Below are 144,179 nucleotides of genomic sequence, written 5' to 3' on the forward strand. Positions count from 1 at the left end.
TTTTTTTTTTTTTTTTTTTGAGATAGTCTTGCTACATCCAGAAAAATGGTAAACACACAGAAGTAAGTTTTTGGATCCTTCTTCAGTGAAATCTCATCAAAAATCTTCCCTCATCTGTGTGTACCATCTTCCCTACCTCCACCCAACCTGTGTGACCCCCTCCAAACTGTGCTGGCAAAGTGTCCTGAATATGCCTGAACACGTACTTGCCAGACCTCGTACTGGCCACGCTGCAGCTCATACTTCTGTGGTTCTGTCACTCTCTGATGGACTTGGGGCCTAAGGACTAGGGACTGAATCTTGTTGGCTCAGCCTGCTGTGTGGCTCAGACAAATAGGAGAACTTAGCGTTCACACTGAACTTAACCGCATGGAGGAATCCATTAATCACCTGGGTGGTATCTCCTCAGCCAACATAAAACCCTGTGCCCGCTAGTGAGGGCCGTCCCCCTGTTGTGTCACACAACAAAGCAGCAGGAAGATGGAACAGACAGTGCCAATCGTTCATGGCTCTGGTAGCTTTTAACCATGAGTGGACTAGGCTTGCGTAGTGTGAACTCCCCTTCAAATGACAATCCAGACTTAAACCTTGAAGCATCTCTCATTTAGGAGCTGACGGCCAGCTGAGTCATCAGCATTTGTGAATGTCAGGAATGACCCACAGATGCCCGTGTCCAGGCTCTGAAATCCTATCTTCCTATGAGGTGAAACCCAGCCCGAGATAAAATTCCTCCGTGACTTTGGTGAAGTGTCTTTCCTCAGGTACCGCTGAAACTCGCGCACTCATCTTTTAGAGTAGTTCTCTGAATAATAACCATATAAAATATATTTTTGTTTGTTTTATACAATTTTAATGACAGTCACTTCTATTGCAATCTAGTTAGGCAGTCACGGGTCATTACAGAAGTTTTTATATACACAACAATCAATAAATGTAAAATCTCTGTGGATGGAAACAAATGAAACCCTCTCAGCAACACGGATAAGGTGTGGACTGTGTTTCTAGGAAGCAAAATTATGGACCGTAACACAAGCTGTCTCAAAACTTTCGTAGTGACCTTGTATAACATGATGATTAGAGACAATGGGTGTGGGCCATGGAAACACCTCAGGGTACAAGTTGACTAGCTGTGTGTGAATGTGTGACAAGGCTCTGAGCCTCTCTTTGCCTTCTTTGTAAGGAGATGATAATGAGAATTACATGTTTTGTGAAAACTGAGAAAAATAATGTATAAAATACTATCTATGGTCAGAATACAATGAAAAGTAACTTTTCATAATGCTTTTATTCAGTGTTGATGTACGTTATCTTTTTAGTCAATATTTAGTGGCAGTGAATAAAGTGAGATGAGAAATGTCATTTTTTCCTGTGGCTCCTGTGAAGCTCAGAGCAAATGTTTAATCCTCAGTCACAGTACTTATGTGAATATGAATGTTTATTACATAGATTTTGTCTTGCTGTCATGCTATTTTTGTTTTTATTCAACATGTAAATTTTTGAAGTTCTTATTTTTATCCAAACAACAGATTTTGGGGGTAGGTGAGGCATAGTCTATAAATAAGTATATACATACATTTTTTTTTTTTACAAGCATAAAATATAAGCTCGCCTTCCTTTAGGACTTGCAATATTGCGTGCGAAGGGAAATACAGGGAAGGTAAAAGTGAAATTACAGGTGTCTGTGTGCACACACGCCAGTAAATTTTACAGCTGGCTCTCCAACAAGGGCAACAGCAACAACCAAGGCCTCCTGTGCAGGGTCTGCCAATTTCCATGGTGTAAATACTCCTACCATGGCTAATTTTAAGAAATCATTAGTTCAAGAACCAGCTTACGTGATTACTGTTGGATGGATTGGCTTTGAAGATGGATGTGGGGTGACCCAAACTCAACGTGGGAACTAAATTCAGAAAAGGAAAGGCTGCAAGTGTGGATGGGGTAGTCTGAGAAGGTCTCAGGGAGCACAGACTACCTGCTGTGCACTGTAACAGGGTCATCACAATCGGGAAGACATGGAAGCCGGCTCGCTCATATCTATCATACTCATTCATTTGTATGTTCAACACACTGTTTTCTTTGATTGTAACTGAATACCAGGTACTTGCTACAGTATTTAAACACAGGAATTGTAATCTCTGCCCTCTAAGGGTAGAGAGTCAGAGAAATGTAAAATATAAAATATAAAATGTGGGTATGAGGTTAGAGCTACACATGTTAAATCAAAGCAAACAGTGATCCCTGCCTGGTGGGGAAGGTCAGGGAGTGTCCTGAGGGTTGCAAGGAAAGGATCAGAGGACCTCAGAAGCAAAGGCAGGCTGCAGAAGGACATTCCAGTAAATATTCCTCAAATGACATGAAAAATAAAGGGAACATGAGCCACAAGCAGATCCTGCTGGGCACAGCACGCACGTGAAGTGGCAGGTGCAAGGAAAAATGGGGCAGGGTCTGGAGAGACCTGGGCTCTGAACACCCTGGCCCTGGTAAGGAGCACAGCATTTCAGCCCAGAGTCTTGCCTCACTGCGGCTGTGACTGGAGCAGATGACCAGAATTCTGCCTTAGATGAGGCGTCTGAATGGATTCCCTGTATGTGTTGGGTTTAAATGGCTAAGACCAGAGGAAATGAGAGCCCTTTCAAAGCCTTTGCCATTGTCCTGGCAACAGTTGATGAGAGCATGAACCCGGGCAATAGAATTAGGGACAGAGGAGATTCTATCACAGCCTGGGGGCAGTTCATAACTTTCAAACTTCTCCGTTTGACGTTTGTACTTAGCTCTGATGGTAAGCCAAGCAATAGCATTATTGGTACATTTGGGTTTAGATATTAAAGGAAATAACATGAATTTTTAATCAGTTATTTAGTTTGGATTGTCCTATTTCTCTCTCTCTCTCTCTCTATATATATATATATATAATTTTTTTTTTTTATTAAATCATAGCTGTGTACATTAATGTGATCATGGGGCACCATACACTGGTTTCATAGACCATTTGACATATTTTCATCACACTGGTTAACATAGCCTTCCTGGCATTTTCTTAGTTATTGTGTTAAAACATTTATATTCTGGGCAGCGCCTGTGGCTCAGTCCGTAAGGTGCCAGCGCCATATACCGAGGGTGGTGGGTTCAAACCCAGCCCTGGCTGAACTGCCATCAAAAAATAGCTGGGCGTTGTTGCGGGTGCCTGTAGTCCCAGCTACTCGGGAGGCTGAGGCAAGAGAATCGCTTAAGCCCAGGAGTTGGTGGTTGCTGTGAGCTGTGTGATGCCATGGCACTCTACTGAGGGCCATAAAGTGAGACTCTGTCTCTACAAAAAAAAAAAAAAAAATTTATATTCTACATTTACTAAGTTTCACATATACCCTTGTAAGATGCACCGCAGGTGTAATCCCACCAATCCCCCTCCCTCTGCCACCTCCCCCCTCCCTCCCCTCCCTTTCCCTCTTCCCTGTATTCTTAAGTTGTAACTGGGTTATAGCTTTCATGTGAAAACCGTAAATTAGTTTCATAGTATTTAATTTCTGTTTCTTCATGCAACAGATTTTTATAGACCTATTAATCTAGAAGAGAATTTATATGTAACATATTCTTGTTTTGTTAGAACATGTGATATTTATTTTTAAATTTTCTTTTACATTTAAAAAACTCATTTGTTACTAGGTCAGTTTTTGTGTCAATGGATAAAAGAATAAGTAAATTTTTTCCCAAGTGCTTATTAATCTTAATTGTGGAATGTCTGCTAGAGCATGGTCAAGGAGAATGAAAGCAAAGTTAATTACAAAATTACTACAGCTCTAGAAAACTTAAAATGTCTGGGACTCACAAGATTGGCCCCTTTGATCGCCAATGATTAGATGCATCTTTCTGTCTTTGCAAATATAAGAGAATAACTGAGATTCAAAATGACAAACAAACAAAAATCACCATTGCTAGAATCTAAAAAGGGAAAATAATAAAAGTGGTATTTAAAAAATGTCTTGATAAAGCTGTATCATTAGGTTAATTTTACTACTAGAAGTTCCTACAAATAATGTACTGTCTTTGTGAAAAAGTCTTTAAAATTTAAATTATAAAATATTTAAAGAATAGTGAAAACACTTGAGAGTTTTTTGAGTTCATATTTAATATACAATAATTAGAAGTTTTAGTCTAAAGTACATTTTCCTTCTTATGTTTGGAATACATGATTGATTTCCTTTTTGTTAACATATTCAAATAATTTTGATTTGATTCAAATGAGTTTTTCATTATAAAATCAATATAACCACATCCCAGAACATTTGTGGACTACAAAAGGAAATGGCCTCCTTGATGTTTATTACAGAAATTTGTAATAGTACAACAACAACAAAAAAAAGTCTATATAAAAAAATAGTTAAATAATTTAGCATGGGATACAATCTGAGAATTAAAATAATGAGGTAGATCTTGATATCAGGAGATATGTTAACATAGCACAATCTCAAGGTCATAGTGTTGAATGCAAACATTAAGTAACAAAACAATCCATGTAACACAATGATATTATGTAAATACACATCTAAAAAATAGGTATTACATCGAGTAAATCCATAGAAAAGGGACTTCACAAATAAACATACCAAATGAATGAGTTCAGTTACCTCTATGATGTTTGTGTGTGTTTATACATTTAATGAGAGGTAGACTTAGGTTTAGGGGTAGCAACAAAAGGGGATTTAACTTTATTTGTTAGGTTTAATTTTGGTTTGGCAATAGTGCATACATTTAGTAGCATATTAATTGCAAACTTAATAAATAATAACACAGAAAAGTGAGATGTTAGAAGGCTCATGTTTCTAACAGTATAATACAAATCTGGTTAAGATTTAGTTGATATAGTCCTTCCATTCTTTTTCATATTTAAAAATATATACATTTTAATATACTTAGAGTGGATGTAAAAATTTCCCTTTTTTCATATTTTAGTATTGTTACATAGTCTGCACAATTGTACTATCATTTGTGAAACAAATCTCTTTGGAGGTTTTTTGTTTGTATCATCTATTTTAATACAAATAATGAATATTTTGCGTATAGATTGCTCTCAAATTTTGAAGTATTTCCTAGTATAAAATTTATAAATAATTATTAGGTCAAAAGACACATACATTTTTGTGGTTTTATTTTATCTTTCGTAGGTAATGTTACCTGTGCTCAAGAGCCTACACAAGCATGTTCTGAATTTGGCTTATTTCAGAGCCTTAAGCAGATATAGTTAATTCACCTGTTTTTTTTTTTTTTGGTTTATTTGTTTTGTTGTTTTGTTTAAGGAGGCATAGGTACCTGGCCAAATTCCAGTAAGACAGAAAAGCATTAAACTTGAGACAGGAAGGAGACAGAATCAATATCCCGCATTAATCTGTGCATTACTTCTACAAGTGGCCACAGAGCACCTTACACTGTGGTTGGCCCACAGTTGCTGGTGTTCAGTGATTATGTATTAAACTACGTTGAAGATAAACAGGAGCAATCTGAGTTAAACCAGGTAACACAGGAAGGTGACGGATGCCACAGCAGCCCTGGTGGCTGCAGATCAGGAAGTCTAGAGGTAACTGTGGACAGTGATTCTGCTCCCACACTTGCCTTTTGGGTAGACAGCAAGGCTGGGCATGCTGAGCTATGCACCTGGCCGTGGTTCTGATGCACCTGAATGTGAAGTTCCAAGCCCATTCAGGTCAAGTGGCGATGAGTCTGCAGATCTAAGCATGCATGAGAAACTTTGTGTAGAGAGGAAATCTAGAACACATCCATGTATCCATCCATTATAAGCCAATCGCACTCCCCCTACATTTCAAAAAATGTTTCTTTATTTTAAAATAATTAAAAATATACAGGAAGTTATAAACTTAGTAAAGAGTGATCTTATGTACACTTCACCCAATTATTTGTCCCAATGGTTACACCTTCCATAATTATGGTACAATGTCAAACACAGGGTTTAATATGTCTACAGTGTGTTATATCACCACATTTCAGATTTGTACAACCACCACTACAAATGGCATTGTCTTTGCAAATACAGTGTCCTTAAAATTGCCCTTTTTTTTTTTTTTTGTAGATACAGAGTCTCACTTTATTGCCTTCAGTAGAGTGTCATGATGTCACAGGACTCACAGCAACCTCTAGCTCTTGGGCTTCAGCGATTCTCCTGCCTCAGCCTCCCAAGCAGCTGGGACTACAGGCGCCCGCCACAACGCCTGGCTATTTTTTGGTTGCAGTTTGGCGGGGGCTGGGTTTGAACCCGCCACCCTCGGTATATGGGGTCGGTGCCCTACTCACTGAGCCACAGGCGCCATCCAAAATTGCCCTTTTTAGAATGTTATATAAATGGTATTACTGAGATTCACTTGTTTCACTCCCCTGATACCCTTGAGACCCATCCAAATTGATGCCTCATTACACAGTTACTTCTTTTTTTATTGCTAAGTAATATTCCACGGTATACAGAGGTAAACAAAACACCACACATTCACCCAGTGAAGGACATTTGGGTTGTTTCCTAGCTTGATATTTTATAGACAAAGCTCTTATGCATAATCTTGCACAGATTTTTACACTAACAAAAGATGCATGCAATTGCTGAGTCCAGTAATTACATGTTTGGCTTTATTTTAAAATATTACTCTTTTTTGTAGAATTACTGCATCATTTACCATTCTTACTAGACATGTATGAGAAATTCCGTTTCTCTGAACTCCTGGCAGTGTATGACTTTATCACCATTGTTGGCGTGTGCTCACAGGTGCCTCGTGATACCTAATTGTGGTCTTAGTTTGAATTTCCATAATGGCTATTGTTCAAAAGATGTTCCAAAGATCTTAACCATCTTTCCAGATGCTTATTTGTCATTTCTAGATTCTCCCCAATTTGAAATATTTTTGTATCTCTTGCCCATTTTTAAAAAATTGCATTTCTTAGGTTTTCTGACATTGTGTTTTGAGAGTTTGTGACATAGTCCAGATGTAAGACCTCTTTCAAATATGTGGTTTCCAAGTATTTTCTCCCGGTTCGTAGCTTGAATTTTCATTTTCTTTACAGGGTCTTTCATGAAACAGATATTTTAATTTTGATAAGGTCAAACGATCTATTTTCTCTTTTATGGATTTTTCTTTTGGTGGCATGTCTCAGAATCCTTCACTAGGCACTAGATCTTATAGACATTTTCCTGTGTTGTCTTCTAAGAGACTGTAAAATCTACACTTAACCTTTAAATCTATGATACATTTTAAGTTAATTATTGTGTGTTATAAAGTTTCAATCAAGCTTCAGTGTTCTTACCTATAGATGTTCAACTGCTCTAGCACATTTATTAATAAGACTACTTTTCCTGTATTAAATTTTTTTAGACTTTCTTCAACAATTACTTGTTTGTACAGGCAGTCCTCAGGTTATACACGTCCGAACTTATAGCAACTGCTCTTATGAATGGACTTAGAAATCTCCCCATAAGGATAATTTATAACTAAATTAACAATATAGGAAGTAGTTTCTTCCACACATACAAATAAATCCCCAGGGCGTGTGTCGTTCCTTGGTGTGGCCTCTGTACACTAGAGACTCGTCTCCAGTCAGGAGTCTCTCTGGGCTATCAAGGGACTGTGTGGTCTCCCACGCTGATTTTGTGAGGACTTTTTATGCTCATCTGTGATGCTGAACATCATGAAAAGTATGCACAGACCTTTTTATTTGCTAATCAGCTTTCATTAGGGTGTGTCTATTAAATGCGTTGCCCCAAACAGCTCTTATTCTTCTGATGTGTGGTAGAGGGGGCAAAAAAGGTCGAGCACCCTGCACAGGGTCACTCCTGCGTACCAACACTTTCATCTTAACTTTCTTGACCCATTTTGTGAGTCTGTGTTTACCCTGACGACCACGCCTCCAAAGCAAAAGTCCACTGCCAGTCCAGGTGAGCCTGCAATGCACGGTAAGGTGGTTGCAATGGAACAAGATTAGAAATAATGAAGCCTTCAAGAAAACACATCATTCAATGGGAAAACAGAGGCTTTAGCTGCTCAACTACTGGAAAAATTATAAAGGATGAAGTGACAGTAAATGGCACATGGGAAAGGCAGTGCTGCCATGGAAGCATCAGTTATTACTGATGGGCATAGTGGATTAAGTGCTGAAATGGAAAGGTTATGATTAATTTGATAAGAAGGTCAAAATGAGCACAACCTTCCTTTCAGCTAGAGTTGATGCAACATGAGGTGAGTGTTAACCTTTAATATGCTTTTTTGAAATTAATCTTTTCTACTCTCTAAACTGTATGTATGAGTTTATTTTTATGTCCTGTGAGTTTAAAGCAAAGAGCACAATAATTTCTGTGAATTATTATTACAGTCAGAGGTATTCCTATTATTACAGTAGTACACTGTATCATTATTAGCACATATGAGCCATTATACCATTGTTATTGTTGTTATTATTACTGTATATGCATTGTTCATTTTAGAATAATCATTGCTATATCCACCCAAAAAAAAAAGTCTGGAATTACGATAGGAATAGCATTAAACTGGAGTGTTCATTTGAGAAGATTTGAAAACTTCACTGTGCTAAGTCTTCTAATCCATGAACATAGTATACCTCTTCATTTGCTTAGATTTATTTAAATTTTTAAAAACATTTTTCCATTAGAATTATGTAGTTTTTACATGAAATTTTTATGCATATTTTGTTAGATTGACAACACTGGGGTATTTAGTAATCTTTGAGTCATTATAAATAGCATTGTCATTTTTTTTAATTGCTGAATATTAACAAGGTGTCCATAAAGTTCAGTATTTTAAATTGCATACAAACTTTATGGACACCCTGTATTATATTACAGCAGCACAATTCACAATTGCAAAGATGTGGAAATAACCCAAGTGCCCACTAATACATGAATGAATTAATAAAATGTGGTACATGCACACTACACACTACTACTCAGCCATAGAGAAAAATGCCTACCTCGTATCTTTTGTGAGAATGTGGAGGGAACTGGAGACCACTTTGCTACATGAAACATCACAGGAATGTAGAAATAAACACATGTCATCAATACCCATTTGGAAATGATCAATCAACATTTAAGCACACATATGGAAGTGAATCTCAATGTAATTTTATTTTCACAACCTCATTGCTGGTATATAGAAATATAATTAGGGTGGTGCCTGTGGCTCAAAGGAGTACAACGCTGGCCCCATATGCCGGAGGTGGCGGATTCAAACCCAGCCCCAGCCAAAAACTGCAAGAAAAAAAAAAAAGAAATATAATTAATTTTTGTATGTTGATCTTATATCAAGTGCAATGTTGAAATCACTTATGAGTTCTAATAGTCTTTGCAGATAATCTAAAATTTTCTTTGTAGATCATAATGTCATCTGCAAATAAAATTAGTTTTATTTCATTGTCTGGGATGTATATGCTTTATTTCTCTTTTTCTTTCTTTATTTCACTTGCTAAAGTTTCCTGTAATATGTTGAATAGTTATAATGAGGGTGGACCTCCTTTTCTGGTTCTTCCTCAGAGGGGCAAAGTGTGCAATCTTCCATCATTTAAGAATGATGTTTAGCATTGTTTTTGGGTGTTCTTTAGTGAATAAACAAGTTCACTATTCCTAGTTTTCTGGAATGTTTTTCTAAGGTTTATGAGTTTGTTTTATTTTTTTCAAATGCTTTTCATATAACACTTGATATAATCATATGATTTTTCTTCTATCCTCATTTACATTAATTACATTGACTAGTTTAAATGTTGAATGAATCTTCCATCTTTGAAATGAGAGTCACTTTGTAATGGTGTTTAGTTCTTTTAATAGGTTGTAAAATTCTATTTGCTAATATTTTGTTAAGAATTTTTTTCATCTATATTTATGAGGGATATTGGTTTGCGGGTTTCCTTTTAGAATTGTCTTTGTCTCATTTTTGGTATCAAGATAATCTTGATGACTAGGAACTCCTGCCTCTTCTTCTATTTTGTGCAAAATTTGTGTTCATTGTTTCTGCTTTCTGTGGAATTCCCCAGTGATGCCATTTGAGCTTTAAAATTTCTTTTTTGGAAGGTTCTAAATTACTGATTCAATTTTCTTAAAAGTTATTGGGCTATTAAAAAAATTATATTCATATTGGAAGAGTTGGAATAGTTTTATTTTTTAAGAATTACATTTTATCTGCTTTATTATATTTATATGTTCAGAATTTTCTATATTTTCACCCACTATACCATTGCTGTCTTCAGAATCTGTGGTGATAAGCCTTCTTTTATTACTGAGAGTAGTTATTTTTATCTTCTCTTGTTTTCTTTGTCAGCTGTGGTCATGGTATATCAATCTTATTATTTTAAAGAATTAACTTTTTACTACATAAATTTCTCTTCATGTCTGCTGTAATGTGCTTTCTGTGTTGTTTTTCTGATTTTAATTGCATTAATTTTTAATCTTTTCTTTATTACTTTCTTCCTTCTGCTTGCTTTAGGCTTATTGTACTCTTTCTTTCTCAGTTTCTTGACCCGGACCTTAGCTTATTGATTTCAGATTTTCTCTTCTGTAATATAATCCTCAGGGTTACAAATTTTCCACTTACTACCACTTGAATTGCATGCAAAAATTCTTTTTTTTTTTTTTTTATTGTTGGGGATTCATTGAGGGTACAATAAGCCAGTTACACTGATTACAATTGTTAGGTAAAGTCCCTCTTGCAATCATGTCTTGCCCCCATAAAGTGTGACACACACTAAGGCCCCACCCCCCTCCCTCCATCCCTCTTTCTGCTTCCCCCGCATGACCTTAATTGTCATTAATTGTCCTCATATCAAGATTGAGTACATAGGATTCATGCTTCTCCATTCTTGTGATGCTTTACTAAGAATAATGTCTTCCACTTCCATCCAGGTTAATACGAAGGATGTAAAGTCTCCATTTTTTTTTAATGGCTGAATAGTATTCCATGGTATACATATACCACAGCTTGTTAATCCATTCCTGGGTTGGAATTGGAAAAAATGATTCTGCGTTTTGTATGGAACCGGAAAAAACCCCGGATAGCTAAGGCAGTTCTTAGTAACAAAAATAAAGCTGGGGGCATCAGCATACCAGATTTTAGTCTGTACTACAAAGCCATAGTGCTCAAGACAGCATGGTACTGGCACAAAAACAGAGACATAGACACTTGGAATAGAATTGAACACCAAGGAATGAAACTAACATCTTACAACCACCTAATCTTCGATAAACCAAACAAGAACTTACCTTGGGGGAAAGACTCCCTATTCAATAAATGGTGCTGGGAGAACTGGATGTCTACATGTAAAAGACTGAAACTGGACCCACACCTTTCCCCACTCACAAAAATTGACTCAAGATGGATAAAGGACTTAAATTTAAGGCATGAAACAATAAAAATCCTCAAAGAAAGCATAGGAAAAACACTGGAAGATATTGGCCTGGGGGAAGACTTCATGAAGAAGACTGCCATGGCAATTGCAACAACAACAAAAATAAACAAATGGGACTTCATTAAACTGAAAAGCTTCTGTACAGCTAAGGAGACAATAACCAAAAATTCTTAATGTGCTATATTTTCATTTTCATTCAGCACATCGTATTATTTAATTTTCTTTGAGGCTTATCTTTGGCGTGTAAGGATTATCTAATAGTGTATCGTTTCATTTCTGAGTGGTTTTGCATTCTCCTGCTTGATTATACTTGAAGAATTCAATACTACTCACTCATTAATTGACAAAACAAGTAGTTAGAAAATCAACAAGGAAATATAATTCAACTAATCTAAATGATTATACTGTACTGATTTCCTTGAAGAAATTATATAGGAATTCGTCAAGTATAATTGATGAGTGAGCAGTGTTGAATTCTTCAAGTATAATTGTGGATTTATCTACTTCTCTTTTCAGTTATATTGCTGTATGCTTCACATTATTTTATAGTTCTTTTGTTTGATGCATACACATTTATGTGCTTTGTCTTCTTGGTGAATTGACATTTTTAATGATTATTGAATGTCCTTTTCTGTATCTGGTAATCTGGCAATATTTTTGATATCTATTTATCTTCTATTAGTATATCTTCTCTTGCAATCTTTAGATGCATGTTTTCTTGATAATTTTTTCAACCTTTTATGATTCAACTAATCTAAATGATTATACTGTACTGATTTCCTTGGAGAAATTATATAGTTGGGTCATGCTTATTGTTTGTTTTTTAAACCTATTTTGTAGTTCTCTTTGAATTGTTTTCAGATAATTTATATTTAATTGAATGATGAATTTGTTTTGTTTTCTGTTTGTTCTCTCTGTTTTTTAAATTTAAGTTTCACTGCCTTCATATGGGTTTCTTTATTATATATAGATTTTAATTTTAATGTATCTGTGGTGTTTGCATGTGTAGCCCTTTGAAAGAGCTGTCAATGGTCACTCTAAACATAACTCTCTTTCTCTCTTACCCATATATATAGAATTTTATCACAGTCCACTAGCATCAGCATTTTACCATTCTGTGTGAAGAGTAACCTCCATTTACTTAATTATTTTAAATATTTTCTGTATATTTACTTCAATTGTCATATGTAATTTAGAAAATTCAGAGGAGAGGGTAAGTCTATTTACCAATGTTTTAGTTTTTCTGCATATATATTATATACTATATATAGTAATATGTATATTAGAAATAATAGTAATAATATATAGTAATATATTTCTAACTAGAAGCTTTACAAATTTATTTATTTGTCTATTTATTTATTTTAGCTTTCAGAGTTTAACTATGATATGATTTGGTATAGATTTCTTTGTGTTTATCCTGTTTATTATTTGCTGAACTTCTTGAATCTATAGATTTATGTTTATTTGTAAATTTGGAAAATTTTCAGCCATTTTTCCTTCCAGTTCCATGCAATTTTGATCTTCTATTATAATTACCTAAGGTGTTCTTTCTCTCTCTCTAAGACTATATTATTTTCTGATGTTGGATTAAATAATTTGTGTTGTCCTACACCTGAATTAATTCCTTTGTTCTTCTGTCCTTCCTAGTGTGCTGTTGAGCTCATTCATTGTTTTTTTTCTTACTTTAGCTAATGCCATTTTTTAAGTCCTGTAATTTCCACATAGTTCATAGCTTTCATTTTCTTGATAACATTCTATATTTTATTTATGTTTATTACTTGCTCATTAAAATATTTTTTTAGTAGCTGCTCTAAAATCCTTGTCAGATAGCTCTAATATCAATATCTGTGTTATCTTGGTTTTGTTGTCTTACAATTGCCTTTTCTCATTAATTGGAGATTTTCCTGGGACTTGGTACGATGAATGATTTTGTGTTGTAGTATGGGGGTTCTCCCTCATCATCATATGGGAGTTGAAGCCAGTGGGGAGGGACTCCTTGTAGCTGCTATCTGAGGAAACATGTTCCTTTTTTTCACTTGGCCCCTGTGGACACCACCCTGGTGGAAGGAGGAGTAGCATACTGTGGTCCCTCCTCAACAGCCTTTCCCAGCACTGAGGGTAGGGAGTGGTTAGGTTAATTCTGGGTAGTGGTGCAAGTCCTGAGTCTCCACTGGGTATCAATGGTTCTACTTCAAGGAGAGGGAAAGATGCCTCGTTACTGGTGGAGGTGGAACTCTGAACACCCAGGTGTCTTTAATATAGTGATCTTGTTAACACTTTAGGTAATTTATTTTAGGTAAAATAGGATGAAAAATAAGTGTTAAAAGGAAGCAAAGGATGGCTAGTCTTCTCTATATTCACAGGACAGTCAAAACATTCAAAGTCTATTCTCCTAAATTTCCCACCCATGGTCCATCATAATCTGTCTCCAACACAGCTCCCCAGCTCCTCTGTACCTTTCCCTGTCTCTTACCCTGCAGTCCCACCAAATCAGTGGTTTATGAGAATTCAGCCACACTCAACTATCACCCCTACAAGCCTTGTTGAAACACACCTTTACCAAAGACTCCTGCTCAACTTTCACTCCTCCAAAACTGATGTCATCATTAACAAACTGTCAGCCAAGCCTATGGTTCATTACTAGTCTTTTTTTCATGTGTATGTTTCCTAGTACCCAGTTTATCTTAGAAAGGATCTAGGAAAAGTTTGAAAGAGTATGTTGCACAGAAAAGGCATTTTTGTGTTTGTTTAGGCCAGTCATTTGAAAAATTGAATGAGGAGAAATTGAAAAAATTAATAGGCAATGATTAGGGACACAATAAAATGAGATGATCAGAACATTACTGGAAAATGACTTTTAAAATTGAAGACATCAATGAAAAAATGCAAAAGGAAAATTGTAAAGTGTTTAGAAAATTTAAAAAAACCCTCAAGTTTCATTTTCCCAGGTAACTGCAAGAAAGTATTCATTGCAGAATGGAGTTTAAATTTATTTTGTTATTTTCACAATTATTTATCAATCAGCAATGTCTGGTCAAAATCTAAGTTATCAACAATTAAAAAGCACAATGTTCCTTTATAATCATATTTTAGGGACTCATTTATATCTCTTATCAAAAGTGATTCCTAGCACAAAGACAGATTGAGCCATTTGGGTGGGGTTTGTTGTGCTTTATTTTTAGTTTGCTCATTCTATAATTTATTATTTATAATTACTTACATCATGTGCAAAAAATGTCCCACAAGAGTTGCATATTCCAGAATTCTTAAGAAGACTTTTTTTTTTTTTTTTGACACAGAGTCTCACTATGTCTCACAGCTGGTAGAGAGCTGTGGCATCACAGCTCACAGCAACCTCAAACTCTTGGGCTTAAGTGATTGTCTTGCCTCAGCCTCCCAAGTAGCTGGGACAGCAGGTGCCCACCACAATGCTTAGTTATTTGTTGTTGTTGTTGTCATTGTTGCTTAGTAGGCCCCAGCTGGGTTCGAACCTGCCAGCCCTGGTGCATGTGGCTGGCACCCTAACCATTGAGCTACAGGTGCTGAGCCAAGAAAACTTTCTTAAGACAGTTGGGTGAAACCTAACTCAAGCTCTAGGAGGCAAAACTTGTCTCATTGGCTTTGAAATTTTCTTTATCCTACAAAGCCTCTATTGTCATTAATGACCTAGGCTTTTTCTAGTTGTCTCTTTTACCTTCAAAAGCACGGGGCTTTTTCTTCCCTGCTGGTTCCTTGATCTCAAAACCAATGCTCTGTCTCTAACCTCAGCCCAGCCCTTGTTCCAGGAAGGAAGAAGGTAAAAGTGACCAGAAAAAAAAGAGGTGGCAACTATTCCAGAAAAGCAACCTTTCCTGGAAATTCCCAGCTGACTTACATGTCCATCTCCTTGGCCATAACTGTGCTGCCCAAGCTGCAAACAGAGGGTGATTTATGCTGTAAAGCTGTACTACCCCCTGAAGAAAAACAGGGCCGGATCTGTGAGGAAGGGGAGTTTTCCACATGGATCAGCATTCTCTTGGTATTGGCAGATGGGAATGCACTTGGTCCCTTTGAGTGTCACATAAAAGTGTTTTCCTGAGGAGGAGCGCCTCTGAAAATACTGAGACTCAGCAGGGCGGCACCAGGGCTCAGGAAGCCTCCTTGCCTTGTCACATCCTGATGTCTGGATCACATTTTTCCATTAGCCACCAGAATAAATGTCACAATTCCTATCTGTGTTTTTATGCCACATTTATTTTTTATTTATTTATTTATTTATTTTATTAAATCATAGCTGTGTACATTAGTATGATCATGGGGCATCATACATTTGGTTCATAGACCATTTGACACATTTTCATAACACTAGTTAACATAGCTTTCGTGGCATTTTCTTAGTTATTTTGAGTTCAGAAATCTTCCTTTTTATTTCAGGAGTATGTAATATGCCCATTATTGATAACACATCTAAGGGTTTACTTACAGATTACTAGCCTCAAAGGGCTTCTCTGTAAGGAATTCCATTGACGCCACCCATTCAGCACACAACAGTCTCCCTTTGCACTCGCCATGACATGCAAACACATTTTCTCTACAGAGTATGCATTTTGAGACAACCACAGATCAGACAGAAAGACAAGCACAGAAAACACAAGCAACCTTTGCTCTGTTTGAACCGTCTCAAGTTTTGTGGTGGCAGCTGATAACCTATCTGCATTAGAAATGTTTCCTTTTGTCAGCACTGTAGGTTGTTAATTTTTTTTTTTTTTTTTTAAGGAGGAAAAAAGTTTCTTGACTTAGCCTAGCAAAGCCCTTTTCTAAAGGGCCTATAAATAATTTTGAATTCCTGGTGCTGCCTCGAAATGTAGCTCTTCTGAGCTGCAGTGTAGGCTGTTTCTCTGAAACTGGAGTAGTCATTCAAAAATAGTTTCACTCAATTTAACTGCCTATTGAACCCTCTAAATTACAGATATTAAGCCTTTGGTTTCACAACAAACTTAATGAACAGTTCTGACAATCTATAAGCAAGGCCACTGGAAATTCATGGGCCAGATGGAATCACAGATTACACCATTTTCCTACTGGCCTGCAATTTTCTGGCACCTGGATCCACATTCCAGGGATACATATTATGTCTGGTGCGATAGTCCCTGCCCCTAATAACCGAATTTGTGTTCTAGAAAGCTTGATGTAAGCAGAGAAATGGCTTCCTTCACTCACGATTCTTTGCATTATCAAGCTGGAGCTCACCCTATTGATAATTAGAATGCAAGGGGCTCTAAGGAGACCCTGTGGGAGGAAACTGCTCTAAAGCACAAGCGGTAGTGTGGAAATAGGCAGGGTAGGGCAAGAGTCCTGAAAAGGAGAGAGAGAAATCTACAATTAGATGGTGTGAGATAGGAAAGAAAAAGACATCGGTTGCAAAGGAAGAAAAGAAGGCAGTCTGAGTGTCAGAATACTGCCCCAAGAATCTCTCAATTATTTATAGCAAAATTAGAGTCAGGGACATGTATTTTGCCCAAAATATCCTTTATAGTGATTTTTAAGGGAACTGTGGCTAATTACTGGGAAAACCCTTTCCCCACCATGTGGCATGGCCAATCATCCATGGCCCGATTACATACGGGGACAGGATGATGTGAATCAATTTCCCCATTCAGGATGCTCAGAATGGCAGTCCCTGGGCTGTAGGGTGTTAGAAATTTCCTCTTTTCAAAGAACACATGTTACTCTTTCCCCCCATCTTTATATTTCGCATGCTGAAGTCCAATTATTTATATATTCATTTACTGTTTACCACCCTGTCTCTCCCCGAGAAGGCACAAAGCTCCTGAGGAAGAGGCTCCCCGGCTCATCTCCAGTGGGAGCCCCCCGCCCAAAATAGTGATACTTTGGGAATGCCTGTTTGGGTGCATCTTCCCGTGTCCTTGGGCATAGTAAATGATTTCCTCTTATGATAATAAGGAAACATTTAAAGCCTCGATTTTCCTTTAAAAAGAGAAGAGCATTCTAAAGAGACACCAAAACAAAAGTTCAAATATTCAAACATGCTAAAGGCAGAGAACAGCTCTGCGTGCTGTCAGCAGTACCAGCGCCGTGTCTGAAGCGTCTGCGGACGTGATTTCCCCTCAGTGCTGCTTGCTGGGCCCGTCCGAGAGCTCAGGGAGGCTGTTCATCTGGCAGGAAACAGGGAGTCTGTCCCCTTGGTACCCTGTATAGGCCGCCTTTGGCAGAAACAGGAAATGCCCTGGGCATTTAACTAACACACAAAGCCTGTTATTTAAAAACAGCTATAGAACAGAACAGTGTAGTGGGGGAGGTGAAGGACCTCTGGACAAGGGGCAGCATGACCGCCTCACTTTACAGACGGAGGTGAGCCCCATGGGGTCGCTGGAGCCATGCTGCCCACCAGGGGTCCCTGCACCCCTCGCAATACAAGGATCTGGCAAATGACGCATGAGGCCCATCTTCATAGTTTAAAAAATAGAATGAGAATCAGATTTTCATTGTCCATGAAGTTATCAAAATAACTAAAAATGAAGTGTTTGGTCAGGGAGAGGGAGTTGATGCTTTTTGCTTCTGACTGAAGTGATGGCCCTTCAACTGGGTCACATTCATTATCTGACAATGTGCTGGTAGGCGGAGATGGGACAGTGATACCTAAATTACGGTAAGTGTTATGCACTATGTATTCAACACACTTTGTTTCGGTTTTTAGGTAATCTTTAATGTTTTGTTGAGGAGTATGAAGAAGAGGTCGTGCTGGGAGAAATGGGACTCTGTCTCAGACAGGGTGCTCACCAAATATTCCATCTCCTTCCTTATCATGTCCCAAGCCCTGGCTGGTAGGCAGGGCCAAACACCTTACCCGTAAAATATAGGCAAGAGTGATGTGCTTCATTCCCAGCCCCAGAGGGTGTAAAGCTCTTATTTATGAAATTTACTTACTTTTCTGCTCTCCCCTGTGTAAGGGACTAACGAGTGTCCCAAATGGCTTCAAACGAAGGACGTTCATCTTCTTCCCCACCCCACCCGGCTGCCAGCCCTTTTAGCACACAGGGCACCAGCAGGAGTTAACTCCTGTGTGGCAAACCATGGAGAGTTCTGCCCTTTGGAACTTTAGTACACACTAAATTAGCCCGACTAGATGAAGATTTAATTTTTCTGACACATAACTATCCCGTCAGCTGCTTTTGAATCACAAATTCATTGACCCCTTACAAAAGCCGGTGGCGGAGCTGTGAAATCTCCATGTTTTGGATTTTGTAGTTGAGGGAAGACCTGAGACTCTGTGAACTCTACTCATCCCCCACATTTAGGAAAGAGCCACCCAACTGTTCTAGAATCCCATTCTTCCAGATCTCCTGCCCACTGACTCCACTTACCACGTCACCAGAATGAGCACTTATTATACACTAAGATAGCGGCAGAGGCCTTCTGCGTTCAAATCCAGCGCTCCATGATTTTCCCTTCCTGAGCCAACTATTACTTTGTTTCAAGTGATCACCGCCACACTGTCATCAGAGTGTAGGCACTACCTTTCCTTTCCAAAAAAATAACATATAGCAGAGGATCAATTTTCTTAACCTCCACCTTACATTTCTCGTCAACAGTATCAATCCCTGGGCTCACTTTGACAAAGGAAGTCCATAGTTTACAATGGCATTTCCGACGATAGGCCTCCCATCCGATGCGAGGAGTCAGATTTGCACATATTTCAAATTATCTAAGGAGATTTTTCTTCTCCTTTCCCATTCTCCTGCTCAGTTATGTATCTATTTCCTTTTCCTGCAAGTAGGTCGTGTCTTGCCAGAAAGGTTAACCATGAAAGTCAGCGGTATCTGGCCGGGAGGCACGTGGCTACGAGGCTGCCCGCACTGCTCTCAGACTGATTGAATCCAGCGTGGCAGGGGAGTGTGGAAGGAGCCTGAGCGCACACTTTATGAAATGAAAATCATGCATTAGAATGCAGCTTTAGGGTCTAATTTAAAAATATAATTCAGCCACCAGCAGAAGCTCTTAAAATATCGGCAGATGTCTTTATGCCACATTTCCTACAGAGGACAAGTAGGTTCAGAGGCAAGGGTGATCTACGGAACCACATGACCTCCTTCATATTCCCTAGCACCCCTGTATCTTTAAATATGTTTTATTTAAATAAACTTTTTACATCTGTTTTTTTTTCATATGCTATTACAAAATTACTCGAAATCAACCTCAGAGATAGCTTCCAACTGTTAAATCCCCTATCCATTTTTCATTCACACATCTCAGCATCCAGCATTTATTTAGAACCTACTATTTGCCGACTGCAAAATGAAGACTATTACCTTCAGGGAGAAAAAAATGAAAATATTGCAGGGATTCTGGATGGAACTTACTGTCCTTTCTGAATGTCGCAGCTTTGTCTGTAGCTCCGGGGGATCATTTCTCGGATAAACACTTCCTTTCCTCGTGAGGCTGTGAGGAGGCGATGAAGGACATTGGAGCAATTGTTCTCTTTCGTCCAGCCTTAATTCCCCCCAGTGGTGTTTTATCAGGTTCTGCATTTCTGAGTCTGTTTCTCCTTTTCCTGATCCTCCTATTTTTAAATCAGTGACAAGGAGGAGTTCAAATGCCAAGCAAAGTGCTGACACAAGCATCCTGCTATCTGTTCGGAGATGAACTGGGAAGATTTATCAATTAGGGAAGATTTTGTGATGCTTGAGTGAGGAAAGTGTTTTGGAAGCTGCCGATTTTGTAACACTGAGATAAAAGAATTGCAGCTTCTTTACCGTGGAGTGCAATTCCCGCTGACCAAAGGGGAAAACTCAGAGAGGCAAATGCTGCTGACCTGAGGATTTAGGGGAATCACTGCACCCCTCAGACTCATTACTTTCAACTTGTGATGAGATTTTCTTTCCGAGAGCTTTACAGCAAGAGGCATCTTAAAGGATTTTGCCCCTAGACAAACCCAACTGGGTGTGATGTTCATTAGAAATCTAAAACTGCCATTCACGTATTTTGGAGGCAGCTGAAACTGAAAATTCATTTTGAAAACTCAAGCGTCTTAAGTATAAGGCACATCCTTAAAATGAATTAGCAAGCTAACAAGAAAAACCCAGAATCTAATTCTTAACAAAATTTTGGTTCAGTATATGAAAAGTTTAAGAAAATAATATGCTGTTACAGAAAAAAAGTAAAAATACACTGAAAATTTGAGCCAGCCTTATTCTGCGACTGGCTGTGAGACTGGCCTCATCTTAAGTATGACCGACTCTGAGTTCTCTCATTTTGAAGAGGAGGCTGAGAGCAGAGAAGCCATAGGACTGGATGCTCAGAGCTGGAAGCACAAAGGTAGGACCAGATGTTTCATCTCCCTGATCCCCAGTTCCTTTTCTGGACTATGTTGAGACCTAATCATTGCTGGAGTTCTGTTTTCAGTTTTGTTTTTAGGGCAAAGTATTTCTTGACGCTTGCTTTAGCCTGAAGAAGAGTGATTCTTTCAGTCTATCAAGTCCATCCAGATCTTTCGCCCTTGGCTTGCTTGGAGGTCAAATATCACACCTGGAAAACACGTAACATGCACACGTCTACATAGCAAGAGATATCTACTTATTTTGTACAGGTTTTTGCATCTGCAGAGGAGCAAGTAACAAATGTCCGAGCTTCCTCAAATGGTCACATAATAAATGCTTTGATAATATATTGAACTTGGCTTGTCCGATTTGTTTAAAAACACAAATCGGAGAATATAGTTACTCTGGAAGTGAACAGACTTGTCATAGCTCTTCAGAAAGCCCTTATTTGGAGACCTCAACATTTTGTACAGATCCTAAATGTTCAGCAGCTGGTACTTCTGTGTTTTCTGATGTGTTGAATCTGTCCATAAAGCTACCCGTCTCTCAAAATGCTTCTTATTAATTTTTATGTAAACTAGGGCCCCACCATTTTCTTTATTGGATCTTACCACAGAAAGAGAAAACATGCCTCTATTTTTTTAAAGACGTATTCCAATAGATCCGTCTGTCAAAGATGCAAAATAAATCTCCTTTTTCAAACTTCTGCTGCTAAGAGGGAGAAAATACCTTTTCTTCTTATTTGCATGGGGAAAAAGACGCTCCAGGAATAAAGGCAAGAAAAATAAGTATATAAAATGTGGAAGGCTTTTAGGAGGAATATACCAAGTCTGTTCACTCCCATAGTAGCTATGCAATGACCTTTAACTGGAACACATTCAAGTGACAGAGTGCACAGGACTGAGCAGGGGTCTGCTTGTAGATCACTAAGTCAGCCTGACTTTGATGAGCCGCAGAATCAGGAAAAAGGTAAACTGATCTTCTTGTCCTTATACACAGGCTACAGCCAAACAGATTTCCTAAATCATGTAGACCTCCCAACGTCTTTTTAAGATCAAGACAAAAAAATATTTGCTTTTATTCCAATTTCCTCCTAATCTTTAACATTCAAGTTGAAGATAGATCAACTTGAACATTCAAGTTGAAGATAGCTGCAATGTTGAATTGCATCCCTTCCAAATTCCTACCCTGAAGTACTAACCCCTGCAGCCTCTGATTGAGACCGTATTGGGAGGTGGGGTCATTGCTTATGTAACGAATTAAGATGAGATCACCCTGGGGTTGGCTGTCCCCCTATTCCAATGTGACTGGTAGATAAAGAAAAATTCTGAGCAAGACACACACAGCAGGGGCCGCTTCTGAAGAGGGGGCTGACATTCGAGTAGTGTTTCTATAAGGGAAGGGACATGGAAGACTATCAGGAAACCCCCAGGGGCCAGGAAAGGGGCGTGGCACAGGCCCTCCCCCCAGCAGCTCTCAGAAGACACCAGTCCTGCTGACAGCCTGATTTTGGACTCCCAGTTCCCAGAACTGCTTTGTTTTGCTTTAAGCCACCCAGTTTGAAGTACTTTGTTTCACCAGCTCTAGCAAACTAATACAACTCCTAAAATATCTCACTATTTTGGATTTTTGTATTCAATGGCATAATTAAAACAAACCAAAAAAAAAATAATAATAACAGAAACAAGACTGAAGACAGTCCTGGGAAGCCAGGATCACTGAAGCATCCCAGTTAGCGGCATCTCAGGGCAGGCGTGAGGGTCTCTGCATTTCAGAGACTTGAAGTGAGATCAGTCCCACGCAGCTTCAGCTGGGCACCCCCGCTCCAGCTTCAGGGCAAGGCAGACGAAAAGCCCAAAAGCAAAATGGCTCCCAACATGAGGGAGAAACTCGTGGGCAGGATGAAAACACATTTCAGTTTTCTCTGTAATGTTTCCAGTTTTTCTTCCTCCTTTTGTGCCTGGAGGATCCAGGGTTCCTTCCCCCACAAAACGACTTTGCATCTAGTGTTGGGAACATTTCAGCCTGAAACCAACGCAGTGTTACATCGCAACCCTCCTTCCTGCAGGAGGGGAGTCGTCCCCAATGCTACTGAGTCTTTCCTTCCATATATCTCACCATTTCTTTTCCTTTAGAGGAGAAGACTTTTCTCGGCTCATACTTCATAGTACTACAATTGACATGTCAAAAAAGGTTTTTTTTCTTTCTTTTTTTAGACAGAGTCTCACCACATCACCCTCGGTAGAGTGCTCTGGCATCACAACTCACAGCAATCTCAACCTGCTGGGCCTAAGCAATTCTCTTGCCTCAGCCTCCAAAGTAGCTGGGACTACAGGCGCCTGCCACAACACCTGGCTATTTTTTTGTTGCAGTTGTCATTGTTTAGCAGGCCCAGGCTGGGTTCAAACCCGCCAGCCTCGGTGCGTGTGGCCGGCGCCCTACCCACTGAGCTACAGGTGTCACTTTTTTTTTTTTTTTTTATTTGGAATCACTCCCTTCCCCCCTTTTTGGAACAAAGCCTGTATTTCAGTGGAATTTTTGTTTTCAATGTTGTCCTTCACTCTTTTAAATTTATGAATGTCATTAATCCTATAAATTGTGAATCTCATAGCAAGAAAGATTCATATAAACAAAAAATTTGGAGTGGGTGTGGTGCCTCACACATATAATCCTAACACTCTGGAGGCTGAGGTGGGAGGATCCCTTGAGGTCAGGAGTTGGAGACCAGCCTGAGCAAGAGTGAGCCCCCGTCTCTACTAAAAATAGAAAAATTATCTGGGGTTTCTGTCAGACCCCTGCAGTCCCAGCTACTAAGAGGCAAGAGGATTGTTTGAACTTAGGAACTTGAGGTTGGTGTGAGCTAGGCTGATGTACTCTAGCCTGGGTAACAGAGTGAGACTCTGTCTTAAATAAATAAATACTAATTAACTAATTAATTTGCCAGAAAGCAAGTTTAAAAATGTTACCCCAGTGATATAGTGCTTAGTTTTTGCAGAGGAAAGGGGGTAGATACAACTTTCCCTACCAACCCCCAGCCCGAAGATGCTGCGAAGCTCAGAGCCATTTCGGGACACGTGATGAATAATTTCGGGGGTTATTACTGGAGTCAGGTGCTCTCCTTTAAAGTGCTGCACGTTGGCTCAGTGCACTTCCCCGCCTTGCCTGGGCCTCCCCAGCAAGGCACAGAGCTGTGGAGTGAGGGAGGGACCCTGTGGAGCAGTCTCAAGCTTTATCTGAGCTCCACAGGGCAGGATGACCTGTCTCCTGCCCCAGGGAGCCAAAGGCTGCCTCGCAATGGGATGGACACTGTGACCTGTCTCTGAAGCCCCACAGGCCACCTTCCCTCCTCCATCTTTTCTGAGGGAACCATGAAAGAAGAGAGCCCAGATGAGGAAACTCTCATCCCTGAACATGCACATGGGATTAGAGCTGTGTGCAGAGGGGACTCAAGTTCAAAGACTGTCTGAGAAAGGGCAACACAGCATCTCAGGGCTTGGCACCTGCACTCAGGAGAACCTAATGCCAGGAATTTGAAAGAAAATGTCATTTATTGTTTCTTTTTTATTAGAGTTAACTTTTAAAGGCATGTGTAGAAACCTGGAAGGTCATTAGACAAAGCTTATAATAAAATAATATTTAATTTTTGTCCTGAATCTTTCCACATCATAGTATGGAAGTAGATCTATGAATCGCTTCTGAAAACCTCCAGACCTTCTCGTGTATCATTCCTTTTCTCAATAATCGCTACCAACGTGTGACCCTCTCACAAACAGAAAGATGGACTGCAGTTTGAAAAAATGATGACCAGGAGGGCCTCGTATTATTTTTCAGATTTATGCCAAGCGTTGGGACCCCACAAAGTTACTGTTGGTAATAAGAAGCAAACACTGCAGGTCCCTTTCCTTTGCCTTATAAATATTGATGTTGCTTTTTCTTATTTTATTTTTATTTATACACGTGATAATTCCTCATTCTTGGCTTGTTTTCACAAGGGCAGCTTAGAATAGTTAAACGAATAGGATTAAAATCCACTGAAGTGACACAGGGAGGGAGAGAGAGACAGAGAGAGAGAAGGGGAGAGTAAGATGTGAGGAAAAGTCAACAGAGCATTGACCTTCCTACCAACCACAACACGTGAACATCTCATGAATGACATAACATTCATCACTTAATAAAGTGACCCATTCCCTTTCACTGGAGGGCAAAATCACTTCCAGCTTCAGAGTTCTAAGATACACATGTGCCTCCCTGCACGTGACATTTAGAATATGCCATGTGTCCTCACTAATCATTCTTTCCCAAGACCGAGGCATTCTATGGGTCGGAGTTTTTCCCGGGCTTCCAGGGAAGGCCAGCAGACAGGTTAGCCCACAGTCATTCTTTAAGAAAGTGCTGGCCTGGGGGCTGCTGGCTGAAGGTATTTGCCCCAGGTGTGTAGTTCTTTTCTAGTCTGATTTTAGTTTATATATATATACATATATAATCAATATATATAAATCAAGACGGGAGAATCTTCGAAATCAATAACAAACATCATTTTTAGCATATTCCCTTCATATATTAGTTGCCTCAGAGGAGGGTTTGTGATGAGAACAGCAGCCAGACTACTCCAATGTCTGTCCTCAGGGAGCCCCAGCAGGCGCTTGCTACTGAAGCAAGATCATTATACTCCACCAAGCTCAGAGGAAACCATTCGTTTTTTTCTGTGAAAAATGAACATGTCTGATACAGAGCCTTATTTGGTGGAAGAGTCCTGAGGATGGTGGAGAGAAGGAAGAGGGGCAGACCTTTTCTAGGAACGGACATCAGGATCCGCCAGCCCCCACCAAACACCTGCGTTAAAAGGGGTGTGCAGATGAATACACTGCCTTTTTAGGGAGGCAAAGAAGAAAAGAAAAATACACCGTAAGAAAGTATGTAAGAATTGATAAGAACAAAAACAGATTACTCAGCTAGAACACAAAGCAAACCAAAAAGCCAACACAACAATGAGTACAAATAGATAGTAGTTTTTGTAAGAACAACTTATAAAAGGAAAACATAAGCCCCTGGAACAGTGTTTATCAAAAACCAGGAGCAAATATGTAGTGTTATATTAAATGAAGAGTTGTTATGAAAATTCCCATTAAAAGCAAGAGAAAAGGCAAGGAAACCAATTATCCAAAAAGGTTTTATAGGGACTGTGCGATATAATTTAAAAAAATAGTAGTGCAACTATCTGAAATGAAGACAAATTATTCTTATCTACAGATATTGCTCTAGGTTTATAAAATAAAAGAGCATTGATTAAATATAGTTACAACTGATCTTTTTCATGTGTAACAGAATATGGGAGATCTGTAGTAACGATCTTTTAAACATCAGTTAGAGAATTAAATGGAGAACGTAACAACTGAAGTTCATTCCTGCAGTAAGAAACTACCAAATATAGAATATTAAACTCAACAAGGAATACGTGAGTCCCATATAAATAAACTATGTTTTAAAGAAAGATGAGAATGATAAGCCTTATTCCTCAATCTTCCAAAATAAATAATTAAATATGGTATTATTACTGTCAAAATGTTAACAAGAGGATGTTTGAGAACTGGACGCATTGAACATAAAATTTGTATGAGAGAATAAATGTGTGAGGATTCTCAAGAACTATGTGAAATATATGCCTAATATTTAGCCATGTTTGGATATGATAGCAAGTTTTCAGATACTAAAATATTCTAAGAAGTTACTATTATATCAAAACACACGGCTAGTCCAGAAGTGCAGAACGAAGGATTTTTGAGTATATCCAAGAATGCATGGAGCTTAATCTCTATTGTATGTGGTTAGAAATAGATAAGATAAAAAATGGTTTTTTGGGGCGGCGCCTGTGGCTCAAAGGAGTAGGGTGCCAGCCCCATATGCCGGAGGTGGCGGGTTCAAACCCAGCCCCAGCCAAAAACTGCAAAAAAAAAAAAAAAAAAAGGGGTGGGGAGGGTTTCTCTAAATGATGCTGAGAAATTAAACATTTGGAGAAAAACTAAGTTTGATTGCTGCTGTCCACTGTATGTAAATTCAAAAAAGTTCATAAAATGGAAGCTTATTAAAAATAATGTGAGATTATGTTAGAGCATTTGTGGGAGGAGTCTTCCTAAACATAACAGGAAAGCTTAAAGCTATCGAACAAATAATGACCTATCTAATATTTAAATGTTAAAACTCCTGTAAATGAAACACAACAGGAACATAGTCAAAGAATAATCTATAGAGAACAAATATAATTCTCCGTCACACATGTGACTAAGTTTTAATATTCCTAACATAGGTAAGTTCCTAAAATTTAAAGACACAGCCTGACTGGAAAAATGTGGAGAACATTTGAAAAGGCAATTGATAAGAAAAGAAACCAAAAGGTTGATAAGCAGGGAAATAAAAGTTATGGGATAGACTCCATGCCACTGTGTGCCCATAAATTAATAAATACTGAAATGATTGCCAGGATCTAATGAGTGAATGAAGAATCAACATTTTCATATGCGTGTGAGAGTGTAAACCCCCTCATATTCTCACTCCCTCCTCCTCGGCTCTGAGCAGAGGGTCATCTGTGACAGTCACTCCCCCGGTGGACCTTCAACCACCCCAAGCCTGCAGTACAAAGGAAGAGCAGAGTGAGGGAAGGAGGGAGAGGGTGGGGCCTTGGTGTGTGCCACACCTTTTGGGAGCAAGACAGGATCAATCGATTGATCGTAAGAGGGACTTTACCTAACAAATGCAATCAGTGTAACCTAGTTTCTTATACCCTCAATGAATCCCCAACAATAAACAAAACAAAAACAAACACACACAAAAAAATCTGAAAAAAAACCACGAATGCAAATGCTTATTGATTCCAAATCTCCGCCCTTGAGCAGCTGCACTTTGCTGGATGAAACACACATGCACACTCACACACTCATGCACCTGTGTGCAGCCAGACGCACACACGACCAATTCCAGCCTCCTGCTGTGCTCTCCTCCATCCTGTTGTTTGGGCACTCTGACTTCAGGGCCCTTCCCCAGTGACTGGCCTCCTCAACTTTTCACCATCCCTCCCAACCCTGGGATTCTGGCTATTGTGGCTTCTTTTCCTGGTCAATCATCTGTCATGGCCGTTACTCCTTCAAAGGTCTCAAAAGAGTCCTCCCATGCTGATGGTTGGGCAGATTACCTTTCCTAGGTTAATTTTCTTTACTCTTCTTCAAAAATAGCATTAATTTGCAACACTCGAGCTCCCTGAATGCGTGTGAGCGTGTGCTCACACATGCACACATACACTCGAGCTCCCTGAATGCGTGTGAGCGTGTGCTCACACATACACACATACTCGCACACCAGTTGCTGGTTCTGTGTAAAGAAAATAGAGGTAATTAAGCAGGAATCAACTTATTTCCCATGCCATGCCTAAAAATATCTGCACTTAAACACAAATATTCCTCCTGATTCAGGTTCCTGTGTTTATTTTTCTATTTAACTGAAGACTTGATGTTTCCATTGTCTCTCTGTGTCCGCCTCCTCCCATCCTGAAGGACACTCCTCCCTTGAGCACCTTTTTGTGGACTCCTAGTCTTGAAATATCCCCTCACTAATTCCTAAAGATTCTCTATGCTTCTCTTGATTAGATCCATTTTCTCCATTTCACATTTTCCTTCTCTTGGTTTACTCCCCTGTTAATTGTTTTCTGAAAAAGGGTTCAAGGTGAACAATTTTCAAAAACTTCTAAGGTTGACATCTAGTGTCATGTATCACTGGTACAAAAAGGGAATATGTGAATCCTAGTAAATGTGGAATGTAAAGGTCTTAGCAAAATAATTAAGAAAATGCCATGAAAGGTATGCTAACTAGTGTGATGAAAATGTGTCAAACGGTCTATGAACCAAGTGTATGGTGCCCCATGATCATACTAATATACACAGGTATGATTTAATAAAAAAAAAAAATTCTGTGGGGAGCATCACTGTTCTTCAGAATTGTGGAGACCTCAATGATTTGAGGCTTAAAGTATTCTATTTGGAAATCCATAGCCATTCTGCTTTGTGATCATTTTGGTGAAATCATTAATTTTTCCTCTTGGGGATCTTCCAGAGACCTCTTTCCCCTATTCTTTCCACAGAAAGCCTGTCTGTGGGCTGCCTCATGCACTGTGCTGAGACCTGGTAGCCCTTTCCATGTGGAAACTCTCTCTCCAGTCCTGGGAGATTACCGGGAACTATTCCACTGACTCCTTTTTCTCTTTCATGTCCTCTCTTTTCTCTTCCACACATTCTACTGTTAGGAATTTGGACTTCCTGTTATGATGTTAGAGCTGTATTTCATTTATCTGGTACATTCCACCTGTTGGTCTTTTGTTTTTCTGGAAAATTTTCTCAACTGAATCTTCTAACACTTCTATTGGCTTTGCCATTTCTGTTATTTTGTTTTTAAATTCTCAATAGCCCTTTTTAATTTTTTTTTTATTACAAAGTGTGTAGGGGCTGAAGTGTTTTTGTGTTGTGTGGATGAATTGTACCATGGTGCTGTTGGGCTCTCAGTCTTAGCCCTTGTTAATTTCTTAGAAGGACACCTGTCAGTGTCCCGTGGGTCTGTGATGGACACTGCGTTTTCTTGCCCTTCCAGTAAACCATGGTAGGGGTGAAGTTGTTTTCTCCCATGTGGTCTGTCCCCCCCCCTCGCACCCCTGTGTTCTTTCTGCCTGCTCTTTTGCTGTCTGTCTCTCAGATTGTATGTCTGATAATCCTCAGACACTGACATGTGTTTAAGAGTGGAGACTTGGTAACACACAGTTCTCAAGTTCAAGTCCTCATATGAGCTAAAAAGCACAGACTTTGAAGGGGCGACTATCTTTCCAACTCTCTTAAGAACACTGCATATCTAGTACCATTCTAGAGCTGTGGGAGAAGGTATTGATTGCCCCCAACTGATGCCCTAGGTCACTTCAGGGCTGCAGCCTCTCCCATCAAGATTAAGGGTAGAGTTTGCTGACTGAACCACCGCTGAGTGATGACCATGGGCCAGTTGGTGTCTTTAAGTCTCAGGTTAGTCAAATTCTGAAGAGTGGCCCCTACGTACTCCTGTTGGAGAAGGAGCTTATGAATAGCAGCTTCTAGGAGCTTCAGAAAACGTACTGAGGTTTTAATCCCTTTAAAGAATAAAATCCCCCTGAATTGGGGCAGCAGGTGGGTGAGTAGATGGAATATATTACAAAGTTGTCCACAATCTTTCTATATCATGCCCTTTCCAATGTGACTTTGCAGCCCCTGCTGGGCTTGTGGCTTGCCTTGGCTGGTGAATTGCAGAGGAGGTGATGACAGGGACCTCTGAGTTGGGCATCTAGAGGCCTTGCACGATTCTGTCTGCACATGGAAGGCTGCCCATCCACCAGGTGAGAAGCTTCACGGCCAGCTGGACTGTGCCAGACAGAGGAGTCAGCCATCACCCAGGCAGGGCTCTGGACCTGGCCGCCTCTGCAACACGGGCTCTCCACCCGTCATCTGTGATTACCGATGTCTGATGGATGTTTTTTCACCTTACTCTCTGTAGTTTGCCTTCAGTTTCCTTGCTATGCCAGCTTTCCCCTTTTTTCTACCTGTTTTTATTTTAGGCTCCCCAAATTTTGTCTTCTCCGCTGATCCCAATGTTTGTATAGATTTATACCTTTAAATATAAAATTTCTTTATTCAGTGAGATTTCTGAAGGAAGCAAGACTGTAAATCTGTCATCTCTGTCCAGAAGTTCCACAGCAGAGCTTTGTGTTTTTTCTTCTGGGCCTGAATGTCCTTCCTCACATGCTCCTGGGAGCTGTGCCTATTCTTAGCTGAAATGGCGTCTCTTCAGACCACCTTCCCTGACCACCCCACAGAAAATACCTCCCCTCTAGTATATGGTAGAGCCTTGGTGTTTTCTTTGATTATTTTCCTCATAGCCACTTAACACTACCTGATTTTACAGTACTTAATACCTGTTGTCTGCCCTGAAAGAGCAACTTTGAGTACAGGGATATTCTCTTCTTCACCACGTATCCCTGGAGCTCAGACGGTGCTCAGAGTGTTGTAGACCAGTGATTTCACCATCGGTACTGGTTATAGGAAAGAATTACTACAGTGAGGGTGGCACCTGTGGCTCAAAGGAGTAGGGCGCCAACCCCATATGCCAGAGGTGGTGGATTCAAACCCAGCCCTGGCCAACAACAACAACAACAACAAAAAAGAATTACTACAGTGATAGACTTTACTTTTACCTGTGAAAAACATAAATCTAGAAACTTATACGGACAATCAGGGAGAAATTTTACATCAGTATAAAAAAGCTTATCTGGGATATGTTTGTTCATACTGGGAATTACACAAAGGGAATTATACAATTCATTTACGTAGGGTGATTTACACCTGTGTCTATCCCACAATGATTATTATCAAAGAGCTCATACTTACATTAATGGAATAATTAGAAATACAATGTGCTTCACATTTTAGAAATGAATGAATTTTCTATAGATATTTTCAACTCTAAGCATTTTGTAAAAATATTTTGATTGTCAATCTAAGTTTTTCTCCTACTTATATATAATTTTAAATACTAATTTCAAAACTCTAACTTTATATTGTCAAATAAAAAATTTTCAGTCAAAAAGAAAAAAGCGAAAAAGAAGAAATATATTCTTATATAATTCAAATAAAGAAAATATAAAATATTAGTGTGTGAATTTTTTTATTTTTCACTTTGGATTATAAAATTTTGTCTATAAAATATAGACATATTTTAATGTCTTTATTAATTTAATATTACACTTTCCAGTGGCATTCAAACACTATATTTACCATTTGATTTCTTACAATATTATAAAGTTTGAATATTATATAATTTCTTATTCTCATGTTGCTGGAAGTCAGATTGGTTTTTCTAAAAAGTACTAATATATGTACTTAGGTAAACATTTATTTTCTTTAGGGCATACTTTTATATTTAGATTACTGGGTAAAGGGTAAGTATATTTTTCAAAAATGTGAAATTGTTCTTCTAAAAGCTTGTGTAACTTTTTATACCTACAAATATTGGGTTAACTAATGTGTTGTCTCAAGAAATAACTAGTGGTTGCTCAAAATCAGTGATGTTTTCACCTTCATGGGGTGACCGATGTCTTTGAGATTCTAATGAAAGTTTGAATTCTCTGCACAGAAAAACAAACTGAATATAATCACACCAGAGCTTTGTTAGGGTCAGAATTTGTAAAGCTTACTCACATTTTATCCCTCACATTTTTGTGAATATCTTCATTACTTAACTCACCATCATATTATATTATGTCCATTTATTTATATGCTATTTAGATGGGAGTACTTCAAGGCAAGGACCATTTTTTTCACTCATATGTCTTCTTAATGTCTAGCAGACTGCCAGCACCAAGGACGGACACCATAAATGTTGACAAAATTGAGTACAGCGATGGCGAGTACACCCAAAGACTCTCCCCCTGTCTCTCTCCACTCCTCCCCCACATGAATAGCGAGACATACAGCTTTGTGTATGTGTTTTAAAATGTGTCATTCAATTTTGTATTTCTGCCTATAATGGAAATATAGTAGATATTGGGGTGAATGTGTCATGCTTATGTCTCACTTAGCCAATTACTTCTGGACCATTCATTTTAAACACAATATTAAAGATTCCATGTAAAGATAATTTAGGAAGATCTAGAGAATATGCAGTTATTTTCATACTTAATGTCTCAAACAGCTCAGCTTTTCCTTCTTACCTTTACCAGGAAAAAAATAGAAGTGTGTTTACTCAAGACCACATTTAAAATAAGAAAGAGCTCTGGAAGTTGTAAAGAACTTCTAAGAATAAAAAGGAAAAGAGATATGTCAGCAACTAAGTTCTGTCAAACTGAAAACCAAAGCTACCATGGAAAATGGTGGTTTTCTATGTATATCAATGACCTAGATATTGTTTTATCATTTTAAAAAATAACTTCATTGATCTTTGATGATAAGCCTCGATTAACAACACAATAATAATACAGTGTTATATTCCCACTATATTAAGCAATGTAATACAAACAGGCATATTAATAGAATCTAGGTATAACATTTTTATGATAAAAATAACAGCTACCAACAATAATGACTAGATAAAATGAATACCATAGTAAATGACATTGAGTTGACCATGTACTAGGCCTTACAGCTGAATATGTTAACACTCTCTGTTTCCTAAGATGATATTAATAGTATTAACATTAATAACAATATAGCTCAGCACTTAATGTTTATTGATGACATACTTAATGCTTTGTGTGCATATTGCCTAATTTAACCCTGCCATATCTAAGAAATTGATATTATTTTTATTTCCACTTTACCGTGGACGAGACACAGAGGCCTTGAGATGTTAGGTAACTTTATCCAAGGTAAAACCATCTGTAAGTTTTAGAGCTCCAACTTCAACTCCTCTCCGATGCAATTATTATGCCCACTATGTTATTTTAATTATGTTCATTATAATTCTCAAATGTCACTGGAATTATAAAGGCTCAAACTATATTTCTTTCTAGAAGAAAAAGAGCATCCTTTCTGTAACCAAAAATTATTCTCCATGCATCCTGAGTATAATCTCTTTAAATGATGTAGAAGTTAATTTTTGTGTTTTGTGATACTTTCAATATTGGAATTGGTCTTCACAAATCAATATGTTGTGAACATTAACCTTCTAGCCAACAAGAGTATGGAATAGACATAGTTCCTGTTTTTGAAGTCTTAAAGTTTTTTTTTAAGTAGTTTTTTCATTGTAAGGGGAGAAAAATGTTGTGGAGTCTCTCCAGCATGTTTTCATAGCATCCTTACTTAATTCCCTGTAGTTTACTCTTTTTCTATCTAATTTAAAGTAAAGGCCTATGAAGTCCTACATGATCTCTGTTCCCTGTTGCCTGTTTTAACTTTTGCCTCCCTTTTTCTGGGCTCTTCTTCCAGATACCTATGTGGGCCTTCTTCTCTAACTTCTCCATATCTTTGCTCCAATGTCATCTTATCTGTGAGCTTCCTCTGATGGTATTAAAAATTGCAAACTCACATCCAAAATTACTTCTTTCTATTCCCTGTATTATCTACCTGCATAGCACATACCAGCATCTAGTATTTATTGTAGTTTTCTTGCAGGGGTGTCCAACCTTTTGGCTTCTGTGCACCACATTGGAAGAAGAGTTGTCTCGGGCCACACATGAAATACACAGATACTGATAAAAGCTGAGGGAGGGTGATTGGTGGGATTACACCTGCAGTGCATCTTACAAGGGTACATGTGAAACTTAGTAAACGTAGAATGTAAATGTCTTAACACAATAACTAAGAAAATGCCAGAAAGGCTATGTTAACCAGTGTGATGAAAATGTGTCAAATGGTCTATAAAACCAGTGTATGGTGCCCCATGATTGCATTAATGTATACAGCTATGATTTAAAAAAATAAAATAAAATAAAATAAAACAGCAATTCTGAAAAAAAAAAAAGCTGATGACCCCAAAAAAGGTCCATGAATAATTTTCATGATATCTGCCACTGCAGATAAGCAAAAAATTCCTTACACAACCCACACGTGAACAGCCCTGGATGGCATGACAGACCCCACTTACGACAGAATGTAAGGTCGCTGAGGTTAACAATTTCCATCTGTTTAGTGTACTAATATATTTCCATGACCTAGGAAAGGGGATCTGGGACTCTTGCACAAGGAGTGAGCTTAGTAAATATTTTTTGAGTGAATGTTGCATAGAAGAATTATTGAATAAAAATACTTATATCTGTAAGTTCAGAATTTCCCAGGGCTAACTATTATGTGGTTCAATGTAAGTGACTACAGTAAGTGTAACTAACCAGAAGCTCTTACTTGCTTTAGAGATTCCTTAACCGCGGGACCCTTAGGAAAATGAGAGCTTGCCTGTGCTTTGACATTTTCACAATTTGACTTTGACAGAGAAATTAACTCAAAATGGGTCATGCCTTGAATGTAAAAAACTCAAAACTACAAAACTCCTAGAGGGTGACAGGAAGGAAATGCTACATAACTTTGGATTTGATGTTGACTCTTTAGATACAATACCATAGACACTGTCCATAAAATAAGTAATTTATAAGCTGGACTTCATTAAAATTAAAAAATTCTCCTTGATGAGAAACAAGGTCAAGAGAATGACTAGACAAATCAAACTGGGAATATATGTGCAAAAGAAATATGTGATACAGAACTGTTACTCGAGATAAAAAAGAAAAAATCTTTAAAAGTCAGCAGTAAGATAAATGAATAACCCAATCAAAAAGTGGGTCAAAAAACCTTAACAAACACTTCACTATGGAAGTTACACAGGTGGCAAATAAGCATAAGAAAATATTTTCACATAGGCTGTTAATACACATACGCAAATTAAAATAATAATGCAATACCACTATATACCAAAATCCAGAACACCAACAATATCAAATGCTGGCAAGAATGTAAAGAAACATAAATCTCGTTCATCACTGCTGTGAATGCAAAATGGTGCAATCACATGGAAGACAGTTTGACAGAGTCTTACAAAGATAAACATACTCTTACCATATAATCCAGCAGGCAAGCTCCTTGGTATTGACCCAATGAGTTCAACATTTACATCCATGCAAACACTTGCACACATAATACAGGGAGGACATAAAGTTGGTGTGCAATTTACAATGTTAAACTATTTTAAATTGCACACCAACTTTATGTCCACCTGTATTACAGCCTCTTTATTTATAATTGCCAAAACTTAGAAACAGCCAAGATGCCCTTCAGCAGGTGTATAGACAAAGAAACATCCATGTGTATCATTGCGATACATCCAGACAATTGAATATTATTCAGCCCTAAACAGAAATGTGCTGTCAAGCCATGAAGACATAGAGGAAATTTAAATCCATATTACTAAGTGAAAGAAACAAATGCAAAATGTCCACATACGGTATGATTCCAACTATATGACATTCTTAAAAAAGCCAAAATTGTGAGAACAGTGAAAAAAAAAAAAATCAATGGTTGCCGAGGACTAGAGAAAGGAAGAAATGAACAGATGGAGCATGAAGGATTTTTTGGGGGGGCAAGGAATTTACTCTTTATGATGCCATAATGTTGGGTTCATGACATTATAAATTTTTTTAATACCAAGAAAAAAATGGTATTAAATGATCATTCTAGGATATATAGCACCAAGAATGATCCCTATGGTAAGCTGTGGTCTTTGAGTGGTAAAGACCCGGCATGGGGCTCACTAACTGTAACAAATATACCACTCTTGTGGGGGACACTAACCAGGGAGAAGACTGTACGTGAGCGTGGGAAGTGGGTATATGGAAGCTCTTTACACTTTCTGGTCATTTTTTTTTTTCTATGAACTAAAAGCTGCTTTTCTAAAAAGTAAATTCTAGTAAAAATTAACTTTGATTTATAAAATTAAATATACAATGGTTTTGGTTACTACTGTGGCATAAAAATTAGCCCCCCGTTTAAAAGCTTAAAATAATTTTACTATCCTTCCAGATTCTGTGAGTTAGAGTAGTCCACAGCAGTAATTGTTTCTTTCTGCTCCATAACATCTATGATTTAATTTAAATAAATAAATAAATAAATAAAAATAAGTTTAAAAAAAAAAAAAAACATCTGGGATTCAGCTGGAAAATTTCAGATAGCCGGGGGACACTTGGTGGTTGGAGAATGGTATCATTTATTATTCATCTATTCACTCCCTACCAAAATGGACTGGAAATATGTGAAGATTATTAATGCACACATGTGGCCTCACTGTGGTTCTTGACTTTGTCACAGCAAAGTAACTTCACCTAAAAGTATGGCTTGACTTTTAACTCAGGGCTCCAATGGCAAATGTTTTTAATGAACAAGAAAAAAACTTTACCACATTTTATATAACAGACTAAAAAGTCATTAAAGTCACTTCTAGGGTACTCCAATTACAAACATACCCATATTTATAAGGAGGGTAACTTACCTCTGTCTTTTAATGCAGTCAAAAATGTGACCAGGTGGAAGAACATGTGGGAAGGGGCATAGTTGCAACCAGCTTTAGAGAATATAATCTGCCTTGACAATTATGTGAACTTATGCCAATAATACTTTGGTATCTCAAATTGAAATAAACATAAAATTATCTTATAGTTGCCAGAATCTTTTACTTTATCACATTTTGATAATTATACAAAAATTATATGCTTAGGATGTAGGTAATGCATCACTTTGAGGAAAATTTATAGCATTAAATATATTTTCTTCATATAAAAGAGAATAAGGTATGATTGAATAATTACATGTCTTTTATATAAAACATTTAAAAAAGAACAGCACCTTAAGCCCAAATCAAGCCATGTAACAAATATAATGAAGATCAGAGCAAAAATAAATATAATTAAAAAGAGCAAAATAATAAAAATCAATGAAACCAAAACTATTTCTTTAAAATTTTATTAAAATTATAAATCTTCAGTCAACATGAAGAAAAAAAAAGAGAAAATTTACCAGTCTCAGGAAGGAAAGAATGAACATAACTACAGATCTTATGGATATCAAAGAATGATAAAAAAAATTTTATGATAAACTTCAAGATAATTTAGATGTAACAAATTCTTTGAAAGACACAAACTACGAATCTCACTTACAAAGAAATAGGTAACCTAAATAATCTTATGTTTAATAAGAATTTTAAGTCAAATTTAAAATTTTCCTTGAAAAGAATCTGCAACACTGGATGACTTCACTGGTAAGTGTTTAAGGAAGAAATAATAACAATTATTCATATCCTCTTTCATTACAAGAAGAGGGAACATGTCCCCCCAAATATGCATATATGTATATATAAAAATATAATAAATATATGTAATATACATTTAAAAAGTATATATATATATATTCAGCCATAGTTACCCTAATACCAACAGCAGAAAATGACTAAGTTCTTCAGCATTTATTATTAACAGGAAATCATTTAGATGGAACTGTACAGTACTGTATCTATAGCTTTGAATTTCTGGATCTCTTTGCTTAACAATTTTAAGATTTCTTCATGTTCTTACACATATCTGTAGTTTGCTTTGTTGTATTGCTAAGTAGTATGCCATGTTACAGACAATCCACAATTTGTTACCCATTCAGCAGTTGATGGCTATTTAAATTCTAGGATCCATACAAATAAACTTTTAAATATACTTATGCCCTCAAGATACGTAACTAATAGAAAAGAAACAGTGAGTTACAATCGAGCCTGTAATCTGTCATCTGTACACTGCATTCAAAAGAGGTAAAATTTCAATAAAGATACTGTAGTACTTTATGCTGTGAAGAGCAGAAACCAGCCAAGAGAACTTTTGGAGACCTTTTACTTCTGGTGATTATTTTAGAGGTTGACATAAGGTTGACATCCCCATAAAGGTGCATGACAAATGACTTCAGACCATGAATTTTTTAGGTTCTCCTGTAAGGTCATTGTCAAACTCCTCCAAAGTCATGTACAAGTCATTAGAAAGTTTGATAACTCTCCTTAGTATGGATTCTGTATTTTAAAATAACTACTTCTACTGTACATTTCCCAATAAAATACTTAAAAATTCCTCTAGTTCTTAATATAAATGAAAGCTATCTTGTACCTAGGCTACAAATTACCTTTCCAGATTTACCGTCTATGTCATTCACTTCTCTCTTAAGTGGTACATTTCAGAAAAATGATTTTTCTTACTTTCAGGGTATCTCTTTATATTATATAATGCTATTGTCTACCCCTCATCTTGAAAGTGCCAACTTCCCCCTATCTGCATTTCTGAATTTATTTGCTCTTAAACTCAGCACAACCCTAAATTTCCAAAGAATCTATATCTCAGCTCTTTCAACTTGACAGTAGTTCTATTTATTCTCTTTTTGTATTTTTATAATGAAAATTTTACATAATATATCTAGGACCCATGATGTGGAGGGAAGTAATAGATTCCTGTGGACATAGTGAAGTTTTGTTGTTTGTTGATTTGTTTTTTAATTCTTAGTTACAAACTCTCTACCCTATGACCTGTCTGGGATGAGGAACTAGCTTCACTTTACTGAAAATGAGGATGTCAGATGCTCACTTGGTGGACTTCCTTCTTGCAGGGGTAACCAGTGAGATGCAGCCCCCTAAGAACCAGTATCAGGATGTGGCAGTGCAAAGCAGCAAGCAGAGAAAGGTTGTGCTCTGGCAGAAATGACATCAGTAGTGGCTAGAGTGACATCTGGGTTCAAAGAGCCACAGAGGAAACACTTTCAGGAATGTCAGTGGTGGCAGCAGAGGCTTCTCACCTGACTGGTTCTGCAGAGGGATTTAGCTGGAATTCTGGCTGTATGTCCTTCATTGAATACCATCTATTTCTTCAACAAGTTTCTTTAGCTCTCTGATGATTTTTTTAACCATTTCTCATCTATTCAACAAGTCTCTTTATTCTACTTCAATAAGCTTGCTGACACTGGGGGACTATTCATGCAACACTTTCATTAAGTCATAGCAACAATGCAGTAAGGTGGATATTAATGTCCTCATCTGGATATGAACAAAATGCAGTTCAGAGTGAACATATAATTTACCTAAGTCATTTATTTAACATTTACTAAACATTATTATTAAATGCTGGCTATCAATACCCAAGATTTTTGGAGAACCTCCTTCTGTTAATAGAATTAATAGCACCTTGAAGCTGATGAAGACCGCATCATTTCTTTATGACTTATTTTACTAAATCTTCACAAATCCTGTGCATCAATACCTATGAAACAGTCTTTTAAAATGAAGCATTTTTAAACAATTGCATCCCTTTCTTCTCAATCAATAGGAGGTGGAAGGATCTAATCAATTTTGGAGAGCCACATTGCTTTTTTATTAAAGCCCTCGTGGTGAGGTCCACTTCAGTCTATCTGCCAGAATGCAAATGTTTTCTTGGCACTTTCTAAGAAATCCAGGAAGATCCAAAATGAACATAAGAACTAGTAGGTAATAAGTGTGTTACAACCAGAATTATAGATTTTAGAGCTGAGAGGAAACAAAAGTTGCCTATTTTTAAAACATAAATCCCAACTGCTCAGAACCCAATCGTTTTCCAGGATTTAATTAGTGCTATCTTTGAGGCCCCATTAATGAGGTACAGATACTGCTGGGTTAGTGTTTATTGGCATCCTAATGACATACAGTACATATTTAAACACTATGTGGAATGTGTCATTACTCACAGTTTCTGTAAAAGTGCAAATTCAAGCAAAATAGACAGTCCTCTAGTGTGGAAGTTTCCACGGAGGGCTCTAAGAGCAGTCTCTAATGGGAGAGTCATGCGTTGCAGGCAAGGGGGAGCCTCCACTCAGCCCTGTGTTAGTTTCCTGGAGCTGAAGTAACAACATGCCACAGGCTGAGTTCCCTCAACAACAGAAATGTACTTCCTTACAGTGCTAGAGACTACAAGTTCAAAATGCCAATGTCATGATCAAAGGGTTGGTTCCTTCTGAGTCTGTGGAGGACAAGTTTCTTTCTCTCTTGGCATCCAGTGGCTGGTTGGGCATCCTTGACACTCTTTATCACATAAAAGCATTGCTCCAATGTCTGCCTCATGTCCACCTGGTTTTCTCTCTTGGAGCACGTTTGTGGCACATCTTCCCCCTTTTAAAAGATACCAGTTGTATCGGATTAAAGGTCCACCTTATTCTAGTATGAGCTCACCTTAACTAACCACACCTGCACCAACCCTATTCCTAAATGAAGTCACAGCCTGAGGTACAGGGGCTGGAACAGCAGCATATGAATTTGAAACTCGTGACAATCTCCATTACAAACAAGTTGATCTCTTCTGCATATCTGCTTGTTACCAGTTCAGTCTCTCTACCTACACTTCCCTTTCTAAACTTCCTTCCCATCTTTCTCTTTACTCACTGCAATGCTGAAAAATCCGGGCCCTTCTGAAGCAGCCTTTCTCTTTTGAACCTTCATCAGAAAACTACAGACTCAAATTAATTTCTCCTTTCCTGCCCATTCATTTCTTTAGTGAATTTAGCTGTTCTTTACCACTAGCCATTTTTAATTCTTCATGTCAAGAAGTTGCTTACCTCTTGAGAGTGGAAAACATGATGTACTTCATTTGTGTTGCCTTGTAAGGTGTTAAATAGGCTGTCAGATTTATAGTTCTGGATTTCAGCAAAAGTACAACTGTTCCTCAGGCATATAGTAGGCAGTTGCTGTCTTGATTAAAGAGAGAGAAAGAGAAAAAAATAAAATAAAACAAGAAAGAAGAAAGGGTAAAAGAAAAGAAAAAGAAAGGAAAAACACAAACTGTTTCTTAAGCTAAAGCTAAAGAAGTTGTTGGACATATGTTCTTTTGGAACATTGTGCATTTTGTTTGAGAAAGTGGCTGCATTACAAATTAGCATTGATATATTTAGCACAAAAAAATACTCCTGTACAAGAAGATTTTTGTGACAATTGCAGCTATTAGACGTCAAACTAGTTTAGAAGGCAGATGTGTTGTACCTTCAGCCCTGTGAAAGGCATTTGATTACTACCCAACATCGGGTTTCTTGCTGTATTTGTGGACCTAGATTCTCCAAAGGAATCTCTACAAGGCAATTAAGGCATCTTGAGCCATTGAGTCCACCAGGACTGTCAGGAACGTCCAATAGCAGAACTGATAAAATCTGTCACTGTGATTCCACCTAGTACTATAGGTCTTACCCCAATAGGCCTTCCTTTGTGTTTATCAGCATCATCTGGAAATGTGTACTTTAATGATTCTTTAGTTTTCGAGTAATTATTAATTATGGGAAACACTTTCCTAAATACTATAGGTCTATACAAATTTTTGTTGAGTTCATGTTCTTAGAAGAACATGAGTTTCTAAGATCACCATGACAAGACAGAGGTCTCTCTGAGGGCATAAACTTTGTCTTGCTCAATTCAGTATCTTCAGCACATAAAAAATATCTGGGATATAGTGGTCTCATAATTTAAAAAACTATTGTGAATCAATTAATGGATGGAAAAATGCTTGGATGCAAGGGTAGGAGAATGAGTGGAAGAGTCAGTGAATTAATCTTTTATTAACCTACCTAGAGAAAATACCATCTATATTTGAAAGCTCTATAGTAAAGAACACATGTGCCCCATTTTCTGTGTAATTGAGTTGGAGACAAATACCCACCAAGAGAGCCTTTATAGGGTCCTAAAAAGAAGGCCTACTTAAACGTTTAAAAATAGTTGTCTCCGAAATTTTTAAAAATCCTAAAACTCATATAGAGCCTCACATAGCCAAACCAATTTTGAGCAAAAAGAACAAAACTAGGGGCCCCAAACTACCTGACTTTAAAATAGATTACAAAGGTATAGTAACCAGAAAAGCGTGGTACTGTCATAAAAATGGTCACATAGGCCAAGGAAACAAAATAGGCAACCCAGAAATAAATTGATATATTGATACCCAAATGAGTCTCCACCAGAAAAATGGGAGAAAATATTGGGGAAACTATTCACTGGATGAGAGATTAATAGCCAGAATATGCAAAGAACTCAAACAATTCAACAGCAGAAAACCAACCAGATTTGAAAATAACTAATGAAATGGAATAGACAGTTCTGAAAAGAAGACATACAAATAGCCAACAAGTATTCGGAAAAATGTTCAACTCTGTTGATCATCAGGAAAATACAAATCAAAACCACAACAAGGTATCATCACATTCCAATTACAATGGTTATTACCAAAAAGATCAAAAATTGTTTGGAAGGATGCAGAGAAAAATAGCATAGTTGTCCCTAAATGTCTGGCCTTCGGTGAAGGTATCATTACATCTGGAATTTCTATGAATTCTTCTATGAAGAAAGAGGGTTAAGAAGGAAGGCAGAGATGTAGGGAAATAAGTAGGAATTGAGAGGGAAAGAGCAATTAGGTAATAAAGAAAGCAAAAGAAAGAGAAAGGGTGAAAGGGAGGAAGAAGCAAGGCATCCAGGAAACCAAGCACTCTAGAATAATGTGGCTTTAGTGTCAATATTAGTATGTTAACTTAGCCTTATAGTCCATATTTATACTGAGTAATTTCAAAATTTTTAAAAGATCAGCATGGAAAAATAATACTGATTCATTCTTATGAATACAGAATAATCTCAACATTGGTAGAGAACAGCATCTTTGTAGATAGAATACAAATAATTGGTACATCATAATTTTACTCTTGTATGACATGTTTTAAAACTCTGTGAAGCTGTCCAACAGTCACTTTCTACCTTCCTATGAAAATAAAACCTGAGTTCTCAAGGGAGTACGTTATTCGTGTTCCAACAGCAGAATACTTAAGATACTGCCTGAAGATATTAGAAGCATCATTGTTAACAAAACAGAACATGATGAACATCATTTAAATCATTATTAATAACAATAGGTGATACTTGTTGAGCGGTGACTGTGGGCTGGATGTCATCTCCCTCAGTTTATTTGATTTTCATAACAAGTTGAACGTGCAGATTCCGCTGTGTCCACTTCACAGTCACACGTCCTCCACTTAAGGGTTCATACAATTGGAATTCCAATTCTGCTTGTACTATGTCAGAGAATCTTCAGTTAATTCAAAAACATTGTAAATCAAAAATACAGAATTACCTTTAGCTCACCTTGATTTTATTGAAGTAAATACAGGACTATTAAGTGCATAGGCAGTTTCTGGGCATTCAAACAACTTGTATCTTTCTTTTTCATTGAGAAATAAGGTCATGACATGAACGCTTAGCGTTGAAAGTGTTGAGGGTTTCCTGTGACCATAGTTAATACAGGGAAATGAATCTAATTTTACTTTATCAATACAAAGCATAAACAATTCACATCTTGTAGGATGATGGGCTGTACTCTTAGACCAAAGTCTCCTCCAACGTTCTGGCTTTGAGAGCCTCAGAATAAATGGCTGCTGTGTGGTAAACAGCATTACATTTAGATACAGGGACTTCTGCCAGAGGATCAGTTTGCTCTTATTGACCACATGATGCAGAATATAGTATGTAAAGTCTGTGTCTTAAGACTCCATTCTATAATAAGATGTTGGTGACACCACCCAAGGCTAAAGTGAGAACCAGCTGAGATGATGGCTGTGAAAACCCTAAGTAACGAGGTAGTGTACAAACTTTACTCAGTCTACTTTCCACAGGAATGTTCTTGACTTACCCATTAGGAAAAGTCATTAGGATTTGTGTTTAATAAAAACATTAAATATCCATTCTTTGAGCAGCAAAATGACCTATTTAGTGCCAGCCAAGAAATAAAGAGAAGAATATTGTTTAAATGCAATGACAATGTCTTGGTGGCAATGACTGTTTTTTTTTTTTTCTCCTGGTTTTATTTCACAAGGAAGAATTTACATAAATGAATGCTTGGCCCTAATTCTGAACCCCAAGTCAAACAAAAGAACGAACATAGATGAGCACATGGTTATTGAAAACAGTGTTGTCTTTTTGCTGTGTTTTTGGTTTCAGTTTTCCTGTGATCATATGATTACAGGTACTTATGTCTTTGTAAGTAGTAACAGCAGCATGTTGTTTAGGTTTTTACAGAGTCACCTAAACTGTCTACACTGGAATGTTTAGTTCCTTACACAGACTGCAATTACTGGCATATTTATGTCAATTTCTACCACCATTTTTGTGCTCTTTGAGAACTTTACATTTTTTTGGATTTCTCTTTTCTTCTCTCCCTGTGTATTGATTGTGACATTTTATCTCATTTCATTTTTCTCTACTATTTCTATAACTAAGAAAATGCTACAAAAGCTATGTTAACTAATGTGATGAAAATGTGTCAAACGATCTATGAACCAAGTGTATGGTGCCCCACAATCATACTAATGTACACAGCTATGGTTTAATAAAAATAAATAACCAAAAAAAAATTAATTTCCAAAAATAAACTCAATCGTGGTGTTATCCTCTTACAGGAAACTACAAATCTCAGTACTTCACAAGGCTAAGCTTGAGTTCTGTTGGCCTTCCTCCCACCTCAATGTTATTTCTTTATTTCCTCTGTGTTTTAGTTTTAATAAGATAAGAATTTATTATTTTAAATAATTAATATTCATTTATTTTTGCCTTTTATTCTTGGCTTAAAAATCTTATATCAGTGATAACTTACTTTCTTGTTGAAATGCATACTTTAGGATTTTAAAAATAAAGTATTTCAATCTAAAAATCTTATTCAATTTTAGAGTTTTTAAAAAAGAGCTTTTATTTGTAACCCAGCTCACCCTTGAACAAAGAGGAGGTTGGAAGTGCTGACCCCCCATCAGTCAATAATCTATATAACTTTAGATTCATTAAACATGTGATGACATTGATACCTATTTTATGTTACATGTATTATATAGGATATTCTTACAAGAAAATAAGCTAGATAAGATAAAAATCTCATTAAGAAAATCATAAAGAAAGGAAAATATATTTACTATTGAATTTTCTGTTCATTCAGGGGAAATGGGTCATCATAAGGCTTTCCATCCTCTGCCTCTTCATGTTGAGTAGGCAAAGAAAATCCACAGGTCAGTGGTCTCGCAAAGTTTAAACTCATGTTGTTCAGGGTTTAACCACATCCCTTCATATTTTCACGTTGCTCTACATTTCGAAGATGGTTTTTTGTGCATATAATTTCAATGACGAGGCATTTTTATCTTAGCCCACTATAAAGCTACTATTCTCTAGTGTTCACCCAATAAGATAAGGCAATTATCAGTCTACTCGTTAGTCTTATTGGTTGAATCATCTTTTTAGCCAATTCTTCTCTAAATAATAATCTCTTTGTCTCTAGTCTTTTTCAGATTGATAAAGATATATCTTCTGGTAGATTTTTTCTTTTTAGTCTTTCTCAGTACATGTCGGACTTCTGAGATTTGAGAGGTGAGATTTTGTTATTTCACTTTTAATTGATGAATAATAATTGTGTACATTGATGGGGTACAATGTCATGGCTTGATCTACATATACATTGTAGAGAGATTTAGTTAAGCTTACTAACCTATCTATCAGCTCACCAATGTATGTTTGTGTGTGTATGTGTAGTAAAAACATTAAATATCTATTTTTTGAGCAGTTTTGAAATCCAGGTCTGAAAATTTTTGGTCCTTGTTACTTTTAGTCTTGCTATTCTTTTAGTTTAAATTTCAATTACTCATTTCCAAGCACATTCTATTTGATTCTTTTCAAAACCACATGTTTATTATTTTTGAAGTATTTATCTCTTTGCTTATGAGTTTACTCATTTACTTCCAAATTTTTGAAGCCTGGGTCCAGTTTTCTCTGCTAAGGGTACATTTTTTCAGGGAGGCATTGCGTTTGATTCTGTCTCGTTCCCAAGGGTCTTGTTTTTTGTGGTATTTTAAAATCAAGATTCTCAACTTGCTGTTTTTCAAAACACATAAATTGTACGAATTCAAAATCCAAATCCTAATGTTATTTGGCCAGTGGACAGGAATTCTTAGATGAGACATCTTTCTTCCTCTCTTAAGCTGAGACAGATAATTTTCTAGCTGGTTATCTTTGTAAACTGGATTTTTTTAGCTTTCCTCTTAAATTGAAGAATGTTAATTATTTTTGGTTCTAATCAGGAGATGCCCCTTCCAAATCTTTTTTACTATCCTGGTCTAGGGAGTTATTGTATTCCTAAAACCCAATACATATGCTATAGAGTTATTTACCTAGATTTAAGCTCTTTCCTTATTCTTGGTCCTAAAAAAATTTATTATTTATTGTAAAACCATCCATGTATTCAAGACCTGTTTTTAAAAGTTAACTATCTTTAAGCGTCTTGCAATGGTGGGGTTCCAATATGTGTTGGGTCCTACTGTTAGGAAGCACACACACACAGATACTCAGAGGAGAAGTCTATCACTACTCTTGGTTGACTTACCTTTTTGAATGCAAGTGAGTTTGTTCTGCAAAAACTCCCCTTTAGACCCCGCACCTAGTGGATAAACTGTCCACTCTCTAAATCTACATCACATAGTGATTGATAAGCAAGTATTAAGCTCAGTGCTCAGTTTCCCTCATGGAAATCCTCCAAGAATAGAATATACATAACAGCTAAGCCGTGTCAACCTCTATACTGTTGGACGCTCTAAAATTCATGAACTACCTCAGGCACACACTCAGTTCTGTGGGTCTCACTTTCTCACTTATGTGTACCTCAAGAAATCTGTCTCCCTGTAAGAAATGAAAAATCAAATAAAATACACACTTTGCCAAAAGATACACAGTTTCCCCTTTCCTGAGGTGCCCCTTGTTTGTCCTTGTGTAACTTACAGTTCAGCCCAGAGATCTCAGACTTACGAGCCTTAAGCATGTCAGCATTTGTGTGATCTCATCAGCCATCAGCAACACCCATCCTATGTGTCCCTCAGTTTGCATTTTGTGTCACAGGAGTTGAGGGTACAAGCTATAATTCTTTAAGACAGGGACCCAGACATTGGTGGTTAAATAAGGTAGAGGTTTATTTTTCGTTCATGTGAGAGACCAGAGGAAAGCAGAGAGAACTCAGGAGGGCCCGGATCATTCAGGGACCTCAGTTGCATCCATATTTTTACCCTTATATTCCTCTAGGATACTGTTGCCATCACTAGAGTGGAAGTCTGGTCGTCACTCCATCCACATGCTGGTTCTTGGAAGGAGAAGCGTGAAGTAGAAAGCGAGGCCTTTCAAGTAAAGGATGCGCAAAACGCACACATCATTTCATTGGCATCCCTTGTGTGACAATTAAGTGGCCAGCCAATGTTAGATCCAAGGGAGACTGAGCAATATATAGTCTCCAGCTTGGTGGCCTTGGCCTGGCCAGGGCCACAGCTCTCTTACTAGAGAAGAGAGAGCAGAATTCTGACTGCAGCCATTGAGGTACAAGGTTCCTTCAGCAGCTCTCCATGGTGAGGGGACATGTACATGTCTTCTTCTCTGGAAAGTGACAGCACTTCTAGAGGTGTTTTTATAAGGACCCCCTTTGAATTAACTGCCTGTCCAGGTTGTTTCCACTGAGGCCTTGTCTGGGCGACAATGTCCTGCCCCGCTCTCCAGGCATAGTGGTCACTGCTCAATCCCCCAGAAGCAAGTGCTCAGTGCGTTTCCGGGATGCTGGCCTGGGGGCACATCTCAGTCTCGCAGATCCTGAGCTCTCAGTCAAACTATCTAAGAGGCTTGTTACAAAACACCTGTGCTTCAGTTTCCTTATATGTGACAAGATGGGAATAAAGATAATATCTGCCTCACATTGTTGGAAGAGGTTTGTTTTGAGGAACAAATCAGATACTCTCTGGAAACCAGTGAAACAATTACCAGGGAAGGTTACTGGACTCTCCAGGTTGCAGAATATTTCTCTTTTCCAATCCTTCCCCCTATAAATTCACTGTGCCATTTTTTCCAGTCCTCAGGTGTGATCTCTGGCCCATAGTACAGATTATTCCTCTAACCATTACTGTCAAGTAAAAGCCATTTCTAGGTTTTACAAAATACATTTAAAGTATTTCTTTCAAAATGATCCTTATCAGAGTTAGTGTAAGTAAGATATTTAATGCAAAAATTATGTCAGTGACCACCTTGAAAAATCTTAGTCAATGTCAGGGGTCTTGCTTCAGATGGTGACTCCTTTTAATCTCTGGCTTCGAGGTCTTAACCAAAGAGTCTGATTTTAACATTGTTTTACAGGGAAATTATTGTCTGTGTCTCCTCCACAAGCTCTTTGAAGGCCTGGGGAGAATATTTTTCTTCTTTTTATCTCTATAGTTTTGAATATTCTTGGCATACATAAGTGCTAGATAAGTATTTCTGAACAAGTGAATGAAAAAAAGCTTGTAAGCAGATTTAAGTATTGATAATATCTTTCAACTTGGTATCAATATACATTCAACCAGGAGGGGACAATAATTTGCTAAGGGAAGTAATTTGAGAACACATGTGTTCAAAGATTAAAACTAAAGTGACATTAAATAGATCTCTTCCATCAAGTCTCAGGAGGCAGTAGGTGAGCTATTGCTGGTTAAATTGCACCAGCACAAAACATCTTAGCCCTAGACTGGGCCTGTAACCAGCCCCAGCTGGAAGCCTGTATCAACAGCTCTGCGTTTCCTGACAGTGCCTTGTTAATCCTTTAAAAGAGAGGTTAAAAACAAGGCCAATACATTTCATTATATAGGATGATTTATGGATCCAGCTATTCATAAGACTTCATTCCATCTAATGTGTATGCCCCAAAAATGTTCATTTCAGAAATGTTTAATTGATTAATTATGTCATGTAGCAGAGATGGCTGAAGAGTACCCCCAAAGATCTTGTCTGTAGCCATTGCAAGATATCTTTCATTTTTAAAATAATGTAGGTTTATCCTCCATTGAAGCCTAGGATTTTAGAGATAGAAGAGTGAATCCTGTAAGCCTATAACCTCTGCCCTCAGGTCTTATGGTTATGATTGGTCAAATGAGCATGAGCTTTTAGGAAGATGCTGAGGCATTTACTACTGAGTGCAGGTTTTAATATGAAGTTTAAACTTGAAAGTCACCTGGTAGCATCAATAGATCTTCCGGGTTGGTTAGTGGCCTTGTAGCCTTCATAATCTTTACATTAACTAAAATTACATTAGCTCATGTTTGAAATTCTGAGAGTAATGGTAAAAAAAATTTGCAAAACCTCTAGCACCAAATAAAACAATGTATTGTCTCTTTACCCCTGAAAATAAAACCTCATAAACTTTGAAATCAAATTTCTAATATGGTGTCCATGAGCTTAAAAACATGGGGCCTTCAAAGGATGATTTTTGTTTTCATAGTTGGTAGAAATAACAGTGCATCATTCTTATCATTATAGGTGGTCATATAACTTCAGTGTAATGAGAATTGACTGAGTGACTCCTATGTAGCACAATTTTAGAGAATCCTTTCTTCATGGAGCTATTTTTAGGGAAGAAAGAGTAAAGCAAAAAGAGGTGTCAAATGTTAAAAAGAAGTTGCCTTAATATTTTTCTTATAAAACACAATGGCTACTGAAGGTAATTTTCAAATACACATAAAGAAGAAAATTCAACATTCCTATTTCTAGAAATAGTTGGTATTGACACATTGTGTTGTTTATGTATGTTTGTATAAAATATTATACATTCCAATTTTTTAAATTTCAACTTATAATAAGGACATTTTATGTTGTTAGATACTCATAACTATTCATGGTTGCTGAATAATCCATTTTAAATGACAGCCATAATTTATCTAACAGTAGTAGGGCTCTAACATTTGAACCCAAGGTAGAATTCAGGTTATTTTCTCAGTGAAGCATTCTGGTTGAGCCTACCAGAAGCCAGCTGGTGGGCTGTGTCCTATCACAGTTTTGGTAGAGAGACATACGTTCTCACTCAATATTCTGTGACATATGTCTCTGATTTGTCATAGGGAGCACTGCTCAGGACGTAGAGATTCTAATGTCTCCTGGGATGCCTGGTGTGCCGGTGGCTCTACATAATAGAAGTCTGCCCTATCTTATAGGTGTTGTGTGAGACGCAAGCTGCTACAGAGAAGCTGCCTCGCCCTTCACAGAAAACCTTCTCAGGGGATTGGCAAGGTTGCCAAATGTGCTGGAGAAACAATAGGGCACAAAAACACCAAGAGATTCTGAGAATGTATTTAGTGTGAGTTAACAAGGTACAGAAAATATAGTCACTGTGTATAAAACAAAAGATGAGATGGAAAGTGAATGTGTCAATGATGGAATTGTTGGTGCTCAGTTCCAAATTTATCCTTTTTATCTGCTTTATGAAAATGAACATGGGCCCTTTACCTCTCTGTCTCCCTGTCTCTGTTTCTCTCTCTCTCTCTCTCTCTCTCTCTCTCTCTCTCTCTCTCTTTCCCACACACACACTTTGCTGGATGGCCTGATGGTAAGCTTGGTCAGTAGAGACCAAGAGACATTGCAGGAAGAATGGACTGCGCGCTGTCAGTGCTTGCCGGCAGGTTCCTGCAGCTTTCCAGCCTCCCCGGTAGCTGGCTCCTACAGCTATCAGCTTCTCTGGTCTCTTCCTTGGGTATATTTTTTGCAGTGAGTACCTTACTATGAATCCCTTTTCCCTGCAGCTGGCAGGGCATCTTTACTGTAAACACCTGAGGACATCAGGCTGGAGGAAGGAAGTCCATTTTTTCCTTAAATATTCTTTCTCAGCCCTAAAGCTAGTGTGGCTTCTATTTCTACATTCTTTAGAGTCCAGTTTTCTTACCAGCCTCATTATCTCAATTGTTTGTTATATTTAATAATTATTTATATTAAACTTTATCTATTGAAGTGGATAGTAATATAGGTTTTCTCTCCTTTTTAATATTTAGTGATGCAGTGAATCACCAAGAATCCAAGCAGAGATGTAAGAAGAGTGAGCAAAAACAATAAAAGACATCATGAAAATAGCCCACATTACAAAATCCCAAAGCAGATGTTGGCACAGATGTGAAGAGAAGGGAACACTTTTACACTGTTGGTGGGATTGCAGGCTAACACAGCCTGAGAAGTATGGAGAATCCTCAAAGAGCTAAATGTAGATGTTCAATTCAATCCCCCAATTCCATTACTAGGACTCTACACAAAGGAAAATGAATCATTTTATCAAAAGAACATTTGAATTAGAATGTTTATTGCAGCTCAATTCACAAGTGCCAAGACACGGAATCAACCCAAGTGGCCCAGCAACCCATGAATGGATCAATAAACTGTGGTATATGTATACCATGGAATACTATTCGGCTATAAAAAAAGATGATGACTTTACATCTTTTGTATTTACCCGGATGGAACTGAAACACATTCTTCTTTGTAAAGTATCAAGAGAATGGAAAAGCAAGTATCCAATGTGCTCAATACTAATACTAATCTAACAGAAAAACAACTACGTGCCCATATGAGAGAATAACGCAAGTATATTCAAGGGGAGGAGGAGGGGGTGGGAAGGGATGGGTGAGCTCTTACCTGCTGGACACATTGTGAGGGTGTGTAGCGTGCTCCCAGGATGAAGGGATCGACTGCCCTAACTACAACTTGAACTTTACTTAGAAACAAAATGTCCCCTACTCATTTGTACCCTCATATTATACTAAAAATTATATGAAATATATTTATATAATTAAAATATATAAAAATGAATGAATTAAAAATATATATAAAAACAAAAATAAAAAAGAAAGCATGAAAATTGAAAATGAAATAACAGATTTAGATATTTTTATATGACCTTAAAGAACAGAAAACCATGGCACAAAATCAAGTCAGGTAGAAGGGTCATACATGAGGAAGCCGACAGTCCAGTGGCCCACGTGACACTGGGATACTCTGTCCTCTCAGGGGTTGAACAAATTGAAAGAAACTTTTAATGAGCAAATTACTTTTATATTTGTCAGAAATTAGTTTAGATGTAGTAAAAACAAAAAATTTTAGTAACTACTAACATAAATGTATCTAATAAAATTCCATATTAAGAGCAAGTTTAAGGAAATATTATGGCATGACTTTGAAAAGTATGACTTTCTAGCAAAAATGGATGATACTGAGGTGGGGTATTAGACTTTTTAGTTTGTCTTCCTAGATCAGAGATCAGTAAACTATGGGCTAATCTGACCTCTGCCTATTTTTGTAAATAAAGTTTTATTGAAACATAACCTCACACTTTTGTTAACTTACTGTGTATCATAATAGTAGAGCTGAGTCATTGAAAAGAGAAACTGTATGATCTGCAAGGCTTAGAATGTTTGCTCACAGGCTCTTCACAGATGATCTATAAGCCTGCATGTGGCAGCATGCTGGAGGATAGCCCTGCATTGGCTCAGTCAGTCTTTACAGGACTCCAGGAGGTAGAAGTTACTGCTGCACCAGGTTTGCTAAGGCAACTTAAATTTAGAGACCATTGCAGGTGGTGGTAAAGTGATGTTTGCAAATCTGATGGACAGGAGTTAAATTTTGTCGCTACTGTCTAATTTTCTTTGTCAAATGCGTGAACTCTCCAAGCCTCAGTGTCTACATCTGGAATATGCAGATAAAATAATTGCCATATAGAGCCATTAATTTAAGTCATTTTTAAAGTATTTAACTTAGTACTTACACCTTGGAAAACGCTCAGTAAATGATTTATGTTATTAGAGAAGTTGAAACACTTGACCAAGACCTCATGGTCCTGGGGAAGCTGGTTTCCAATGCAGTGTGTCCGGCACCCAAATTCATAACCACTACAAGGAGCTACCAGAGCTGCTCCTCTTTCCCTTTTGAGCTCTCTTATTTCTCTCTCCTTAGGAACGAGGTCTAAACCTGCTCATACTAGAGTCCTTCACCTTTAACCTTTGACCATTACATTCTGCAGGGTTTCTTACGACTCAGGACACATCATCCCTTTCCAGAAGTTCACCCCAGCTTGGTTTAAGGAAAAATGTGGCAGATGAAATTCTAAGACGGCCCACAAACCTTTCCCTCTGGTGTACTCACCCCATATAATTCTTCCCTTTGTTTGAAGAAGGGACTTGTGACTATGGTGGGCTTTCACTCTCCTGATTAAATTAAGAGATTTTGAAAAAGTAATTAAGGTCCCTAATTGGTTGACTTCAAGTTATTTGAAAGCAAGTATTGTGAGTGGACCTAATCAAGACAGGTACCATATAATAGAGGGATTTGAAGAGAGAGAGATTTTGTTCCTGGCCCTGAAGAATGGAGCTGCCACGTTGGGAGCAGGTTTTCAAGAAGCCTTTGGAGAGGGTCAGAAGGCAGAGAACTATAAGCATTTTCCCTGTCTTGACAATCAGCAAGCAAAAGGGAACCTTAGTCTTAAAGCTGCATGAAAATTAATGATTTTTACATTCAAGATTCTGATAGAACTCAGCCCCAGCCAACATATGGGCTGCACCCTGGATCCTGCATTAGAGAAGGCAGCTAAGCAAGCCTGGGTTCCTAACCTAGAACAACTGTGATATTATGAATGGTTGTTGTTGGTAACTGCTAAGTTTATAGTAATTTGCTCCACAGCAATAGAAAACTACTGCAGAAAAATCAAAGAACATATTTCTCAACAGCTCTTTTGAGGGTAGAAAAAAGGCAAAATATTTGCTAAAATCAGACTTACTGTGTTTTTCTGGAATGAGACTGGCTGGTCCATGGCTTCTGTGTGTGTGTCTGGGGAGTAGCATCCCCCTGCAGAGGAAGGCTGGGGTCTTCAGACCACACTGCCGCTGTGGGCACTATCACTGCCACTACTTACTGAATTGTGTCAAATGCTTATTCCCTGTACATACAAGGCACTGTTAAAATGAGAATATATTATTTTTAGGGTAAACAATAAATGATTATCAAAAAAGAAATGACTAAATTTGGTTTCTTATTGATTATAGTTGAGCATGTAGAAAATACCAGTTCATGCATTAACTTCATATACTCTTTAAATTAGTTAGGAGGAGTTTAACTTAAAAATAGTATTCTGTGATGAAAATACTTTGTTGAAAGCAAAGAAAAAGGGACAGTAGGCTCCAGGGACCATTTGTGAGTTGAACTTCACCATGAGAATGTATCATGTCCAACTGTGGCAGGTGCAGCTCTGGGGTATAGTGACCAACATAAGCACGTGGACACTGGGAAAGGAGGGGCCCAGGACACATCTCCCAGCTGACCAAGGCAAGGGCTACTAACTAGGTAGTAGGGCGCAATGTTGGTTTCCTTTGCTGCCATAACAAATTACCACAAACTTAGTTGTTTACCAACAACAACAATAGCAACAACAAAAACGTACTTTTTTTATTCAGTCTTGTAGGTTGAAAGTCTGGATCGGCTTGTCAAATCTCTGTACCTCCAGTTCTGCTAGAGTTACTGACCGTCTGGCCCTTGTCAAGAGTCCTGGGATGCATCTGCCCCCAAGCTCATTCACATGGTTGGCAGAATCCATTTCCTTTTGCTTTGAGAACTTGAGGTCCTCATTTCCAGGCCAATAGACAGCTGGGGGACACCCTGAGCTCCCAAGGCCTCTCTTTGGTCCACATATGTGGGAACCCCTTCCTCAAAGCCAGCAACGGCACACTGAAACCTTCTCACACTGGAGATATCTCTGGCCCCCTTTCTGCTGTGTCTTTCTGGTTCTATTTAGAGAATGTTCTCTGCTCTTAAGGGTTTATGTGATGGCATTGGACACACCCACGTAGTGGGGAATAATCTCCCAATTCTAAAATCTATACCTTTAATTACATCAGCAATGTCTTATTTGCCATGTAATGTAATAGATTTTTACTTTCCAGGGATTAGAGCACAGACTCATTTGGGGGCCATTATTCAGTCCAGCATAGATGAACTCACTTATAGGAAAACAGGGGTTAAATCTGATGTGAGGTTTGCAGTGTGTTCGGCGTGATTTTACCCTTTCTGAAGCAAACCCAAGGCATGGGCGATAGCCTTTACTCTCAAACAGAGAAATAAAAAATAGTTTGGTACAAGCAGTGTAGTTTATCTTGTGGTTTCAGCTGGCCTTGTGTGGATGTGGACATGCCCACCTTAGATGTTTGGATCTTAGCCAAAAAAGGCTCATATTCCTTGTGAAAAAATGAGGGTAATAAAACTCAATGGGTGATAATCTAAAGGCTAATGATATGATATGCTTTTTTACTGACATCTTAAGTGATAAAATACAGTAATCACCTAAAGACACTTGCTTCCAGTGGATGATACACAAGTGGCCATTCCCTTCTCAACTTCTCCTACTCTATTTTTCCAGTATCATTACAGAATCTAGTAGTTATTTATTTTCATAAACAAAATACTAAAAAACAAAAATTGGTACAGATATCCACATTCCCTACTACTTGGTTTCCACCCAGTGGTTCTCAAAGATTAAAATCTGCTTGTGGGCACCAATAAATAGTAGACACAGTTAAAATGCCCGACAGGTAAACATTGCCAAAATGTTGCAATTTGTACAGGTAAAATACTATGTTGAGGGAAATCAATGAATTGTAAGTAAACCAATGTGAAAATATGTTTGAAATTTTTGGCCTGTCTGTATATGGAATGATTCTAAGAGTTTACAGATGTGTAAAAGTTCATAAATAATTCACACAATAGGACAATGGCAAATAATTTTGAGCCCATTACATCAGGCACCATTGTTTGTCACAAATATCTACATGACATTGAAACTCTAATTTTTTCTACCACCAACATTAGAATTATTACTTGGCAATTAAGTCAGTGCCTCACAGAGGCTTCCTCAGATAATACATTTACGAAAGGATATCACGAACCCCCACGTTCTCAATGGTAGCTGAAGATTTTTTGGTTCCTGAAATGTGCTTTCCAGAAGACTGTGAGAAGTCGAACGTAAGGCCTCTCTGTGACACCTGCTCTCCCTACCCACTTATTTTCCACTTTCCCAAGCTAGATGCATGCTCCTGTCTTTGGTGTTCTTATTATTCATTTAAAACCTCTTGTGGAGCTTTCCTCAGTGTATTTTGGGGGGTTTTGTTTGCTTTTGCTGTTTTCTCCATTGGACTGTGAACTCCTCAAGTGTGAAAACCACATATTGTTGACTTCTATTTCTAGGTCTAGTTTGGTTTTCTGGGTTAGAACTGGTTCTCAGTAAAGCACTTCCTTAAAAGCACTGAGGAACTTCAGCTACAAGCACAGAGTAAGAAAGGAATTTAAAACAATGGGGGTAGACAGGAACTAATTTTAGGACACAGATGGAACTAACATATAGTAGAAGGTGAAAAAGAAAGTTTGGAGAGAGACTAGGAGAAAAGTATTTTTAATTTCAAATATCATACCCTAATCTCAGGGTTATTTCAAATTTAATCAGTCTATTGAGTCTATAACATATTATCATATGTTTATTAAAATGCTTTTAAATTATTCAATAGTTCAATATCAGCAATGGGCCTAAGAATTTGAAACATAAAAGAAGAAAAATGTAAATATGAAAAAGATAAAATAAAAATAAAAAGGGAAAAGCATTTACACCAAAGACCTAATGATCTGAAGTTGTAAGGTTGTAAACAACATATTGAAGTTGAGAACTAGGTAGCCACAGGCATTTATTTGCCTCATATATAATTTTCTTAAAATGTAGTCTTTTCCCAAAAAAACTGTACAATGAGGTGAAGGACACACATTAGACATGGTCTTGCCTCTGAAAATGTAAAAGTCTAAAGCTTAGAATTAAAAGGCACCAACATTTTCCTAGTTCACCATCCCATGCAGATCGAATACGTACTTGAACCTGTGACAAGGGCCAACTTCACCTGTGGTTCTAACTCAGATGAGCTAATTATACCGGATAAGCAATGAGGAGGATGTTAAACTAAGGTTATACAGAACAGGTGCTAGGAGTCCCCCTTCATGAACACGGATGAGACTTTAAGATTCTTCCTGCTAGATGAGACTTTTCTAAATAGCCAACAAAAAATGCCTGATAATAATCAGAAACCAGCATTAGAATCAATTATACTCTCACCTATTTCCAATGAGCTGCAAGGAAATATTCCAGATTAACAAATACTTGATAATATATTTTGTCTAATTGATCATCTTGCCAGCAGTTATGGGCTCTTTTCCTACATACAGTTTATAATACAAGCCCTTATTCTTTTGCTTAACATCATTCATCTTCTTGAAATTTGAGAGATGAAACATATTAAGCCACTGTAAAAAGACAAGCTCCAGATTCCTTCTTGTAATTCTCAGTTAAACTTATCTCCCACCAGCAAACATGTTCAAGATTGTTACTCAGTCTCTCATAAAATATTAATATGCTCAAAGTAGCCATGTTAGGGGACTATCCAGAGGTTGGATACATTTAGTGGTGCAACCTCTGTTAAATATGTGAAGGGCTCACGCTCTATGATAGCCGAATTCTGAATAAAGGCGTTTGAAGAATAGAAATATTCTTTCAAAGCCAGATGTGACTTTAGCCCTAACTCCCTGTGACTCATGGTAATAGTTTAGGTTCTCAGAAAGTTTATTTTCTATTATACAACTAGAAAGGCCAGTTGATTTTTCTAAATAAATATTGGGCTCCATTTAGCAAGTTTCATATTTACATGTGCTGTGGAGTAAGTAGATAGTCTTCTCTACTAAGCCAAATGTCTGAACACAATAACTAAGAAAATGCTGTGAAGGCTATGCTAACTAGTTTGATGAAAATATTTCAAATTGTATATAAAATAAGCACATTGTACCCCATGATTGCATTAATGTATACAGCTATGATTTCATTTTAAAAAATGTGGTTGTAACTTCTTTGAGAGCACAGGGATGTGCTACTTCATGAGGCATTATTTGTCATAGGGCACTTCCTGTTACTATGTGCTAAATGACAAAACGCCAAGCAAAAACAAAGGCACAGTCTCTTCCCACAAGACCTCACTGTTGACTAACACGAAAGTAAATCCTCTCTTAGCATGTGGTCAGTGACATACTGGATGTATGTGGAAAGTCCTTTAGGAACCCAGGACAGGGGCAACAGTTCTGCCTAGAGTGAGACAAAGGCTTTTTCAGAATTGCATTTCAACAAACATTCACAGGGAGGGAGAAGGACGTCTAGTGTGTCAGCTGGAAAATTCCTTCTCTGTCTCTCAATGTGATTTTGAGTAAGAAATGTAATTTTTGGATTGTCATGAAATTTTTCGTACATTTGTTTTCTTATTTGTAAAATGAAATAAGAAAGCCAAGGTCACAGAGGCCAGTCTAACTTGCAGACTGATACAATTATTAAAGAAAATACGTTCAAGAAAGTGTCATAAAACTCTACAACAGTAAGCTCACCAAAGATTAGAAAGACAAGTTGAGGACATGTTTGAGAAACACTTCAGACCCACCTAAGAAGTACATGCTCCATCCCATAGAGGGTGTTTATTTTGGAGGTTCCCTTAAGATGATGAGTCTGAGAATAATGTATAAATGAAAGTGTAGTAAGCTGAGAATAAAGGTCCAGGAACCACCTGAAAAGTATTGTGAAAGTATAAATCAGATAGCAGTAGCCTAAACTTGAGTAATAATAGGGGTCAAAAAAGAAATGAGAGGTGATTCTAAACTAAACTAAGAAAGGAGAAGCAAAACTTGGTGACTGTTTCAGGCACAGGACAAGAATAAGAGTAGTCGAAGACGGCTGAGCGTGTAGCCTCAGTGGCATGTAGGGTGCTGTGGTCATCACCCACAGAAGGGACCTGCACCCTTCAGGAAGACCAGAAGCCCTCTAGGCTGCCATCTGGAGTCTGTGCAAACCCACTCGGACATCCTCGACACAGTGCCCAGGAGAGAGGCCGAGCGTGGAGAGAGTTGAAGTTCATCAACATAGATCTTAAAGTAGAAAATAAATTCAATGGAATTGAGAAATTGGACTTGAACTCCAGTATTCCAGTCATAATTAGGAACCCCGACACAGATCACAGCATCCCCCTGCACAATGTCCCTCTTAGGGAAACGCTCTCTGTTGTAACGCTACTCAAAAGAACTAATTCTAAATCCTTATTAGGCAAAATGGCAGTTCGTTGGAAAGAGGACTTTCATAATTCCGGAGCATGACTGAGGTAATTTACCTCTTTCAAGCCTGTTTCCTCAGGAGCCTTTGTGAGTGAAACTCTCTGGAAGAAAGTGAGATGAGTAACAACAGAAGCTGAAAGCAGCATCCTGAGTCCAGAGCCCCCTGGCGGGTGGACAACAAGCAGGTGATAAACTCAGAAGCAGGTGCTCAGGGCTGGCGGAGGGTGAGGTCAGAGCCCAGACCCAGCGTGTGGGATTCGAGAGCATTGCTCTTGATTTTCAGACAAGTTTGCAGAAATGACGTAGGATGTAACCCTGAGAAGAGGAATGGGGCCAACTAATGGGTAACCCTGAATCCTCAGGTCTAAGGAACAGGACAACCAGGAGCTAAACCTGAGTGTGTAGTAGGGCCTGGATTTCAGGATCAGGCAGAAAAGGTCCATGTATCACCCTCAGAGGCCAGGAGAAGTAGTGCTGGGCCCCAGAGTGTTGAGTCTTAGAACTTTGGCTGCTACTCAAAGTACAGTTCCTAGAGTGAAAGCACTGCTCCCCACTCCCCCATCCCCTGGGAGCCTGCGGGAAGACTGAAGGAGTGGAGACCCCACCATGCTCTCAGTTCTCCAGTGGTGACCTTGCTCTACCAGAGCCTCACCGGAGTTGACATTGGACCGTGATGGGAAATAAAGATTGGTAGGTTGGTTGGGGTTAATTTTGTTTCTCTAAAGGCATGAAGAATGGAGATATTAAAAGCAAAGAACGAAAGCAAGCAGAGAGAGAATTTGGGGACTGATCCCAAAAAGCATGGTAGAGAGTCAAAGCGTGAGGATTTTGGGTTCAGATCACTGGGAAATGGTTGTATTAGTAACAAAAGGGTGTACATTTGGAAGGAGGAATTTGGGGTGGGGCCACAGGAAGATTTTAAGCTTATAACCATAATTTTTTAAATATTACAAGTAGATTGACAATCAATTCTTTGCCATAGTTTAATAGTAACACATGATTAGACAGTAACCTAAATGTTTTGGAGATTTTTAAAAAGTAAGATGTGATTTTTTTTCAAATTCTTCACTAGATTCCCCTCACCCCAAATATTATACCCACATGAGATTCTATAATGTTTACAGTTCTGTCCCTTAGAAGGGCTATTAGGACATCCTTCATCAAAAGATGTTATTTTCTACTTAGAATGGGTGGGGATTAAATATCACTGAAGGGGAGACAGATTATTCCTACATTTCAGTCTTTTATCCTTCTCTGCCCTTTATTGGAGCAGGTGGCAGCCTTCCAACATAAGTGTATTGCTCTCAGTAGGGCAGGGCCAGTGGAAAGCATCAACTTGTTTAGCAGAGAGCAGTTTCGACACCTTGGCTGTCTTCTTCATACCAGTCTGGACACAGAACCACATCCTATACTTGCCAAAAACTCCCTTAAGAGATTTCAGATTGTAGTTCTTCAGAAAATCCTTGTCCACTCTCAAAATCCTTTATCACAGGTACACATTGTCCTTTGTATGATCGAGAACACATATCTTAGTTCTGAGCCACCTGCAGACCTCGGAATCACTTACTTTTGTGGCAGAAAGCCTCAAAGCAGAAATGTTGCTACAAAAGCCCACCTGAACATTTCCGTGTCCAGACCTGGCCTCCGTCAGTTTGCCACTGTCGTCAGACTACACAGAACGATTAGCTTTGTGTGAGTGCAAAGGAAGAAAGGAGACCACTGCTGCCACCACTTACGGGGACGCTGGCTTGTCATTTACTGTAGAAAACTAGTGATTAGAGACAATAGAAGCCATAGCCTGGTGATTTGCCTTTAAAAAAATTTTTAAAAGCAGCGCCCAGAAAGCAACACCTGGACAATGGGGTTCGCACCTAATCACCTTCAGAGAAAGGAGGCTCAGTCTGACAGGTCAAAAACACCTCCACCGAGAATTACGGGCTTTGATTTTATGAATACATAATGGCTGCTAACTTGCTGGAGAGGGATTTGGTTGCTGAGTTTCAAATCGCAAGCCGAGCCTTAAGCTCTCGTCTTTTTTTCTTGGTCAGTCCATTGAAGCCCCATTTGTCCCAACAGACAGCCAGTGATGAGGATGGGAATCTGAGCAGCGCACAAGTTACAGGAGCAATGTCCCATCATGAGCACCTCTGGTGGCCTTGTGCCTCGGAGCTGCTGTTTCTTCCAATACTATAATGACATAATACTACTTAAATGTTCCTACTCTTGAGGGTTTTATTAAGCAAACATAACAAAACACAATTAAAACAAACAAACAACGCCATATCAAAGACACCTAACAGCAAAATGTAATGAAATGGTCACTGTAGAAAAAGCTAATAGTCATACGCATAGGGGGACAATTTCCACAGAATTGAAGCTTTACAAGAATTTAAAAATAAATCGTGCAAACAAAGACCCTCATCTTACCAGGAAGAAATTGAGGCTCAGAGAACTGGAGGGATTTTTCCAGGTAAAAATGTCAGCAAGTGGCAAGTTGGCAGCACACACATTTGAATATCTTCCACACAATATGGCGAGGAGGAGCTCTGAGGCCGCAAGGACGGAAACACTCGCTGACGTTCTTCATGGAGTTCACAGTCCAGGCAACACAGCAGGATCGTGTGCACACACAGGCCGCGGGAGGGTTGGCAAGAGCGAGCCGGGCCTCCTTCCGCCACAGCAGGTGGGTTTCCAGCACACGACTACTCTGCTCACAGCATCTCATCAAATCTGTTACCGCATATTTATTTTCACTAATAAATATGTATTAACATCTACTGAGAGCAAGAAACTCGTCCATAGGATGTAGAAAGTACCGAAAAAAAGAATTCATTGTCCCTTTCCTTAAAGAATTTATAAGCCAGCCATTAGCTGATGCCACTGTTGAAGGGCAGCTGGAATGCAGAGCAGAGGGAGTAGAAGTTTCTAGAAGGCACAAGGGAAAGGTAGAATCTGATGGAGGAAGCTTGTAACCCAGCGTGAGTGTGTGCAAAGACAAACGGGGGCAGAAAAGCCCAGGTGTGTCCCGGTTGGCTGAAGGCTGGGGTTGGTCTCTGGTGCTTGGAGGTTGAGACAGAACTGGGAGACTGGACTCGTTTTTAGAGAACGATATGAGTTTTTGACGTTTTTTAAGCAAGGAAATTTATATACTTAAGATTTGTGATTTAAGAAATTTGGCCAGACAATAGTGAAAAGACCAAACTAGACTGAAGATAAAGATGTAAATCTTAAATATGGTGTTGGGTCACGGTGTCGCACCTGCTCCCGAGGGCACACCCAGGGCAACGGCACCCTCATGGCTCCTCCAAATGATCAGTCTGCGTCTTCCCAGGATTACAGCATCATGGATGTTGATACAAAGACAACTTCAAATGTAATTTAGGCCAAATTTCTCGTATTAACAGTAAGAAAATCAAAGCAAAGAGAAGTGAAATAGCTTTTGGTGGTGTATCCTCAACACCTGTGAAGTGAAGAATGTTTCCACTTACAGCACAGCCTACTGAGAGAGGAAATGTCTGTGACCCCTGGCAGCCACCTCTCTGCTCTGTCCACACTGTGGCCCTGGGAAGGCTGCTTCCTGTTCCTTTCCTTAGAAAATTAAATTGCCCCTTTGATTGTCTGACACATGCAGTACTCAGCTTACCAAAACTCATTGAAGATCAAATGCTTAAACTAGATGTGTAGGGTCAATAGCCAGAATTCAAGGTTCATTTACGTCTTGTCTTAGTTGATCAGCTCTGGTGTCGGCATCCACTTTATTTTATTTTATGATCTTTTTTTTTTTTTTTGAACTAGAGTCTCACTCTGTCACCCTGGGTAGAGTACCATGGCATCACTTGATCAACCTCAAGCTCTTGGGCTCCATTGATCGTCTTGCCTCAGCTTTTCTATTTTTAGTAGAGAGGAGGTCTGCCTTTTGCTCAGTCTGGTCTTGAACTCCTGAGCTCAGATGATCCACGTGGCTTGGCCTCCCAGAGAGTGGGATTGCGGGTGTGAGCCACAGCACCTGGCAAGGCGTCCACTGTAATAGTCTTTCTTTACACTGCGACACTGTGATGGGTTCTGGGAGGAGGCAGAGCTCAGCCCTGAGGACATGGTGTAGGGTGGCCTATGATTTCTCATGTTAGAATGCATGCACGCACACACACACATGCACACATACACACTTAGCATCCCTGCTCCCATGCACATAAATAAGCAAATGAACACAACCTATGTACACTTATAGAGGGGGACTCTGTGGTTGGTCCAGCAGCAAACACCCCAGCAGAAGCGAGCACAACAGTGCTCAAAGGAATGTGACGCAGTGGAAATGAGGAGCAGGTGTCACCACGGAGCTGAGAGAAGCCCAGGAAAGGCGGGGGCTTCCTTTCGGGAGAGCGACCACTAACAACCAGGTGCTGTTCTTGAATCCCACCTCCCTCCGCCCCAGCCCAAATTTGCTTTGTCCACCTCTTCCCAAGTCTGCTCAGACAAGCCAGAGGGGGTGAGTCCAGCTGTGAGGAGTAAAGTCCCCCTGTTCACTTGGACGTGCGTTGGAGGCAGAAGGCAAGATGCTTACCCCCCTTAGCCAACATGGAACACCTGTCACCTGGACTCTGGATTGGTGCCTTTGCTGCTGAGAAACTCACCTGTTCCATCTGGCAGTGAAGCTTGTACCCTCCACTCTCTCTGTAAGGGTCCATGGTGCCCCTGAAATGAATGTGGGAATTCAACCCAGTTCGGGGTCAGGGACATGGAAGGAGCCGTATGGGAGGCATTGTAGTCCCAAATGCCCACCCGCCGCCTGCTAACTGCTTAAGCAATTTATTTGAAGTGCTGTAGTCAAGCTCGTCTCAGATACTGGGCAGACATAATATTAAGAATAAATTACTTTAAATCCTGTCACTGAAGGAAAAAAAAGGAAAGGAAAAATATTGTGCAAAGGCAACATCTTGTTGCCAGGACTGTTCTGAGAATGAAGAGTGGGCAGCACTATGTATTTTTAACTCCGTGTAGTAGTTATTAAAAAGCACTCAGCCGGCTTGCAGCAGGGATTTTTTCCCAGGGCTTGAGAAGAAATAAATGTAAATGACAAGTAAAGACCTCGCTTCCCTTCTTGGGTCTATCCTGTAACACCCTGGGACCTTGCGGGATGAGAGTGGGGACAGTGACCAGCACAGGGGCCACGTTTGATGGGCCCAGAGCCCCCGTAAATGAGGAAGGAGGCACGTTGAGAATGCTGGGTGGATGCTGTAAGCTGAGCCATATTCCTCTGGATGCCATCCATGGTGTTTTTATTTTACCAATTTGTAATTTATTACAGTGACAATATGAGTTGTCATATTTTTGCTTTTAGTCATTGCAAACAAAAAGGCTTACATAGAGTCAGTTTTCTCCAGAATTGTGTTTCAGTCATCTGTACCCTCATTTTAGTCAGCTTTCTTCTTCCTTACATTCCCTTGAAAATATAAAAAGTCAATGATGAATTTTAAGAGCATTTCAAGAAGTGTCACAATCGCATTCTCAAAAGTCACAGCACCCTGAGGGATTTATACACTGCATTTTTCCAAATGTCTTTCTGTTGCACAAAAAAACATGGGAGCAGAGCAGGTGTGTACAAGTGCGAAGGCTGTACTACCATCCACTGGCTGAGCGACCTCCCCCCTCTGACACTCTGACTCTACGGAGGCTGGGACTGGGGAGTCACCTCCCCCCTCTGACTATTGGGAGGCTGGGACTGGGGGGTCACTTCTTCCCTCTGATCCTCTAACTGTCGGGAGGCTGGGACTTCAGAGTCACCTCCCCCTTCTGACTGTTGGAAAGCTGGGACTGGAAGGCCACCTCCCCACTCTAACCCTCTGACTGTCAGGAGGCTGGGACTGGGGAGTGACCTCCCCCTTCTGACTGTCAGGGGGCTGGAACTGTGTAGTGACCTCCCCCTTCTGACTGTTAGGAGGCTGGGACTGTGTAGTGACCTCCCCCCTATGTCTGTTGGGAGGCTGAGAGTGTGGAGTGACCTCCTCCTCTGACTGTCAGGGGGCTGGGACTGGGAGTGACCTCCCCCTCTGACTGTTAGGAGACTAGGACTGTGTAGTGACCTCTCCCCTCTGACTGTCAGGGGGCTGGGACCTGCAGGCACCCCATCCTGACGCCTGTGGGGGTTGTTCCTCTGCATCCATTCCCCTGCAGCCCTTCTTTGTCACACATCTCACTCTCCGTAAGTCCCTGGCTGGCCACTGCTTTTTCCAGCCCCCTCTCCGCTATGACAGCCAAAATGTATTTACAGCATGGAGACTTGATTATGCTTCCTCCTTCACTTACCATCTTCTGGATGAACTTCAGTCTCACCTCTCTGGCACAGCCTATAAGTCTCTTCTGGACTTAGCCAGCCCATCCCCTCCCTGACACTCTTTGGATCCATTTTACCCTGTTTCCCCGAAAATAAGACAGTGTCTTATTTTAAGGTGTGCTCCCAAAGATGCACTAGGTCTTATTTTCAGGGGACGTCTTATCTTTCCTGTAAGTAGGTCTTATTTTCGGAGGATGTCTTATTTTCGGGGAAACGGGGTATGTCCAGTGCCTCTTCAGCGTCCCAGACCCAAACCCACTCCCTTCCCCCTTTGCTTGGGCTATGTTTCCTGCCTGCTGTTTTCTCTCCCTCTAAGCCCAGGAACTCTTCTCTCATCCCTGTAGGAAACATTCCTCCTTCAAGATCCACTCCTCAAGAACTGACGTACCTTCAACCTTTCCATGGCAGCCCATGTCAGTGTCACTCCGCTAGCCCCTCTGAGCCTCTGAGCACACCAGGGTGTGGGAGCCCAACCTCCAGGCCTGTGTGAGCCCCCAGCGCTGGTCAGAGGATCTCAGCAGTCTATTTATCCTCACCTCTCCCAGTTCCCTCTCTGTGAAGAAGTGACAGTCACAACAAGGGTTGATAAGAATTAACGTGAGCAGCATGTGGCTCAGTGCCAGGCACAAAGTGAGGGACAGACAGATCTCGCTCACTTCCCCTCTGCCTGTCACACACGTTCATGCTGAATTACTGTCTGTTCAACGCATCCCTTTCCCTGTTATGTTGCGTATTTGCTAAGGGGGTGGGGGGTAAATGGGTCTTCTTTGCCGTTCCATCTCTTTCTTCCCATCCACATAACACAGGACTAGGTATGAAGTTGCCAACTCAAGTGTGGGATGCTCAGTTCAATTTAAATTATAGATAAATAATGTTTTAATATAAGTATGTCCAAAATATAAATGAGATATGCTTTTAATTAAAACAAATTTTTTATATATCTTAAATCCAAATTTAAATATAGGGCGGTGCCTGTGGCTCAGTGAGCAGGGTGCCGGCCCCATATGCTGAGGGTGGTGGGTTCAAACCCGGCCCTGGCCAAACCGCAACAAAAAAATAGTCAGGCATTGTGGCGGGCGCCTGTAGTCCCAGCTGCTCGGGAGGCTGAGGCAAGAGAATCGCCTAAGCCCAAGATTTGGAGGTTGCTGTGAGCTGTGTGACCACCATGGCACTCTACCGAGGGCAACAAAGTGAAACTCTGTCTCTACCAAAAAAAAAAAAAAAAAGTATATTTTTGATCAATCCTAATTGATATTCATCATCTAAATTACCCCCTATATCAATGTTTTGAAATTAGGATTCATAAAAGCTCCCATGATGGTGTGAAGTTATTGTGTACCCTTTGTGCCCCCCCCCGCCACCCATGTAACCCATGTCTCAGTGGACACTTCTCCATTGTGAAGCTGACACGGATAAGCCAACTATTAATATAAAACACATTCGTCATTGCTACCATTTCCTCCTCTGCCTAAGCAGGGGAACTCACAAGGAGTTGGAAGGACAAGGCGTCATTTTCGTGGAAGATCAGAATTCACAGGCATCAACTATCCCTTTCCTTCTCCCCCTGGAAGGGAGTGAGTGGGACAGAACTGAGACTCAGGCCCTGCCTTCCACCACAACTGCCTCACTCATTCCCTCCACAAAGTCAGGGCTGCCCCCCACTCTTCCTGTGTTCCTGACCTCAAAGCCTAAAAATGGTCAGAAGATGATGAAGAAGTCCAGAGTGTCGCTGAAAGATAGTGTCTGGGAAAGCCAACATCCTCACGGTGCATCAGTGCATTTTCCGTGGTCTGAGCAGATGGTGAAGAAGGTAGTCACTGGATAAGGGGAGCTCACTTATCAGGACAGGAGGGGACCCCAGAGCTGGAGCTGTGGGATGTGGAGCTTGCTGGGGGGCACAGGCCCTGGAGAGAGGGCATGAAGTGTTGCCTGAAGATGCTGATAAAAAAAAGAGCCCAGCTGAGAGAAGGATCACATCGATGCTGGCAGCACGGAGGAAGCCACCTTAGACGTAGAAACAGTGGCAGTCAGTAGACGGGGGACCAGCAACTCAGCTCAATCGTGTGTGTGAGCACAGCTCCCAGGGAAAGAGGAGGGTGTCGGGGTCAGCCAGCACACTCGCACCCCATGGCTGCCCCCCACAGTCACCATGTATTATAGTACACATTAACCCTTTCTTCTCACATTTCCTGCTGTCCCCACTCTTGAGAGACAGACTGAAGCTTCCTGTTACCAAACCTTAGTTCTTGCTGAACACCTCCCCGGACCCCCAAGCACTGGAGGCCCACACTGGAGAAGCACTTCTGAACGTGACAGACATTCCACGGTCTGCCTTTAAAAGTCAGACATCATGGCACCTTATTGAATCCTCCATCCAGTTCTTTGAGCAATCCTCTTTCAAAAACAATTGTAACGACACAGCACAACAAGCACCCCTGGAAAGCCACCAGCGAGTGACCTCACTGCAACTTACCAGGCATGTCTGGCTTCATGTGCAGCTAGAAACCCATCTCCCCAAATTCTCTCTCTTCTCTGCAGCACTAAAGCTGAGTGACGATGATTTTTGACTATAATAAAAGTTAAGTGCAGCTATGTTTTAAGACCACTCTTTTTGAAGAGTTTTCAGATGATTTCAGTCTTTGACTGAGATGCCACACACTGTTAGTGAGCTGCAGGACACAGAGAAAACTGACAACCAACAACTTTTTAAAACAGGTACTGATTATCAGAGATAGGAAAGAAGGCTTCTCTGTGTGGCCTCTTCAGAGGAGGTGGTCTCAGATGAGGCCAAAAGGCTATGATGTGTCCTTTTAAGGGTCAAGAGATCAATCATCAAGATTTGTATATTTTAAGCTTCTTAAACCTCAATTTTCTCACCTGTGAAATCATCTCAATTGCAATCTCTCCTACCTGTTTAGCATTTGGGAAGAAGTCAACCAGATATGGAAAGAGGGAACGTACAGACAGAATGCATTCTTCTTCTTTACTCCAAAGCCAATTTTAGCCTCATAATTCTTGCAGATATGTGTAAATGTTCGTATTTCTATTTTTCCACTTACATGATATTTTCTCCTTGCATAGCCAACACTCGTAGTGATACAGTGGAGAGAACCCTGATCCTTCCAGTTGGGAAGATGCAGTGGAATGTTGAAAAGCTGAGGCTCAGGATCCAGGCAGACTGGTTGAAAGTCCCCACACCCTGCAATTTGTAAATGAGGTCTTGGGAATGTGTCTTTAATATAAAAGTCTCAGGTATGCCATTTGTAACATGGAAATAGTAATGCTGACCTCACAGGACTGCTGGGAATTAAAAATTAAAAGTGACATAATATGGAAAGTGTCCAAAACAATGCCTGGCTCTATTCAGGCACTTAACAAAGGCAGGTTCTGGTACTCTAATTTAGAGTTCAAAGATGTGGGTATGTTGTATTGATTTTCTCTCCCTGTGTAATAAATTGCCACAAACTTAGTGACTTAAAATAGCACCCATTTATTAGCTCAGAGTTAGGCAGATCAGGGTCCAGCGAGGTAAGGCTGAGTGCTGGAGTATCAGGAGGTGGAAATCAAGGTCACGGCCCAATTGGTTTCCTGGCTGGAGACTCTGTGGAAGAAAAAATTCACTTCCAAGTTCATTCTTATTCGCAAAGCTCAGTTTTTTACAGATGTTAATTTGGGCTCCCCCCATCTTGCTGGTCGTATACTGGAGGCTCTTACTGGCCACAGACATTTCCCACCATTGCCTCCTTCACTCTTCAAGCCAGCAAGGGAACATCAGAACTTTATGTGCTGTGAGTCTGACTTCCTTTCCTGCCACTAGAAGAGAAAGCCGTCTTCCTTTAACAAGCTCAGACACACTTAAGTCACCACTTTATCTGAAGGGCAATGGTGTCATGCAGCGTAACCTAGTCATGGAGGAGATAGCTCAGACTATTCCCTAGGGAGGTGTGGAATCCTGGGGATTATCTTAGAATTCTGCCAACCGAAGTTGATTTCTGTTTCTCCCTATCTTTGGAAACTTGACCAAAAGGACGCTTGAATCTCAAAATCCTTGCCTTCTGCCACATACACTCCCCTAAAATGGGCCAGGGTAGGATGGGGAGACCAGTGTGCCCTAAAGTATTGCAAGTGTCAAATAAGAGAGAAAGCAGGACATTTTGTAAGCAGTAGAGTACCTTTCTTACATCCACATTTCTCTTTGCACAGCATTTTAGCTATTCTCACATTGCATTGAAAACATTTGTGTGTAGATTTGTTGTTCTCTCTGGAACTCTGAAATGCGTGGCGGCAGGTTCGTTGTTGATGTTAACTTCCCCATTCTCATTATTTAAAATTGATCACATTATTAAACCTGCTCAGTAGATGTTTATGCCTGATTTTTTAAAACTCACAAGGCACTCAAGATGTGTATACTCCAAAAAATAGAAGTAGGTATTAAATTCTTTCTTGGAATTACTGAAAAAATGTATATTTAGTAAAGAGCAATGTGATTTTTTAAAATTATGTACTTTGGTAAAAATCCTACCAGGTAGCATTTACCGTGCGATTAGCCAGTCAGTAGATATGAGACAGGTATAACATTTTACATTACCAATAAATTTATGTTTACAATCGTGCTTTGCCCTCCTATATGTCTCCCATTAGCTCACACATCGATGACATCAAACACGTCTCTGAAAGCATCATGAATAGCACAGATTCTAAAGGAATCACGGCAAAAGATTTCACTCTGATTTTTCCCTTCAAGTTATTCTTTCTATTGTTCAAAATTTAGAGTAAATCAAAGACTCAACAAATACGCAACGAAATGTAAGTATAGATTTTCCAGACAGAGCTAATTTCAAATTCCAGCTCTCTCTCACTTGGAAGTGACATTTCTTAGTCTATTTCTTCACATGAAAACATGAGGACTTATGCTCAGCCACAGCCCTAGAGTGGAGTAGATACAAAATTTGTAAGCTTAGCTATGTTCAGGTTACATAGTAGGTTGCCAATAAGTAATAGCTAGTATTATTACAAACACTATATGTAATGGTATTTTTTTTTTTTTTTTTTTGCAGTTTTTGGCCGGGGCTGGGTTTGAACCTGCCACCTCTGGCATATGGGGCTGGTGCCCTAATCCTTTGAGCCACAGGTGTAATGGTATTTTTAAGGGGAATAAAGGACAGGTGTGTTCCAATTTAATCTATTTCACTGCCTCATAGAAAAGAAAACACTGATTTTTAAATGTAAATTCATTTACTATTTCGGAGTTTTCAACCAAAAGTCTAATCAAATCTTCAAAAGACAAAGCGACTTGTTGAAATCGACAAATCAGTGCCCTCTCTTCCTTCTGAGGCACATGAGGCTGGCCCCAGAGGCCAGGTTGCTGGCCTCTCACTCTGAGGCTGGCCCCTTCTGAGGCACATGAGGCTGGCCCCTCACTCTTCTCCCTAATGCCCAGTCAAACCCAGAAGCCCACAGGTTGTGACTTGCTTCCTTTCAATCAGGGTGTGACCATCATCTCTGCAGACATAAACTTTTTTACAAGTTTAAAAATGTACTTTGGAAAACTAGAACATAGACTCTTTTAAAAAGATCTTTATTTTCCGCCTTGAGTATCTTCTTGAACAGCCAGCTAGAAGAGACACATCCCCCCCACAAAACCCACACAAGAATATCAAAATCTGTTTGATAATGAATTTAAATTTTTTCAAAATCCATACGCTAAAATCATTTTTATTTTTAATTTTTCCCTCTTTTTTCAAATTCATGGACATAATGTTTCTTATTGCAACTCAGAAACATCTCAAAATAGCTGCCAGAATTTTACAAATAAACGTAAAACCAAGGCTTTTGCAGTACAAAAATAGTCCTCACTTCTGCTCAAAAGGTGGTTGCCCTTCTAAATCTTTGTTAGGGCTGGGACCACATTGGCAGCTTAGGCACGCAGCCACATTTAACTAAGACCAATTTTTCTATATGGAAATATTCATACATATAGGAGTTTATGTCTTTACTCCAAAATATGTATGTGCGTTAATCTTTATTTTTTTTTTTAAACGAGAAGCAGAATACAACTAGAAAGTTAAAAATTATGGATGAAATTGATTGAATATAATTCATGCAGGGTTATATAGTACAGTATAAATTACTGGCTAGAAGGTTTACTGTGATAAATATTATTTTTAAAAGTGCCAACAGAAATGATGATTATCTTTTTATTTAAGCTGCCTCTAAAATTAAGTGGAGGAACAGAAGATTTAATTTCTTCATCACAACTAACACATACCATCACCCACTTTCCCAGAGGTACTGGAATCCATCCTAACCGTGTATCTAACCAATTAATCTTCTGAAATGAAAATACAGGTGATTCTGCCAGTAGATCGTTGAACTCAACCCCTGGAAAGTCCATTTTGATTGCAATTTTGGCTCTAAAACACCCCAGTTTTGATCTGTGATTGAGTTTGAATAGGAATTCAGTCTACTGTTAAATACATGACATTTTGCATGATGGAGTAAATCTTCTTTCAGTTCCTACATCTAACAAATGGCATAGCAGGAAGTTAAATTTCTGTTTCTCCTCACGACTCACTGCTGGGTAGTAGAAGACATTCAGTGATGCGGCCCCTGCTTCATCTCCTCCCACCTGCTGTTCAGCTCTGGAATCATTCTTTCCATCATCAGAAACTTGCCAAGGTTTCCCATCTTTTAGCCTCCAAATATTTGCACCTGTGGTGCCTTCTGATAGAAAGGTTTGATGGGAGATGATTTCCCAAGGGTCTTTGTGTTTCTGTATATTTCACAAGTCAGGCACTGGCTGTCCTATTCTAGACACTAATTCTAAGGATATTTTTAGAACAAATAGTCTTGTTTGTTGGAGACTCTGTCTCTGTCTGGAGAAAAGGGCATACTCGCTCACTGCCTGCTATAAAAGATTCAGCTTCCCTATGCTCAGAGTTGCTCTTCTGTAATGCAAACCATTGTGCTTGCAGATATTACCTCTTTGCATTACCCTGTGGGGACTGGAGCTTCAACACAATGCTGATGTTCCAATGCTGCTATGGGGTAAAAATGATTCTTCTTCTCTGACCCAGGAACATCATGTTTTTTGTTTTTTGTTTTTCTTTTTATAGCATCAATGAAACTATGAAAGGCTAACAAATTAGTTTGCAAGTAAAATAAGAATCTCAAATCCGTCATAGTGCTTAACACTGTTAGTTATGAGATGGGAAGAACACACAAATATAGGCATAACTTTCTGTGAGAAGAAGGAAGGTAGCTCGATAGGCTTTGCTGCTCACATTGAAATTATATATTGAAGAACATAGCTGTCCTGATCTCAGTTGTAAACGTTTGTGAGAATCTCTACCTTCCCCACCCCCCACCCCCATCATGTATATGGCTATAATAACAACCTGTTCTCTGTTGAGAGGGACTGGAATGTTTTGCCTCCTGGTATGTATAGGACATGCAGATTTTGTGTGACAGAGTGAGAGGAGCAACCCTAGCACTTGAGGTGGGAACATCTCACACTCTGAAAGATATGAATCACCTGTGTCTTTCATAATTACATGTGAAGCCTTCCTTGAGAAGTTAAATGCCTTGATTTGATACAGCTCCCCCAACTGTTGCCCATGCCTTACATGTCAATGACTGCCTGTCTATAAAACCTCCACCAGGCAAGTCTATGATTTGGTTGCTATTCCCCTTAACCTTCACTGAGAAATCTACCAAAAATAATGAAAGGTAGCCCCAGATCCTGCACCTCTCAGGAAGGCAACTGTAAACACTTCCTGGTATTTTCCCTCACTTTCTTAGCCATCATTTGGCCAACCTGAGGGCAAACACATGCCACCCTTCTGGCAGTGTGCCAAACAGGACAGTTTAGACTGACACTTATTATTCTGTTGTTCTAAAAGCAAGATTTAATCTAAATTATTTAAATGGAACTGGGCAGCCTGAGGCCTATGAGCTACTGAGGATGTAATTTTGGAATCATTTTCATCCTATAACTTCTGACTAATGAAGGCCTCTCTTAGGGATGCAAATAATTTTAAATAATATTTTCTTATGGGTACCACATGCATTCCTGGCCTATCCTTACATAGGGCCCAAATGTTAACTTACCTGCCTCATGGAAACAGTATGATTTAAGATGATCATAACACATCTTCAAAAGTGTAAGGAAAGACTGCCATAAATTGGGATCCCTCAGATGACTGCAGGTCACACAGTTCTGGAGGAAAAACTGTCCCATTATTTATGTGCGCCTTGTGGGCAGTCATTCTAGGATGGAATGCAAATTTGTTTTCTGGGTTAAATTCGAGGCACCAGGAGGCATGTTCAAGCCTCTCCTTACTCTAAGTTGGCCTCATTCTTCCAGTGTTGAGAGTAGACTTAAATAAATAATATATAAGACAAATTTAATGGATTTTGGCTCAGACACTGCCAGTCATAATCAGGGTGGCCAGCAGCATAGCATACTCATGGCAATATCAGCCAGAATTCAAGACTCTATAGAAGTGAGATAGAGACAATATTGGATCAATGGATTTTTCCCATTTCTATACATCTTGTGAGCAAGGACTTGATTGCACTTTGTTCCAGGATATCTTTTCAAAGACATCTGCATAGTGGACACTTGGAAGGCAGAGATAATAAAGCCAGTCATGGTTACTGCCTATTAATAAAAGACCTGGGTTCTCTAAGCTCAGACTTTCTGTCCTATGATGCAATGCACTGCTTATTCAGATGTCATCTGGCCTTCTTTGCATTTCCCTGCAAGAATTATATCTTGAGTAAGTGGCTTTAATATGTTAATTCACTGGTGTTGCTGCTGCTGTGAATGCTAAACTGTCTTCTCTGACCTTGGAATCTGTGCCACCAGCATCCATGAAAACGTGGGAAGCTGGTGGCACCTGTGGCTCAAAGGAGTAGGGCGCCGGCCCCATATATTGGAGGTGGCAGGTTCAAACCCAACCCCAGCAAAAAAAAAAAAAAAAAAGTGGGAAGCTAACAAACAAAATTGATTTGTAAGTAAGGTTATTTCTAGACTTTCATAACAGCTCCTCATTATCCAGGTCTCTACCTAAATGCTGCATCCTTAGAGAGGTAACAGCACTTCACTCTCAGTTGCCTTCTCTGCCATGAATGTTATTTCATCTCCCTGTGGCTGTTGTTCTTATGCTCTATCTGAGGAAGGCATTTATTGACTCTTTCTCTAGTCGAATGTGCTCTGAGAGGACAGTGTCTATGGACCCTATGTCCAAACTATTTTCTATACCTAGAACAGTGCCTGACATTAAGTAGGCATTCAACAAATATTTCTCGAATTTATTGGGCTTTCTTCAGAGGATCATAGGGGTTTATAAGACAAAGATTGCATATGCTCTACCTTTTTTGGTGTGTCTGAATTATACAAGAAATAGATACAGAAACAACTTCTGCTATAGATATTTGCATATTTTTATTCAGTAACATTTAACTTGCTACAGAAGGAGGTGGTTTTATTAAAGAAGGTTTAGCTGAAATATGGAATATTTTTTAAATCACAAAATGTTTAAATGATTATAAGCAATAGTTCAGAAAAAAGATCATTATTCTATAACTTTATCCTCAATCTTATAAATCCACACAGATACACACGACCAACATAACTTTTCCATGATAATGATTTTTACTGCAAACACACACACATTTTTTATAGAAGTAAAAAAATTACCTTATTGACAAAAGAACTTGCTGGAGTGCAATTATATAGAGTAATCAGAAGCAGAATTTTGGATGGTTTCAGTGGAAAGAATGGATAGAATCAGAGATCAAGCCACCACATCAAAAACAAGCAAAACAAAATATTTGATCAAAATCAGTCTCATAGTATGGCGTATAAAACACAACAGTCAATAGTACGATTAAATCTAAGAGGCAGAAATGTAGACAGTGTTTGTATGAAGATCATTCTTATTTAACTAGCTCTGTATTTAATTGTTTACATTTCATTTTGACATTTTCAGCCATTATAGTAGTATTGTACTTTGAAGAAACAAAAAGGCACAGTAAAAAATCACAAAGAGCTTATAATAATGCCCAGTACTAAACATTTTTAAAAAGAAAGAAATATGAGACCCATATTGTTATGCTGTTATAACAAATGAAGAATGTGACAGAGGCCTACTGCCCCGTCCCCAAACTGTAAAGGGTCACTTCTAAAAACTGCAAAGAAAATTATTATTCTTAGGTTAATAATAATAGTTTGTTGGGTCATTCACAGTTTTTTTATTATTGTTAATTATTAATAGACATTGTTTCCTAGAGTAGTTTTAGGTTTAGAGAAAAATTGAATAGGAAGAACAGAAGGGTTCCCATATACTCCTCCCTTAATTTTTTGTATTATTAAATCTTGCTATTATATTTATATTTTTCAGACTTAATGAACAACTATCAAGACATTATTCTTAAAGTTCATCTTTTACATTAGAGCTTCCTCTTTGTGTTGTAGTCTGTGTTTGCCAAATTCCATACTATCCCGTGATCATCATACGATATCATACAGGAATTGCACTAACCATGTCCTGCATTTATCCCTTTTGTCAGATTATCTTTTTACTGGTTATAGGTTTGCCTTTTCCAGAATGTCATGGTGTCAAAATCATAGAGTACATAGACTTTTCAGACTGACTGCTTTTACTTAGTAATATGAATTTAATCCTTTTGATATGCTGTTGGATTTAGTTTGTTAGTGTTTAATTGATAATCTTCACATCTATATTCATAAGGAATACTGATCTATAATTTCTTTTTCTTTCTTTCCATTGCTTGTAATGTCTTTACCTGGCATTAATGTCAGAATAATACTGTTTTCATAGAATGAGTTTGGATGTAATCACTCTTTCTTTATATATTGAAAGAATTTGAGAAATATAGCAGAAACTCTGCAAGTTGACCATGCAAGGGTCTATAACAAACTTGTCAACATAAAGAACTAGGCCTATGGTACTAATAAATAAAAGTGCAGCATGATGGTCTATGACAATTAGGTCAAATTTAGGAGGTGGTCAATGTACAGATGTGGTCAGCTACGAAGACTGTACTGTATTAATGATAAGTCTTTTTTAAATATTTGAAAGAATTTGCTGGTGAAGCCATCTTATTCTGGACTTCTTTTGCTATTGTTGGAAATGTTTGGTTGGCTAACAAAATCTCAGTATTTATTAAAAGCGTAGGATTTTCTGTTTCCTCTTAAATCTGTTTAGGTAGTTTTGTTTTTTTAAAAAGTTTGCTCACTTTTTCTAGATTATGGAATTTCTTGGTGTTCAATTATATATAGTATTCTCTTAGAATTATTTTCACTTCTGTGGCTCAGCACCTGTAGCTCAGTGGCTAGGGCACCAGCCACATATACCAGAGCTGGCAGAATTCAAATCCAGCCTGGGTCTGCCAAACAACAATGACAACTGCAACCCAAAAATAGCCAGGCATTGTGGCAAGTGCCTGTCGTCCCAGCCACTTGGGAGGCTGAGGCAAGAGAATCACTTAAGACCAAGAATTGGAGGTTGCTGTGAGCTGTGATGCCATGGCACTCTACCTAGGGCGACAGCTTGGGACTCTGTCTCAAAAAAAAAAAAAAATATTTTCACTTCTGTAAGATTAGTAGTAATATCCTTATTCATTTTTTTTTTTTTAGTTTTAATTATTTGTGTCTTCTTATTTTTCCCTTATCAATCTAGTTAGAGATTTTTTCATTTTATTGTCTTTTCAGAGATTCAATTTTCGGTTTTGTTCACTCTTTCTACTGTTTTTCTATTCTTACATCATTTGTTTACAATCTAATTCTTATTATTCTCTTCCTTCATCTAGCTATAGGTATAATTTTTTTTTCCTGAAAATGTAGAGTTAGGTTGAGGATTTGAGATTGTTCATCTTTCGTAGTACAGGTATTTACAGTTATAAATTTCCCTCTGAGCTTATCCTTTACTATACCCTGTAGATTTTAGTACATTGTGTTTTTGTTTTAATTTGTCTCTAAATATTTTCTAATTTCTCTTATGATTTCTTTTTTGGCCTTTTGGTTGTTTAAGAACATTTTTTTAAAAATATATTTGTGAATTGTCGATTTTCTCCTATTATTGATTCATAGCTTTATTCAGTCATAGTCAGAGAAAAAATACTTTATGTCATTACAATTTTTTAAATTTTATTAAGATTTGAATTATGGCTTAACATATAGCCTATCCAAGAGAATGTTGCATGTATACTTGAGAAGAATATGCATTCTTCTGATATTGAAGACAGTATTACATTTATGTTCTAGTTGGTTTATAGTATTGTTCAATTCATCCCCTTGCTTATTGATTTGAATATTCTATGTATCATTCAATGTGGTTGTTGAAGTCTCCAACTATTATTGTAGAGCTACTGTATGTTAGCATAGCATTTCTCAAGTTCTTCTCTCTTGAGATGAGATATTTAAATATTGTAGGTAATATATGGAACTGATAGGCTAACAAAGTGGAAAGAAAGCACCACTGAAGAGTTTGGAAAACTCATAGATTGAGAATAAAAAACTTGTAGTCAATAATACTGTTATCAAGAAGATAAAAACTATAGTCCACAGGAAAATTAAGCACTTTTTAGTGAGCTTGATATTCTGTTTCACTTTTTCACTTTCTCCCTCACAGCATTTCCTGCTATTTTTACAAATTAATGGAATACATAAGTAGTAATTACTTTAGAATAGAAAGAAAGTCAATATCTTTGAGAAGGATCAATATATTTGACATATTTGCTCATAAGTAAAAATATGAGGCAGAGGGAAGAATAAATTACCAATATTAAGAATAAAAATGGGACATTACTACAGATCTCACAAACATTGAAAAATTTGAGTATATTATGAATAATAATCTTGTCTATGAATTTGAATATTAGATGAAATTAGAAAATTTCTCAAACACAAATGTACACATATATGCACATATGTACACCCTTCCAAACAAAGCCGTTAGATGATCTGAATAGTTCATTGAGTACTACATAATTTACTTACAAATTAAAAACTTTCTAATAAAAAACTTCAGCCAACTTGGTTTCATCAATCAATTAATTTCAAAAGGAAGAGATAATATCAATCTTTCCCAAAATATTCCAGAGTACAGAAAAATCAGGGAATATCCCAACTCTTCACAAAATCTGACAAAAACATCTTAAGAAAAAAATTATAGGTTTCTCTCATAAAGTAAATGCAAAACATTTCATCAAATTACAAATTAACCTTGGGTTTATAACTGCAATGCGAAGCTAGTTTAACATGTTAAATCAGTTAAATATAGAAATTTCTTCCCTCAAATTTTGAAATCATAGATATGAATTCTGAAAGGTGTTTGTGGTATATGTCTGCCTTTGGTCTTGCAGACCAATTTTTGAAATGGGGGAATGTCTCCAGTGCATTCAACTTGCTGGACTTGTGTAATGATTCCTGATAACAACTTATTATTCATTTTATTGTTTTAAGAACACAAAATCATCAGCAAATCATCTAATTCATACTTGTAATTAGATATTATGTAAAATATATTTCTATTGTATTGACAGAAGAGCTGAAACCTCTGGAGTCACTGATTGCTTTGCCCAAAGACTGCATTATCACCAATGTATGCAGGGGCACAGGGCCTCAGTCTTAGTCTATTACTCTGCTGATGCCATCTTGAAATCCTCCATACCTTTTAAGCAAGGGGGTTTTCATTTTTATTTTGCATTCGGTTCTGAAAATTATGTAGCCATTGCCATCTTACCCTTTGTTGGGCTGTTGTTTCCTGCACAGGCAATATTGGAGTCAACCAGATTGAAGGTGAGTTTCCTACTTGGGTAACATGTGCCTTAAATGAAAGGCTTAATGAATAGATAGATGGCCAAGGATGACTGTCCCTTTGGAACTGATGTGCCCCGAGATGGGTATGCTACAGACTGAGGAGAACTACTCATGGGAGATGTTACTACTAAATGGGCTGGACTAGCTCAGAAACACATTTCTTTTTCCTGTGCAAACTTGATGATCCCATACACAGAGTGTGCCGCAAGCTGGTGTTTCACTTGTATCATCAAATATGGTAAAAAAAAGTTGAACATTAAACGTAGTATTTTTTCTTTATGTTATATTTTGTCCAGAGGTACAAATGTTAATAAAACACAGTAAAGGATGCTCAGTATTTTTGAGTCAAAAGTGTAGAATACATAATAAATTATCCACAACCTCCTTCCTGGACCTGAATAGTTCTCTTTATCTTTTAGTCATTGAACAGAGTATAACTAAGCAACAATAATATTTCCCCTTGATATTAAATGTGAGATTATAGAAATCCACAAAATTGAGTGAAGTAGACATTCTCTTAAACTAGAGACAGAAGTGTAGATTAATGCAACTTCTCTAAAGAGCAATTTGACCATACACCTACACATTACTTAAAAAAACATGCAAATATATATATAAAAGTATGCACAGTCTCTATTTCCAGGAATTTTTCATAAAGGCATTATGTTCACTTAAAAATTGAGATATGTTTATTCCATCATTTACTATATAACTGACTAAATTGTATAATATTATATAACATGTTATAATTGTGGGATTAAAAACTATGTAGATATGAACATGTCCTGCTTAACAATGGGTATACATTTGGAAAAATGTGTTGTTAGGCAATCTCATCATGTGCAAACATCACAGAGTGTACTTACACGAACCTAGATAGTATAGTCTAATACAAGTACACACTCAAGACATATGGGATAGTCTGTTGCTCCTAGGCTACAAACTTGAGAGTGAGAAACCAGACTTTAGGGGGATACCATCATTTAGGACATGAGCATAGAAGACTCAGCAGATAAGAAAAAACAGGATTTTGGGGAGAAAAAGAAAAATATAGAAGTGAAGCTTCTTGGATTTAAAGAGCAATGACTACTTGAATCACAGAGTAAGATAAAATACAGTTAAAGAGAAAACCGAGGATGGAGAGTTCTCGAAAACTGCAGTTATCTAATTCCTGGTGACTTCAGGCACCGTCAGTGTTTTACAAGATCAGAAAATACACATGAGGTGAGCACATGGAGACATGTAGAGAAGAGAGCGATGGGCTTAAATAGGAGTAAGCCACAAATAATCAACCAGAGCATGTTGTGGAAAGATGGGAAGGGATTGACAAAGAGGGGGAGATTGACAACAGAGTGAAAGAGCAGGTAGACAACAGGAATCTCCTGAAGGAAGAACAAAGGATTGAACAAAGGACAGATCTGGAGGGTTTTGGCTATGTTGACAAGTTTTGGAGAAAGCAGCAGAGGAAGAGATGGATAGTAATATCAGCATCGATTTGTAAATATATAAGAAAATGCAGTGAGAGGAGTTGTAATTAAAATTGAGAGATTAGAGGAGGCAAGAGTGAGTCTCTAATTTCCCTCTTGGGCAGCAGGCAGGCCAGATGCTAAGTGAGACTAGAGGAGGAGCATGTTTGGTAGTAAATAATATATTTTATATTAGACATGTTGAGTTTTATGTGCCTTCAATATAACCAGGTGAAAATTTTGAGCAGAGATGATTTTATTAATCTGAGGCACAGGGCTCAAATCTGTGCTGGGTACATGGTACTTGGAGATCTGCATTAATACTCAAGATCCTGGGGTGGATAAGATAATCAAGGAAGGACATTGGAGGAAAGGGGCATAAAGTCAAACTCTGAAGCAGTGGGAATGCTGACTTGTAGGGTGACCCAAAGAGGAGGCCATAAAGGAGCACCATGGAAGACTCAAGAAGAAATAATGACAGTTCCTCGGCCTAGGAGCCAAGGAGCTGGAGCACTGTAGGGGGGCAAGGGTATCCGTCAGGTGAGCAGAAAGGGCCGGCCGTGGTGGGAACATGAGAACAGAAGATCCCAGCATGAGAGCATGGTGCTTTAGCAAATCCCGGAAATGGCTGATCCCAGTTTCGGATAGTTTGGAAAGAGAATCTCAAGCAAGGATGATGGTTTGGCCAAATATAGTAAAAATGAAGGAATGAGAGGAGTGAAAAATCAAAATTATCAGAGGAAAGATTTTGAAAAACTAAGTTTCAGATGTAAAGCAGATAGTTACAACCAATGGTTGAGGTCAAAGGGGTTCATGCTGGATTTGGACAAACTGAAAAAGAACCATGGAGCCGAAGCTCACCGAGACATGCTCTTCGTGGAGGCCAGCCAGCAGGCTTGGGCACACCTGCCTTCATTCAGCTCAGGGGGCAGGCAGACTGGCAGGCGAAGCTTCTTTCTCCCACCCCACCAGGTGGAAGGGAAAGACTCCAGGCCTTCTACAGCAGCCAGAACAACAGTGGCTCCAGGTTAAACACTAAGGATGATCACTTAGGAACATACGGAACCTGCTGGCTTAATCACAGTTACTTAAAACAATCCGGCACCTCCCGGCTTTCAGGGGAGAAAATTTAACTCATCTTCCCCACAAGGGAAAGCATCTTTCCTTTCAGTCTTCACTTTTGCCCTCCTGCCCCACAAGACTACCTTGTTCTCCTAATCCTATAACTTAGAGCCCCCAAGAGACCGCCAGGACTGCTCTTAATTCTGTGTACCTGGGCAGTTGAGTTCCTCTGCCTGGACAAAGCCTGGATTTCCAGCTCTCCTGTGTCCATAAATAACAAACAAACGTTGTCAGAACGACAGTGGCCAAGCATGTCAGTCTGCCCCTTTGGGTGTATCCCTCTGGGATTTTTCCTCCTCCTCTGGTCTTTGCCCTTCAGTAGTTCTCTGATACCTTCAAGTAGTTTTATTTAAAACAAGCAAGCAAGCAAACATACCCACAGACTTCTTTAGGGTTTCCCAGAGGAGTACTGGTCTTCAAGACGTTACATCCAATTCAGAAGCAAAAGTTTTATAGAGACTTTCGCACTTACCTTGATTATTTTAACATTTCCTTATCCTTTCTGGTGTCTCTATTTTTATTAGCCGTTGTCCTTTGACTTGTTAGATTTCCTCTTGATCTTCCCCCACCCATTATGAAATGTGTATGTGTACTTGCTCTTGACTGTTTGAATATTCAAACTTCTAAATTCACAGAGGCAGTACACGCTCTCTTCATGGACACAATACCCCTTTTTCCTTTGAGACTATTTTTACAGCATCTCTGACCTGTGGCGCCTTCTGTTATCTCTACTGCTTCAGATTTCTACTTTCTGTCTCTCAGTGATAACTGCCCTGTGTTCCAAGCAGAAGGGAAATCTCAAATGGTGAACTTACAGCACTAATTGAATAAACCTCTCTTCATTACGTTATTTCAAATCAGTCCAACTTATCATCCTTTTCCACTTTTTTGAAGGGTAAAGAAATTTTCATCATTACACCAGTAGAGCCGGTGACCAAGTGTACAGACCGTTATAGGTCATCTGGGGGCAGAGAGAAGGAAATACAAGAATACATGTTCGTGAACGTTTTTCTGACTCTTTCTGACGTATAGCACATGTTTATTTCCAGAATTATATTGTGTAAGGTCCTCAAAGAACTGTAGGCATTTTTACATACCCTATGCACCCCGGGAACCTGACACACATTAGTAGGAGGTCAAGAGAGCTTGTTTGGTTGAATTCCTGCTGGAATTGTGGGATACTACGCAGCCAGTAGAAAAGCTGCCAAAAGTTAGCAGGGCCTTATGCCAACAGCTAAAGCACATGCAACATGATAACAAAAGTCGACTGAGAAGAAATTGAACTTTAAGAAATTATGTTCTCTCTAGGGATGGCGCCTGTGGCTCAAAGGAGTTGGGCACCGGCCCCATATGCCGGAGGTGGTAGGTTCAAACCCAGCCCTGGCCAAAAACTGCAAAAAAAAAAGAAATTATGTTCTCCATGAAGACAGAAAATGTTGTTCACTGAGGCATCTTAACTTTTCAATATCAATTAGAAATTATAAAGGTGACAAAGTGACTCTCGGACAGAAATGGTTGCAGTGATCCCTGTGTTTTTTTTTATTAAATCATAGCTGTGTACATTAGTGCAATCAAGGGGTACAATGTGCTGGTTTCATATACAATCTGAAATATTCTCATCAAACTGTTCAACGTAGCCTTCATGGCATTTTCTTAGTTATTGTATGTAGGCATTTGTATTCCGCCTTTAGTAAGTTTTGCCTGTACCCATTCTAAGATGCACTGTAGGTGTGGCCCCACCCAATACCCTCCCTCCACCCCAACCCCCCCACCCCTCCCTTGGCCCTTTCCCCATATTCTTGTCTATGATCCCTGTTGTTAAAGAGCATCAGTGAGTTGATTTTTTTCCCCTCTTTCTTTGGCATTTTCTTTAATCAATGTGATATATTCTTAGATCTGTTCATGGGCTTTTTAATCTGGTCAAGAGGTTGTCAAGCTGATTTTGAACATGAAAAGGGAGTGGAACAAGGACAGGAGCATGTCACTGCCCAGTTTTGCATGAGTACTTCAGGTTATTCAAGCTCCTTAGTTTTATGGCTATATTTACTGACTATTAGAGAGAAAAAGCAATCAAAACCAAATTGCCTAGCTCACACCTGCATGGCCCCGCAAGTGATTTATGGCATCACAGCTGTCAGGCTGGTCCTGTGGCTGTGTCCTGTGCTCTGGCAATCTTCATCTCAGCTGGGCTTCATCAGGGGGCCACCCTTTGCGCTGGGGTGGGGCTGCTGGGGGCAGCCACACAGCACCAGGCAGGGTTAGCCTGCAGCTGAAACAATGCCATCTTCCTTGGTTACAGCCATTTGGAAGCTACTAAAATTTCCTCAGCAATAAGATTGTGAATTCTTATCTATTCAGATCCTATGCTTACCTTGGTTTTTACCTGAATAGACGTTTCACAGTTCCAGAGAATTTTGTTCCTCCTTTGTGTCTTCCTAGTTTTATTTTCCCTGTAAATTCACAGTGGATGTATAGACAGGGCAATCTTTCCCTCATGACTGCTCCTTTCTTGATTGTCCAAAGAAATGGAGGAGTAAGGACAGCTCAGACCATCATCATCAGCACAATTATATTATTTAAGATAGCTATTGTTAGAGAGAAGTATGAAAAATCCTCAAAGATCTAAAAGTAGACCTTCCATTTGACCCTGCCATCCTATTAATAGGTATCTACCCAGAAGAACAGAAATCATTTTACTACAAAGACACTTGCACCAGAATGTTACTGCAGCTCAATTCATAATTGCCAAGTTGGGGAAGCAACTTAAGTACCCATCAACCCAGGAATGGATCAACCAACTGTGGTATATGTATACCATGGAATATTAGTCAACCATTAAGAACGATGGAGACTTTACATCTTTTACATTTACCTGGATGGAGTTGAAATACATTCTTCTTAGTAAAGTATTACAAGAATGGAAAAATAAATATCTAGTGTACTCCATACTAATACGAAATCAATATATAAACAATTACATGCTCATAAGAACAATCAAAAACAAATACAGTCCAGTTTGGGGGTAGAGGGAAGCAGGAAGGGGGAGGAGAGAGGATGTTTGGCAGAAGGAGGGAGGGCATGAGGCAGGATCTCACCTAATGTGCACACTGTGGGGGTGTATAACATACCCCTGGGTGAAGGGCTCTTCTACAAATGGAACTTTACCCTGGGAGTGAGAACAATGTAACCTAAATATTGTACCCTCATATTAATTTGAAAATTATAAAAAATACTCAAAAAATAAATAAATAAAATAGCTTTGTCTGTTATTCAGCATATGAAAGATAAAAGGGAAGTGAGTCCTTATGTGTACTTGGCACAGACACCGTGTATTGATTGACCATCCCCTCCAGACCAGACACTGTTCTCAGGAGTGTACAAGATAGAACATGTTCCTACCCTTCTCAAGCTTCTAACGGAGTGAGAAAGTCAGACAACACAGAATCTGCCATTAAATAAACAATTTCTGTGATTAGGGAATCATTGAGAAGGAATTAAACACCTGAAAGTTGGGGCTGGAAGTGAGACCTATGTATTGTAACCTGAGCAAGTGAAGATTTGGGAAAAGGCATAAAGCCAGGGAATGTGGCTAGTATGAAGGGCCTGTGCAGATCAGGAGGTGGGCGTGTCCGAAGATGGCAGGTGAGACGGCGTGGCTGCTGTGTGCTTGAAAGGGAAGAAAGCGCGTGCATGGACGGGGGTGTCAACAGAGGTCGGGTCCCAGGGGGCCTGGTGATACCCAGTGAGGAATGTGCACACACGCATAGGTTGATGTCTATGAGAATTACTTTTAGCAGAATAGGTCTTTGATCTAATTTATCTTCTTAAGGATCATTTGCTGTTGGTGAGGGTGTGGAGACATCAGAACCCTTATGCACTAGTGGTGGGAATGCAGAACTGTGCAGATGCTCTGCAGTGCAGCAGAGCAGCTACTGGAAAAAATAAAAATGGGGTCACTGCATGACCCAGCAACCCATTTAGTGACACATACACAAAAGAATTAAAAGCAATTGTCTCAAGAGGTATTTGTACATATTCAGAACAGCGTGGTTCACAATAGTTGAATGACATTCCTACAAGACATGCATTATCTTACTAAATCTGGAGGTGGCAAACCCAGGTCTGAGAGCAGTAGTGAGCAGGAGGCCACACTCTTTCCATTGCCTGAGGCTGCACCTCAAGGCACAGGACCTAGTCATGATCTGCCCTTGCCAGCACCTGACATTTCTCATTTAACTTTACGTGACAATTAGCCTCTGATGAAAGAGAAGGTCAAAGGAGAGTTAATGAAGCTTGCCAAGGTCACAACAGGCAGAAACAAGTTTCTACTGATTCTGGTTCCAAAGTCCATTTTCTGCCCCAACCAGGCATGCCCTCCATGGAGAGCAGTGACCCCGTTCCCAATCTGGGGCAGAGCCATGTAGACAGAGCCCACAGCCTACTTTCTCCATTCACTGAGGTCACACAAAAAATGTGGAATTTTATTCTGTGTATGATTTTTTTTTTTTTTTGAGACAGAGTCTTACTTTGTTGCCCTTGGTAGAGTGCCTTGGCATCACAGCTCACAGCAGCCTCAAATTCTTGGGTTTAACAGATTCTCTTGCCTCAGCCTCCCAAATAGCTGGGACTACAGGTGCTCACCGTGGCTTTTTGTTGTTCTTGTTGTTGTTTAGCAGGCCCTGGCCAAGTTCAAACCCACCAGCCCCCAGTGCATGTGGCTAGCTCCCTAACCACTGGGCTATGGGCACTAAGCCTCTCTGTGTGTTTGAAATAATTTAAAATGTAAATTTTGGAAAGCTCACAGATTAAAATCCCATGAGTGAATAGGTTTTACCTCTTTGCTGAGAAATAAAATAATGTCAAACAAAATCAATCTACTGAGGGGCTCTCAAACTCCAGTTCCATGCTAGCCGGTTCTTGAACTTGCGGGCAGAAAGCATTTTATCCAATAACTTGTATTTCTTGGAAATGTCCATTTTAACATGCTGGAATCTGGTATTTTCCCAGACAAAGGGAAAATTGACCAAGTATAGTTAAGGATCAGCAAAATTTGGAGTAACTGGTTTTATTCTTGTTCAGTCTGTGCTTAGAGTACAACCTGGGACAAACTGTGTTCACCACGGCTTCCCGTTCTCATGAGCACCTTCAAATCAATCCGGCTTATCACAAGCTGACATGTGCAAATGGCTAAAGATTTCATCTCATAATAAAATGTTCCCTACTTCTTCCCTGGTGTAGCTTTGTGTATCATCGAATCTAAAATTAAATTGATTTATCATTTGTAAGCATAACACCAAATGCACAGTGATGGAACTGATTATATTTTTTAAACTTCCATCTATATGTCAAAAATACCATAAACATGGCGGCACCTGTCGCTCAAGGAGTAGAGCGCCGGTCCCATATGCCGGAGGTGGCGGGTTCAAACCTAGCCCCGGCCAAAAACCAAAAAAAAAAAATACCATAAACAAAGTTAAAGAGCAAGCTGTGAAGAAAAATGCAAAGTGCACATCAAAAACTCCGGAATGTATGATAGAAAACAGAAATATAATAATACGGAAACAAAGCACATAAAAAGATCATTCGCAACGACAAACACAAATGCTCAAGAGGTATAAAAAAGTTGTTTAAATATACAAATGGGATTAGAGCAAGCCAAAACCTTCCACAGGGCAAAGAAAACAATCCACAAAATGAAGGAACAGCCTACAGAACGGGAGAAAATAATTCAAAACTGTCCATCCACCAAGGGATTAATAACCAGAATAGCTAAGGATCTCCAACAACTCACAAGCAAAAGAAAAAAAAAAGATCAAAAAATTAGCAAAAGACCTGAATAGACATTTCTCAAAAGCAGACAAACAAACGGCCAACAGGCTGATGAAAAAAAATCAACTAATCATCAGGGAAATGCAAATCCAAACCACAATAAGATAGCATCTCACCCCTGTGAAAATGGCTATTATCAAAAAGACAAAAAATAACAGATGTTGGTGAGGATTCAGAGAAAGGGGAAATCTCACACATTGTTGGTGGAAATGTAAATCAGTACTGCCACTATGGAAAAAACAATGGAGCGTCTTCAAAAGACCGAAAATACAGGGTGTCCCAAAAGTCACCCATAAAGTCACTCTATGTAGGGAAAATGGGAAATTGAGGCTAAACGTATCTTTGTTTACAAAATATTCATTATGAAATTTCACAAAGTATTCTCTGTGTGTTGGCCACCTCTTTGTAAAATGTATATATATGCCTGTAAGGACACACGCATAGTACAATGGAGTATTATTCAGTCATAAAATATGAAATCCTGCCATTGGCAACAACATGGGCGGGACTGGAAGCTGTTAAGGCAAAGAAACCAGACAGAAAAACTAACCATGGCATGTTCTCACTCAGATGTGGGAGCTGAGAAAACGGATTTCATGAAGGAGCCAGTATAAAGATAGCAGAGGAGTCGATGAAAAGACTTGAGTTACAGGGTACAAAAGGACAGGTAGATAGAAGGAGTGAGTCGTAGTGTTTGATAGTACGTCAAGGAAATTATGGTTAACAACAATTCATTGTATATATCAAAATAGCTAGAAAAGAAGTGGGATGTTCCCAACACAAAGAAAAGGTAAATGTGTGAGGTAGTAGATATTCTAAGGCCTGAGTTGATTATTACACATTGTGCAAAGGTATCAAAATAGCACATGTACCTCAAAAATATACACAACTATTACATAACAATAAAAAAGGAAAGACAGCTCTTCAGCTTACCAGCATAAAAATATAATGAGTGATTGTGAAATAATCATTTTTAATTAACTATAAATAAATCACGATTGTTAAACTCTGAAAGTGCTAAGGATTTGTGAGTGTGCAGAGATTCTTTATGTATGTACTTTCTATGGGTAAAACTTTTATGGAAGACAAATTCAATTTATACATAAAAACCTTTTAAAAATATTCACACCTTTTAGCTAGCAGTCTCACTTCCAGAAATGATTGTAGTAATCACAATAATAATTAGCTGAATGGGCAAACATGTATTAATACAACATCAACTTTGTGAACATGTCAATACCACTGGGACCATGGGGAATTTCAGAAGGGAAAAATATGGGTATCTTGAGTCCTAACAAAGGTATAACCATTTCTGTGTTATCACCCAGGGATTCAACTGCAGGGTTCCTCCTATAGAGCGTCTAGTGAACACGTATTTAATTATTACATAGTTTAAATGTAAGACTATATAGGCACTGATAGAAATTAAAAGACATATAATGACAACTTACTCATTACTCAATCCTCATAGCTTCTCCGCCAGTTGAATTAGACATTCTTTAAGGTTTATGGAAAGCCTATGGAGATACAAATTTCTAACTCACAAAGATTTAAGCTTAGAGAGCTGTGTGGAGATGATACCTGTAAAATCGCTACCGCAGTGCCTGGCATACAAGGGGTACAAGGCAGTTAGTGTCATAAAATTATGCCAATGGCTTAATTATTGTCAAAGATTCATGGTGTATTTCTTTTCTAAAAGGTTTTTCGTTTCTGATCTCCCCTCCATTTTTCTCTTTTCCTCCCTTCTTTAACTCTTCTTCCTTTCTTTCCTTTCTTCCAACATTTTTGAGCATTTTGTATGAGCCATGCATTTCTTTTTTTTTTTTTTTTTTTTGTAGAGACAGAGTATCACTTTATGGCCCTCGGTAGAGTGCCGTGGCCTCACACAGCTCACAGCAACCTCCAACTCCTGGTCCCAAGCGATTCTCTTGTCTCAGCCTCCCAAGCAGCTGGGACTACAGATGAGCCATGCATTTCACTAGACACTGGGGTTAAGTGAAAAACGAACCCTATGCTTGTTCTGAAAGGATTGATAACAGCTGATGCTGCTAGCTTTGAAAAGAGCAACATTGTGCAGGCAAGGAAAAGCTTTGGCACCTGAAGGCCATGCTGCTTGGAGATCATTTTTTTTTTTTTTTTTTGTAGAGACAGAGTCTCATTTTATGGCCCTCTGTAGAGTGCTGTGGTCTCACACAGGTCACAGCAACCTCCAACTCCTGGGCTTAAGTGATTCTCTTGTCTCAGCCTCCCGAGTAGCTGGGACTACAGGTGCCCGCCACAATGCCCGGCTATTTTTTGGTTGCAGTTTGGCCGGGGCCGGGCCTGAACCCACCACCCTCAGTATATGGGGCCGGCGCCCTACCGACTGAGCCACAGGCGCCACCCTGGAGATCATTTTTAAGACTTTTCGTTTGAAGTGGATTCTGAAGACCAAGTAGTAGTGTATCAGGAGGAAACAGCAGAGCCACTGTCCCTATGACACACTTCATTTTGCACTGGAAAGTACTTAGGGGTTTTGGAGATCACAGGGACAAGAGAAATGTGGGAAGAGCATCAGGCAAGTGAGTGAAATGCGTCAGATTACGTGCTGTGACAGACTCCCACAGCGGGGGGGGGGGAGGAGGAGGAGCAGTGACTATTCTTGAAAGAAAAGTTTTCCCAGGGAAGGGAACACTTCAGGTGGGCTGTGAAGATGGAAGTGAGTCTTTATAGTGCCTGCCATCCCTATGCTTGTTCTGAAAGGGACAAAAGAGTGAACTTGTTAAACCTTGTTAAAGCTATGCAAAAGCATAGCTTTTTGAGATGCTGTCTTCCTGGTTCTGGTACCCGCTGCCCCACAGAGGGAAGGAGGTGGGTCTTCCTCTGGGCTCCCATAAGGACAGTACCCTCACTGCTGCTCACCGTTTCTCCAGGTGCCTGGGAGTACACCAGCATCTCATGGGGGCTGCAGCTCCATTTCACCATTAGAGAAGCTCTTCAAAGTGAGTGAAATGAACTGAATTTCATGAACAAGGAAAATAAATCCCAGGAGATTAAAGTTGGTGGTTATCATGACAACAACTGGTAACAGAGAAACGATGTCATGGTCACTCTGATGTCGTGTTGGATGGCACAGCTGCTGCTACAATCTCACTTGTGCCTCTGTGTGCACAATTATCTCCACCTACAGCCAGGTGGTTTGACATGAGGGCAGGGGCTCTGCTTGCTTGCTTGTGTTGTGTCCTGAGTACATAGTTCTTGGATCTAGCAGGAATCCTAAAATACTCTAGGAATGAACAAGTCTGAGATCAGGGTGCTACCATGCTCAAGTCTGATGAAGGCCTCTTCTGTTTTACCGAGGGCCACCTTCTCACCATGTCTTCACGTTGCAGAGGGAGAGCTCATCTCCTTCTCTTGACTCTCTGTGTAAGGGCACTAATCCCATTCCCAAGGGCTGCACCCTCATTATCTGGTTACCACCTGCAGGCCCCACCTCTTAATGCACTCACATTAGAAATTTTTAAGGAACATAGCACACTGCCAGTAGCATATCTCTTGTGTAGAACATCTGAACAATATCAATTAAATGACATACTCATGGAAGGCAATATGTGGAACATGAAGCAGACAGTTAGAAATGCTGGCTTCTCTGTTCGTGTCTACTCTTTATTAAGGTAAGATGACTGAGCTGTGTGTGTTGAATGTCTCAGATTATTTCAAAAATGGTTTCTTCCAGAAGTCTTTCTTTTAAAAATGATATTTCAAAAAGGAGCAATGTTTGTAATGCTGAGACTTTTGTCCCTTTCTGTCTTTGGACCATCAACAAGCCATGCTTCTGGTGACTCTATTTCCAATTGACCTTCACATAAAAGACAGCCAGCCTTCCCTCTGACACTATGTGGTCTGAAATTCTGGATGCTGTTGCATCAAGAGCAAACACTCGTTAAAACTCTAGGAAGCACTAGGCTCAGGAATAATAAAATTGTAAAATTCAGAGACTGTCTTCAGGAAACCTGTGCCATCATGGGTTCGGGTGAGGGGCAAAGAATGTGGAGAAAGGGCACTAGGCGTGAGACCACAGTCTGGGTGGTGAGAGCCCAGGGCTCAGAGGGGTGTGGCTCAGGGGCCAGATGAGGCTCCAGGCAAGGAAGGATTTCACTCGCTCCACAGACAGGCCCAGTATGGTCCTGAAGCAGAGAGAAGAGGAAAGAAATGGCACCAGGAATGGTGGATGAGGGGTGTGACTGGAACACAGAAGAGAAAGTAAAAAGAGAGTAGGGGGAAGGAAAAAAAAAGAACATTTATTAAGCAATTATTGTATGATGCTAGGATTTGCATTCATTTCCTAATTAAACCTTTAAAGCAAGTCTTCTGAAACAAGCATTATCATGCCCATTCTAAAGGTAAGGAAACTGAGGCATATCACCTCTTCAATGCCTCGTAGCTGACATGCCCAAGCTGTGAGTTCCTTTTCTGTTTTTGCCCCTCAGCCAGTGACTTTTGCAAAGTCTATTTTTCTGTCCTTTGACCTTTTAAACCACATTGTCTAAGTATCCATTATACCTTCAAGGGGCTGTTGTGGGGTAAATTGTGAAAGAAGTTACAGTAGAGCCTCCACAGTTGACCACCTCCCTAATTTTTATAGACCAGACATGCACCACATGGACGTGTCCATACAACAGGCCTAGTTTCTTAGGTTGACTACCTCCATGTGTCAACCTGTTACAGTCACTTGGGTGGTCACTTACAGAGGCTCTACTGCAGTGAAGCACCCCAGTTGTAGAACTCCCACACCCTCACTGCTATCTGCCCTCGCACTGAGGCTTCCCTCTGCTAGGATAACTTTCCACCCCTTAGCCACCTGAACGGGCTCTATCCCTTCCCCACCTATCTTTCCCCATGGTCCATCTCCCCCACTGCTCCCATGGTGACTCTCTGGGCTCTCTATCCCTCTGCACTCAGCTGTGGTACTGATTTTTATGATGTTCAAACAGTTTTTTCTACATCTGTCTCTTTTATTTCCATCTTCACTCCATGAGGCGAAGGTTTCTGGGCAAAAGGACTTACTGGTCATGGATTTATTTGTACACCATTGATTAGCAGACACAGACAAAGAGCCTGCCTTGTGCCATGAGGGTGCTTGGCATTGAGGACACAAGGGAAGTGAGAGAGGACTGGGATGTGACCCCCCCAGACTCAGTCCATTGGCTGATACAGGCAAAGGCCTGGGTAGTGACAACAGAGGCCACTGCACAGGGAGGGGGCGCAGGACGATCTCCGAGGAGGGGGCCCCCTGCCTGGGTCAGGGAAGTGGGAGAGCCATCTGGAGGGAGAGTCGTCCAAACCAAAATCTCCTTGGCAGGTGAAGCTGACTGAGAGACGGGGGAGGCAGTGAGGCCGGCCCTGCTAGCCCCCAGCGACAAGGTCTGTGCACACTTTTAGTAATATTTGCACTAAAGGGAAAGTGCTCCCTGAAAGCTGTTTGCCACCTAAGATAGGTAAATTCCCGGTTGTTATCAGAGGTTGGGTGAAAGCATATCAGTATTTGCAACTCAGCAATGCAAGCTTTCGTGTACTCTGAGTGAGCACTCAGCGTATCTTCTAACAAACCCTATATATGCCCGGATTTACCATTTCTTACGGCCTGTTCAGCTTATCTCGCTTTCTGAAATAGCCTTTCAAGCTGGAAAGTACAGCTGATTGTGGAAGGTGTGTTTATAACTTGGTGACAAAAAGAGGAAAGTTGGGCAAACACGGTTGAATCAGATAGTTGGGGGTTTTATTGAGTTCTGGGAGCCACTTTTAATAAACTTTCCTGATGCTCAGTAAAAGGATGTGGTCTCCATCAAAAGCTCTTTCGGTAACCAAATCAACAAGAGGAGAAAAATACACCTACACAGTCCCAGGTGCAGCCGAACTGCAGAGAACTCTGAGAGGGTGTGGGGTGTCTGTCTCGCTCCTGCCGGCTCGTGGGAGGCTCCCTGGGACTGGCAGCAGAGTTCTTGTCAAGTAAAATCACAGGTCTGCGACAGCACTCAGCTTCTTTTAGTTCCAAGCTTGGAGGACACAGGGCATACATCTCTCTTCTCTCCTAACCTAAAATCACAGATTTCCTTCCAACCTAGAACTTTCCCACTCTCCCCCTCAATCCTGGACCTTTAGCCATCATCCAAGTATATCAAGTAGTCCTGATTTCGTCTGTCCAGCGCCCGTGCTCCCTTCTCAGCCAGACACGCGCTCAGGGTGTGACAGCGCTGAGGGATCAGTGGGCTCAGGTGGTGGAGCAGAAGACCGGGGACCTCCCAATCCAGGATGAGCAGGCCCCCTTTGCTCCGCCACTCCCAGCATTCACTCAACTGGGTTAAGAGAAAACAGGATTCCCCTGCCTAGGGAATGTTCACCAAACAAAAGATGGATGGGAGAGGCAGGAGCGCCCTGGGGAGATGCTGGCGGTTCCTCTATAGAAATCCCCCCCACAACCGCTTTTCTCTGCCGCCTCCGGATCCTTCGAGCACTTGTGGACCCCACTTTCATTCCGTGTCTGTTATGTCCCAGGGGCCCCAGAAGACTTCCTGACATGGTACCTTGCTATTTGTCTTTTGCTGATTATTTTTGACTTCGGGTTCCTTATGATATGACCGTCAAGATAATGTCTACTTTTAAAATCTCTTTTGAGGAGTCCCTGACAGTTTGTAAGTAGATTAAAAGCCAACCAGACAGGCCCACACCTGTGCCCTCGGCCCCTGCTGTGTCAGCTCCAGCTCCAGGCTGTGCACCCACACGGCACAGTTAGCAGACACCTACTCACCAGCCTGTAGCCACAGTGACAGAAACACAGGCAGGTGTCATAGTGCTGCTCTAACAGCATGTGCCCACCCCCCAGGCCCTGGGGTACTCAGGTGCCTTCACAGACAACGTCTCCCATGTACATTGTGGTCACCCTGGAAAGTGGGTCTCATTATAGTCATTTAACAATTACAGGAACTCGGGCTGAGCAAGTTCAAGTGACTACAAAGGGCTCAACGTTTGTGTGCAGCCAGAGTTCACACTCAGACCCCTGGGTCCAACGTCAACACTAGTCCTCCCAGAGAACTCTTCAAATAGGGAGAAGATTTGACTGTCCACAGGAGGTAAGCCACTGCTGCCTGGCCATTCTCTCCACTCTGTCTGCATGACCACAGGAGTCCCAGTAAGTCGGGTCCTGGGCAGTTTTTCTCCACTTGTGAGCGCTGTTAACTTGTCCGGGTGTTGCTTGTTTTCATTCTTCCTCAGAATCGCCCTTCCAGGTCCCATCACGGCTGAACCAGTGGAAAGGGGAGGGCCTCCCAGCTGGGGAGGGCCCACTGCGTGGAACTTGAAGTAAAAATCCTTGAACCAGAAAATAAATGCTGCATGTAATAGTGTGCGTGGAACAAGTTACTAGCTGGCTTGAGCGTCAGCTTCCGTGGGTCTTCTCTCTCACCCCCGATCCCATCATTTACATTTCTCTGGACAAGTTGTACAGAGTAACTTCCCTCCACACTGGCAGAGAGCAGAAGACAGGGCTCTCATTGAAGGATGTCGTCCTGTTTCTGTCAGACTTTAAAATTCCCCAGGGTGTTAGGCTTACCTGGGGGCATTTGGTGAGTTTTTACGACTAAGTTTTTGTGGCTCTATCCCAAATACACCTCACAATGATTTCTGTCTAAATTCTTTTTTAGGACCATTTTCAAAGATGCATTTTATTTCTGCATTTGAAGGCTGAGGGTGGTAGACACTGATCGTACCCGTACATTACTTTCAACTTTCCTATCATATCTTCCCTAGTTTTCTTTTGATCTTTTCGGAGGACTCTAACTTAAATTGCTTATTTTATGACTTTTAAGTGTCAGGGATCTCTTTATTGACCAAGGTGGAACTTCTGTGCAATGTAGGGAAAGCATCCTTCTTTGGGAGCCGCTGAGTATAGGAACCGGGTAGGAAATTTTCCCCTCTCCCCTCTCTTCACCCAATGGCTTCGAAATAGACAAATTATTCCCCTTTCCAGGTGAAAGCATTGAGAGAAAAGGAGATTAAATAATCTTCCCACTGTCACACAGAACAATGTAAAATAAGTACGGTTTCATCTGAGTTTAAATTATATTTGAACTCAAGAAAGGCAATATTTTCATTAAGTGAACGTGAATTTCTTTTGCTGAATGTCATACTAGCGTGTTCTGTGGACCAGACTGGCAAACTATGTGATAGGGAAGGTCAAGCAAGGACTGACTGTGTGCCTCAGAACATGTTCACCCAAACACACACAGAAGTTTTTTGCACTTGATGGGCAGGCACATCATGCAATGAAGCACTTCACTCTTAAAAATTATTATTCAGAAAAATCCCAATGGGCTGATGTGACTTGAGGTTGCATGGTTGAAAGGACTACCCTGAAGTGGCCAAACTTCCCTGCGGACATGAGAGCCCACATCCCGGCACCTGTCTCTGCCTACTCCCCTAACATGCCGTCAGCTGCATTTCAACTCCCAGGGACAAGTGGAGCTTGCAGTCGGTCCCCGCTGAAAGGCAGCATGATGGTTAGTGAACCAGATGTCTTGACACATAGGAGGCTTCCGGGGCAGATAACCAACCATGGATTCTCAATTAGGGAAATCTACAATTAGCATGACAGCAAGGAGAAGGGTCTGGTGTGCAATTAAAAGATTTTTGGCTAGACTTATTTTGCTGAGATATCAGTTAATAGCCTTCCAAAATTTGTATGAAATCCATTTATTTGCTGGAAAATGAAACCATTTATAAAGCAACTCAGTACAGTAACTTGATAAACTTGTGCTAGGTTTGTCAAAAAACATCTGCTTTAAGACTAAAAATTATAGATTCCATGATATGATGTAGATAACAAAAAGCATAATCCTCGTGGATTTGAGAAACCTTGAAAATGGAGCTGAAGGTGAAAAAGTCCAATAACAATGAGAAAAGATTCTTCTAATGGCTTCAGCAATTCTAATGTGTCTTGAGCCCCAGAAGGTTTTGGAGTTTGCAGCTGCAGATGACAATTCCTTTTCTTTTCTCTTTTCTTTTCTTTTATTCTCTTTTTTTTTCTCTTCTCAACTGAATTTTAACAATGAAGCAAATGATTGCAGTGTGGCAATAGACAAAAACTGTTTTCAGAGGATTGCCTGCTGGAGGAGGCCTGGGAAATCCATGCTTCCAAGTCACAAACAATAGGTCTTTAACCTAACACATTGCCCCAAACTGGGTGGTAAACACAGTTCCCAAAATTGTCATGGTCCAATGTATTAGGAAGTTTACAATAAGAAGAGCTTAGCAGAGTTTTCTGTTGCTCCAATTAAGAAGTCTTAAACAAAAGTTGCGTTCACAAGATGGACGGCAACTTCCTCCAGGCTGGAGTTGAGGAAAGAGCCTCACAGTCACGCGTGTCCTCAGGCAGCAACATCATGGCCACAACACAGATAAATAGGGACATATTACTTAACAGCCAGGCCCACAGAGGAGGTGGTGGGGATCCGGATGGGGACTACTAAGGGAACAACAAAATGGACTCAGATTATTGTTTCTCTACTCACCCATCTCCTCAATTAAGTTGTATTTTGATTTAAATAGATAATTAACTTTTTTCTGCTCCAAAAATCTTGTGTGTTTTAATGCCATTTAAAATGTATTCTAAGAGATGAGAATGACTTCTGATGGACACGCCATCCCAGTGAATGCTCATTTATCCATTCTTTCCACCAACCAATGGATGGTTCAAAAAGCATAGCATTATCCTTCTAGCTTCTGAAGATACAGAAATAAAAATATATTTTAACACTCTTATCCTGGACTGAGTCAGATAATCAAGAAGGCTGAACATAAAATACCTAATGGTGTGAATGATCAGTAGGCTTCTCAGAGAAGACAGGAGCTAAATAGAAATGAAAGAGTGGGAGCTTTCTAGACCAACAGGATAGGAAGGACAATCTAATTCAAAGGAATTACATGAAGACACAATAGCATGAGATGGAAGCAATAACTAGCATGTATTCAACCTTAGCTATAAGGCAGGTGTAGGATAAATGCTTTGCATGCACTGTTTCAATTGCTCATTGTAATAACCTTAGGACACAAGTACATAAAATAGAGACTTAAAGAATTAAATGAATCATTAAAGTAAAAAATGTAATAGATTCTGTCTCAGGTTTCTTTTCCATTCTAGAAACTGAGTTTCCTCATCCACGACTTGGAGGTGAGGAGTCAAGATAAAAAGATGATTAACCGTAAGCAGTAGCTATTCCGCTGGGATATACAAAGACACACAGAGTGTTTATAGCACTTTAAACAGGAGGGGGAGATGGCCATATGAATATTTTCAAAAGGTACCTTTTATAGCAATTTTGCACATGGGTATGTAAGGAAGATCTTGGAAGGACTAAAGGCTGAGAGGAAAGTGGAATTTGCAACCCTGGTGAGACGTAATGAGGGCTAAACAGAGGCAACTTCATGGAGATGGTACGCTGAGGTTGGATTCACAAGATATTTGGGAATTAATGATCTGCATGTTGAGCAGAGGAGAAAGGTCTCAGAAATGCCTGAGTGTCTTGGTGGAGAGCCTTGGTGAATTGTATCACCCATAACCAAGATTCTGTAAACAGAACAATCACAACTTCCACTGATGCTGTGCTATCTATTGACATCCATAAGCTGTCCCCAAGGACTGCCATGGAACAGGGAAGGGGGCATATGCAACAACAAGGACAACTCCTTGTGTGGCAGGAGCTCCACAGAGGTCCAGAAACAGTAAAGCCACACACACAATGCTACAAGCAGACCCACCTCCTGCTCTCTTGTGAGACTGGAGAGGGAGCACAGGCAAGGAGCAGCACAGGACACCCAGGAAAAATGCTCACTGGGGAGCTGCGTTTGTGCAGCAAAAGGCACTAGAGAAGGGTTGTAAGTTTAGAAGACGAGAGGACACAAGAGCAGGCAGAGACAGCTCTGCATGGCTCACTCATGGTGTCAGGCCTGGAGTTAAACTTCACATAGAGCCTCGTGTGCACAGACCATGGTAGATTCCTCATGTAGCGGCCATATTAAGTGATCTGTTGTTCTATGTTTTCTCTTTGTGTTTCACTGCCTCTTGAGACATGAGTGTGTATTGGGATTGTGAAAGGTGCAAGCTAGCATTGAAATGACCAGGTTCCAGCCCAAGGAGTCTGAGTCAGGATAGATGGTGGGGAGGGGACCATGGTCATCCGATTCATTAACAACAGCACCCAAAGTAGTTTAGATGCAAGTCTTTGAAGCACTTATTTTGAGAAACACTGCCTTAGGACAGATTTTATCAGGATGATGCACCTAGAAAATTGTATATTGGAAAGTGCAAACAGCATTGTATTTTTTTTTATTAAAATGGTCACTGGATACCATAATATGAAATGAAAACAAAAATGCTTTTCAATATTCCAATCAGAGCCTTTAGACCCTTTAGGCCCCTCTTCTACTCTGTACTCTTTCTTTCTTCCCTCTCCCTGTTCTATTTATTTCCCAAACTCCACATTTTCTCTCTTCCCTTTTCCTTGCCACACGCTCTGCTTTTGTGTCTCTTTTCACTTTCTCTACATCCCTTGTGTCGGCTCTAAGCCTCTTACCACCTTGGTTTCACCTGAGTTTCCTACGCTGTTTTTCTTTTTCATATTTACTTCTTCCTTTATTACTGCAGCACCCATATTCATGGCCATTTCTTCACTGATTAATTTATTGGTTTTCATTGATATTGGAATGTGTTAAGTACATTTTTGCATCTACTAAGAAGACCATATGATTTCTCTCTTAATTTTGCAAACATGGTGAATGACGCTGATTGGTTTTTGACTATGAAAACAACTTTGTATTTCCTTGATAAAGTGTCCTCAGCCTGACTGGGGGTGGGGGGTAAGCATGCACACCTGGGTATGTGCGTGTAAATATGCACACACACACAAACAAACACACACATACTCAGTTTGCTAATAAATTCTTTAAGAGTGTGTGGTATGTGTTATGTGTCCATGAAGCATATTGGTCTACACTTTTCAGTTTTTGTAATGCCTTGATCTAGTTTTGATAGAGGGTAATTCTGGCTTCATAAAATTAGTTGGGAAGTGTTCCTTCCTCCTCCATTTTCTGAAATAATTTTTGTAGCATACCAATTATTTCTTTCTTAAATGTTGGATAGAATTCACCAGTGATGCCATCTGGGCCAGGAGTTTTCTTTTTCAGAAGCTTTTTAATTGTGAATATGATTGCTTTAATTGACAGAAGTCTATTTTTTTTTTTCTATATCTGCTTAGGTTAGTTTTTTTAAATGAGCATTCTTTAAGAGATTTTTCTATTTTGTCTAATTTATTAAACTATTGGTATAAAATTGCTCATAACACTTCCCTATGATTACTTTAATTTCTATAGCACCTTTGCTGATGCCTCTCTTTCATTCCAGATGCTGTAATAGTAATTTATGTCTTATATTTAATTTATTCATCAGTTTAGCTGGGAGGCTATTCTAAGTATTATGAGCAATGAGTTGTGGCAATTTTAATTTCTGTTGTTTTTTTCTCCCTAAGGGTGTCATTTGCTTTCTTTTAGTAAGGAATTATCATATCTTGGTTTGACTCAAGTTGGAATTGTGTTCTTTTTTTCTTTAGCTTAGATCTCAATTGAGATACTTTTTTCTTCAGCTGAGTTACTTTAAGTGCTGTAGCCAGAGTTGTGAACAGATATCATTTGGGTATTTCCTGACTCTTTTTCTTCTGGGTTTCTCTTCTATTGTTTTCTCTGTTCTTTCCTTCTCCTTCTTATTCTCCATTTGCAACAGATTTTACTTGAGTCCATGATGAAAGCGGTGATAATGGCAACTACACCATATAATTCTCGCCCTTGCCTGGGTACTGCTTTTCCTAATCTGAGAGCTTCTGCTAATTCTCCAGTGCCTCAGATGACTTTCTTTTGTATTCAGATATTATACTTGTCATCTATAGAAAGGCTGATCACATGCAATGTTACTTGGCTATTACCAAAAACAGATCTAAATCTTTTTCTACTCTCATTTGTTTTTGAAAAACCTTTTGATAAAAGGAGAATTTTAGGTTTTCTTTTTGTTTGTTGTTTCACTTGGCTGTATTAAGATCTTGATCCATTGTAAACTATCTTACATTATTTCTGACAAGAAGTCTGTAGTCATTCCTATTTTGTCCCTCTCTATATAATGTGTCTTTATTCTCTTGCTCCTTCAAAATGTTCTGTTTTTCAAATTGTTCTGTAGAAATTTTGTTATGTGATTTTGCATGGTTCTCTTTCTGTTTGTCCTGCTTAGGTTTTCTTAATTTTCTTGGTTTTGTGGTTTGGAATAAAGAGTGATTCTTCTTTCTGATGTTTTAGTACTGACACCTTTTAAGTTCCTCTCTTCCCTTCTTCCCTTATGTGGGAAAACCAATGAGAAAATCCAATGCTTCTCCATTGATGAACCTCCTCCACACTTCTTAATCATAGTGTTTAATAAAGAACTTAGTCCAGTCTTCTTTCCTTCCCTGTTCTCTCAAGCAATTTTCATACCAGATTGGGAAGCCTACCATACTCTTCCCAGGAGCCTTGTTATATGACTAATAAGCCTTTTCATACCTTTATTGTTTAGTATGTGATATTTTCAGTCTTGACATTTGAACAAAAGTTTCAGTTGAAACCCACTGTATAATCTTCAGGTGGCTAAAATACGATTTATTTCATCAAAATTTAAAAATTTGTACCCATTATTTCTTAAAATACTTTTTATTCCACTTCTGTACAAAAAAATGCTTATGTTAAAATAATATGATATTATTCCACATATTATGGATCTTCTTTTAAACATTTTAGGCATTTTGTTGTAGTTGGGCTTTCATTTGTATAATTTCCATCACCTGACTTCAAGTTCTTCGTTTTTTTTTTTTTTTTTCAAAGTCTTTAATCTACCATTAAGATCAGTCCAGGAGATTTTTTAATTTCAGATAAATTTCAGCTTTATAAGTTCATGTGGTTCTTTTACAAATCTTCAGTTATGTCATTATGTTCATGTTATCATTTAAATCTTTGAGCATATTTATACTAGTAGTATTATAGTTTTGGTTGTTTAGTTTCATAATCTCTGTTATTAGTATACTTGTTTATCTTTGTCTTGGTCTTTTAATACTTGCCTGTTATTACTAACTTTGGTTTCATAATCTCTGTTATTACTATCTTTGTTTATCTTTGTCTTTGTCTTTTAATACTTGCCTGTTATTACTAACTTTGGTTTCATAATTTCTGTTATTACTATCTCTGCCTCATTTTTTTAAATATGGTATATGTCATAGTTTTCTGCTTCTTAGTAAGCTAATAATATTTGATTGGAGGCTGGACATTGTGTCTTAGGTTACTAAGTATTGGACGTCATGCTTTGTTGTTTTCTTTAAAGACTTTAATTTTGTTTTGACAGAGAGTTAAGTGATTTGTAGATAACCACTATCATTTTAACCTTGATTTTAAGTTTTGTTAGGAAAGGTCTGGGTAAACCACTATTCAAGAGCTAATTTAAGACCACTTGTAAGATGTGATTCTTCTGGATTTCATACTGAATGCCCTGGGCATTTGTTAAGATTTATTTTACTCTGGTTGGTTGGTTCTCCAATATATGTTTCTCTGGGAATTGATTGACTTATAGTTCCACTGCTTTTCTTTGTCTAACCTTGTAAAATTTCACTTTATGAATGCAAATCTTAGACTCCAACAACAAATTCCCTGAGACCACTATCTAGATCTTATACACAACTTCTTTGTCTGAATAGATTCTTTCTGTCTGGTACTCTGTCTTTCAAATTTCACTCACTTCAACTGTCAACCACTTCTGAATCCTTGACTCAAGACTTGTTTCATCATCTTCTTGAGTTCTCACACTCTTCAACAAGATCCATAAGGTCTCTCAAAGAGAGAGAAAATAAAATCAGAGCAATCATAAGACTCAAATCACTTGTTTTTCCTTGTTTCAAGGATCACAATTATAACTTTATCCATTGACCAATATCTGAAACAATTATTCCATATATTTTTGCCTTTTTTCTACTTGTTTGTGGTAGAAGGATAAAATTAACAAAGTACTCCTTCATTGTTGAAAATGAGAGTTCTCAGATCTTTTATTTTAAAGCTTTTAAGACTTGCTTTAAACAAATAGAGATTTAGATTCCACTCAAATTCTACCCATATTTGGCATTTTCCATAAAAGAACTCAGCTGATGTGGTAGTAAAATAAACAAAGCCCTTTTCACATTGCTGAGTTTATAATGCCCTAGCCTGTTTTTCTATCTGGCTTTCAAAGAGGTTTCTTTTTTTATAAAACAATCATAAGATCCTTTTCAAAATTATTAAAACATAAAATTTTTTAATGTTTCAATTGAATAAATGAGATTATTATAGGAGGGGAAAAGGAGAAGGACATGAAAATAGGATATATTTATAAACAAAATAAGGACAAGTAAAATGATAAATTCTGTAGAGGGATTTTCCACATATCATTTTTTTTCTTTCCTTTCAAGTTCTTTTTGAATGAATGTAGCATTTGTATAACAAAATGCCTTCTTACCAAACTGTGCTGGAACCTCTAGATATATGTATGGGAAATAATCCCTCAAATTTTTACCATTACTTTATACCATATACAGAAATAATTTAAATTGTATGATGTATTCAAGGGTGGCATCAGATCTCCCTTCTTTGACATCAAATTCTGGATGAATTCTGTTACATTATTTAAATTTCATGTGAAAGTAAATTTATTATAACACAATGGGGTGATAACAAAGAACCAAAAATAATATAATATTGTGACCATGAGAATGGAGAAGAGAAGGCACGTAGTCAGAAACGTCTGTTTGTGTGTATTGAAGATCGGGCATGGAGCCTTCAGGGTGGCTTCTCTGGGTGGCTTCTGAGTCAGGGTAGGACTTAACCACGTGGATAGTGGAAGAGAAGGGCATGGTAGGCACAGCAAATGTCACAGGCAAGGGTTCTGGGACGTAGTCTTGTCCAGTGGTTTCTTTGTTCTGAAGTTTAGTGTGTGATTATTCAGTCAATTATTGAGATCTTACTATAAGCAAGCACTGTGATAATACATTCACACATATCACTTCTTCTAAACATAGAAACAACATTTATTTCTAGGTTATTACATCAGCATCTGTCCCTCTCAAATGTCTCAGGAGACAGTCTGGGGACCAGAGGCCATTTTCAAAAATTCTTTCTGTCACATTTTCCTTGAAAGATGTTACAAGCTTTCTTATCTTATGATGTATCGATTCACAGAACATTTTTCATTTCTTATTATATGTTTTGAAGAGGGAATTATTATACATTGATAATTGAAAGCCTTAGAAATTTAATAACATTTCTGACTTCGTTTGGTTAGTCATTTTAACGTCTTGAAATGTAACCCTTTCTTATATGTATTATCAGCAATCAAATTTTACAAAAAAGCAAATGCAGCCTTTCAGGTCTTCTTAATATGATTAATGGGAACAGAAATGCTGAAGCAGAGAGCAAGTCTTGCATATGTTTGTGCCAAAGAAACAGAAGCTGCACTGCCCCCCAGCCATGCCTGCTAGACGCAGCCAGCACACAGCCTACTGGAATAGGACCATCCCATCCAAGCCTGTCCTCAGGTCTTACCTCAAGGTCGCTGTGCCAGGCTCAAGTACATTCTCCATCCATAACCATGACCATGTGCTATGAAAATTCCTCCAACAGAGAGGCTCTTGAGGTGTGTTGTAGGAAAGCCCAGATGAAGTCCTGGCAAAGAGAATTTTCACCTACTTCGAGGTTCTGGCCTCACGTTGGAACCATTGCCACAGACCATCTGTCTCAAGCTGTCAAGTCCTAAGATTTTCAGGGATCAGAGAAATGGGCTGGTTTCATTCTGATTCTCATGCCAATGTCCCTCCTGACACAATGTGGTATAAGATGATACAATATTCACAATGGATAGCCCCCAGTGATGGGGTTTGGTAAATTCATTTTTAAAATTACTTTCTGTATATTCTAATTTTTTAGTATTATTTACAATTAGAAAAAAAACATTAAAGATATTTTAAGCTAAGTATACAGTACTGATACTGGTCTCCTTTTTAATTTATTAATTACTTGTATATATTTATTTATTACATTATTGATTATTTTGTTAATACTTTTTAACCTTTTCTCTATAATTTTCTTTCAAATTTTCGTGAGGAAAGTATGTGACTATATCTGGGGACTTCAACCCATTCATATTACTTTTAAAACCTCTGATCTCTTTGTCTGGGACGTTTTCATATGTCTGTAGTGTTTTTGTTACATTAAAAGTTATCTTAAGCAAATATTCCACAAAAGAGAAGCATGTTATTCAACTAATGTTTTACCATGACTCTGTATCCATCAACAAAGACATACGTAAACCATATTTTTCTCTTGTTTTGCATGCAAGGTGGTATCAGGGCACAAGGTGTCACTGTGCTAATTATAGGGCAAGGATTAGGACAAGGAAAACATAATTTTAGTCACCATAAGTATATATTTTGTTATAATATTCAGTTTAAAAATAACTTTGGAAGCAATTCTATGACTAGTCTTGTGCTGCAAGATAAAAAAAGAATATATTTCTACCTTCAAGAAATTCACAATTGACTTTCTAAGGAATATAAATATGTAGCAGTTTATGTTAAATGATATTGACCCAGTAGGATGGTGAGGTAAATCTAATCATGGATGTGCTCATGTCCATTTTAGCAAATTTGTTACTTTCACCTTAGAAGTTATTTTTGGTTTTGTTTTATAAACAAAGAAATTCAGCTTTAAGCATTTTAGCTCAATAGCTAAAATGGTTTGGTTTCTGAACCAAAACCCACCTGATCACATGACAACTACCCTTCAGGAAGATTTTCGTAAGCTTGGTAAAGTCAGATGTCTGAAACGATGTCTCTTCTCTTGTTGGTTCACCCTGAGTCTTCTAAACAGATTTCTAAGAATGGGGAGAAAGATGGGGAATCTTAGCCCATTCTTGATGCTATCACAAAATGCTTTAGACTGGGTAATTTACCAAAAAAAAAAAAATATATATATATATATGTATATTTCTTACACTTGTGGAGGATGGAAGGCTAGGATCAAGACGCTGGCAGATTGAGTGTCTTCTGTGTCCTTACATGGTGACAGGAGTGGACAGGATGAACGCTGTCATCTTACATGGTGGAAGAGATGAAAGGGCAAAGGGGCCTCGCTATTTCCTCCAGCACAAAACTAATGATGAGGTGGATCCCCCGTGGCCTAATCCCTGTTCAAAGGTCCCCCTCCTAATTCCGTCACCTTAGGGTTTAATTTTCAATATCCAAACTATAGAGATAACAAGGGAGTGAAGGAGGGAGGAAGAGACAGAGAGAGAGAGAGGGAAGAAATAGGGGGGAGAGTGATGGAGACAGGGATAGAAAATGTCCCAGGGAGTAACAAGTGATAAAGAAATTTCAAGTCCCACGTAAGTTACAGCATATTTGTTTATCGTTTTTTTTCTTTTTTCAGGCTGAGTTATAATGAGGTAGACAACAAGAGATTATTCTGGATAGCATCTGAGAATGAAGACAGATCTCATCCATGTTCTCCTATCTATTACGTTTTCTCTATAATTTGCTCTTTCCTAATCTGCCTGACTCTCCAAATCACTTCACTAATCAATTCTACATGAGCTTAAAACTCTTTCCAGCACCAAAGACCCTCATCCTTGTCACTAAGAAGACCAAACCAGAGAAACCAACTTCCCATCGTCGCAATGAGTCCAAGGACAGCAAATTTCCTACCAACAGAATCGGTGCGTGTTGTCAGATGATACCCCCCAAAGACGAAAGAGGAGACGAAGCTGTGTGCAGGTGTGTGACCCTTCAGAGGAGGCTGGGAGCACGGGGAAGCCTCAGCGACACTGGAAATGGGGTAGAATCTTCAGAAAGAGTGCAAGGGCATGAATAGCCATGCCAAAATAATAATAACAATAATAATCCCTGAAGGAAATTAAAGACTGCTTTGATTAGAGTAAAGAGAAGATGAGAATTTTTCACAATATGAGGCTGGAAAAACTTTTGTTAACAATTTAGGTTGAGAATCCTTAAAGTAAAGGGGTTTAACTAGGACAATGAAATAACCAGATTTGATCTTTTTAAAAAGGTCAGTCCGGTGCTGTGTGCAGAAAAACGGGAGGACGAGGATTGGTCCTCGGTTTGACTATGTGAAGGCATAGACTGTTTTTCTGACACCCTGCACCTTAACACCTGGGCAAACCACGCTAGAGTCATCCCTTTGCTTCCCACTCCAAATAATATGTGAAAAATGGTCCTGTGATTTTCATGCCACTTTTTGACAGCCATAGTCCCATATAGCCACACTCTAGCTTGTCCCCTGGGTGTATGCGATTTGGTCCCTCCTTTGAGGCCAAACCCCAGCGGGTTTCAGACTCAGCCCTTTCTCCTACATGTCTGAATCTTCCTGGGTGGCCTGAGCACATCCCTTACCTTCACATCTGCTGAGTTGCTTTGTTGCCAATTTACCTTCTGTAACTCCGGCTTTGTGTTTTTGACCCCATGCAATGCACATTCTTCCAGTACCGGGTTGTTTTCTGTTTACATTCTTACAAGTGATACGCTTTGTCACCCATCATTTCATTGTTGTTTGTTCTTATTTGGCTATGTGACTTGGAATTTGCCTGTTTATTTTTTGTTATGTGTTTCAGTTTTTGAATTTTTAACATCTGGCCAATTCGAAGATATCTATTTTGTTTTAAAAACATTATTTTTATGCAAAGCCTAGAATGCAGATCTCCAGCTCAGAATTGCCTTCTGAACTCTAGAATCACAGTATCTCCACTCAAACGTCCACTTGGTTGGATTCCATGCATTTCCCAGTGAATGTACATGAAACTGACTTCCTGACCCCACATTCCCTTCCCTGGTCTTCTCAACCTGAAGACACATTATTTTCATTCATCTGGTTCCTCAGGCTAAGATATGATGGACCTCTTCTCTTCCACCCCCTCATATCCCATCCCTCATCGCCCTCTACATCCTCTCCCTCCAGCTTTCTCCAGCACCAGCCACCCACCTGCCCAGCCCATAGCACTGGCTTCCTTTCCCTGTGGCTGCAGCTTCTCAAGTGATCTTGTTGCCTCACGGTGGACCTCTTCCAACCAGTTTTCCACATGGAAGCCAGATCAATTAAAAAGTGTAAATTTGCATTTCTTAAAAATAACTTATTTTAAATAATGACTTCTTTGGATTCCAAGATTACCAGGTTGAACATGATTATGGAAGAGGTGCCATTCCTCAAAGAGTGCTTAATTCACCGACTTCCAGATGAACATGCCTTTTTCGGGGTAGAACTTTCCTCTAGTTCCTCTTGTATAGCACTGCCCCATAAATTGGACAACGTACGTTTTTATGTTTGTTTTCACAATTTCAGAGAGGGAGCAGTCTGAATGCCTGCCCTGATGCCACCATATTTCCTGGATTATGGGTCAGACGTTTAAGCTAAACTTTGGTGCCATATGTTTGCTCTGTGTGCCAATTTGTTATCAAGAGCTTCTTCATCATGGTCCTACGGTTTCTTCCAAAGTAAAAGCTGCAGTTATCTCTTTTAATTACCATTCACTCATTGTTGATTGAGCACCTACTGGGTACAGCAAACTGTGCCTCTTATATGCACAGGAGATACAGAGATAAGTAAAGTTCAGTCACTGCCTTTAAGGAATGTGGCGTTCTGTAGGGGAGATGAACACACAGATGGGCCATATGTGTGGTGTGTACAAAGTTGAATGGGAGTTCAGAGGAAAGAGCGGCCAGTTCTGAGGATGTTAGAAGTGAGAGTTGGGAGTCCTACAACCGATGCTGATGACAAATTCGAATCTCACTCATGGCTTATTTCTATTTTTCTTTAACTTACTTTCCAAATGTTTAGAAAATGGCCAAGCATCTGTCTCCTGTCCAAAAGTGTACTTATGATATTTCATCTTTTGAAAGTTTCAACTTCTAAAATAGACTGCAATAACAACTGCTCAATCCAAGTTAGAATTGCTCCTTAATGAATCCAGATTCCTTATTTTGTAAAGAAATTCAGAGTCAAAGAGTTTGAATTCAGTTCTACATGCCCAGATAAGACCAAGGAAAGAAACATATTTTAAGAATGTTTCTCTAAAAATATTAGCTTTTACCAAGGGTTTTTACATCTTTTCATCTCCAAATTTCTTTTTAAAATATTTTACAAATACAGTGATATAATATACAGGCATATGAAAGTGTAGTGTTTCTATATATGAATCTACATTAATATGAAAGTATAGTGTATCTATGTAGGAATATATATTAATATGAAAGCATAGTGTATCTATGTAGGAATATACATTAATATGAAAGCATAGTGTATCTATGTAGGAATATATATTAATATAAAGGTGTATGCATCTATGTATGAAAAGTAGGGGAGTGAAATTCTGTGAGGAGCCAAATCAATTGTGTGAACAGTTTGTGATCTAACAGGATTGCAATGCACAGAAACCATTCTTTAAAGCTAGTGGAATCAAAAATAAATTGATGAGGGAATAGTCTCCTCAGTGTCAACCAAATATTGTTAATAGTGTATTTTTTGACATTTTTGGTTAATATTTTTGCCTTGTAAGATAAGGTTTGTTTATTTAATACTACTTCATCCTCAGCAGAGTTTTAAAATGAGAAAATGTTTATTGGGGGGTAGAGGAGATGCGTAGGAGAATCTGAGCTGTGTGTCTTACCAACAGCAGAGTCCAAACACATTGCCAGGAAATGTAGACAAGACAGCAGTAAGGGCTGGTGGAGACCAAGCACAAGGTTAAGACATAAAGCAAGACATTGCTTCTGGATGCTGGTGACCGTGACCTCACTCCAGTAATATTTTTTATACCATCTCAAGACATACTGGTTTGCAAACAATTGGATTTAACCTCTCTGTACTTTCATTTCTTCATCTATAAGATTAGAAGTTTGGACTAGGTTCCCCGGGAGGTGTACCTTCAACCATAAAGTAGCTGCAGGGAACTCATTCTCTCCTTTGGTACGTTGGTATCCTTAAACACAGCTTCGGAGGCTGGGAAACAGCCATGGCTGTATAAACAGGTGCTCAAACAGGATGTTTATATAGTACAAACTTCAGGTAAGTTAAATGAGTCTCTTTGGCAAAGAAAGTTTATTGCAGCAAAGCCAGAGGCAGTTTCTCATGAGTGGAGGTCAAAAGCCGCTGCCTGTAGATCAAATTGCTTACACAATTTCTTTGTTTTAATTGTCTCAAATGGCGTCATTTATAAATTGGTAAATTGCACTGAAGGTTGGATTTCCAACTCAGTTTCTTTTAGGAGCTAAATAGCAATCCCTCCTCTATTCTTAGACACCCCCCATTTTCTGCTACTTCCTAGGACACTGTTCCAGGGCCCTTTGCTCATTTATATTAGCGGCCTGTGCATTAAGTGCTGGAGTTCGTGGTCTTGTTTCTAGAAAATCATAAACTGAAAGCTGTACTAACTTCAGAGTCCTCAACTGCTGTCAATTAGCATATGAGTAGTTTAGTGTGGAAAATAATTTGGACTGGAGAGAGACCGAGCTAGCTATGTGTAAGGATGACAGCCAGGGGAATGCACTGAATTTATATTTCAATATTTTATTTCTGAGTCCACCATTACTTCCAAGGGCTTAGGCATTTCTGTGTCTCTGTCACAAAGTCTGGAGACTAGTTGTCTTCAGGCGTGGTGGTGCCAGCTAAAGGGTCCGAGGAAAATGCAGGCAACTGTCTTCTCACTTTACCTTTTTAATTTCTATTTTTACTTCTTCACATCACCCCTAGCTTCAGAAGATGGTGACTGTATTATATGCTTTGTGAACTGCAAGACAGCGCTTTCTCAGAACATGGGCTTCTGAGTACATCTATCAGCATTACCTGGAATGATCAATTAAAAACGGACGTCCCTGGACCCATAACTACACTAGCTGAATCAGAATCTTGGAATTTTTGAACTTGAGAGCCCATATCTTTAACAAGCTTTTCAGTTGGGTGGAATGCAAATTAACATTGAAAGTCATTATTATAAGCATTATCCCAACGGCCCACTACGGTCAGTCCTATCACATACTGTCCACACCCTGGGCTCTAGACACCGCCACTCCCCTCCACCCTTCCAACTGGTTTGGGTCTTCCTGGGGAGCTGAGCATCACTGCAGCACCTTCCTGGTGCCTTCCAGTCCTTCCTGATAGAACCCACCCTGCACTGACATGCATCCTTGTCCTCGCTCTTTGACACACAAAGAGGAGATTTCCAGAGTAGAAAACTCATCCCTTCACTAGGTTGATTAAAACCATCCCTCCGTAACTGTCTATTACTTAGAGAATCAAATCTAAACTCTTCAACAACAACCCTCCCTAGCCCACCGCTCCCCAGCAGCAGCCATACCCAACTCCACTTCAGGATTTGAAGCAGCAGTGGACCCTTGACCGTGGGCCTCTGGACATTCCTTCCATGAACACTTAGTCCTTCTGTCCCATTCCCTGCCACAAAGGAAAACCAGAAGCAATGCAAAACAAATGAGGAAAGACTTAAAGATATCATTTGACTTGAAATCTCACTTGAGGGTTCCAGTCCCCAAGATCCTCCCCACACCTTGCACACAGGGCATTACCAGGGTCTGGTCACCTCCCTGTCCCTAAACTGCCCTCTCAAAGCTCTTAGCACACAGCATTGAAAATAAGTTTTGTTTGCCAGTGTAGTACCATGAAGCCTGAATTCCTTTATTTTATTTTATTTTGTTTTGTTTTGTTTTTGAGACAGAGTTTCTCTTTGTCACCCTCCATAGAGTGCTGTGGCCTCGTAGCTCACAACAATCTCAAATTCTTGGACTCAAGCAATTCTCTTGCCTCAGCCTCCCAAGTAGCTAGGACTATAGATGCCTGCCACAACACCTGGGTATTTTTAGAGATGGGGGTCTCGCTCTTGCTCAGGCTGGCCTCGAACCTATAGCTCAGGACAATCTCTCTATGTTGGCTTCCAGAGTCCTACGATTACAGGCATGAACCACTGCGCCCAGCCCTGGATTTCTTTCATTAATGTTATCATCTGCTGGATATTATCAAAAGCTTTTTCTGCATCACTTGAGAGAATCACATGGTCTTTGTTTTTTAATTTGTTTATGCGCTGAATTATACTTATAGATTTACGTATATTGAACCAGCCTTGAGACCCCAGGATAAAACCGACTTGGTCATGATGTATAATTTGTTTGATGTGTTGCTGGATTCTGTTTGTTAGGATCTTGTTGAATACTTTTGCATCATATTCATTAGTGATAATTGGTCTATAATTTTCTTTTCTTGTTGGGTCTTTTCCTGGTTTGGGAATCAGGGTGATGTTTGCTTCATAGAATGTGTTGGGTAGTCTTCCTTCTTTTTCTACATTTTGGAACAGGTTGAGTAATATAGGTACTAGTTCCTCTTTAAAGGTTTGGTAGAATTCTGATGTGAAGCCATCTGGTCCCAGGCTTTTCTTTTTAGGGAGGTTTTGTATGGTTGATGCTATTTCAGAACTTGATATGGGCCTGTTCAACATTTCCACTTGATTCTGGCTAAGTCTTGGAAGGTGACGTGCTTCCAAGTATTGGTCAATTTCCTTCAGATTTTCACATTTCTGAGAATAAAGTTTCTTGTAATATTCATTAAGGATTTTTTGAATTTCTGAGGAGTCTGTTGTATTTCGTCTTTGTTGTTTCTGATTGATGAGATTAGAAATTTTACTCTTTTTTTCTGGGTTAGGTTAGCCAAAGGTTTATCTATTTTATTGACCTTTTCAAAAAACCAATTTTTTGATTTGTTGATCTGTTGTATAATTTTTTGTTTTCAATTTCATTTAATTCTGCTCTAATTTTGATTATTTATTTTCTTCTACTGGGTTTGGGGTTGGAATGTTCATTTTCCAGTTGCTCAAGATGTCCCATTAAGTTGTTAACTATTGTTGGTATATACAAAGGCTACCGATTTATGAATGTTGATTTTGTAACCTGAGATGCTGCTGTATTCCTTGATCACTTCTAAGAGTTTTGTAGTAGAATCCCTGGTGTTTTCCAGATATACAATCATATCACCTGCGAAGAGTGAAAGTTTGATCTCTTCTGACCCTAAATAGATACCCTTGATCACCTTTCTTCCCTAATTGTGATGGCTAAAACTTCCATGTTAAAGAGCAGTAGAGACAATGGGCAGCCTTGTCTTGTTCCTGATCTGAGTGGAAATGATTTCAATTTAACTCCAATCAATACAATGTTGGCTGTGGGTTTGCTGTAGATGGACTCTATCAGTTTAAAAAATGTCCCTTCATGATCAGAACACTTAAGAAAATTGGTATGTAAATGTCTTGGCAAATTAACTAGGAAAATGCCAGGAGGGCTATGTCAACTAATGAGATGAACATGTGTCAAATATTCTATGAAACAAGTGTATGGTGCCCCATGATCATATTGATGTACACAGCTATGATTTAATAAAAAAACAAAAATTGGTATAGAAGGGACATTTCTTAAACTAATACAGGCCGTCTACAGCAAACCCACAGCCAATATCATATTGAATGCAGTTAAATAGAAATCATTTCCACTCAGATCAGGAACCAGGCAAGGTTGCCCATTGTCTCCACTGCTCTTTAACATTGTAATGGAAGTTTTAGCCATCGCAATTAGGGAAGAAAAGGTGATCAAGGGTATCTACATTGTGTCAGAAGGGATCAAACTTTCACTCTTCGCAGATGATATGATTGTATATCTGGAAAAAACCAGGGATTCTATACAAAATTCTTAGAAGTGATCAAGGAATACAGCAGCATCTCAGGTTACAAAATCAACATTCATAAATCGGTAGCCTTTATATATACCAATAATAGTCAAGCTGAAAAAACAGTTAGGGACTCCATTCTGTTCACAGTAGTGCCAAAGAAGATGAAATATTTGGGAGTTTATCTAACAAAGATCTCTATAAAGAGAACTATGAAACTCTAAGAAAAGAAATAGCTGAAAATGTTAACAAATGGAAAAACATACCATGCTCATGGCTGGGAAGAATCAACATTCTTAAAATGTCCATACTACCCAAAGCAATATACAATTTTAATGCAATCCCTATTAAAGCTCCACTGTCGTACTTTAAAGATCTTGAAAAAATAATACTTCGTTTTATATGGAATCAGAAAAAAACCTCAAATAGCCAAGACATTACTCAGAAATAAAAACAAAGCAGGAGGAATCATGCTACCAGACCTCAGACTATAGTATAAATCGATAGTGAACAAAACAGCATGGTATTGGCACAAAAACAGAGAAGTAGATGTCTGGAACAGAATAGAGAACCAAGAGATGAATCCAGCTACTTACCATTATTTGATCTTTGACAAGCCAATTAAAAACATTCAGTGGGGAAAAGATTTCCTATTTAACAAATGGTGCTGGGTGAACTGGCTGGCAACCTGCAGAAGACTGACACTGGACCCACACCTTTCACCATTAACTAAGATAGACTCTCACTGGATTAAAGATTTAAACTTAAGACATGAAACTATAAAAATACTAGAGGAGAGTGCAGGGAAAACCCTTGAGGAAATCTGTCTAGGCGAGTATTTTATGAGGAAACCCCCCCCCGGGGCAATTGAAGCAGATTCAAAAATACACTACTGGGACCTGATCAAACTAAAAAGCTTCTGCACAGCCAAGAACACAGTAAGTAAAGCAAGAAAGCAGCCCTCAGAATGGGAAAAGATATTTGCAGGTTATGTTATTAAACCTCTGACAAAGGTTTAATAACCAGAATCCAAAGAGAACTCAAACGTATAAGCAAGAAAAGAACAAGTGATCCCATCGCAGGCTGGGCAAAGGACTTGAAGAGAAACTTCTCTGAAGAAGATAGGCTCACGGCCTATAGACATATAGACATATGAAGAAATGCTCATCATCTTTAATCATCAGAGAAGTGCAAATCAAAACTACTTTGAGATATCATCTAACTCCAGTAAGATTAGCCCATATCACAAAATCCCAAAACCAGAGATGTTGGCGTAGATGTGGAGAAAAGGGAACACTTCTACACTGCTGGTGGGAATGAAAATTAATACATTCCTTTTGGAAAAATGTTTGGAGAATACTTGGAGATCTAAAAATAGGTCTGCCATTCAATCCTATAATTCCTCTACTAGGTATATACCCAGAAGACCAAAAATCACATTATAACAAAGATATTTGTACCAGATTGTTTATTGCAGCCCAATTCATAATTGCTAATTCATGGAAAAAGCCCAAGTGCCCATCAATCCAGGAACAGATTAATAAATTGTGGTATATGTACACCATGGAATATTATGCAGCCTTAAAGATGGAGACTTTATCTCTTTCATGTTTCCATGGATGGAGCTGGAACATATTCTGCTTAGTAAAGTATCTCAAGAATGGAAGAAAAAGTATCCAATGTACTAAGCCCTACTATGAAACTAATTTATGGCTTTCATATGAAAGCTATAACCCAGTTATAACCTAAGAATAGGGGGAAGGGGGAGAGGGAGGGGAGGGGGGAGGATGGGCAGAGGGAGGGCTATTGGTGGGATTACACCTGCGGTGCATCTTACAAGGGTACATGTGAAACTTAGTAAATGTAGAATATAAATGTCTTAACACAATAACTAAGAAAATGCCAGGAAGGCTATGTTAACCAGTGTGATGAAAATATGTCAAATGGTCTATAAATCCAGTGTATGGTGCCCCATGGTCGCATTAATGTACACAGCTGTGATTTAATAATAAAACAACGATGTAAATAAATACAGTCTTGCTAGATGTTGCTAAGTTTTGCCGAATTCTCCTTCAAAATTGTTATACTGATTCTCATTCCCAGCAGTAATGTCTGAGAATCCCCTTTTCTCTACTCTCTTGTTAATAGGATGTGTCTTCCTCAATCCCCAAGCTAGAGTGCAGTGATGTCATCATAGCTTGTTGCAACATCAAACTCCTGAACTCGGGTGATCCTCCAGCCTCAGCCTCTGAGTAGCTGGAACAATAGACTTGAGCCACCATGCCCAACTTATTGTTCTATTTTTTTGTAGAGATGTTGTCTCAGTGAGTTTCCCAGGCTGGTCTCGAACTCTTGGCCTCAAGTGATCCTCATAGGTTAGCCTCCCAAAGTGAAGCAAATAGGTAAAACAATCCTGATGTTAGATAATTATGGGAACATTTCCCTACAGTAGCTTGGTGTTAAGGCATCACTGCAGGAATCAGACTCCTAGGAGGGTTGCAATGTCTTCTCCTAGGACAGCGGTTCTCAACCTGTGGGTCGCAACCCATAGGAATATATTAAAGGGTCGTGGCATTAGGAAAGTTGAGAACCACTGTCCTACGACCTGCCAACCACTTTAGGGCAATGTCACTGGTGTTATTTTAGCTGGCAGGCAAGATGTATTTGGGTGAGTGGCTGAGCCTTCTGATGTATTTGGGTGAGTGGCTGAGCCAAAGGAAGGCTGGACACTTAAAATAAAAACAAAGAGGTGGCACCTATAGCTCAGTGGGTAGGGTGTTGGCCACATACACCTGGGCTGGCAGGTTCAGACCCAGCCTGGGCCAGCTAGACAACTGCAACAGAAGATAGCCGGGCATTGTGGTGGACGCCTGTAGTCCCAGCTACTTAGGAGGCTGAGGCAGGAGAATCACTTGAGCCCAGGAATTGGAGGTTGCTGTGAGCTGTGACACCACAGCACTCTATTGAGGGCAAGACAGTGAGACTCTGTCTCAAAAAAAAAAAAAAAAACCCAAAGAATTCTTTGTTAAATTGAAGATTTCATTGGAGAAACAAACAAACAAACAAACAAAAACCTGTAACAAATAATCTCTTAAGATGTTGAGCTGTGTATCTTTCTTGAAAAGTACTTACCTTTTGTCACAAAATTTCTTTGGAGGTCATATTACTGACGAATAAACTGAGACAAATAAAAGAAACAAACAAAAAAGGTTATCATCTGCTCTTTCTACAACACCTGCAACACTTATGGGAGAGCAGGTGAGTAAGCTGGTCTGGGCTCAACCCACTCCGATTCATAGTGGTTTCCATGTTACTGTAGATTAACTAAATTATTTTTTTAAATCCTTTCTTCCTGTCCATGCCCAAAATCTTCAGTAACTGGTTTCAGTTGTTTCCTAAAATCTCCTAAATAGATTTAAACTTTAATTGGAGAGTTTGGGGCTGGCAGACCCGTGTAGTAGGGGTTCTCCAACCACAGGGCACACCAGAGTCTCCTGGAGCGCTTGGTCCCCTGGAGTTTATGACTCAGTGGCTCTGGGTCAGGGCCTGAGAATTTGCTTTTTGAACTGGTTTTGTCGTCAGGCTGACAGTCCTGGTAAAGGGATCCAAGTTTGAGAACCCCTGCGCTATAGTGCAAATGTATTGTTTACTTTCCCAGCAATATTAAGTAAGTCGAGCAATATTTAATTGGGGAAGAAGAATGTGGAATCCTACTAATGGCTCCAAAGCAGATGCGGTTTTCCTGAGAAACTAAGCTCCAGGGCCCTCATTCCATGGGCCACTGCCAAGACTCTGTGCCTGATTTTGAAGTTACACAATTACATTATTTTTCTTATAGATTCTCTCTCCTCAGGATACACAAAATTATGTGGATAAGCTTTGGGTTCTGCAAACTTCTGGCCTGCCTTTGCTCCAAAGCTAGACATTTCATTTCTTGATTTTTAACTTTCTGAAGAACCTTGAGTCTTTTTAAACAGGTGAAGTCCTTGCTTGCCCATTCTTCCTTGAAAATCAGATCAGTTTCATAACACTGTCTGCTCCTATGTACATTAGAGCAGTCTCCCTCTGGACTAGCTCACAGCCTGTCTCTCCTGTGCTCCTTATCTTTCTTCTGGCCTTTGGTCCTCTCGTGAATTATTTCCTCTGAATTTCTGATTTTCTTATATAACATCATTATCATGTCCTTCTGCCTCAGTTAATTTCTGTCAGCAAGTTTTACCACTTTTGCAGTCTAGTTTCTTAAAGAGTAGTGGTAGAACATTTAAAACACCATCAATGCCATGGCATACTATGCAGACATAAGACATAAGGAGGGTGACTTTGCAACTTTTGTGTTTACCTGGATGGAACTGAAACATCTTGAGATAGTAAAGTATCTCAAGAATGGAAAAAAAAAATCAATGTAGTAAATACTATTATAAAACCAATATATCATCAACCAACTGTCCACATGAATGATAAACACAACTATAGTCCAGAAAGAAGGAGGGGAACGGAAGGGGGAGGGCGGAAGGAGGGAAGGGTTTTGGGGGGACCTCACCTATTGTGCATAATGCAATGGTACATTTCAAAACTACTAAGAATATAGTATGAATGTCTTAGCACAACAAAGAAGTAAGTGAGATGATGGCTATGAGTTTGAGTTTCATTTAAGCTTTCCACACTGTGTATCAAATCAACACATTATACCCCATCACTGTACGCAGTTATGATTTGATAAAAAAATCTTCAAGTTAAAAAATAAATAAATAAAACACCAACCGTCAACATGAATCCTGTGTGTTCATACATGCACAGCCACCCTCTCAAAATCAGATACATGCTCATTATTTTGTGCAGGTTGATATTGCTGATACTCCTGGATTTATGTTGACATATCAGGTATCACCTTGGTATACATTATAACATTAAAATTCGAACTCAGTGAGAAAACCATGTTCCATTATGGAGAGAGCTAAAACAACTCTCAGGCTTAGGAACGATTTAATCTTCTAAAGAAGCATGTTCTGAGAGCACTAAAAAGATATATATTATTGTCTCACAAATTCTGCAAACACCTTTGCTGAGGGCACAGACGTGGGTCTGTGTAAAGGAGTCAATTATTCAATATCAGCATAATACCACAAACTTCTTGTGTAATATGAGCACATGCGAACCTTGCAGACAGCTCTGCATCGCCAGTCAGAGGCTGCGGCATCATCAGCAGAGTTATGTGAAGATGCCTTCCTGGATCACACGCACCAGGATTTTTATGGGCTTCTTTGTTTGACTGCTCCTGCCCATTGGCTCCTAATTTCTACATCTAAACTGGAGGTAGATGGGATCTGACATGAAACTTTGTTTCTGATCAACTACAAAGAAGTTTTCTAGCATCTGTTGAGCTCAGCTAGTAAGCACAATTTATAAAACAGTGAATGACTAACCCCTGTAACCATTTTAATGACCCTAAAATAAAGTGCTTAGAGCAACATCTGTCCCAGCAGCTGGGTTCTCTGCATGAGTGGGCAGAGCGACACATTGGGACAAATTCTGTTCTCCCTTTTGACAGAAACAATTGCAGCAGATCATTTTTATCGTAATCAATTTAGGTACAGTTTCTTGGAAACCATCTGTGTAGTGTTCATAGATTGTGCTTAAGAATTTAAATGTGTATATTTTTGGTCTCTTGATGTAGCATCTGCTAATGGCCACATAAGTTCCACTTTTTATGCAGAAAGCTGTTTCCTTGTAAAGGGATTAGTAGAATGACTACTTGATTTTATCCTTTTAACTACCCAATAAGCTTCTGCAGTTTGAATGACATCCACCACAGAGTGTTAGTTGTAGAATTAATTGCTTAAACAATTAAAAAAAAAACACCCTGGAATTGAAGTTATATGACAAAGAAACATTTAATTGTATTTCTATCTCTAGCTCATAATTCTAAATTAATATGGCCGTGGATAGGCAATTCTAACTAAAGAAAAGCATAGCTTTTGATAGCAACTCTTTTTCTTCTGTTTTCTGATTTTTGTTTGCGACTCTACAGCTATTAGTTAGCTCTATGAAGAAATCAAATGGCTAAAGCAGCCAGCTTTACTTTAGCTTTGAAAATAATTTTAGAATCATATTAAAAGATAATTGCTTTTAAAATGTGAGATAATGAAACCTGAGTCTCTTTGCTACAGAGATAAAAGGTTTACCTAAAAAATGCTGTCAACTATGTTTTGGGGATGGAATGCATTCTATAGTGACACTGAGTCTTGACGACACATTTTGAATAGACAGATTCCTACTCTTTCTTGAGAACTACTTTGAAATTTAGCAAATATGGCACTATCCAGATAGTCTAAGATAAAATGAAAGATTTCCATGGTTAGGGAGGGAAAGGCTCTCTCTCTTTTTTTTTTTTTTCCAATCACAGACATGTTTAGCTTCTTTTCTACTCAAAGTCTTTAAGAAACCACAAAACTAACTAGATAACCAACTAACTAACCAATTAAATACAAAAACAAAATAATGCCAGACTTTAAATTCTATACAATTATGTAACTCTTAAGATACTTTTTTATTTTCTTAAAATACTAAGCAGATGTTTAGGAGTACATGTTTCATATTCAACACTCCAACATACAGTTGTGTATTATGTCTGTGGGAAGTGCTGGGATTGCAAGGTGTGTGGGAAGCATCTCTACCCAGGAGGTGCTCCCTCGCGTGCAGGAGAAGATGCATCCTGTAACTGGAGGGGGGAGGTCCTCCGAGTTGTCCAGGTGCTATTAGAGACATTCCTCAATTTGGCACAAACTTTGAGTAGTTAGTGCAGTAATCAACCTGATCATATGGATCTATTTCCCTCTCCTTGTCCTGTGGTGAAGAGTCTTGCAACAGAGTAAATAGTGAAATGCCAGTAATTATATGCAGGTGATCTTGATAATCAATTCTTATTTATTCAGTGGGTTGTAGGGCTTTGCATTAGGTAATTGAACCACTAATAGAACGTGAAATTAGAGCTGCTAATAAAAAATATTTCATTGTTAATTCCTGTGTCTGAAGCTTGCAAATTGTATACCCACAAACCATGAAAAGAGACAAAGAAATATGTTGGTTATACAGAATTAAATTTATAATAAGCATAGTAGAGAGATGGGCCAAATTCTCCAATGAGAACTCCGATGTATAAAATTTAAGTACATTTCAGGAAATACGTCAGAGGTGATTCATGGTAAATTCTGGAGATGGCAGAAGGTGAGATTTACTTAAAGCATGCCCATTTTTGGCTCCCTTGTCTAAAGAAGTTTTTCCTACCCCAACTATCAATCAGCCAAATTATCTGCAAACTTAATTATATGAAAGAATCTGGTCTTATGATTCTAACGTGCTGGAAGATGTCCAGGCTATTGGAAACATAATTTCAATAATCCCTTTTATGCCATCTGTAAGAGCCACACCAAAGAAACTTAATGCAGAGGAACGAAACTCACAATGAAATTTACATCCAGAGAGAGAAACTGAGTTCACAAGACTCCAGCCTGGGAAGAAGACAAAGAGATACTCAGGGGTCACAGAGAAAGTGAAGCAGCGGTGGGCAAAAGAAAATCCTGATGAAAAGGAGTCCTCCGTTTTGAGATCAACATTCTCCCAAAATAGCGTTGTACTTCAAGCTTCCAATCAACTCTTCTCAGATTTTCTGTCGGGGCTGGTCCTGTTTGGACAGAGTATTTATTCATTTAGATGAATATATGTCTGTTTCCACATGTGTGACATCAACACTCAGTCCCACTTGCCGCAGTATTTTCAGGCATATAAATCAAAGTTTGGGTGGTGCTTTTGTAAGGCGTTTGTGCCTAGTGACCAGCACAGACATGACGACTCAGTATCTCCCAGGTGTGGGAGGTGGAGCTAAGTATCTCCCAGGTGTTGGAGGTGGAGATATTACGCACATCAGCACACAGATGACTGTCACCCCACATATAAAAGGACAGACACCATGATGGCTGTGCATGGAGGGAAAGATGTTTTCCAGTTGGAAGATTTGGGAAATCCTCCCATGAGTGATGATGATCTGGGAGCTCTTCCTTTGAAGAAGTGGTATTCTTTTTGAGAGATGCCAGATATGTAGACTTGAACTTGCAGGTGAAAAGAACAATAGGCCAAAAAGGAAATGAGTGTGATGTATTCTTGCCTGAGTTTCAAGATTCTGTGATCGCCATATTAGTAATTATTGAATGCTGATGGCTGGAACACCAAAGATCCTGGGGAGAATCAGCTAAGAATTCGCTATGGGCGGAAAGACGACAGGCTGCCTGCTGTGCAGGTTTTTGTTTTGAATTAAACATTGTATAAAACGGTGGTTCTCAAAGTGTAGTTCTTGGACAAGTAGCATCAGCATCACCTGGGAAATTTTTAAAACTGCGAATTCTTGATCTCTACTCAAAATGAAACAGAAGCTCAAGGGGTGGGGCCCAGCAATCTGGGTTTTAAGAAGCCATCTGGGTTTTTCAGATGTTCTCTAAACTTTGAGAATCGTATCATGAAACAATGACAATCAAGCTTTCCGTTAGCTGGCAGAGTGCGTTGGTCCGGACCTTCCTTTCTTAAAAGCCGGGGCTGGATTGCCAGCTTTTCTCTTGTGCCTTCACAGAGAACTGACAGGTGCTCACCACTGACTATATTTTTAGAAGACTTTTGTAGTTAATTTCACCGATTATTGGTCTACTGCTCTGATTTACAAAACCAAGACGTGTAACAATTCAAAGGCATTATGCCCTGAAGCCACAATCACAAGGTCACTCTGCTGAGCTCCTGACAGCCTCAGACTCCAAGTGCTACAGTGTGAGGGAAGCGGGAAGCGGAGGCAATGAAACACGCGGGTTCTTTCCAGATGGCACAGGTGAGGTGCCTGACCTCGCTGCAGGGTCATCCCTTAGGGTCAACTACAGGAGCCTCTTCGAGTGGTGTGGATGGATGGGGTCAGTAGTTCTTCCAACCACAGCAGAGATTTATGGAGTAGCTTGGGCGGCTGAACGTTAGTCCAAAGGCTTTCTGCTCTTCTGTTTTACAGGCCCGAGCTTGAGTTCAGCGACTTGCTGTGGTTGCCCCTTCCTCTGACCCTCTGCTTCCCGTTCATTTGGGGCTGGACCTGTCTAGCTCCTGAATGCAAGTTGCTGGAGGGATGGAGCCACTTTGGTTACAGTGAAAGAGTCTGAAACTTCAGGTGCCTTTGGAGAGGCCCCCCAGCCCCTATTTTGTGATCCTTCAGATCCCCATGCACAAGACTAGCAGGTGCGGAAAGGTGCCCAAGGTCGTCTGGTTGGGAAACGGCATAGATCTCAGAGGGTCTGCAATCTAACGTTCCTTTCCCTGCATCCTGCTGCCTCCCCCGGCCCAGACTGTGCCAGGCAGTGCAGAGTGAGAAACTCAGTTGTCCCCACCAGCAGGCAGGCGACATAGTGCCCAGGGCCCAGAAGGAGAGCCGAGAGTGAACACCCACCCAAAGGAAGCTGCGCCAGTCGATTACGGCCACGTGAAGACACAGACCCCGCATTGGCAGACCTTCCTTTTTTTAAACGTGAAAACTCCTGGTTTTTAAATGTTGCCCCGAATGAAAAATGACCGTGTGGGGTAAACAAACATGTTTATCTGTCTGACGGTGGCCATGGGCCACCAGTTTGAAAACTCCACTGATTCAAGCGAAGTTGTGCCCCACACTGTCTTTTCTCATTTTTTCTCAGCTCACTTAGTTTGAAGTCATCCCTTTTCCAGCCCTCCTGCCTGCAGCAACATCTGCTCTTGTCTCTATGACCTACTTTTGTTCGCACCATTCTTTTTGTATGTAAGGTAATAAATCTCTCCCACACCCAGCCCGACTGCAACACCCTTGGAGATCCGAGTGCAGTCACACCACCACCAGGAAGGCTTCCTTGGCCAGTCCCACCCAGGAGGGGTGGCATTCTCGACCAGTGAGCATGTCTGGTGCTTGGGGGACAGTCCACACTGTCCCGCAGGCAGCGTGTGCCTGCAACACTAGCAGTGTATTAGAATCCCCTGGAGAACTTTAAGAACTGAAGTTTGGGCCTCACCGCAAGCAATTCTGATTTAATTAGCCTCAGGTGGACCTGAGTGTTCTGGGAGTTATGTTTGGATGTTTTGTTTTGCTTTTTCCCAAGGCGATTTGTGTTTGCCAGAGTAGAACACTATTGGAATGGTTGATGATAACTTGCTCATGGGCATATTTTGATAAATCTGATTGTAGTTACCTAAACAAACAAATAAGCAAACAAACAAAAACAAAGAGCAGGGAGAGGGGTTTGCACTTATAACTGACCCACAAAGGAGCAGGTACGGAGTGTTCCCCGTAGCAGATGTTCCGTTCCTGTGCGCCAGCCGGCAGCTTTATGGCCCACAGTGCATACGTGGCCGGGAGCCTGCGTTCATGCCTGAGCTATTTCTGCTCTGTGACATCCTAAGTTAAGGGTTCTTGGGTTTCAACCAGCTGCAAGCCATTTCCCAAGCATGGGCTTTGTCTGAAATGGTCCAGGAAAAGGAACTGGGATCAATGTGGCCAAACCCGCTGCTTCTTTCCTTCCCTCCATTTATTCTCTCTCTTCAATCCTGCAAGAGGGTGTGTGCTGCAGAGCCCCTGGGAGGGGTGCATAGGGACACACCCAGAATGTCTTCCCCCTTTGTGAGCCAGCAATTGTGGTCCTGGGAATCAATTTTAATAACATATATGATGCTGAGTGAAAGATGGACGTCTGTAACTATTCATTGCAATATTACCCATAATAATTAAATTTAAGTAACTATGTCCGCGGCCTGGAAATATTTTTGAATCCCCACTGGAAGAGTATGCAGGTTAAACTGACTTTAAAATAATAAACTCATTTATTCATCTAAATGCATATTTATTAAAATTTACGCTATACAAGAGACAAATATATCACACTCAATCTGAGTGGTATATTGCAAATATTGTGAAATGCTCCTTGGTGTATCTTTGAATTTACTCAGTAAATTTGGGGAAAGCCACTGGCTCTCTGTATGTATTTTCCATTTACTTTAATAATTTCATAGTAACCAAAATAGATTTTTAAAAATAATAATAATAACAAGTTTCTTTCCTTGGGCTTATTTTCTGATGAATTTTCTCTATGAGAAATGATTTTGTTTATTAGAATGAAAAAGTCATATTTCCTAATTCTATTTCCTGCCTTTGGTTGATAGATCAGACAACTTACAGATAAGAAAAAATGTGGAACACAAATACCACTAGCAGGTGTCTATCCAGAGCAGGTGGCTGAACGGTGACGCCATCCATGTAACCGCAAGTCCGCGTGCGAGCAGGATTGGGATGAGGAGTGTGAGGTTCGAGGTCTGGCTGTAGACATTCAGAGTTAGAGATATCTGAGAGACACTCAAGCTGAAATGTGAAAGAGGCAGCTGGCCTTATAAGTACAAAAGGGGAAAGTATGAATTGGAGTCTTCAGTCGAGATCTGGTACTTAACGCATCACATGTGAGATGTGAGGTCATCCCTGTAAGGGGTAGGACAGATTTTATTAGCTAGAAAAGCAAATTACTTTAGAAAAGAGCTCTCAACTGTTCTAACATATAGTATTTGAGAAGAATGGAAGAAAATATAAAAGTCACATAATCACTGTGCACATTATTCTCTTGGAAGTCTTAGCCCATGACCGTGTGGACGTGTGTGCACTTTTCCCCTTTATGCACCTGTGTCTGCACTAATTCCGTGGATTCTGTGGCAAGCATCTCTCTGACTCACCTGTGTATCCACAGTGTTGGTTTTTGGTTGAATGCTGAGTAATGAAGAGATGAGTAAGTGATTTAATGAGTGAAATTTAGGCAGCAAAACACCATGTAAAATGACAGCAAGTAAGATCCAGCACTACACATTTACATCAGGTTGTCTTTTGATATAGAGTTTCTTGTCCCAGGAATGCAGTTATTGTAACCATTCTGTGTTGGAATAACTACCAATGCACTTTATCATACAGACGAAGTGACAAAAGCAATGCAGCCATCTTAGTAGAGAAATAAAAAGAAATTGGAGGAAAAATCCATTTATTCAAAGAAGCAACCATCAATAGAAATCTAGAAATACAAGAGAATCACTTTAGCCTGATAACGTGCAACCACTCCAAATGTTGATACAAATCAAATGTTATGCATAAGGGCAAAATTTCAGAAAATATTTAGTGTCATTTGCTTTTCAATCAGAATCCAAAGAAAGGTCTCTGATGTAATCACAATTATTTCATAGTCTCATCCAATGCAATAAAATAAGAAAAAAGAAATGAGCTATTAAGAAAGACTGTATTATAATAATTTGCTGATATTATTTTCTACGTAGAAAATCCAAAATAATCAACAAACCATTACATCTAAAAGAGAGAGATTAAAAAGTGTATTGGATAATAATTAGTAACAAACAAGTTCGTGCTTCAATTCTTAACTCATAACTAATTAGAATTTGTAATAGAGTTAAAGAACATTTTATAGGGCGGCTCCTGTGGCTCAAGGAGTAGGGTGCCGGTCCCATATGCCGGAGGTGGTGGGTTCAAACCCAGCCCCGGCCAAAAAAAAGAACATTTTATAATAATAATTAAACTATTCATGATAAGTAAATATAAGAAAATGTATACCAACTTTATAAAAAAATACAGAAATTCTATTGAGAAAAGCAAAAGATCTAAAAATAAAAACAGAGTGATAGATCAAGCTCATGGAAGAAATGAGTCAGAAAAATGTTAATTATTTTCAAAGTTGGCTACCAATCCAATGAAATTTTAATCAACATCACAAGAGTTTTTTATGGAATAAAAAGATTCATAACTAATTCCAAAAAATCACAGAAGAGGTGTAATATATAGATAAACCATGAAATTCAAGGCCTGACTTACTCATTAAAATATTACTCAGGACTTTGCTATAACACTAAGTAAAGTAAATCATGTTGTATTGATGAAGAGTTATGCAAACAAGTTAGCAAAGCTGAGTGGAGAGCTTGGATACTAACCAAAAGTGAATTTGGTAGCTTAGTGTGTTATCAAAATCCAGTGAAATGAATAAATTATTTAACAAGTGAGTTTTGGAACATGGGCTTTCTCTTTGGTTACAGATATTAAAATTAGACTTCCTACCTTATACACAAGCATAGTCATATATTCCAAATGGATTAAATATCTAAATAAGAAAATTAAATTTTATTCTGTTACAAAAAAACATAGGAGATTGCCTTTATGATACCAAGGGGGAAACCATCTTAAACAAGACACAAATGTCCAACTTGTTAAGAAAATGATGATCAATGAGATGTCGAAATATCAAATGTATCTATATAACATAAGGAATTGCAAAATTTGAAATGAACCAAAGCCTGGAAGAAATATTCTGCAAAACACATCATGGCCAAAGGACTGACAAACATATTTTTGTACAATACCCATAAATCAATAAGAAACTAAAAAATTGGCCAAAAGACATGAGTAAGTCGAGGAAGTTAAATTTTTTCTTTTTCTTTTTTTTTTTTTTCTTTTTGAGACAGAATCTCCCTCTGTCGCCCTGGGTAGACAGCTATGGCATCATCATAGGTCACAGTAACCTCAAACTCCGGTGCTCAAGTGATCCTCTCGCCTCCGTCTCCCCAATACTTGGGACTACAGGCGCCCACCACTATACCTGGCTAGTTTTTCTATTTTTAGTAAAGACGGGGTCTCTTGCTCAGACTGATTTGAAACTGCTGAGCTCAAGCAATCCACCCACCTCAGCCTCCCAGAGTGCTAGGATTATAGATTACAGCCACCGGTCTGGCTAGAAGTTAAATTTTCAATGAACATATAAAATAATGCTTGGTGTCAGTGGTAATCAGGGAAATGCAAATTAAAACAAGAAGAAGAAACCATTTAAGAACCATTAAATTGGGTATTTTTTTAAATCTGAAAATATAGTCTGGGAGGCTGAGGTGGGTGGATAGCCTGAGTTCACAGGTTTGAGACCAGCCTGAGCCAGAGCAAGATGTTGTGTCTAAAAATAAGTTATAGCTGGGCATTGTGGTGGGCGCCTATAGTCCAGCTATTTGGGAGACTGAGACAAGAGAATCTCTTGAGTCTAAGAGTCTGAGGTTGCTGTGAGCTGTGATTTGACAGCACTCTATTGGGGGCAACAAAGTGAGACTCTGTCTCAAAAAAAAAATCTGAAAATACTATATGCTGGCAAAGATGTGAGTGGTTAGAAAATTCACAAAGATTGGTGAACTTTACAGAATTTCTTTCTAGAATAATTTCATAATAATTAGTAAAATTTAAAAGCTCAAATCCTATGGTCCAGTAATTAAATTTTAAATTTGCACCCCAGGGAAACTCTTATATGTGTGTACCAGGAATCAGGTACAAGGGTGGTTATTGAAGTATTGTTAATTATAAACAGTCTACATGTTCCTCAATAATAGAACAGACATATAGATTATTTTATATGTTTGTTAGATTATAGCATTTAATGCTGTAAAGTAAAATAAAGTAACATTGATAGATCTTAAAACATTATTTATGGACAATCAAGTAGCCGAGGCATGCAGTATGATTCCATGCATGCAAAATCTAAACAAGCAAAGATCTCTTATTGTTTAGAGAGCCAAAAAGATGTGAAGTTTGAAATACGAGCTAGGGAGACAGACAACAAATGTGTAACAGACGTCATTTCTGTTGACAGGGGTTGGAGGAAAGGGCCATGAGTGGGGACTCATGTCTACTGTAAAAGTTATCAATTCTATCTGCAAAATTCTACTTCAATGAAAATAATCTGAGCTTAAAAATTAGTATTTACTATTTCAATGTCGAGTTTATGGGTTTTGTTATCATATTTTCAGTAATTTCTTTGGAACACAGAGAAGAAGGGCAGGTGGGGTCCAGGGCTCTCATGTAACTTCATAAGAGCAGAGGACACAGCTTCATCCCAGCTGAGCCTCAATGTGTTTAATCAGGAAAACAAGGCATCCGTCCAGCTGGGTGGTACAGAAAGCCGAGCTGTGCACACAGGAACAGGCTGCCTTGTACTCCTGCCCATTGAGGGAAAAGCCCACCTGAGACTGTGTCTAACGCTGACACCAAAGCCTTGCCCGAGTTTGGTTAAGACTGGCTGATTCAGAAATTGAGTAGAGTTGTCTCTGCAGGTAGAGATATTGGTGAGTCTCTCTTCAACAACGCTTCTCTGTTTGAAAGGATGTCTAATAAAGTCTCATTTCAAATGCTCCTAAATACAGAAAAGAAATTGAAATAGCCTACTGAAAATATGTGAGAGGGCCATCAGGAATCTGTCTGTTACTGCTACTTCAAGAGTGCAGAGTTGATAATCCAATCCTTCATCTTCATTGATACCTGGTTAGGTCCCATACCTCCCAAGAAGTCAGTAAGCTTCATGAGCTCCCAGCCATAGTGATGGTGGTAGATCAGAAAGCTGACTTGTTTCAGCTCCCGTAGCACACTGGTTACAGCGTCAGCCACATATACCAAGGCTGGGGGGTTCGATCCCAGCCCGCACTAGCTGAACAACAAAAGCAACTGTAACAAAACATAGCTGAGCATTGTGGCGGGTGCCTGTAGTCCCAGCTACTTGGGAAGCTGAGGCAAGAGAATCTCTTAAGCCCAAGAGTTTGAGGTTACTGTGAGCTGTGATGCCATGGCACTCTACCAAGGGCAACATAGTGAGACTCTGTCTCAAAAAAAGAAAAGCTGACTTGTCTCACCCACTCCCCTATAGGACGGTGTGGTAGAGTCCATTGTATGGCTTTGACAAATCAAGTGTAACGTTCAGGTTTGACACAGAGCTTTTCCCTAAGGGGCAGGACCTCTGGGCAGCATCACTCATGAACAGCAGAGGGTGAGAGACCAAAGTCCTTCTGCTTATTCTGACTTTGCAAAGACTTTGAACAACACATTTTAAGTTATCAAGTGGGAAAGTTTAGGAAATTTTTAAGAGTATATTTGTTCCTACAGAGCTTATCCTTTAACTTTCATGTTTAGTATCATTTGAAATATCCATTTGGGTCAAATTGTGACCACAAAGTAAACTAACCCAACACTGATATGTCCGTGGCTTTCAATAAAGGACATGAGTTACTGCAGTGCTAGACAGATGTTGAAGACATTGCTCACTGTGAGATTTCATTCTCTCTCTATAAGGACATATCTTTAAAATGTTTTTCACATTAATATGCTAGAAAATGTGTTATTTTTTCTTGTAGGAGTAACATTTGGGGGGTTCTACTTAGATTGTTTTGTGCAGAAATTAGGGTTCGTATCTGGAGTCAGGGTACCAACATCAGCTCTTACCCGTGGTGTGTCCTTGAACAAGATACTGAACTCACTCTGCCTCAGTTTCCCCATTTGCATAAGGGCATTGCTAACAGTCCTTTTTGTACAGGGATTGCTAAGGGGATGGAGTGAGGACATTGGAAGAGCAAGGACAGAACCTTCCGTGCCGCCTGCATTCAGTAAACAGCCATCATCATCAGAAAGTGATTAACGTCATGGACATATTTCCTATTTTTGGTTTGGCTGAGAGGAAGCTCAGAAGTAAAGTTGCAGTTCACCAGAAAGATCATGAGGGCTTCACAGTCTGAATATTCATGGGCTGGACTCCTCTTTGCATTTTCCAAGGATTTGCTTAGAGCCTCTTCTTTTTTCTTCCATTAAAAGTAATTCTGTTCATCTCCCTCAAAGTTTTGGAGAAAGAAGATCAAACCAGAGTGTGTGTGTATGTGGGTATATGTGCGTGTGTATGTGTATATGTGGGTATGTGTGTATGTGTGTGTGCATGTGTGTGTATATGTGTGTGTGTGTGTGTGTGTCTATGTGCAGGAAGTGTCTAGAGACAAAGTGCGGGTGAGCGTTGCATCCTTTTCCCCTTTATTTCATGAAAGTGCACAGGAAACCCCAGAGAAAACAGAAGTGGATCCCCAGAAAATCACATTTTCTTACGTGCCCATGGCAACCACGTTTGGGCTAAGAAATAGGAGCTAAGAGTTGAAAAACTACAGTTTGGGCAATGGGGCCCAGGCATGGTGAACAGTTAAGGGCAATAAGAAGCATGTTTTCTGAAAAATCACATACAAATGGATTCTAATAATATTCTCATGGAAAAGGCACAGGGCTAGGCTGTGATAACTTCAAGGGAAATCAAGCATTTGGTCAAAACCTGGAGCTTGGGATTCACCTAAATCTTTCCTAGAATTCAGACCTTTACCAACGAATGGCTTAACTTTTCCGAGCCCCACTTCTCTCAAAATCCTATCGCCATGGCTGCCCTTCAAATGGCAAAAAGGATGAAGCGAGTTGGTTTCTAAGCTCCAAAGCCCTCACATGTACCAGTTGTCATCACAATGATCGTTGCCTTCCTTAGTCTCAATTTCTGTATTCCAGTTGTGTTTCAGGGTGCAGGGACCTCTTCTCAGCTGAAGACGAGCTGAGCCTAAATGTTCTCCCCCAAGTGCAGGTGGAACAGCCGTCTCCATGCTCCATGGTCAGAGCAATGAAAGGACAGGGGGAGAAAGCCCTGCCCGTAGCAAATTGTGCAGTGGGAAGCTTGTGATTGTCCCTGCCTGTGTTCACTTGCAGCCAGCCTGGCTAAGGGTCATTAGCTTAATGAGCTATTGTATTTTTTTCTCTTTTCTCTCCAAAAAGTCTGCTGAAACATCCTCCCAGGAGCCAAATGAGGAGGCGAAGAAATAAACAGCAGCTGATAGCTGAGGGAGCTCAGCCAGAACGCCTGTCAGCTCCGACGCCTGTCCCCTCAAGTGCAGGCGTGGGGTCATGTAGGGGCGGGTGGACAGGCCTGCAGAAGAAGAGATCTCTAAGGGTGCTGGTGGGAGCCATCCTCCAGAAGGGGCTCTCCCTAGGGGGGGGCCTCTGGCTTGTGAGAAATAAACCAGGAATGCAGCTGAAGTGAAGGTGTGAGGTTATTTCCTGGCCATTAATGGTCATTTTTACATGTGATATTGACCAGGTATAATGTCTTGGTTGATCTAGTCTGAAGATTAGAATAATTTTCTTGACACATAGTACATCTCCAGGAAATGCCTACTGAAAGAATAAATGTGGCTGCTCAGAGTGGCCAGCCATGGGGGCATCAGGCCCAGGGACAGGACACCCTCCAGCCCCATCCCAGACATCTACTCCCCCACTGCATCCAAGCCCCACCAACCTTTGGGGAGTTTCTATTCCGGTTTATTCATAACGCTTTCTTAAATAACTTGATAATAGCTCATTTTAGCAAATATGAAAATTGGGAAAAATACAAAGGGAATGGAATTCACATATGATCTCTACCCAGAGACAATGAAATATCTGGTATGTTTAACTCAGCTATACAACCTCACAAATGTTGCTAGTTGCCATCTCCCCTCCCAACGTGGCATTTTAGCAGTAAATTTTCACCAAATTATTTAAAACAAAGTTTAAATAATCTGGTCTGCTTTAAATATACCACAACCTGTTTAATCACTCTGCTATTGTTGAGCACGATGGTCTCCATTATTTAATCTCACACATCCTTTGGTGAATCTCTTTGCTTCCTAATGTCCGCATCTTTCCCAGTATCACTCTCTCCTACTGTCTTTGATCACGAGAAGTGGGATTACTGGGTTAAAGTAGGTATCTTCTCCAAATATGCACGTGCACACACACACACACACACATCACCTGCTTTCCAGAAAAGTCATTCAATTTTCACTCCCTTCTAATGCACAAAAGAACCAAGTTTTCACCCCACCTTTCCAACCCTGAATATCGTAATTTAAACATAGTTCTTCCAACTTGAAAGGCACCGAATGTTATTTCGTTTCTCGAATGAGAACTTTTCTTTCTCCTAGGCTGGTCTTTGGCCAGGATGATGAACCAGGACCCAGAGGTGAGGACCAGTATGTAAGGAAAGAGCCCCCACCCGCTGCAGCTGCCCTCTGACCTGTGTCTCCACCACACCCCACCTGGGCTTACTGCTAGGCATGTGGCCCCTCCAGGGAATAGTCCCAGGAAGGAGCATCCTGAGGTTTTCCAGAACCTGGGCAAGGGAAGCCTTGTGGCCTTAGAGAATTGAGAGGCTCTCTTGTTGAGACCTAGTCTGTAGTCCAGAAAAGCTACCTGGCAGGAAATCCAGAGAAGGAAGTCACCATGGGCTGGGCCAAGAGCTCTGCCCTTATGTTGGGGGCTTCCCCCACCCCGAGATCACCCCTCTTCTGCACATCCTGACCCAAAGGCAGGAGGGTAGGAGGCTTGAGTCAGAGGCTCTCCCCACCTTTCCATGTCCCCTCATGTGTCTATTGGGCTGTGCCCACCGTCCTCCGGCATCTACTCTGCACCCCATTTCTTGGTAGCTTCCTTTGTCTCTGTGCCCCCAACTTGTCATGTGCCAGTGTAATTTCTGGCTTATCGCTTCTCTTCCAAATGTCTCTAAATGCCTTGAGGGAGAAACCCTGTCTAATTTTTCCCAGTTCCTGAGCACAGTGTCTGGCACATAGGATGTGATGAATAAAGGAACAGAGTTAGAATTTCCCAAGAGCTCCGCCCAGGTGCAGGGTCTGTCCTGTTTACCCCATTAGCAGCTCAGAAGCCACTGCTAGGGGTGCAGGCAGTTCGGGGCAGCCTGTTTCCCTAGGCAACCTGCTTTCTCTTCAGAAAGCATTTCTCATTTGCAGTTCTGGGGCCTGCAACTTTTGCCATATGCCGGTTGTCTCTGCCTCCATGATCCCAGCCACATTAATGTTATAATTAGAGCCAGTATTTATACAGACTTTCTTCTGAGCAGCCCCTCATGCTCCGCAGGAATGATTTACTTTATCTTCCCTGCATTGCTGGTTCAGGAATGTTATTCCGTTTTAGATTTGGGGACAGATTGGGAGAGAGAAGGGAAAGGAACAAGAAACATGCCAGAGAGGGAAAAGTGAGAGGAGCAGATACCCTCTGCGAAGCGGCCTTCGGGCCGCAGGAGGCCAGCAGCTCTCCTCCGGGGCCTGTGATGCCCTGACCAGCTCAGAGCAGCTCTCCTCGGGGGCCTGTGATGCCCTGACCAGCTCAGAGCAGCTCTCCCCGGGGCCTGTGATGCCCTGACCAGCTCTCCTCCGGGGCCTGTGATGCCCTGACCAGCTCAGAGCAGCTCTCCCCTGGGGCCTGTGATGCCCTGACCAGCTCAGAGCAGCTCTCCCCGGGGGCCTGTGATGCCCTGACCAGCTCTCCCCCGGGGCCTGTGATGCCCTGACCAGCTCAGAGAGAGCAGCTCTCCCCGGGGGCCTGTGATGCCCTGACCAGCTCAGAGCAGCTCTCCCCGGGGGCCTGTGATGCCCTGACCAGCTCAGAGCAGCTCTCCCCGGGGGCCTGTGATGCCCTGACCAGCTCAGAGCAGCTCTCCCCCGAGGCCTGTGATGCCCTGACCAGCTCAGAGCAGCTCTTCCCCGGGGGCCTGTGATGCCCTGACCAGCTCAGAGCAGCTCTCCCCGGGGCCCTGTGATGCCCTGACCAGCTCAGAGCAGCTCTCCCCGGGGGCCTGTGATGCCCTGACCAGCTCAGAGCAGCTCTCCCCCGGGGCCTGTGATGCCCTGACCAGCTCAGAGCAGCTCTCCCCCGGGGCCTGTGATGCCCTGACCAGCTCAGAGCAGCTCTCCCCCGGGGCCTGTGATGCCCTGACCAGCTCAGAGCAGCTCTCCCCCGGGGCCTGTGATGCCCTGACCAGCTCAGAGCAGCTCTCCCCGGGGGCCTGTGATGCCCTGACCAGCTCAGAGCAGCTCTCCCCTGGGCCCTGTGATGCCCTGACCAGCTCTCATACTCACCTCATTTATTGGATTATGTCATTGTGCAATATCAACAAAAGGATCATAGATCTTCCTATGTCCCAGTTTAGTGAGTTTTTGCTAAATTGTGTTTCAGTAATGAGCAATGACCCCCACCCCCCTTACAACAACCAAGTCTGATTTCTTTTTTCTTTCTTTCTTTTTTTTTTTTTTTAAGAGAAAAAGTCTCACTTTGTTGCCCTCAGTACAGTGCTGTGGTGTCACAGCTCACAGCAACCTCCAACTCTCGGGCTTAGGCGATTCTCCTGCCTCAGCCTCCCAAGTAGCTGGGACTACAGGCGCCCACCACAACACTGGCTATTTTTTTTTGTTGCAATTTGGCCAGGGCCGGGTTTGAACCCACCACCCTCAGTATATGGGGCCAGCGCCCTACCCACTGAGCCACAGGCGCCGCCCACCAAGGCCGATTTCTTACTCAAGTTCCAGGTGAGTCCGTGTCAGCTATGTGGACAGCCCTGCTCAGGTCACTGTCCCTCTTGCCTCTGGGATGAAGGAGCAGCCCTGTCTGCTCTGTCCCCGGCACAGTAAAGGCTGTGCTTTCCCTCTGGGGGCGGAGGTGCGCGCTCTTCCTCCCCACGGGGGGATTGAGCTAGTCCCCTGCACCGTCTCTGTGCTCCGTGCACGGCTCCCATGCTTTGATTCCACTTCTGTCTTTCCTGCCTATTCCTGGCTTTGCCTTCTTGCCTCTGCCTCGTTGCAAAGGCCCCCAACCCCCGCCCCAAGGTGCTGCTCTTCACATCTTTGGAGACTCTTTACTAAGGGTGTTCTACATTATTCCTATGAAAATAAACCACCCCATTATTTCATCTTGCAAACAATCACTTTTTAAAAATCTCAGTATCCTTTTTCTAATCATATGGAATTATAAGTAACGGAAATGCCCAGGTTTCCTTAATCTGCTCCCCGAGGTTAGCTAAGCGGGCAGACTGCGCAGTGTTTATGCCTGGGGGCCATGCGAGCGTCAGCCTGACTCTTCCAGCAGCCCCCGGCCCCCACCTCGATCGCAGCCCCAGCTTTCTAATCTTCTTCGCCAACTGAAAGCACTACTGACTGTTCTGTGGGCAGGCTGCTGCTCTAGAGACAGAAAGAAGCAGCTGAATGTGAATTCTTAGATTGACATGCAGCTGGCATCCTGGCCCGGGCTGTGGGCCGGGAGTCAGCCTGCACGGCCGCCGCTGTGTCTATGTTCAATCCTCTCCCTCGGGGATTAGTTTCTTCAACTGTCGAGTTTACGTGACTATGAGACTCTTTTGAGCACTAAGGTTCCTCTCAAGACTATAAAATGTAGAATAATCGAAGAAGCACACTAGTCTTACAGGCTGCAAAGTAAATTGGTTGAAAGTGTGATTATTCCTGAGGAAGTAACATGTAAAGGGATTATTTTCCTTAGTTAGCACTAAGTCTGGAAGTAGGTGAGATTCACAGTGAAGACATCAGTGATATTCACAATGAACAACCAAATACAACACTGCAGGTTCCTTTCGTCAACTTTCCTGCCTCTTATTACCCTGTGACTTTTCTCCTCATGGTCACAAGGTGGCTGCCACACCTCCAAGCATCAGGAGGTGGAGGAAGAATTTTAAAAAGCCCTTTCCCTGCTGATGTCCATTCACACTTCATGGGACACCACTGTCCCTTGTGGCTGTTACTAGCTCAAACTTAAAAATGAAAATCAGACACGTGGCTTCCCTGTCTCTCTGAAAGAAGAAAGCAAGGAGGGGTATGAGTGAGAACAGGTGCTGGAGTGAGTCACCCTGCAGTATCTGCTATAAATGCTTATCTAAAATTCTTCTCTGAAATTATTCAATAAGACAGCACGATATTGTCCAAGATCATCAGACAGGAGCCTTTCATGGCGATGACTGTTATTTTAATTATTAGTTTCTAACCTTAGGTAAAGTCTAGTCTCCTCGTTGCCAAAAAGTGATAATCATACCAATCTTTGGCTCCTGTGGTCATGAAATGAACTTAGGACAATGTCTGAATTTAGCATGAATTCATTAAAAAAAAAATAATAGCTCTGAGTTACATTTTGTTCCTGGTAGGATGTACCAATATCACACACGTGTGCACACACACAGAGAAAATCTGTGACATTTGAGCAAAGCTCCATGTCCAAGTTATCAAAGTCTGTCTCTGAGAACCACTAGCCAGGTCTTGGATTTTCAATACCCTGACTCCCGTCTATTGTGCAAACTTCAAAGGCTGCCTGGAAGGCCGCAGGAGCCATGGTGTCCGGGGATTGCACACGCAGTGACAGAGCAAAGGCCTAGGAATTGGGTCAATAGCTCTTTCAAAACCCATCCCAATCCAGCAGGCTGTACCCCTGGCCCACCACAGCCAGCCTCACCCTCTCCCTGCCTCGGCTGTCTTTGTCTTTATTCTAGCAGCCAGGATGACCCTTTCTAATTAAGTCATAAAGTCACACCCCACTAGAAGCCCTTCCTGGCCTGGCTCTGAATGCAGCCCACGGCCACGCCCCTCCTGCGCCTTGGCCTGCGGACCTTCCTGTTGATCATCAAGAACACTCAGCAGAGGCCTTCCTCAGACTCCCGTCCTATGGTGCCTGTTCCTGGCTGTTCGCACAGCCCCTTCTTCATTCATTCCAGTCTCTGATCAAATGCTCCTCTTCAGGAGGCTGCCCCGAGACTCATCCCAGATCGCAACTACGCACCTGTTTGAGGGTCTTGCGGGCGTCTCCTCTGCTAAAACCCAAGCTCCACAGGGGCAGCTGCCTCGTCTCTTTGCTCACTTGGGTAGTCCCAGCACCAAGAATTGTGTCAGGCACATAGTGTAAACTCAGGAAATATTTACTGAAGGAAAGTAAAAAAAATGAAGAGAGGAATGAATTGGTCCAGGAGCAGTTCCCAATTTCTGTGTGCATTTCATTTCTGCTTATTTGGTTTAGTTTGTGTGGCCCTACAGAGGCAAAGCCCCGACCCCTTGCATTCCTGCAGTGGTGAGTTAACATGGCGTTTCCCATCTGCTGCCTCAGTGTTCCCTGGGTCACCAGCCTGGCAAGGTAGGTAGATTCTGGTGCTCAGGGTCTGGCTGGGAGCCAGGTGTTGCTTCGGGACACCAAAGTTTTGAAGACATGTTGCAGACAATTCTGCTCCATCCACCCTTCTTCTCCCTCACGGCTGCTAAGATTTGGTTCTCCTGTGTCTGTCTCAGCTCACCCCATCCACGTCTATCACATAATCTAGCACATTTTACTAGTAATATTCAAGTCATTGAATATAAGTATTTTTTTTTTTTTTTTTGGAGACAAGAGTTTTACTATGTCACCCTCGGTAGGGTGCCGGGACATCACAGCTCACAGCAACCTCAAACTCTTGGGTTTAAGCTATTCTCTTGCCTCAGCCTCCCAGGTAGCTGGGACTACAAGTGCCCACCACAATGCCCAGTTATTTTTTGGTTGTAGTTGTCATTGTTGTTTAGCAGGCCTGGGCCGGGTTCAAACCTACCAGCCCCAGTGCATGTGGCCGGCAACTTAACCACTGAGTACAGGCGCCCAGCCAACCATGATTTTTTTTTATAGTGAATATTAATTTATTTTACTTGAAACAATATTTTCTTTTCTTACTTATTTTATTTATTTTTTATTATTAAATCAGAGCTGCCAAGTATGATTTTATTTGCAATTTTTTCCCTGCTATAATCACCAATTCCTGTGTCCTATGGGTGAGGAGAAGAAAGGGAGAACTCTCCCAGCTTGGAAGCATTCAAGTTCAATCTTGGCATCAGCTCTGTCGTACCAGATCGCACAGGTTTCTAAGGTTACCACCTGGTTTGCGATCTGCCTCCCTGAAACACTCCAGCTTTGCATTGTTCCCTGTCGAACGCAGGCTGCTTCCACACTCATATGTTCTGTGTAAACGTTATGAATCAACGCAGCTCACCTCAAAACCGCCTCCCGTACAGTCAGTCCAAAATGGTGACCCTGGTATAATTTATCTTATCTGAAGCTGCGGGCCTGTCCAGTAGATATCTAAATCTAATAAAGATGACCAATAACTGGGTTCGGGAGCAGCAATAACCTGAGGGGGGGAAGGGGTCTCCCAGCACCTCCCACTAAGACCCTCTGCTATACACACATAAAATCGCATAAAAATAGTCTCTGCATTTGCATAAATTCAAGATAATCCCTACCTCCCAACTCATTTCCATTCCTGATTTTTAGCCCCTTACTCTGTATCCATTTTCGTGGGCCACTTTCTGAGTGAATAAAATAATGTTGGGAACATTATACACATTTAAGCAAACTAATCTTCTCAGGGGTCCTGGGGAAGGCAAGTTCTGTCACCTACGATTTGCAGGTGAGTGTGCTCTCACAGGAGCTCAGTCATTCAACCAAGGCCCCACCTCTGCCACCTGTACTTTTAGTACTGAGCTCTAGTATCTCCCATGCCAAAGCCGGTCCCATGCCCAGCTGGGGGAGGCATTTTCTCACTCACCTCTGTGTTCTCTCTGGAGAGGATGAAGCCTACATGTTAAAATCTCTTAAAAATTATAAAAGTACTCAGAATTATTAGCTATTTCTAATCATGTGCTGTGAATAAAAGAATATGTGTCTAGCCTAGACTGCTTACAAACAAACTATTTTTTATCAAGGTAAATTTTTTTAAAATTTATTTATTTTTATTGTTAAATCATAGCTGTGTGCATTAGTGCAATCAAGGGGTACAATGTGCTGGTTTCATATACAATCTGAAATATTTTCATCAAACTGTTCAACGTAGCCTTCATGGCATTTTCTTAGTTACTTGCCTTTAAATCTTATATATGTTCTAAAGAAAATGATCTTCCAAAGTTCCCATTTTGTTTCTTCAGATCATGGTAGACAATAGGGGATTCGTCTGTCCTATGAGTTTTGCCTTGATTGATGTATTTAACTCTGTCTTATATGATTAAAAGAAATAGTACAGACATACTAATATACACAAAAATCTCAGTTAAATAATGCCTTTGATGGAGTAGTTTTTCTCTGAAGATGCTCCAATCTTCATTAATTCAGCTAGCAAATACCACCCAATCTGAAACCAGGTATATTGGCAGATGGAACCCAAGTAGTAAACTAACTACATCAATAGTGTGGGCACGCTGGGGAATGTTCACCGCCTGAGTTATTTTTGGGCAGTTCAGCAGATTTCTTCTTTCCATAAGTGAATTTTCTCTACAGAATTTTAAATTTAACTGATTTTTCCTCAACAAAATAAAGTTACTCCAAAAAGGAATGTCTATTAACTCTTCACCATAAGTTACTTTTATGATTAAACTTCGAAAAAGAAATCAAATTTGACTTTTGGATTATATCTAACACTTTGCAGTCTAGTTTATTATTATAATCATCTGGAAATAAAAAAATATCTGATATATTCCAAAAAAAGGTTGAGAAGATTCATTTAAGAGTATTTTTTTCTCTTCATAAACAATACTAGCAATGCCACCAAAGGGAAAAAAATCCCTCTCAGTTTATTACCTGCTGTGGTTTGAATGCGTCCTCTTTAAAGTTCATGTATTGAAATGTAATGGCCAACATGACAGGATTAGGTGGGGCCTTTACGAGCTGATTAGGTTGTGAGGTCCTCTCCCTCTTGAATGGACTGGGCTCCAGAGGTGTCCGACTGTTCTTTGCTCTGCCATCCATTAGAAGAAGAGGTGACTTAAATAAAAGAACACTAACCACTAAGGAAAACTGATTAACCAAAAAAGTTCTGTGCATACTTTTCCTGATATCCAACCCCACAGATAAACAAAAAAGTCCTCCCCAAATCAGCATCAGACCTCAGGAAGAACAATGGACACGCCAGCTATAGGCCCTTATCCAGAAGGCTTCTCGCAGCTGCAGTGAGTGGCCCCTCTTTGCCCTTCACCTTCCACCTGGTGAGGACACAGCATTCCTCACTGATGGAGGATGCAGCAACAAGGTACTACCTTGAAGCAGAGAGCAGCTGTGGCCAGACACCAAATCTCTGGGCACCTCGACTATGGACTTCCAGCCTCTAAACTGGGAGAACTAATTTTCCATGGCTGATACAGCACCCAGTCTCAGGTACCTGGTTGTAACAGGAGGAATGAAGCAAAGCATCATCCAGGTACCCTTGTTATGGCCAGCTAGCTAGGAAAGTGCCCGTCACACGCAGCTCAGACATGTGCATTGGAAGTGAGACAGTCAGCGGGGCTCGTGTGTGCCGAGCTGATGGGATGTTAACAGTGGCCTAGGAGGGAGAAACCTCATGTAATTCTGCATCTGTTACACTCCAGCTCTAAGATTAGGGCAGGGGCCTCTGTTTTTCATCTTTAAAATGGGAATGACAGTTCCTCACATTTGTCTAACTGTCACATGAGAGCAGAGCCCCCTGAATATGAATTTAGTCAATCTTATCTCTTGATCCAATATTTTGGCTGACTTTCCATTTTTCCTGCAGTAAGTGGCCCACCTCACTCTCCCTGCCAGACCTCCAGCGTCATCTTTGCCCTTCCCGTTTTTCTGCAGTAAGGGACACCCATATTAAACTCCCCTTCATTTCTGGAAGTGACTACAATCCGTGTCCAGCCTTTGTGCTCTGTGCTTTGTTGATGGGGTCTCCTCTCCAGTCCTCAGCACCTGCAGTGGACCAGGTGACCCTGCTCTCCCGAGAAAGGTGTGGGATGCTTGCTTGTGGGCCTAGAGAGTCTGAGTGAAGATTTCCAAGTGGTGTGTTTCATGTAGACTTGGAGTGTGCAAGCAGGACAAATTCACCCCAGTAAAATACCCAGCGTCAGGTTAACGTGTCAGCCAACATTGTGAAGTTACATGTGGCCATTGGCTTGGAGGAAAGAAAATGCTACAAGTGGATCATCTGTCCAGACTGAGGCCTCATCCCCCTCCCTCCCACCCAAATAAATGAGAGAGTGTCTTCCTTCCCAGGCAGAAAGGAAAGCTGCACCCATAGTCCCACAGCCCCACATAGGCTGAGGGTGTAACCTGGGGGCCCAGTGAAGCCCCAGCTGGGATGACACTGAACTACGTGGATAGGGAAAATGGCAAAGGATGGTGGGCAGCCCCAGAGAGCCCTCTCTCCCAGGGGAGCAGGACAGGGGCAGCACCCAACCATACAACTCTGGCCCTCCAGCACAGAGCAGTGGGGTGCGGCTTGCTGCCCAAGGAGAGCCCTTCCGTCCTCCACGGTGAGGAGTCAGCTAAGGGCTGGCTGGAATGGGCAAGCACAGCCTCGTGGCCATTCAGGCGCTCTTCCCCTCAGTTTGCCTTCTATCTCTGGGTTTAAAAAGATGGTAGGAGGAGAGAGCGAACATCAAGCACTTCCCGAGAGAAGACCTGAGTTCCTGCTTGACACCAACATAGGAAACCTTAGAGAGGGGAGAGAAGGCGCTCCATTGCGGCCCTCTGTCCCCAAGATGGCTCCTAACTATGGCCTTTCTCGGGCTTCAGATCCAACCCTCGGACCACGTTGACGTAGCTCTCCTGTGCCCCTGTGGCCCTGTGTATTTCTCCAAACATCCAGCTCATCACATTTTGCCCTAATCACTTATCCATCTTTCCCCTGAGCCATGAGGAGGTGTGCCTGCCTCATGTACCACTACAGGGGCATGCTGTCTTGATGTGTGTGTCGTTAACACTCCAGTGGAGGAAGGGACGTCCTAGTGATAACTGAGCTCTGAGGGGGTGTACAGACAGGAGCTGCTGTGTTCAGTCATTCAGAGGTCCCGCCCGGCTCCTAGTTTCTCTCATTCTTGTTTGTAAAGTGAGTCTGGTAGAACCTCCACAGTTGATCACCTGCCTACATTACCACCTCCTTAAGTTGACCTAGTTTTCTTAGACCAGACATGCACCACATGTACATATCAATACAAAAGACCTTGTTCCTTATGTTGCCCACCTGCACATGTTGACCAGTTTGTTACAGTCCCTTAGCTGGGCAGCTTACAAAGGTTCTAATGTAATATAATCGATGCTCTGTAAAAATTTTAAATACTTCACATGCCGGTCACAGGGAAGTAACAAGAGACACTGTGACTTTTTTGTCTTTTGCTATTTACTGGTTTATTGCACGGATTTGATCTGAAGATTAGATGGTCAGTTTGGGTTCTAACAGGCAGTACAGGCTAAGTCGCACAAACTTCGGATATTCCTGTTTGGAAAGGTAACGTCCAGCAACATCGATTACAGAGCAGCTCCTCCTTGGCACTCCTATATTACTGCTGAAATTCAAAGTTCTGTTGTCCAAATCTTGTGCCTGATAAAGGTTTCAACTCTCATTTTTTATAAAAGGTATAAAGTATTCTACATTTTATTTAACTAACTGGCAAAATAGACAAGGATTCTTCTACACGATTGAGCCAGGAACGGCTTTCTACCATATGAAAGTGGTATTTGGTGGTGACTTTCTGTGAGCACAGAATCCAAATTACCTTTGAAAACTAAGTAAAACAGCCATAAAATCAGTCATTATACTGAAAACCAAAAATGTGTGGCTCCTGGCATCTGTGTCGCCCGTTCCCTGCTCCCCTGCGAGTGCACGCACAGCTCTGGGCTGTTCCAGGAGGCACTGAAGCGTGCCTTCTGCAGAGTTCCAGGCAGCTCATCTTATGGCAAGTTATCTCCCATTGCAGCCCTAACCCAGAGATTTTGAGCACTGTTTGAGTGGCTAAATTGGCTATAGATTTTTCCACACACCCCTAATATTTTTGCAGTGTTCCATTACCATGTGGCAATCACTGGTGGGAAAGCTGCAACCACAGCAAGGCCAACGTCGTACCCAAAATACTTTATGCCTTTGAAATAGGGGGAGAATAAAAGAAAGAAAACGCATCTTTGAGTCACTGGCGCTGCAGTCGGAGCACAACAGGGCCCCACTGCTGGGTAATGCATTATGCATCACCAAGCTGCTGCCGCAGCTTCAGAAGCGCTGGCCGCCCCACACCCTTTCCTGAATGTTTGGAAGCTGAATCCAGCATGGAGTTTGACTGTGCCTGTTCTGGAAGGGAGACAACGCTGAATGAGAGGCAGAAATGCCAAGGTGCCGTGAGGGGCTCTCTCTCCTCTGCAGTTAGAGAAGAACAACGTGCATGTTTTGCCCTCCAATGGCTGTGGGTCAGCGAGGCTGGTAACTTTTTAGCCCAGGACAGGAGGAAGCACAGTAGGCCGCAGGTGTGATGAAAGGCAGCAGGGTCACTGAGGTGACCACAGCTTACTGTGGGAACATTTGTAGTGATGGGAGAGTCATTTGCGCTCTGTCTCTTTGGGGGTAAGTTATGGACCAGCCACCTGATCCCCTAGGCACTGAATACTGTAAGATCCTTCTTGGAACTCCAATGCCACTTGTCAGAAATGGGTTGATCAGAAAACATCTTCACATGAAAGAAAAAGAAGAAAACAGAAAACCTGCTGAATCAGAGAAGAAAAAGACATTTTGGAGCTTGTGACATCAGCCCAGTATCATTAGTTCCGTGTAACATGAGAACAGAATATTATTAAACTATTGTAATCATCAGGTTGACCATATCAAGGAAGGCTTTATAGTGACTATTCCGGCCTCTGAAGCGTAATCCATTTCTTAATCATGGAGCAGCACCATGGCCTAATACTTAGAGTCATAGACATAGGTGGCAATTATATTTAC

This window comes from Nycticebus coucang, chromosome 4, assembly GCF_027406575.1.
Source record: "Nycticebus coucang isolate mNycCou1 chromosome 4, mNycCou1.pri, whole genome shotgun sequence".
Lineage (NCBI taxonomy): Eukaryota > Metazoa > Chordata > Mammalia > Primates > Lorisidae > Nycticebus > Nycticebus coucang.